The 110,289-nt window shown below is 36.0% G+C and overlaps 10 protein-coding genes, 1 long non-coding RNA gene and 1 other non-coding gene across 13 annotated transcripts; 10 read left to right on the forward strand and 2 right to left on the reverse strand.

Moving 5' to 3' along the window:
• Positions 1-10,213: 10,213 nt before the first annotated feature.
• LOC116111798 (non-functional pseudokinase ZED1-like) lies at positions 10,214-27,679 on the forward strand. 2 transcript variants are annotated; one of them, XM_031397948.1, is made up of 3 exons: positions 10,214-10,451; positions 26,432-27,240; positions 27,313-27,679. In XM_031397948.1, the coding sequence occupies exons 2-3, from the start codon at positions 26,437-26,439 to the stop codon at positions 27,610-27,612; spliced, it is 1,104 nt and encodes a 367-aa protein (XP_031253808.1). In that variant the 5' UTR covers positions 10,214-10,451; positions 26,432-26,436; the 3' UTR covers positions 27,613-27,679. The 2 variants fall into 2 exon arrangements, with proteins under 2 accessions (XP_031253808.1, XP_031253807.1); XM_031397947.1 differs by lacking the exon at positions 10,214-10,451 and adding an exon at positions 26,241-26,326.
• Positions 27,680-32,886: 5,207 nt separating this feature from the next.
• LOC116111821 (non-functional pseudokinase ZED1-like) lies at positions 32,887-33,615 on the forward strand. Its single transcript, XM_031397970.1, has one exon. The coding sequence runs from the start codon at positions 32,887-32,889 to the stop codon at positions 33,613-33,615; it is 729 nt and encodes a 242-aa protein (XP_031253830.1).
• A 1,809-nt stretch (positions 33,616-35,424) lies between these two features.
• On the forward strand, positions 35,425-36,394 carry LOC116111800. The gene is made up of 3 exons (XR_004125117.1): positions 35,425-35,659; positions 35,741-35,845; positions 36,341-36,394. It is a non-coding gene; the product is annotated as an uncharacterized LOC116111800 (long non-coding RNA).
• Positions 36,395-43,129: 6,735 nt separating this feature from the next.
• On the forward strand, positions 43,130-44,440 carry LOC116111822 (non-functional pseudokinase ZED1-like). The gene is made up of 2 exons (XM_031397971.1): positions 43,130-43,215; positions 43,320-44,440. Exon 2 carries the CDS (start codon positions 43,325-43,327, stop codon positions 44,369-44,371), a length of 1,047 nt encoding a protein of 348 aa, XP_031253831.1. The 5' UTR covers positions 43,130-43,215; positions 43,320-43,324; the 3' UTR covers positions 44,372-44,440.
• Positions 44,441-48,175: 3,735 nt separating this feature from the next.
• On the forward strand, positions 48,176-49,733 carry LOC116111799 (non-functional pseudokinase ZED1-like). Its single transcript, XM_031397949.1, has 2 exons — positions 48,176-48,315; positions 48,397-49,733. The coding sequence occupies exon 2, from the start codon at positions 48,402-48,404 to the stop codon at positions 49,431-49,433; it is 1,032 nt and encodes a 343-aa protein (XP_031253809.1). The 5' UTR covers positions 48,176-48,315; positions 48,397-48,401; the 3' UTR covers positions 49,434-49,733.
• Positions 49,734-53,195: 3,462 nt separating this feature from the next.
• Positions 53,196-61,865, forward strand: LOC116111823 (non-functional pseudokinase ZED1-like). The gene is made up of 7 exons (XM_031397972.1): positions 53,196-53,335; positions 55,113-55,366; positions 55,466-55,742; positions 56,691-56,836; positions 61,219-61,539; positions 61,588-61,676; positions 61,725-61,865. Exons 2-7 carry the CDS (start codon positions 55,336-55,338, stop codon positions 61,863-61,865), a joined length of 1,005 nt encoding a protein of 334 aa, XP_031253832.1. The 5' UTR covers positions 53,196-53,335; positions 55,113-55,335.
• Positions 57,700-57,770, reverse strand: TRNAG-CCC. Its single transcript has one exon. It is a non-coding gene; the product is annotated as a tRNA-Gly (tRNA).
• A 2,922-nt stretch (positions 61,866-64,787) lies between the features above and the next one.
• LOC116111797 (non-functional pseudokinase ZED1-like) lies at positions 64,788-66,295 on the forward strand. The gene is made up of 2 exons (XM_031397946.1): positions 64,788-64,978; positions 65,083-66,295. The coding sequence occupies exon 2, from the start codon at positions 65,088-65,090 to the stop codon at positions 66,225-66,227; it is 1,140 nt and encodes a 379-aa protein (XP_031253806.1). The 5' UTR covers positions 64,788-64,978; positions 65,083-65,087; the 3' UTR covers positions 66,228-66,295.
• A 5,354-nt stretch (positions 66,296-71,649) lies between these two features.
• LOC116111824 (non-functional pseudokinase ZED1-like) lies at positions 71,650-72,237 on the forward strand. Its single transcript, XM_031397974.1, has one exon. It carries the CDS (start codon positions 71,650-71,652, stop codon positions 72,235-72,237), a length of 588 nt encoding a protein of 195 aa, XP_031253834.1.
• Positions 72,238-87,683: 15,446 nt separating this feature from the next.
• Positions 87,684-88,157, reverse strand: LOC116111825. Its single transcript, XM_031397975.1, has one exon. The coding sequence runs from the start codon at positions 88,155-88,157 to the stop codon at positions 87,684-87,686; it is 474 nt and encodes a 157-aa protein (XP_031253835.1).
• Positions 88,158-95,970: 7,813 nt separating this feature from the next.
• LOC116111851 (non-functional pseudokinase ZED1-like) lies at positions 95,971-97,529 on the forward strand. The gene is made up of 2 exons (XM_031398015.1): positions 95,971-96,178; positions 96,283-97,529. The coding sequence occupies exon 2, from the start codon at positions 96,288-96,290 to the stop codon at positions 97,332-97,334; it is 1,047 nt and encodes a 348-aa protein (XP_031253875.1). The 5' UTR covers positions 95,971-96,178; positions 96,283-96,287; the 3' UTR covers positions 97,335-97,529.
• Positions 97,530-107,585: 10,056 nt separating this feature from the next.
• On the forward strand, positions 107,586-109,317 carry LOC116111856 (methanol O-anthraniloyltransferase-like). Its single transcript, XM_031398021.1, has 2 exons — positions 107,586-108,114; positions 108,191-109,317. The coding sequence occupies exons 1-2, from the start codon at positions 107,662-107,664 to the stop codon at positions 109,127-109,129; spliced, it is 1,392 nt and encodes a 463-aa protein (XP_031253881.1). The 5' UTR covers positions 107,586-107,661; the 3' UTR covers positions 109,130-109,317.
• The last annotated feature ends 972 nt before the right edge of the window (positions 109,318-110,289 follow it).

Here is a 110,289-nt window from a genome sequence, read left to right on the forward strand (position 1 = left end):
GGATACTTGAACATTTCATCAATCAAGCAGACATAATATACCAGGTTTTCAATATTTTGTTTTTTTTTCTGTGTCTATCCGCTAATGGATTTAGTTTTCTAATTGTTATGATAATTTTAATTTATGCATTTTTAGGTTAGATGATGAGTTGGTTTTTGAAAGAAGCAAACAGCAAAGAGGAAAGATTTCTGTTGAATGGTAAAACTTTATTGAAAGAGTTGATTGCGTCTTAATGGTAAGTATAATCAATATCGTAGCTTCACTGATAAAGAGATCAAGATAGCAACAAACAACTATGATCAACAGAATATTATATTAACACAAGGTTGGTATTCATTGTATAGCGGTTTTCTACAAGATCGACTGGTTTCTGTTTTGAATTTTTCAGATGGTTACCGAAAATAGTATTAATAGCATCGTATTTGCATCGCAAATGAGACACAAATTTTTGTTGAAGTTGATTGGATGTTGTAGAGACTGAAGCTCCCATTCAGTTTTTGAACATGTGGAGAATGGGACTCTTGCTGATCGTATTTATCGTTCAAGGAACGCATTTCGGCCTTTGTTATTGACACATCGGTTAAAGATTGCTATGGAGATAGCTAATGCAATTGCGTATCTCCATCTTGGGTTCTCTCGACCCATTATTTTAGATCAATCAAGCCATACAATATTGGTTCACTGAACAATATGTTGCCAAATTGTTTGATTTTTCAAACTCCATCGCTATTCCAGAAGGTGAAACTCACGTAGAAGATAGTTCAATGGTAGGAACATATGGATTATGGCACCTGAGTACGCTATCACACGAAAATGCAATGAAAAGGTGGATGTCTATAGCTTTGGTAGAATTCTACTTGTGCTTTTGACTGGTTCAAATCACATCAGCCTTCCGTTGGCCTACTGAAATCATTTTGATGATTCTCCCAGTTCGCTTCTGAATCTCATTCTTATGATTCTCCCATCGGCCTACTGAAACTCATTTTGATGGGCCTTTGGAGCGTGATGATTCTCCCAGTTCGCCTGCTGAAACTCATTCTGATGGGCCTTGGAGCGTGATGATTCTCCCATTAGGCCTACTGAATATCATTGATGGGCCTTGGAGGTGTGTGAAAAAAACATTGAGCAAGAGAGGTTTACTGAGGTAGTTGATCCATAGTTGTTGGTTCTGGACTATCTCCCAAAAAAGAAGAGCAATTGCAAGCATTTGCAGAGCTTGCCTTTAAATGTCTCTCTCCTTCAGGCGAAGACAGGCCAACAATGATTGATGAGCAAAACAACTTAGGCACATTTATAAATCTACTTGTCAATTAATGTCTTAATTTGTGTACTCATTATTACAAAGATGTAAATTTTCATGCATTTATGAAGATGAGAATGCTCTTGTAATAGACCTTTCACATATTATGTTTTGATAATTATATTGTTTTCTATTTCTATAGAAGAAGTGTCAGCTTTCCAAAGAAGCTGAGCGTCTTTATAATTACAGAAGGACAAAATCATGATTTTTGACAAAACATAAGAGGCTTAACTTAACATTCCATCTGTTGTCAAGTATTGTGATTTTCTTTCACCCACTATTTGAGGTGAGTTCGAGTCGGCCCATTATTTGAGATAGGTAAGAGATAAATCTATATATCTTTATAGTGAGTTGGGATCTCTGTTTTAAAAATTAGATCGGACCGGCGGTTAGTTCGATCAGACCGGGACCTGACAACTTCTCGGTCTGGTTCAGGTCATAGGGGGGTTTTGTTAATTTCAAAATTATGAGGGTTAATTTGAATTTTATAGGGGTGTTTTGAAGATATGTCAAAAGTTTAGGGATTAATTAGTAATTTTTTGAGATATTTTTGAAATAAATAAAAATTTTAGGGGCTAATAACTTTTAGGGGAATTTTTGTAATATATAAAATTAAGGGATAATAATAATTTTAAAAATAAAATTATCGTTGACGTCAATGGTCCAATCGATTGACCCGTGACCCGTGCAGTAAAAGGGTTGTCGTCAGATCTGGGTTTTAAAACAATGGCCGGGATGTTTATACTTAAAGCCAGCTCATTGATCAAGCAGACTAACTTGTTTTCTAGATAATTATACTGTCAAATCTAGACCATCTATTCACCATTTTATAGTTAAGAAAGAATCCTACTTGCAAATTAATTATTATAGTTCTATTTTTAGATAATTATATAAATATCAAATCTAGACCATCTATTCACCACATGTGGGCGCAGAACTAATGCTTCACGTTGTAAGCTCCTGCCACAAAATAATTCCTTGATAAATGTTACAATCCAGTGGAAATAAATATTTTTTAATTTGTTTATTATTTTTGTTGTCGCTTCTTGTTAGCAGAATCTTCTTTCTCCGTATAAGTTGCTCCCTTATTTGACTTCTTACTTGTTAATTATGTCTTAATATATGACCATAGTTACATTAAAGTTACGAATTTTAATGTTATGCAAATGAAGGGTGTGGCAATGCCATTGTAATTGACCTTTCCTTCATATAATTTGTTTTGGTATTCATATTGCTTGAAGGCAACACATCTGCCTTAATTATTGTATTAGACATAATATGATTAGACATATTTTAACTCTGTTTCTAGATAATTATTTTATCATACTACATCATCATTTACCATGTTATACTTTGATCTTGAGGGTAAAGGTCTTTATGTCCCCTAAATGATTGTTCTTTATATATATAGTTTGAGCTAGTTTTGGGTTTGAACTTTACCTAATCCGACGTTAATATGAGTTAGCTTTTGGGTTTGAATTCTATCAAACCCCATGTTATATGGGCTTGAGTTCTACAAGCTTCTACCAAGCCCGTTATATATGACGGATTCCACATGCTTGGAATTTATAGAAATGTTCTTTTGTTGATGAGATTCATATCAAAATTTTGTTTAATCAAGAAAAAAAGAATTCTTGATTTATATCTATATACTTTATGTTATATGTGAGCTACAACAACATCGTTAGGTGAATCACTTACTTTCTATGATTCGCATGTTACGATGTTACTAGAAGAACCAAATTTTTCCATCATTTACATTATTTTTTGTTGCTCATTTTTGGCGATTTGGGCCATTTGAACACGAAAATAAGTAGTTTCAATAAATCACAAACTCGTAAAGAGAGATGAGATGAAGAGAAAAACTTTATTGTATTACTCTAACTTGAATACAATGTTTGATGAACTAAACCTAATACTAGCTAGCTTATATAAAATTTTACAAGTAGATATTATTAAGTATACAAGCAATGGATTGGAATATGGTGTAATAAGACTAGATCCGTACATATCTATTGAGATGAATGATTAGGATTAAGTGCACAAGCAATAAAATTCTAAACCTATTCGGTTAATATGTAGAAAGCTTCTACATATATTCTCTAACATATTCTTTTGATACTTGTAGGTCAAGTTTGGCTCAGGTCTTTGACTTGTATATTAGACCTCACATGAACTTGGGCATGAGTCTGCCGTGACACTACGTTGGTAGTGTGGCCTTTGATCGGTCTTGATGCTATTATTTATCACAGTATTACATTAAGTCAGGGGCAACTTTCCATTCCTTATAATTTGTTTCTTTTGATGAAGCTTAGGGGACATATATAAACTATTCTGTATTTTCTTAATTCATGGAAAGCATGAGCCTCCAAATTTGACTTCGCATTTGACAATTATCAGAGCAAAGGAAGCTTCCTGATCTTGATGATGGAAATTTCAGATTCTATGGGTCAACTTTTCTATAATAAGTGAACTGATGAGTCTAAATCAAATAGTGAGGAAGAAGAATCAGAAAAGACTCTCTCAAACTCAAGCCTTGAGGGCGTTGTTCTTTATCTTGCATGATACTTGAATATTTCATCAATCACGTAGGTACATTACATATCCAGCTTTTAAATTATTTTTTTCTGTGTCCATCTGCAAATGTTTTAGTTTTCTTAATTGTTAATGATAATTATGCATTTTTAGGTTAGATGATGTGTTTGTTTTTTAAATGAAAGCAAAAGGCAGAAACAGGAAACATTTCTGTTGAATGGTAAAATTTTATTGATTTAGAATGCTCCATTTCTATTCTAGAAGGTGAAACTGACATAACAGATGACGTGAGAGGAAGATACGGATTTGTTGCACCTGAGTATGTTATGACAAGTATATTCAATGACAAGTTGGATGCTTATAGTTTTGGTACTTGAGCTTTTAACTGGACAGAAATTAATTGATCGATCATTTTCGTGAAGAAATACGTTGAGCAGGATAACTTTACTGAGTAAATCCCATAATTGTTGGTACCGAATTGTCTCTAGGAAAGGAACAGCAATTGCAAGCTCTTACAGAACTTGCCTTAAAATGTCTCTCTAAATTTGCTCAAGAAAGGCCGACAATGATTGATGTAGCAAAACAACTCAGGAAAATGTAAATGAAGGGTGTGGCAATGCCTTTGTAATAGAATAGAGCTTTCCTTCATATAATTTGTTCTGGTATTCATATTGCTTGAAGGCCACCCCATCTGGCTTAGTTATTGATTAAACATATATACTAACTCTGTTTCTAGATAATTATATCTCCCTTGTTGGCTTGACTTGCTCATGATGTTTATATAATTCTACAGCATATATATCTCCTTTGACAGATTCCCACATGCTTGGAATTTATAGAAAATGTTGGTGAGATTTGTATTGAAATTTTGTTTATTCTAGATTTATATCTATATATTTTTATGTTATTATATGTGAGCTACAGTAAGATCATTAGGTGGATCATTTACATTTGTCTTTTGTTGCTGATTTTTGGCCATATTACTGTTCCTGCATATACAAAGTTGCCTCCTTTCTTGACTTCTTGCATATTAGGTGGATCAATTTCCTCTTATTATTTTCTTTTTCGTGAGGTCGCTTAGCATTTAACTCATTTATTTCTTAGAAATTATTTAAAAAAACCCTATAAATATTAAACCCCATTAAAAACATCAAACATCCTTTACAAAATCATATCATTTGAGATAAGTTTATAATATTGAATAAAATGAAACAGTAAAAGTGAATTCTATTATTGAATTACTTGAAAGATGATAAGTTTGATCTTCTCTCCCCTTGGTACATCAAAATTAATAGCTTCTACTTCTAGGGTGTTCTTAAATGCATTAAATTTCTGTCGTCTTTTAAATTGACCGGGGTTGTGGCGCGCATAGTGGGTCATTCTCCTCAAAAGGATATAAAAGAAGCTCATTAAAGAATATGATTTACCATAAATCTAACAATTAAAAAAAAGAAAAAAAGGGTTTCTCCGAATTTTTTTTTTTTTTTTTGTCATTTTCTCAAACAGATAAATTATATCCTCAATAAGTAATAACGTATATTGTGCAAACTGATGAGAATGCCTTTGAGTTAAAACTTAAAACAATTCGAATTTAACTATGGACGGAAAATGTTTTTTCCAAGTTTACGGGTTGGAAATGTTTTCACCAAACTGTGGGTGGGAAAAGTCATTCTGTCGTCCTAGGTGGGTGGTGCGGCCTTGATGGGTAACGTGTCATCGTCTTAATGCCTTGGAGTGTTAAATCAAAAGTTGACAGCACATTAAAGTCGGGAAACTTTCCATTTCTTATAATTTGTTACTTTCGATGAAGCTTAGGGGACATTAATAAACTATTTTGTATTTTGTTATTCATGGAAAGCATGAGCCCCCAAATTTGACTTCTCATTTGACAATTATCAAAGCGGAGCTTCCTGATCTTGGTGATGAAAATTTCAGATTCCTAGTGGGTCAACTTTTGTCTGGAGTAATAAGTAACTGATGAGTCTAATCAATATTGATCAATAGTTGAGAAGAAGATCAGAAGACTCTCTCAAACTCAAGCCTTGCAGGCGTTTTGTTTTGTTGGATGATACTGAACATTCATCAATCAAGCAGGTACATTAAATATCAGGTTTCAATATTTTGTTTTTTTTTTCGTGTCTATCCGCTAAGGATTTAGTTTTTTATTGTTAATGATAATTTTAATTTATGCTTTTTAGGTTAGATGATGAGTGGTTTTTGAAAGAAAGCAAACAGCAAAAGAGGAAAGATTTCTGTTGAATGGTAAAACTTTATTGAAAGAGTTGATTGCGTCTTCTAATGGTAAGATAATCAATATCGTAGCTTCACGATAAAGAGATCAAGATAGCAACAAACAACTATGATCAACAGAATATTATATTAACCAAGGTTGGTATTCATTGTATAGCGGTTTTCTACAAGATCGAGGTTTTGTTTTGAATTTTCAGATGAGTATACCGAAAATAGTATTAATGATCGTATTTGCATCGCATGAGACACAAATTTTTGTTGAAGTTGATTGGATGTTGTTTAGAGACTGAAGCTCCCATTCTAGTTTTTGAACATGTGGAGAATGGGACCTCTGCTGATCGTATTTATGTTCAAGTGAACCGCATTTCGAGCCTTTGTTATTGACACATCGGTTAAAGATTGCTATGGAGATAGCTATAGCAATTGCGTATCATCTTGGGTTCTCTCGACCCATTATTTTAGATCAATCAAGCCATACAATATTGTGTTCACTGAACAATATGTTGCAAATTGTTTGATTTTTCAAATCCATCGCTATTCCAGAAGGTGAAACTCACTAGAAGATAGTTCAATGGTAGGAACATGATGGATTTAGGCACACGACATCACAGCAAATGCAATGAAGGTGGATGTATAGCTTTGGTAGAATTCTACTTGTGCTTTTGATGGTCTCAAATCACATCAGCCTTCCAGTTGGCCTACTGAAATCATTTTGATGATTCTCAGTTCGCCTTCTGAATCATTCTTATGATTCTCCCATTCGGCCTACGAAACTCATTTTGATGGGCCTTTGGAGCGTGATGATTTCCCAGTTCGCCTGCTGAACTCATTCTGATGGGCCTTTGGAGCGTGATGATTCTCATTAGGCTACTGAATATCATTTTGATGGGCCTTTGGAGCGTGTTGTGAAAAAATACATGAGCAAGAGAGGTTTCTGAGGTAGTTGATCCCATAGTTGTTGGTTCTGGACTATCTCCCAAAAAAGAACAATTGCAAGCATTTGCAGAGCTTGCCTTTAAATGTCTCTCTCCTTCAGGCGAAGACAGGCAACAATGATTGATGTAGAAAACAATTAGGCACATTTATAAACTACTTGTAATTAATGTCTTAATTTGTGTACTCATATTACAAGATGTAAATTTTCATGCATTTATGAAGATTGAGAATGCTCTTGTATAGAACCTTTCACATATATTTGTTATTGATAATATATTGTTTCTATTTCTATAGAAGAAGTGTCAGCTTTCCAAAGAAAGCTGAGGTCTTTATAATTACAGAAGGACAAAATCATGATTTTTGACAAAACATAAGAGGCTTAACTTAACATTCAATCTGTTGTCAAGATATGTGATTTTTCTCACACACTATTTGAGGTGAGTTCGAGTCGGCCCATTATTTGAGTAGGTAAGAGATAAATCTATAATATCTTTATAGTGAGTTGGGATCTCTGTTTTAAAAATTAGATCGGACCGGCCGGTTAGTTCGATCAGACGGGACCTGACAACTTCTCCGTCTGGTTCAGGTCATAGGGGGGTTTTGTTATATTTAAAATTATGAGGGTTAATTTGTAATTTTATAGGGGTGTTTTGAAGATATGTCAAAAGTTTAGGGATTAATTAGTAATTTTTTGGATATTTTTGAAATAAATAAAAATTTTAGGGGCTAATAACTTTTAGGGGAATTTGTAATATATTAAAATTAAGGGATTAATAATAATTTTTTAAAAATAAAATTAGTTGACGTCAATGGTCCAATCGATTGACCCGTGACCCGTGCAGTAAAGGGTTGTCGTCAGATCTGGGTTTTAAAACAATGGCCGGGATGTTATATACTAAAATGCCAGCTCATTGATCAAGCAGACTTAACTTTGTTTTCTAGATAATTATACTGTCAAATCTAGACCATCTATCCATTTTATAGTTAAGAAAGAATCCTACTTGCAAATTAATTATATATGTTCTATTTTTAGTAATATATATATCAAATCTAGACCATCTATTCACCACATGTGGGCGCAGAACTAATGCTTCATCGTTGTAAGCTCCTGCCACAAATAATTCCTTGATAAATGTTTACATCCAGTGGAAATAAATATTTTTTAATTTGTTTTTATTATTTTTGTTGTCGCTTCTTGTTAGCCAGAATTCTTTCTCCGTATAAGTTGCCCCTTATTTGACTTCTTACTTGTATTATGTCTTAATATATGACCATAGTTACATATAAAGTTACGAATTTAATGTTATGCAAATGAAGGTGTGGCAATGCCATGTTAATTGACCTTTCCTTCATATAATTTGTTTTGGTATTCATATTGCTTGAAGGCAACCACATCTGCCTTAATTATTGATTAGACATAATTATTGATTAGACATTATAACTCTGTTTCTAGATAATTTATTATATATCTACATCATCTATTTACCATGTTATACTTTGATCTTGAGGGTAAAGGTCTTTATGTCCCCTAAATGATTGTTCTATATATATAGTTTGAGCTAGTTTTGGGTTTGAACTTTACCTAATCCGACGTTATATATGAGTTAGCTTTTGGGTTTGAATTCTATCAAACCCCATGTTATATGGGCTTGAGTTCTACCAAGCTTCTACAAGCCCAAGTTATATATGACGGATTCCCACATGCTTGGAATTTATAGAAAATGTTCTTTTGTTGATGAGATTCATATCAAAATTTTGTTTAACAAAGAAAAAAAAGAATTCTTGATTTATATCTATATACTTTATGTTATATGTGAGCTACAACAACATCGTGGTGAATCACTTACTTTCTATGATTCGCATGTTACGATGTTACTAGAAGAACCAAATTTTTCCATCATTTACATTATTTTTGTTGCTCATTTTTGGCGATTGGGCATTTGAACACGAAATATAAGTAGTTTCAATAAATCCACAAACTCGTAAAGAGAGAGATGAAGAGAAAAACTTATTGTATTACTCTAACTGAATACAATGTTTGGAATGAACTAAACCTAATACTAGCTAGCTTATATAAAATTTTACAAGTAGATATTATTAAGTATACAAGCAATGGATTGGATATGGTGTAATAAGACTAGATCCGTACATATCTATTGAGAGAATGATTAGGATTAAGTGCACAAGCATAAAATCTCAAACCTATTCGGTTAATATGTAGAAAGCTTCTACATATATTCTCTAACATATTCTTTTGATACTTGTAGGTCAAGTTTGGCTCAGGTCTTTTGACTTGTATATTAGACCTCACATGAACTGGGCATGAGTCTGCCGTGACACTACGTTGGTAGTGTGGCCTTTGATCGGTCTTGATGCTATTATTTATCACAGTATTACATTAAAGTCAGGGGCAACTTTCCATTCCTTATAATTTGTTTCTTTTGATGAAGCTTAGTGGGAATTAATAAACTATTCTGTATTTTCTTAATTCATGGAAAGCATGAGCCTCCAAATTTGACTTCGCATTTGACAATATCAGAGCAAAGGAAGCTTCCTGATCTTGATGATGGAAATTTCAGATTTTAGTGGGTCAACTTTCTAGTCAATAAGTGAACTGATGAGTCAAATCAAATAGTTGAGGAAGAAGATCAGAAGACTCTCTCAGTCTCAAATGAGTCACAAAGTTATTTTGAAGTTGATTGGATGCTGTTTAGAAACTTATTTTCTTGTTCTAGTATTTGAATGTGTGGAGTATATGCTAATCAAATATTTATGGTTCACGCCAACCACATTTCTAGCCTTTCTTATTGACATATAGGTTAAAGATTGCAATGGAGATAGCTAAGGCAATTGCATATCTCCATCTCGGGTTCACCCGACCCATGTTTGATTTTGAACTCTCCATGTCTATCCCAGAAGGTAAAACTATCTAATATCGTATTCCATGAACAATATGCTACCAAATTGTTTGATTTTGAACTCTCCATGACTATCCCAGAAGGTAAAACTTACATACCTGATGAAGTGACAGGAACATACAGATTTGTTACACCTGAGTATGTTATGACAAGTAAATTCAATGGAAAGTTGGATGGTTATCCACAGTTGCCTCGTTTATTTGTCAATTCCTAGGTTGGTAGTGTGGCCTTAGTGGGTAATGTGTCACCGTCTTGATGTATTAAATTGCAGTATATTCCTTCGAGTGTTAAATCAAACGTTGACAACACTTTTTTTTTTTTTTTTAATGAACTATTTTGTACTTTGTATTAGTGGGTCAACTTTTCTCGTCAATAAATGAACTGATGAATCTGAATAGACAGATTGATCAAATAGCTGGGGAAGAAGATCAGAAGATCCTCTCTCAAACTCAAGCCTTGCAGGCGTTGTTCTTTATCTTGCATGACACTTGAATATTTCATCAATCACGCAGGTACATATCCAGCTTTGAAATTTTTTTCTCTCTCTTCCGCAAATGGATTTACATTTCATTTATGCATTTTTAGGTTAGATGATGAGTTCGTTTTTGAAAGGAAGCAAACGGCAGAAACAGGAAAGATTTCTGTTGAATGGTAAAATTTTATTGAAAGAGTTGATTGCGTCTTCTAATGATAAATATAATGCAATTCGTAGCTTCACTGATAAAGAGGTCAAGATAGCACAAACAACTATAATCAACAGAATATTATAAGAAAGGAGGTCCCATATTCATTATACAAAGTTTTTCTACAAGATCGATTGGTTTCTGTTATGAAGTATTCAACTAATTTCTATGATGAAGCCACATGTGGTGTTAATAGCATTGTATTTGGATCGCAAATGAGTCACAAAAATTCTGAGTTTGCCGTTTGTTTTATCATCTCAATTATTGACTCCAATTCTAGATGTTAGAGCCCAACATCGACTAAACACACTCAAGCCTACTAGTTTATAAGAGGGAATAATCATTTTATTCAACAAGACCTTATTAGGTTATGAGTCAGACACATCTCAGATTCTATCATGGTATCAGAACTAGGCTTAGTTGAGCTGAGGATTTAACCAGTGGGTGAGAATGTAGAGCCCGCAATTACCTTCATCAACAAGCATGACCCAATATATGGGTTTGGCCATGAGGTGGAGTTGGAGTCCCACACTGACTAGGCACACTTAAACCTACTGATTTATAAGAGAGGGTAATCCTCTCATTCAACAAGGCCTTATTGGGTAAGGAGTTAGACCTATCTCAAATTTTTTCATGATATCAGAGCTAGACCCAGTTGAGTTGAGTGTTTTGTCAAATCTAGACCATCTATTCACCATTTTTATAAGAGTAAACAACATATTACCACTTGAGGTTTAGCAGAATCCTATGTTGATACCTTTGATTGCATTTATTATAGATTCCCACCTTTAAACAAAGCATAGGTAGGCAAACAAAAGAACTAAATAATACAACTAAAATTGAAAACGAAAGTTGTTTTTAGATCTGGACATTTGGGACTGGTCCCAAAAAAAGGGTCCTAGGAGGTCTGGTCCCAAACCCGGACCAAACCCATGGAGAAGGGACCGATCCCTAGATAGGGCTAAACCCCTTTGCATTTTTTCAAAAAAGTTTCCTAAAAAGTATCCAAAAACACCTTGTAAATTTGAAATTGACACCTATTGAGGGTTAAATTCAAATTTTTACAAAATAACCTTTCTAGGCCCTTAAAAATTTCATGAACCCCTCAACATAATTTTTTTACCCCTTAAATATAAAAAAAAGGTAGAGGGCAAAATTTTTTTTTCAAGCCCTGAAATTTCTCATGGGCTTGGGACCGGTGCTAGGCCCATGAGTGATTGGTCCTAATCGAGCCTAGGCCCGGATCTGGTTGGGACCAATCCCTGCCTCAGTCTAGTTGGTTTCAAGGAAGAGAGAATAGTTTATTTTATTTTATTTTTTTAAAATTATAAGAGAAGAGAATGTGAGAATGAAACCTTCTAGATTTTAAACTTGAAGAAAAAAAAAACCTTAAAACTTTTATTTGTAAGAGACGAGAAACTATTTTTATTTTTTATTTGTAATATTTTTTTATTACCACTTGCCGTTAATGTTACGTGTCCTTTTTTGACTCCTCTAGTGCCACAATATCTTGAGCCCACCAAAATGAGTGGTTCTTTGTTTTGTATGGTGTGATTTGTCATTTTCTCAAACAGATAAATTTATATCCCTAATAAGTAATAACGTATATTGTGCAAACTGATGAGAATGCCTTTTGCAGTTAAAACTTAAAACTAATGTCTGAATTTTAACTATGGGACGGAAAATGTTTTTTCCAAAGTTTACGGGTTGGAAATGTTTTCACCAAACTGTGGGTGGGAAAAGTCATTCTGTCGTCCTAGGTGGGTGGTGCGGCCTTGATGGGTAACGTGTCATCGTCTTAATGCCTTGGAGTGTTAAATCAAAAGTTGACAGCACATTAAAAGTCGGGGACAACTTTCCATTTCTTATAATTTGTTACTTTCGATGAAGTTAGTGGGACATTAATAAACTATTTTGTATTTTGTTAATTCATGGAAAGCATGAGCCCCCAAATTGACTTCTATTGACAATATCAAAGCAAAGGAAGCTTCTGATCTTGGTGATGAAAATTTCAGATTCCTATGTGGTCAACTTCTGGGTAATAAGTGAAACGATGAGTCTAATCAAATTAATTGATCAAATAGTTGAGGAAGAAGATCAGAAGACTCTCTCAAACTCAAGCCTTGCAGGCGGTTGTCTTTGTCTGGATGATACTTGAACATTCATCAATCAAGCAGGTACATTAAATATCCAGGTTTTCAATATTTTGTTTTTTTTCTGTGTCTATCCGCTATGGATTTAGTTCTTAATTGTTAATGATAATTTTAATTATGCATTTTTGGTTAGATGATGAGTTGGTTTTGAAAGAAAGCAACAGCAAAAAAGGAAAGATTTTGTGAATGGTAAAATATTGAAAGAGTTGATTGCGTCTTCTAATGGTAGTATAATAATATCGTAGCTTCACTGATAAAGAGATCAAGATAGCAACAAACAACTATGATCAACAGAATATATATAACACAAGGTTGGTATTCATTGTATAGCGGTTTTTACAAGATCGACTGGTTTCTGTTTTGAATTTTTCAGTGAGTATACCGAAAATAGTATTAATAGCATCGTATTTGCATCGCAAAGAGACAAAAATTTTGTTGAAGTGATGGATGTTGTTTAGAGACTGAAGCTCCCATTCTAGTTTTGAACATGTGGAGAATGGGATCTTGCTGATCGTATTTATCGTTCAAGTGAACCGCATTTCGGCCTTTGTATTGACACATCGGTTAAAGATTGCTAGGAGATAGCTAATGCAATTGCGTATCTCCATCTTGGGTTCTCTCGACCCATTATTTTTAGATCAATCAAGCCTACAATATTGTGTTCACTGAACAATATGTTGCCAAATTGTTTGATTTTTCAAACTCATCGCTATTCCAGAAGGTGAAACTCACGTAGAAGATAGTTCAATGGTAGGAACATATGGATTTATGGCACCTGAGTACGCTATCACACGAAAATGCAATGAAAAGGTGGATGTCATAGCTTTGGTAGAATTCTACTTGTGCTTTTGACTGGTCTCAAATCACATCAGCCTTCCAGTTGGCCTACTGAAATTCTTGATGATTCTCCCAGTTCGCTTCTGAATCTCATTCTTATGATTCTCCCATTCGCCTACTGAAACTCATTTTGATGGGCCTTTGGAGCGTGATGATTCTCCCAGTTCGCCTGCTGAAACTCATTCTGATGGGCCTTTGGGCGTGATGATTCTCCCATTAGGCCTACTGAATATCATTTTGATGGGCCTTTGGAGCGTGTTGTGAAAAAAACATTGAGCAAGAGAGGTTTCTAGGTAGTTGATCCCATAGTTGTTGGTTTGGACTATCTCCCAAAAAGAAGAGCAATTGCAAGCATTTGCAGAGCTTGCCTTTAAATGTCTCTCTCCTTCAGGCGAAGACAGGCCACAATGATTGATGTAGCAAAACAACTTAGGCACATTATAAATCTACTTGTCAATTAATGTCTTAATTTGTGTACTCATTATTACAAAGATGTAAATTTCATGCATTTATGAAGATTGAGAATGCTCTTGTAATAGACCTTTCACATATATATTGTTATTGATATTATATTGTTTCTATTTCTATAGAAGAAGTGTCAGCTTTCCAAAGAAAGCGAGCGTCTTTATATTAACAGAAGGACAAAATCATGATTTTTGACAAAACATAAGAGGCTTAACTTACATTCCAATCGTGTCAAGATATTGTGTTTTTCTTTCACCACTATTTGAGGTGAGTTCGAGTCGGCCCATTATTGAGATAGGTAAGAGATAAATCTAATATCTTTATAGTGAGTTGGGATCTCTGTTTAAAAATTAGATCGGCCGGCCGGTTAGTTCGATCAGACCGGGACCGACAACTTCTCCGGTCTGGTTCAGGTCATAGGGGGGTTTGTATATTTCAAAATATGAGGTTAATTGTAATTTTATAGGGGTGTTTTGAAGATATGTCAAAAGTTTAGGGATTAATAGTAATTTTTTGAGATATTTTTGAATAAATAAAAATTTTAGGGGCTAATAACTTTTTAGGGGAATTTTTGTAATATATTAAAATTAAGGGATTAATAATAATTTTTTAAAATAAAATTATCGTTGAGTCAATGGTCCAATCGATTGACCCGTGACCGTGCAGTAAATGGGTTGTCGTCAGATCTGGGTTTTAAAACAATGGCCGGGATGTTATATACTTAAAATGCCAGCTCATTGATCAGCAGACTTAACTTTGTTTTCTAGATAATTATACTGTCAAATCTAGACCATTATCTCACATTTATAGTTAAGAAAGAATCCTACTTGCAAATTAATTATATGTTCTATTTTTAGATAATTATATATAATATCAAATCTAGACCATCTATTCACCACATGTGGGCGCAGAACTAATGCTTCATCGTTGTAAGCTCCTGCCACAAATAATTCCTTGATAAATGTTTACATCCAGTGGAAATAAATATTTTTTAATTTGTTTTTATTATTTTGTTGTCGCTTTTGTTAGCCAGAATCTTCTTTCTCCGTATAAGTTGCCTCCTTATTTGACTTCTTACTTGTTAATTATGTCTTAATATATGACCATAGTTACATATAAAGTTACGAATTTTAATGTTATGCAAAGAAGGGTGTGGCAATGATTGTAATTGACCTTTCCTTCATATAATTTGTTTTGGTATTCAATTGCTTGAAGGCAACCACATCTGCCTAATTATTGATTAGACATAATATGATTAGACAATATAACTCTGTTTCTAGATATATTATATTACATATCTACTCATCTATTACCATGTTATACTTTGATCTTGAGGGTAAAGGTCTTTAGTCCCCTAAATGATTGTTCTTATATATATAGTTTGAGCTAGTTTTTGGGTTTGAACTTTACTAATCCGACGTTATATATGATTAGCTTTTGGGTTTGAATTCTATCAAACCCCATGTATATAGGGCTTGGTTCTACCAAGCTTCTACCAAGCCCAATGTTATATATGACGGATTCCCACATGCTTGGAATTTATAGAAAATGTCTTTTGTTGATGAGATTCATATCAAAATTTTGTTTAATCAAGAAAAAAAAGAATTCTTGATTTATATATATAACTTTATGTTATATGTGAGCTACAACAACATCGTTAGGTGAATCTTACTTTCTATGATTCGCATGTTACGATGTTACTAGAAGAACCAAATTTTTCCATCATTTACATTTATTTTTGTTGCTCATTTTTGGCGATTTGGGCCTTTGAACACGAAATATAGTAGTTTCAATAAATCACAAACTCGTAAAGAGAGATGAGATGAAGAGAAAACTTTATTGTATTACTCTAACTTGAATACAATGTTTGGATGAACTAAACCTATACTAGCTAGCTTTATATAAAATTTTACAAGTAGATATTATTAAGTATACAAGCAATGGATTGGAATATGGTGTAATAAGACTGATCCGTACATATCTATTGAGAGAATGATTAGTTAAGTGCACAAGCAATAAAATTCTAAACCTATTCGGTTAATATGTAGAAAGCTTCTACATATATTCTCTAACATATTCTTTTGATACTTGTAGGTCAAGTTTGGCTCAGGTCTTTTGACTTGTATATTAGAACCTACATGAACTTGGGCATGAGTCTGCCGTGACACTACGTTGGTAGTGTGGCCTTTGATCGGTCTTGATGCTATATTTATCACAGTATTACATTAAAGTCAGGGGCAACTTTCCATTCCTTAATTTGTTTCTTTGATGAAGCTTAGTGGGACATTAATAAACTATTCTGTATTTTCTTAATTCATGGAAAGCATGAGCCTCCAAATTTGACTTCGCATTTGACAATTATCAGAGCAAAGGAAGCTTCCTGATCTTGATGATGGAAATTTCAGATTCTAGGGGTCAACTTTTCTAGTCAATAAGTGAACTGATGAGTCTAAATCAAATAGTTGAGGAAGAAGATCAGAAGACTTCTCAAACTCAAGCCTTGAGGGCGTTGTTCTTTATCTTGCATGATACTTGAATATTTCATCAATCACGTAGGTTCATCACATATCCAGCTTTTAAATATTTTTTTTCTGTGTCCATCTGCAAATGTTTTAGTTTTCTTAATTGTTAATGATAATTTGCATTTTAGTTAGATGAGTGTTTGTATTTAAAGGAAAGCAAAAGGAGAAACAGGAACATTTCTGTTGAATGGTAAAATTTTATTGATTTTGAATGCTCCATGTCTATTCTAGAAGGTGAGACTGACATAAACGATGACGTGAGGAAGATACGGATTGTTTTGCACCTGAGTATGTTATGACAAGCATATTCAATGAAAAGTTGGATGTTTATAGTTTTGGTACTTGAGCTTTTAACTGGACGAAATAATTGATCGATCATTCTCGTGAAGAAATACATTGCAGGATAACTTTACTGAGTAATCCCATAATTGTTGGTACCGAATTGGTCTCTAGGAAAGAACAGCAATTGCAAGCTCTTACAGAACTTGCCTTAAAATGCCTCTCTAAATTTGCTCAAGAAAGGCCGAAAATGATTGATGTAGCAAAAAACTCAGGAAAATGTAAATGAAGGGTGTGGCAATGCCTTTGTAATAGAATAGAGCTTTCCTTCATATAATTTGTTCTGGTATTCATATGCTTGAAGGCCACCCCATCTGGCTTAGTATTGATTAAACATATATACTAACTCTGTTTCTAGATAATTATATCTCCCTTGTTGGCTTGACTTGCTCATGATGTTTATATAATTCTACAGCATATATATCCCTTTGACAGATTCCACATGCTTGGAATTTATAGAAAATGTTGGTGAGATTTGTATTGAAATTTTGTTTATTCTCGATTTATATCTATATATTTATGTTATTATATGTGAGCTACAGTAAGATCATTAGGTGGATCATTACATTTGTCTTTTGTTGCTGATTTTTGGCCATATTACTGTTCCTGCATATACAAAGTTGCCTCCTTTCTTGACTTCTTCATATTAGGTGGATCATTTCCTCTTATTTTTTCTTTTTCGTGAGGTCGCTTAGCATTTAACTCATTTATTTCTTAGAAATTATTTAAAAAAACCCTATAAATATTAAACCCCATTAAAAAAATCAAACATCCTTTACAAAATCATATCATTTGAGATAAGTTTATAATATTGAATAAATGAAACAGTAAAAGTGAATTCTATTATTGAATACTTGAAAGATGATAAGTTTGATCTTCTCTCCCCTTGGTACATCAAAATTAATAGCTTCTACTTCTAGGGTGTTCTTAAATGCATTAAATTTCTGTCGTTTTAAATTGACCGGGGTTGTGGCGCGCATAGTGGGTCATTCTCCTCAAAAGGATAGAAAAGAAGCTCATTAAAGAATATGATTTACCATAAATCTAACAATTAAAAAAAAAGAAAAAGGGTTTCTCCGAATTTTTTTTTTTTTTATTGTACTTACTCTACAACTGCCGGTGTGGCCTTAATCTTTTCTTTTAATTTGATAATTTGCGGCTGCAAGAGGCCAGATTTGGCGGTCAACATAAGTATATCTTTGGCCGTTGACTGTCAAATTAGCTTTTTACGGTCAAATCCAAATGGATCTGACTGAAAAGGGCTAGATCGATAATTACCAGCCATTTCGATCGTTATACACCATTATGATAGATTCCGACAACTATGGATAAATAGGGGTGTTTTTTATTAATTTTTAATTTTTTTTAAGGGGCGTTTAACTAAATTAATAAACTTAAGGAGTTTAAAAGTAATTAAAAAATAAATAGTATTCTTAAATAATAAAACAAACAGTATTTTGGGAATATGGATAGGAATAACAAAACAAACGGAGCCAATGCACATTACAGTTAGGGGCAAATTTTTATTTCTATAATTTTATTTATTTATTTTAATGAACGTTAGTGGGACATTAATAATCTATTTTGTATTTTGTTAATTCATGGAAAGCATAAGCCTCCAAATTTGCAATTATGAAAGCAAAGGAAGCTTCCTGATCTTGGCGATGGAAATTTCAGTTACTTTTCTCGTCAATAAGCAAAGGAAGCTTTCTGCAAATGGATTTAGTTTTCTTATTTGTTAATGATTATTTTAATTTATGCATTTTAGGTTAGATGATGTGGTCGTTTTTAAAGAAAGCAAAAGGCAGAAACAAAAAGAGGAAACATTTCTGTCGAATGGTAAAATTTTATTGAAAGAGTTGGTTGCATCTTCTCATGGTAAATATAATCTATTTCATAGCTTCACTGATAAAGAAATCAAGATTGCAACAAATAACTATGATCAACATAATATTATAATTTCAGGAGACTTTTATTCTTGTACAAAGGCTTTCTACAAGATCGATCAATTTCTGTTGTAAAGTTTAGATTTGATATCTTTCTTGTGCAAAATAGTATTATATCATTATATTTGCATCGCAAATGAGTCACAAAAATATTTGAAGTTGATTGGATGTTGTTTAGAGTCTCACTTCCCATTTTAGTTTTTGAACTTGTGGAGTGTGGGACTTTGCTGATTGTCTTATCGTCATGTGAACCACATTTTGAGCCTTCGTTATTGACACATCGGTTAAAGATTGCTATGGAGATAGCTCATGGATTGCATATCTCCATCTGGGTTCCGTCGACCCATTATTTTAGATCGATTGATCCCATCTATTGTATTCAGAACAATATGTTGCCAAATTGTTTGATTTTTCACACTCCATTGCTATTCCAGAAGGTAAAACTCACGTAAAAGATGAAGTGCTAGGAAGATTTGGTTTCTGGCACCTGAGTACCTTATGACAGAAAAATGCAATGAAAAGGTAGATGTCTATAGCTTTGGTATAATTACTTGTGCTTGTACTGGTTTCAGAGCAACTGAGTCTTCCAGTTGGATTACTGTAACTTGTCTTAATGCAATTTGGAGCATGTTGTGAAAATATACATTGAGCAAGACAAGTTTACTAAGATAGTTGATCCCAAGTTGTGGTTAGAGACTATCTCCGAAAAAGAAGAGCAATTGCAAGCTTTGCAGAGCTTGCCTTTAAATGTGTCTCTGATTCAGCCGAAGACATGCCAACAATGATGAGTAGCAACAACTTAGGCACTTTATAAATCAACTTGTCAATTAAGTCTAATTTATGTACTCATTATTATAAGATGTAAAACACCCCACCAACAGCCACTGTGGGCCGTCGACAACCACTGCGAACAGTTGCAACCCAAACAGCTCATGGAAGGTAGGAAATGGCCTCCGTGCGCCATATGACCATTTTCGGCCAGATCTTCGGCCAAAGATCTGGCTGAAATGACCAAATCTGGCCAAATCGATGGCCGTTAATAGACGTGGCTGTTAACGGCTGTCGATCTGTGAAAATGGCCATATCGGCATAAGATAGCCATTTTGAGCTTTTGTACGTCGTTTCAACGGTGGCAACGACAGGTGGGTGGGTGGGAGTGGTATCTTGGGTGAGTTGAATTTGTTTTAAATTCAAGAGTATTTTGTCTAAAAAGTTAATTAGTTTGGGTAAAATAGTAAAAATCATATTCATGTAAATAAATTAAAAAATAAGGGTATTTATTCTAAAATTTTTTAGTAAAGGATAAATTATAAAAAAAAATTATTTGATAATTTTAAAATATTAAAAAAAATAAAGGTAATCAACATATCTATTATTAATATTTAAAGATTATCAAAATTAAAGTCTCACTTTCCCTCGGCCAAACGCCCTTTTACAACATTATCCACGGAGGTGTAAATCAAACGTGGACGGCACATTAAAAGCCGGGCAAATTATTTTATATAATACTTTTTGGAATTCTCGCAGTAAGTTAATTAAAAATACTTACAACTTCGAACTTCAAGAAATTTCGATATCTTTATTATAGACATTGGGTCCCATTTACAGTAAGACATTACACATTCCGCGAGGCTAAATGGCAGGAACGTGATTACCCCACTAACACAAGGCTGCTCAAATAACAACCAGATAGCCTTATCAAAGCAAAGGAAGCTTCTGATCTTGGTGATGGAAATTTCAGATGGTGGGTCAACTTTTCTCGTAATAATGAACTGATGAATCTAAATAAACAAAGTGATCAAGATAGTGAGGAAGAAGATCAGATCGAAGACTATCTCAAACCCAGGCCTTGGGGCATTGTTCTTTATCTTGCAGATACTTGAATATTCATCAATCACGCAGGTACAAATCCAGCTTTTAAATTTTTCAAATGGATTTAGTTTTCTTAATTGTTAATGATAATTTTAATTTATGCATTTTTAGGTTAGGATGAGTTGGTTTTTGAAAGAAAGCAAACGGCAGAAAGAGGAAAAACGGCAGAGAGGGGAAAGATTTCTGTTGAATGGTAAAACATATTGAAAGAGTTGATTGCGTCTTCTAATGGTAAGTATAATCAATATCGTAGCTTCACTGATAAGAGATCAAGATAGCAACAAACAACTGATCAACAGAATCTATAAGAGATTGCTCGCGGTATTCATTGTACAGCAGTTTCTACCAAGATCGACCGGTTTCTGTTTTGAATTTTTCAGATAAGCGTACCAAATTTGTATTAATAGCATCGTATTTGCATCGCAAATGAGACACAAAATTTTTTTGAAGTTGATGGATGTGTTTAGAGACTGAAGCTCCCATTCTAGTTTTTGAACAGGTGGAGAATGGGACTCTGCTGATCGTATTTATCGTTCAAGTGAACCGCATTTCGAGCCTTGTTATTGACACATAGGTTAAAGATTGCTATGGAGATAGCTAATGCAATTGCATATCTCCACTTTGGGTTCTCTCGACCCATTATTTTTAGATTGATCCGCCAGAGACTATTGTATTCACTGAAAATATGTTGCCAAATTGTTTGATTTTTCATTGGCCATCGCTATTCCAGAAGGTGAAACTCAGTAGAAGTAGTGGCGGAACAGTTGGATTTTGGCACTGAGTACGTTTGGACACAAAAATGCAATGAAACGGTGGATGTCTATGGCTTGGGTGTAATTCTACTTGTGCTTTTGACTGGTCTCAAATACATCAGCCTTCCAGTTGGCACCTGAAATTCATTTTATGATCTCCCAGTTCGCTTGCTGAAACTCATTTTTATGATTCTCCCATTCGGCATACTGAAACTCATTTTGATGGGCCTTTGGAGCTTGATATTCTCCCATGAGCCTACTGAAACTCATTTGTGGGCCTTTGGAGCGTGATGATTCGCCCATTAGGCCTACTGAAACTCATTGATGGGCCTTTGGAGCGTGGTGATCTCCCATTCGGCCTACTGAAAACTCATTTTGATGGGCCTTTGGAGCGTGATGATTCTCCCATTAGCCCTACTGAAAATCATTTTTATTATTGTCCCAGTTCGCCTGTTGAAACTCATTGTGATGATTCTCGCTTTCGGCCTAGTGAATGTCATTTTGGTGGGCCTTTGGCGCGTGCTGTGAAAAAATACATTGAGCAAGAGAGGTTTACTGAGATGGTTGATCCCATAGTTGTGGTTCTGGACTATCTCCTGAAAAAGAAGAGCAATTGCAAGCATTTGCAGAGCTTGCCTTTAAATGTCTATCTCCAGCCGTCGGACAGGCCAACAATGATTGATGTAGCAAAACAACTTAGGCACATTTATAAATCTACTTGTCAATTAATGTCTTAATTTATGTACTCATTATTACAAAGATGTAAATTTTAATGCATTTATGAAGATTGAGAATGCTCTTGTAATAGACCTTTCATATATATATATATTGTTATTGATAATTATATTGTTTCTATTTCTATAGAAGAAGTGTCAGCTTTCCAAAGAAAGCTAAGCGTCTTTATAATTACAGAAGGACAAAATCATGATTTTTGACAAAACATAAGAGGCTTAACTTAACATTCCAATCTGTTGTCAAGATATTGTGATTTTTCTTTCGCCCACTATTTGAGGTGAGTTTGAATTGAAAGGGATGCATTCTGAGACGCATTATTTGAGATGGATAAGAGATAAATCTACAATATCTTTATAGTGTACTGGGATGTTATATACTTAAAAGGCCACCATATTTAACTTTGTGATTAAGAAGACTTAACTCTGTTTCTAGATATTATACTGTCAAATCTAGATCATCTATTCACCATTTTATAGTTAAGAAAGAATCATACTTGCAAATTAGTTATATATGTTGTCTAATGTAGACCATCTATTCACCACATGTGGCATAAAGTCTAGAGACCAAAATTCGGCAGAACTAATGCTTCATCGTTGTAAGCTTCTGCCACAAAATCATTCCCCGATAAACGTTTACATCCAGTGGAAATAAATATTATCATCATTTATATTTTTAATTTGTTTTTATTATTTTTGTTGTTGCTTCTTGTTAGCCAGAATCTTCTTCCTTCGTATAAGTTGCCTCCTTATTTGACTTCTTACTGGTTAGTTATGTCTTAATATATGATCATAGTTACATATAAAGTTACGAATTTTAATGTTATGTAAATGAAGGGTGTGGCAATGCCCTGTTTCTAGATAATTATATTATCATATCTAGATCATCTATTCACCATGTTATACTTTGATCTTGACAGTAAAGGTCTTTATGTCCCCTAAATGATTGGTCTTTATATATATATATATGGTTGTGTTCTCTCTCTCTCTCTCTTTGGGCTAGTTTTTGGGTGAATTCTACCTAGTCCGATGTTATAGATGAGCTAACTTTTGGGTTTGAGTTATATCAAACCCCATGTTATATATGGGCTTATATTCTACCAAGCTTCTACCAAGCCCAATGTTATATAATTATCGGGAAACAAAGTTAAGTAGATCCCATAATTGTTGGTACCGAATTGTCGTTAGAAATAGAACAGCAATTGCAAGCTCTTACAAACCTTGCCTAAAAAATGTTTCTCCAAATTCGCTCAAGAAAGGCCGAAATGATTGATGTAGCATAAAACAACTTAGGAAAATGTATAAATCTACTTGTTAATTATTTCTTAATTTATGATCGTAATTACTTTTAATGTTATGTATATGAAGGATCAAGGGTGTGGCAATGCCCTGTAATAGAGCTTTCCTTCATATAATTTGTTCTGGTATTCATATTGCCTGAAGGCCACCACAACTGCCTTAATTATTGATTAGACATGTACTTGGCTCTGTTTACAGGTAATTATATCTCCCCTGTTGGCTTGACTTGCTCTGAAATCCCCCTGAGACAGAATGTTTATATAATGATACAGCATATATAGCTCCTTTGACAGATTCCCACATGCTTGGAATTTATAGAAAATGCTCTTTTGTTGATGAGAGTCGTATTGAAATTTTGTTTAATCAAAGAAAAACGATTCTTGAGTTATATGTGAGCTTTCTGTGACTGGCATGTAACTAGAAGAACCAAATTTTTTCATCATTTACATTTATTTTTGTTGTTGATTTATGGCCATATTACTGTTTTTGTATACACACATATGCCTCCCGTTCTTCTTGCATTTGGACCATTTGATAATTCCTATGTAGGTAGTGTGGCCTTGATGGCAGTGTGTCATTGTCTTGATGTTATATATATTAGAGTATATTTGGTTCAAGGAATGTTAGATTACTGGTAATATTAAATTATTGGAAAGTTAGATTATCTAGAAGATTACTAGGAATCTTTAGGAAAATGTGTTTGATTAACTGACGGATACTTTATATTAATATGTTTAGTTGGATGAATAAATTAGTGGGTATGTTATTTAAATTACTAAATTGCCTCTAATTAAATATTATTATTATATTATTTTTTAATATTGATTATTATTTGGATTGTTATAACCCCTACATTTAAAAATTTAGCAACAATAACCCCATAATAAAAGTTTAGAAAATTAACAAAACACCCCCACCAACCAAGCCACTGTCAGCATTCGACAACCACCGTCGGCAGTTGGCAACCTAACGGTGCATGGAAGGGCCTCCCTGCATCTTATGACCATTTCCAGCCAGAGATCTGGCTGTCAATGGCCAGATCGATGACGAATTTGGTTGGAAATGGTCATATCGAAGCACGACAGCTATTTTCGGCTTTCCATGAGGCGTTCCTATCGTAGCAGTTGCCGATGACAGACGGTGGCAAGTGGGTGGGGGTGGTGGCTTGGGTGAGCTGTAATTTATTTTGAATTCAAGGATAATTTTGTCCAAAAAATTAATTAGTTGGGGTGAAATCATAAAAGTCATATTTATGTAAATATATTTAAAAATAAGGGTATTATTATCCTAAAATTTTATTAATAAAAGATAAAATTGTAATAAAAAAATATTATCCTGATAATCTTAGTATATCTAAAAAAATAGAGATAATTAGATTATCTTTATTATTATCAATAGTAATTATTATTAATATTTAAAAATTATCAAAATTTTATATTATTTGACAATTTTACATGATAATCAAATAATATACGATAAGATAGCCTAATAATTTATCATTATCGTCAACTAAATGGTCCTTTATAATATCAGTAATGCTAAATTTATCGACCCAATTATCGATTTGATATACTGACTCATGTGAATTGAGTCAAATTTTGAGATTTAGATTGTTGGGTAATTGGATCGATATGTCTGATAAGTGTAGTATTACTGTTATAATAGTATCTACGGAGGGTTAAATCAAACGTGGCCGGCACATTAAAAGCATGATTTTTATAATACTTTATGGGAATTCTAACAGTAAGTTAATTAAAAGTACTTACAACTTCGAACTTCAAGAAATTTTGACATCTTTGTTGATGGACATCACATAGGGTCCCATTTACAGTAAGACATTACACATTCGGCGAAGCTAAATGGTAGGACACGTTATGTTGACACCTAGACCCCACTAACACAAGGCTGTTCAAATAACAACCAGATAAACCTTGTCAAAGCAAAGGAGGGAGAACGGTTTACACATACTTAAAAGATTTGTTGTAACGATAAAATGATACCTAAAAAATTTTAAAATAATTTTTATTTGATAATCATGAAAAGACTAAAATAACTTTAAAAGATTGATATTTTAGAATTTTATAAAATTAAAAATTTTTAAAAAACCCCCTAAATTTGTTAATTTAATTAAACAGCTCAATATATAAAAATTTTGTAATATAACAAAAACACCCCATCACCAGCAGTGCTAGATTTTGGTCACCATCATCGAAATCTGGCCAGCAAATTGCATTATGACACAGATCCGTAAGATCTATGTAACACGTCGATCTAGCCTTTTCCAGCCAGATCCGGTGGTGATGGCAGGAATCTGGCATTAATGGCGGTGAGGGTGTTTTTGTTATTTTATAAAAATTTTATACATTGGGGTGTTTAGTTTAATTAGCAAACCTAAGAGGTTTTTAGAAATTTTTAAATTTATAAAAAACTAAAATATCAAACTTTCAAGGATATTATAGTCTTTTCACTATTATCAAACAGAAATCATTAACGGCATATGACAGAAAGTACCTATTTGTCGTTTTAAAATTTGGTGGGTATCACTTTTTCGTTAAGAGAAACCATGGGTCGTTCGGGCAAGCAAAGGAAGCTTCCTTATCTTGGTTACGGAAATTTCAGATTACTAGTGGGTCAACTTTTCTCGTCAATCAATGAACTGATAAATCTAAAAAAACAAATTGATCAAATAGTTGTGAAAGAAGATCAGAAGCCTCTCTCAAACTCACGCCTTGCGGGCGTTGTTCTTTATCTTGCCTGATGCTTGAATATTATTTCATCAATCACGCAGGTAAATTACACATCCAGCTTTTCATTTTTTTTTTTTCTGTGTCTATCCGCTAATGGATTTAGTTTTCTTAATTGTTAATGATAATTTTAATTTATGCATTTTTAGGTTAGATGATGAGTTGGTTTTTGAAAGAAAGCAAACGGCAGAAAGAGGAAAAACGGCAGAGAGGGGAAAGATTTCTGTTGAATGGTAAAACATTATTGAAAGAGTTGATTGCGTCTTCTAATGGTAAGTATAATCAATATCGTAGCTTCACTGATAAAGAGATCAAGATAGCAACAAACAACTATGATCAACAGAATATTATATTAACACAAGGTTGGTATTCATTGTATAGCGGTTTTCTACAAGATCGACTGGTTTCTGTTTTGAATTTTTCAGATAAGTGTACCAAATATAGTATTAATAGCATCGTATTTGCATCGCAAATGAGACACAAATTTTTTTTGAAGTTGATTGGATGTTGTTTAGAGACTGAAGCTCCCATTCTAGTTTTTGAACATGTGGAGTATGGAACTCTTGCTGATCGTATTTATCGTTCAAGTGAACAGCATTTCGAGCCTTTGTTATTGACACATAGGTTAAAGATTGCTATGGAGATAGCTAATGCAATTGCGTATCTCCATTTTGGGTTCTCTCGACCCATTATTTTTAGATCAATCAAGCCAAACAATATTGTGTTCACTGAACAATATGTTGCCAAATTGTTTGATTTTTCAAACTCCATCGCTATTCCAGAAGGTGAAACTCACCTAGAAGATAGTTCAATGGTAGGAACATATGGATTTATGGCACCTGAGTACGCTATCACACGAAAATGCAATGAAAAGGTGGATGTCTATAGCTTTGGTAGAATTCTACTTGTGCTTTTGACTGGTCTCAAATCACATCAGCCTTCCAGTTGGCCTACTGAAATTCATTTTGATGATTCTCCCAGTTCGCCTTCTGAATCTCATTCTTATGATTCTCCCATTTGGCATACTGAAACTCATTTTGATGGGCCTTTGGAGCGTGATGATTCTCCCATTAGGCCTACTGAATATCATTTTGATGGGCCTTTGGAGCGTGTTGTGAAAAAATACATTGAGCAAGAGAGGTTTACTGAGTTAGTTGATCCCATAGTTGTTGGTTCTGGACTATCTCTCGAAAAAGAAGAGCAATTGCAAGCATTTGCAGAGCTTGCCTTTAAATGTCTCTCTCATTCAGCCGTAGACAGGCCAACAATGATTGATGTAGCAAAACAACTTAGGCACATTTATAAATCTACTTGTCAATTAATGTCTTAATTTATGTACTCATTATTACAAAGACGTAAATTTTAATGCATTTATGAAGATAGAGAATGCCCTTGTAATAGACCTTTCATATATATATTGTTATTGATAATTATATTGTTTCTATTTCTATAGAAGTGGTGTCAGCTTTCCAAAGAAAGCTAAGCGTCTTTATAAGTACAGAAGGACAAATCATGATTTTTGACAAAACATGAGAGGCTTAACTTAACATTCCAATCTGTTGTCAAGATATCGTGATTTTTCTTTCGCCCACTATTTGAGGTGAGTTCGAGTCGGCCCATTATTTAAGGAATAATACTTTGGGTATTAACGGATGGGTACTAATCTGTGTACTAACTAAAGTATAGTACGTGTACTATACGTATAGTATGGGTACTATGCTTTAGTTAGTACACAGATTAGTACCCATCCGTTAGTACCCATAACATCACTCTTATTTAAGATAGGCAAGAGATAAATCTATAATATCATTATAGTGCATCGGAATCTTTGTTTTAAAAATTAGATCAGACCGGCTGGTTAGTCCGGTCAGACCGGGACCCGACAGCTTCTCCAGTCCGGTTCAGGTCATAGGGGGGTTTTGTAATATTTCAAAATTATGAGGGTTAATTATAATTTTATAGGGGTGTTTTGAAGATATGTCAAAAGTTTAGGGATTAAGTAGTAATTTTTTGGGGTATTTTTAAAATAAATAAAAATTTTAGAGACTAATTTAAACTTTGTAGGGGAATTTTTGTAATATATTAAAATTAAGGGATTCATATGTAATTTTTTAAAAATAAAATTATCGCTGATATCAATGGTCCAACCGATTGACCCGTGACCCGTACAGTAAAATGGGTTGTCCTCCGATTTGGGTTTTAAAACAATGGCCGGGATGTTATATACTTAAAAGGCCAGCTTATTGATCAAGCAGACTTAACTTTGTTTTCTAGATAATTATACTGTCAAATCTAGACCATCTATTCACCATTTTATAGTGAAGAAAGAATCCTACTTGCAAATTAATTATATATGTTGTCAAATCTAGACCATCTATTTTTAGATAATTATATATAATATCAAATCTAGACCATCTATTCACCACATGTGGCATAAAGTCTAGGTACCAAAATTGCGCAGAACTAATACTTCATCGTTGTAATCTCCTGCCACAAAATAATTCCCTGATAAATGTCTACATCCAGTGGAAATAAATATTTTTTAATTTATTTTTATTATTTTTGTTGTCGCTTCTTGTTAGCCAGAATCTTCTTCCTCTGTATAAGTTGCCTCCTTATTTAACTTCTTACTTGTTAATTATGTCTTAATATATGATCATAATTACATATAAAGTTACGAATTTTAATGTTATGCAAATGAAGGGTGTGGCAATGCCATTGTAATAGACCTTTCCTTCATATAATTTGTTTTGGTATTCATATTGCTTGAAGGCAACCACATCTGCCTTAATTATTGATAAGACATACTTAACTCTGTTTCTAGATAATTATATTATCATATCTAGATCATCTATTCACCATGTTATACTTTGATCTTGAGGGTAAAGGTCTTTATGTCCCCTAAATGATTGTTCTTTATATATATAGTTGTGTTCTCTCTCTCTCTCTCTTTTTCTTTGAGCTAGTTTTTGGGTTTGAATTCTACCTAGTCTGATGTTATATATCAGCTAGCTTTTGGGTTTAAATTCTATCAAACCCCATGTTATATATGAGCTTGAGTTCTACCAAGCTTCTACCAAGCCCAATGTTATATATGACAGATTCTCACATGCTTGGAATTTATAAAAAATATTCTTTTGTTGATGAGATTCATATCAAAATTTTGTTTAATCAAAGAAAAAAAAGAATTCTTGATTTATATCTATATACTTTTATGTTATATGTGAGCTACAACAACATCGTTAGGTGAATCACTTACTTTCTATGATTCGCATGTTACGATGTTACTAGAAGAACCAAATTTTTCCATCATTTACATTTATTTTTTGTTGCTCATTTTTGGCGATTTGGGCCATTTGAACACGAAATATAAGTAGTTTCAATAAATCCACAAACTCGTAAAGAGAGATGAGATGAAGAGAAAAACTTTATTGTATTACTTTAACTTGAATACAATGTTTGGAATGAACTAAACCTAATACTAGCTAGCTTTATATAAAATTTTACAAGTAGATATTATAAAGTATACAAGCAATGGATTGGAATATGGTGTAATAAGACTAGATCCGTACATATCTATTGAGATGAATGATTAGGATTAAGTGCACAAGCAATAAAATTCTAAACCTATTCGGTTAATATGTAGAAAGCTTCTACATATATTCTCTAACATATTCTTTTGATACTTGTAGGTCAAGTTTGGCTCAGGTCTTTTGAATTGTATATTAGACCTCACATGAACTTGGGCATGAGTCTGCCGTGACACTACGTTGGTAGTGTGGCCTTTGATCGGTCTTGACGCTATTATTTATCACAGTATTACATTAAAGTCAGGGGCAACTTTCCATTCCTTATAATTTGTTTCTTTTGATGAAGCTTAGTGGGACATTAATAAACTATTCTGTATTTTCTTAATTCATGGAAAGCATGAGCCTCCAAATTTGACTTCGCATTTGACAATTATCAGAGCAAAGGAAGCTTCCTGATCTTGATGATGGAAATTTCAGATTCTAGTGGGTCAACTTTTCTAGTCAATAAGTGAACTGATGAGTCTAAATCAAATAGTTGAGGAAGAAGATCAGAAGACTCTCTCAAACTCAAGCCTTGAGGGCGTTGTTCTTTATCTTGCATGATACTTGAATATTTCATCAATCACGTAGGTTCATCACATATCCAGCTTTTAAATTATTTTTTTCTGTGTCCATCTGCAAATGTTTTAGTTTTCTTAATTGTTAATGATAATTATGCATTTTTAGGTTAGATGATGTGTTTGTATTTAAAGGAAAGCAAAAGGCAGAAACAGGAAACATTTCTGTTGAATGGTAAAATTTTATTGATTTTGAATGCTCCATGTCTATTCTAGAAGGTGAGACTGACATAACAGATGACGTGAGAGGAAGATACGGATTTGTTGCACCTGAGTATGTTATGACAAGCATATTCAATGAAAAGTTGGATGTTTATAGTTTTGGTACTTGAGCTTTTAACTGGACAGAAATTAATTGATCGATCATTCTCGTGAAGAAATACATTGAGCAGGATAACTTTACTGAGTAAATCCCATAATTGTTGGTACCGAATTGGTCTCTAGGAAAGGAACAGCAATTGCAAGCTCTTACAGAACTTGCCTTAAAATGCCTCTCTAAATTTGCTCAAGAAAGGCCGAAAATGATTGATGTAGCAAAACAACTCAGGAAAATGTAAATGAAGGGTGTGGCAATGCCTTTGTAATAGAATAGAGCTTTCCTTCATATAATTTGTTCTGGTATTCATATTGCTTGAAGGCCACCCCATCTGGCTTAGTTATTGATTAAACATATATACTAACTCTGTTTCTAGATAATTATATCTCCCTTGTTGGCTTGACTTGCTCATGATGTTTATATAATTCTACAGCATATATATCTCCTTTGACAGATTCCCACATGCTTGGAATTTATAGAAAATGTTGGTGAGATTTGTATTGAAATTTTGTTTATTCTTGATTTATATCTATATATTTTTATGTTATTATATGTGAGCTACAGTAAGATCATTAGGTGGATCATTTACATTTGTCTTTTGTTGCTGATTTTTGGCCATATTACTGTTCCTGCATATACAAAGTTGCCTCCTTTCTTGACTTCTTGCATATTAGGTGGATCAATTTCCTCTTATTTTTTTCTTTTTCGTGAGGTCGCTTAGCATTTAACTCATTTATTTCTTAGAAATTATTTAAAAAAACCCTATAAATATTAAACCCCATTAAAAACATCAAACATCCTTTACAAAATCATATCATTTGAGATAAGTTTATAATATTGAATAAAATGAAACAGTAAAAGTGAATTCTATTATTGAATTACTTGAAAGATGATAAGTTTGATCTTCTCTCCCCTTGGTACATCAAAATTAATAGCTTCTACTTCTAGGGTGTTCTTAAATGCATTAAATTTCTGTCGTCTTTTAAATTGACCGGGGTTGTGGCGCGCATAGTGGGTCATTCTCCTCAAAAGGATATAAAAGAAGCTCATTAAAGAATATGATTTACCATAAATCTAACAATTAAAAAAAAGAAAAAAAGGGTTTCTCCGAATTTTTTTTTTTTTTTTATTGTAACTTATCTCTACAACTGCCGGTGTGGCCTTTAATCTTTTCTTTTAATTTGATAATTTGGCGGCTGCAAGAGGCCAGATTTGGCGGTCAACATGATAAGTATATCTTTGGCCATCGTTGACTGTCAAATTTAGCTTTTTACGGTCAAATCCAATATGGATCTGACTGAAAAGGGCTAGATCGATAAATTACCAGCCATTCTCGATCGTTTATACACCATTATGATAGATTCCGACAACTATGGATAAATAGGGGTGTTTTTATTAATTTTTAAATTTTTTTTAAGGGGCGTTTAACTAAATTAATAAACTTAAGGAGTTTAAAAGTAATTAAAAAATAAATAGTATTTCTTAAATAATAAAACAAACAAGTATTTTGGGAATATGGATAGGAATAACAAAACAAACGGAGCCAATGCACATTACAGTTAGGGGCAAATTTTTATTTCTTATAATTTTATTTATTTATTTTTAATGAACGTTAGTGGGACATTAATAATCTATTTTGTATTTTGTTAATTCATGGAAAGCATAAGCCTCCAAATTTGACAATTATGAAAGCAAAGGAAGCTTCCTGATCTTGGCGATGGAAATTTCAGTTACTTTTCTCGTCAATAAGCAAAGGAAGCTTTCTGCAAATGGATTTAGTTTTCTTATTTGTTAATGATTATTTTAATTTATGCATTTTAGGTTAGATGATGTGGTCGTTTTTTAAAGAAAGCAAAAGGCAGAAACAAAAAGAGGAAACATTTCTGTCGAATGGTAAAATTTTATTGAAAGAGTTGGTTGCATCTTCTCATGGTAAATATAATCTATTTCATAGCTTCACTGATAAAGAAATCAAGATTGCAACAAATAACTATGATCAACATAATATTATAATTTCAGGAGACTTTTATCTCTTGTACAAAGGCTTTCTACAAGATCGATCAATTTCTGTTGTAAAGTTTAGATTTGATATCTTTCTTGGTGCCATAAATAGTATTAATATCATTATATTTGCATCGCAAATGAGTCACAAAAATATTTTGAAGTTGATTGGATGTTGTTTAGAATCTCAACTTCCCATTTTAGTTTTTGAACTTGTGGAGTGTGGGACTCTTGCTGATTGTCTTTATCGGTCATGTGAACCACATTTTGAGCCTTCGTTATTGACACATCGGTTAAAGATTGCTATGGAGATAGCTCATGCGATTGCATATCTCCATTCTGGGTTCCGTCGACCCATTATTTTTAGATCGATTGATCCACATACTATTGTATTCAATGAACAATATGTTGTCAAATTGTTTGATTTTTCACACTCCATTGCTATTCCAGAAGGTAAAACTCACGTAAAAGATGAAGTGCTAGGAAGATTTGGATTTCTGGCACCTGAGTACCTTATGACAGAAAAATGCAATGAAAAGGTAGATGTCTATAGCTTTGGTATAATTCTACTTGTGCTTTTGACTGGTTTCAGAGCAACTGAGTCTTCCAGTTGGATTACTGTAACTTGTCTTAATTGCAATTTGGAGCATGTTGTGAAAATATACATTGAGCAAGACAAGTTTACTAAGATAGTTGATCCCATAGTTGTTGGTATGAGACTATCTCCCGAAAAAGAAGAGCAATTGCAAGCATTTGCAGAGCTTGCCTTTAAATGTGTCTCTGATTCAGCCGAAGACATGCCAACAATGATTGATGTAGCAAAACAACTTAGGCACATTTATAAATCAACTTGTCAATTAATGTCTTAATTTATGTACTCATTATTATAAAGATGTAAAACACCCCACCAACCTAGCCACTGTGGGCCGTCGACAACCACTGCGAACAGTTGGCAACCAAACAGCTCATGGAAGGTAGGAAATGGCCTCCGTGCGCCATATGACCATTTTCGGCCAGATCTTCGGCCAAAGATCTGGCTGAAAATGACCAAATCTGGCCAAATCGATGGCCGTTAATAGACGTGGCTGTTAACGGCTGTCGATCTGGCTGAAAATGGCCATATCGACACACGATAGCCATTTTGAGCTTTTGTACGTCGTTTTAACGGTGGCAACGACAGGTGGGTGGGTGGGAGTGGTATCTTGGGTGAGTTGTAATTTGTTTTAAATTCAAGAGTAATTTTGTCTAAAAAGTTAATTAGTTTGGGTAAAATAGTAAAAATCATATTCATGTAAATAAATTTAAAAATAAGGGTATTATTATTCTAAAATTTTATTAATAAGGGATATAATTATAATAAAAAAATTATTTTTATAATTTTAGAATATTTAAAAAAATAAAGGTAATCAACAATATCTATTATTAATATTTAAAGATTATCAAAATTAAAGTCTCACTTTCCCTCGGCCAAACGCCAATGTTCTGAAACCCGGATCGGACTGGGCGGTCTAACCGGTCCGACTGGGTTTCGCTGAGATTTCTGGTTTAAAAAATGTAAAAACCCGGATTTTTAAATTAGATCGTTTTAAACCGTGGTTGGACCGTTTTACTGTAGCAAACCGACGGTCCAACCGGTTTAAGAAACAAATCCGGTCCACTAAGTAAAATTAAAAAATGTGAAAAAAATTTAAAAAGTTAAAGTCAAACGGTCAAATCCACATTTTTTTAATCCATTTTCTATTTCTTTTGCAGATTAGCTGTCTGCCACTTTACTAAATTGAAATTTGCGTTTGCTTTTTCAGTTTTCTTTTTGGTTTGCCTTTGCCATTCGTGATCTCTACTCTCCAGTCCCCTCCTCCTCCTCCATTCACGATCTCGGATCTCCTTCAAGCTTCAGCTTCAGCCTTCAAGTCTTCACTCTTCAAGTCTTCAACCTCTTCAATCATCGCGATCTCCTCCTCTTCAATAACCTCTTCAGGCTCCAGTCCAGTCCTCCTCCATTCGCAATCTCATTCAATTTTCAGCTTCAGCCTTCAAGTCTTCAACCTCTTCAATCATCGCTCGTCTGCTACTCTGCTTCTTCCTTGCCGTGGCTGGTCTACTACATTACAGTCGTGATATTATTTTGTAATGCCTTTGATGATGTTTGAAACTTTAGACTTTGAGGATTGAATTTGTAAACATTAAGTCATTAACTATCAAATTTGGATGGTTTTATTATTATTATCGTAGAGTTGGTTGGACGGGTTATAGATTTTCGTTACATAAAAATCTGGATTTTTAAATTTTTTTACTTTTAATCGTGTTTTGCTGATGTCAGCGGTCCGATCGATCGGTCGGACCGATCCAACCGTGAAAACCAGAAACCGAGCCTCTGGCCGAGTCAACTGCCGATCCGGTTTTCAGAACATTACCAAACGCCCTTTTACAACATTATCCACGGAGTGTTAAATCAAACGTGGACGGCACATTAAAAGCCGGGCAAATTTATATTTTTATAATACTTTTTGGGAATTCTCGCAGTAAGTTAATTAAAAATTACTTACAACTTCGAACTTTAAGAAATTTCGATATCTTTATGGATAGACATTGGGTCCCATTTACAGTAAGACATTACACATTCCGCGAGGCTAAATGGCAGGACACGTTATTACCCCACTAACACAAGGCTGTTCAAATAACAACCAGATAGACCTTATCAAAGCAAAGGAAGCTTCCTGATCTTGGTGATGGAAATTTCAGATTATGAGTGGGTCAACTTTTCTCGTCAATAAATGAACTGATGAATCTAAAATAAACAAAGTGATCAAGATAGCTGAGGAAGAAGATCAGATCGAAGACTATCTCAAACTCAGGCCTTGGGGCATTGTTCTTTATCTTGCATGATACTTGAATATTTCATCAATCACGCAGGTACAAATCCAGCTTTTAAATTTTTCAAATGGATTTAGTTTTCTTAATTGTTAATGATAATTTTAATTTATGCATTTTTAGGTTAGATGATGAGTTGGTTTTTGAAAGAAAGCAAACGGCAGAAAGAGGAAAGATTTCTGTTGAATGGTAAAACTTTATTGAAAGAGTTGATTGCGTCTTCTAATGGTAGTATAATCAATATCGTAGCTTCACTGACAAAGAGATCAAGATAGCACAACAAACAACTATGATCAACAGAATCTTATACAATTGCTCGCGGTATTCATTGTACCGGTTTTCTACAAGATCGACCGGTTTCTGTTTTGATTTTTTCAGATAAGTGTACCAAATATAGTATTAATAGCATCGTATTTGCATCGCAAATGAAACACAAATTTTTTTTGAATTGATTGGATTTTGTTTAGAGACTGAAGCTCCCATTCTAGTTTTTGAACACGTGGAAATGGGACTCTTGCTGATCGTATTATCGTTCAAGTGAACCGCATTTCGAGCCTTTGTTATTGACACATAGGTTAAGATTGCTATGGAGATAGCTAATGATGCATATCTCCACTTGGGTTTCTCTCGACCCATTATTTTTAGATCGATCGACTCGGACTATTGTTTCCCTGAACATATGTTGCCAAATTGTTTGTTTTTCTTTGGCCATCGCTATTCCAGAAGGTGAAACTCACGTAGAAGATGAAATGGCAGGAACATATGGATTTCTGGCACCTGAGTGCATTATCAACAAAACTCATGAAAGGTGGATGTCTATGGCTTGTGGTGTAATTCTACTGAGCTTTTGACTGGTCTCAATCAGTTCAGCGTCCCAGTTCGCCTACTGAAACTCATTCTTATATTCTCCCAGTTCGCCTGCTGAAACTCATTCTTATGTTCTCCCATTCGGTCTACTGAAACTCTTTTGATGGGCCTTTGGAGCGTGATGATTCTCCAGTTCGCCTGCTGAAACTCATTCTGATGATTTCCCATGAGCCTACTGAAACTCATTTTGATGGCCTTTGGAGCGTGATGATTCTCCCATTCGGCCTACTGAACTCTTTTTATGGGCCTTTGGACGTGATGATTCTCCCATTAGCTACTGAACTCATTTTGATGGCCTTTGGAGCGTGATGATTCTCCCATAGCCCTACTGAAACTCATTTTGATGGGCCTTGGACGTGATGATTCGAGCTATATTGATTCTTTCATTCGGCGTATCGAAATTCATTTTGATGGCCTGGCGCGTGTTGTGAAAAAATACATTGACAAGATAGGTTTACTGAGATAGTTGATCCCATAGTTGTTGGTTCTGGACTATCTCCTGAAAAAGAAGAGCAATGGCAAGCATTTGCAGAGCTTGCCTTTAAATGTATATCTTCACCCTAGACAGGCCAACAATGATGATGTACAAAACAACTTAGGCACTTTATAATCTACTTGTCAATTAATGTCTTAATTTATGTACTCATATTACAAAGATGTAAATTTCATGCATTTAGAAGAGGAGAATGCTTTTGTAATAGACCTTTCATATATATATATTTGTTATTGATATATATTGTTTCTATTCTATAGAAGAAGTGTCGCTTTCCAAATAAAGCCAAGCGTCCTAAAGTAGAGAGACAAAAATTGATTTTGACAAAAACTAAAGAGCTTAACTTAACATTCCAATCGTTATCAGATATTGTGATTTTTCTTTTACCTATATTTGAGGTGAGTTCGAATTGAAAGGATGCGTTATAAGATGCACTATTTGAGATGGATAAGGATAAATCTACAGTATCTTTATTGTGCACTGGGATGTTTATTACTTAAAGGTCACCACATTTAACTTATTAATCAAGCAGACTTAACTCTTTTTCTAGATAATATATTGTCAAATCTTACCATCTATTCACCATTTTATAGTTAAGAAAGCTCCTTGCAAATTGTTTATATATGTTGTCTAATGTAGACCATCTATTCACCACATGTGGCATAAGTCTAGAGACCAAAATTCGGTAGAACTAATGCTTCATTGTTGTAAGCTCCTGCCACAAATCATTCCCTGATAAATGTTTACATCCAGTGGAAATAAATATTATCATCATTTACATTTTTAATTTGTTTTTATTATTTTTGTTGTCGCTTCTTGTTACCAAATCTTCTTCCTCCATAATTTGCCTCCTTGTTTGATTCTTACTTATTATTATGTCTTAATATATGATCATAGTTACATATAAAGTTACGAATTTTAATGTTATTAAATGAGGGTGTGGCAATGCCCTGTTTCATACTATTAATTATCATATCTAAGATCATCTATTCAATGTTATACTTTGACTTGACAGTAAAGGTCTTTTATGTCCCCTAAATGATTGGTCTTTATATATATATTGTGTTTCTCTCTCTCTCTCTCTCTCCCTCTCTTTGTTAGTTTTTGGGTGAATTCTACCTAGTCGATGTTATAGATGAGCTAATATATGGCTATGTTCTACCAAGCTTCTACCAAGCCCAATGTTATATAATTATCTGGAAATAAAGTTAAGTGGATCCCACAATTTTTGGTACCGAATTGTCGCTAGAAATAGAATAGCAATTGCAAGCTCTTAACACCCTTCCTAAAAAATGTTTCTCCAAATTCGCTCAAGAAAGCCGAAAGATTGATGTAGCATAAAACAACTAGGAAAATGTACAAATCTACTTGTTAATTATTTCTTAATTTGATCGTAATTACTTTTAATGTTATGTATAGAAGGATCAAGGGTGTGCGATGCCCTGTAATAGAGCTTTCCTTTATATATTTGTTCTGGTATTCATATTGCTTGAAGGCCACCACAGTTGCCTTAATTATTGATTAGACTGTACTTGGCTCTGTTTACAGGTATTTATATCTCCCCTGTTGCTTGACTTGCTCTGAAATCCCCCAGACAGAATGTTTATATAATGAACAGCATATAGCTCCTTTGACAGATTCCCACATGCTTGAATTTATAAAAATGCTCTTTTGTTGTGAGAGTCGTATTGGAAATTTGTTTAATCGAAGAAAAACGATTCTTGAGTCATATGTGAGCTTTCCTGTGACTGGCATTGTACTAGAAGAACCAAATTTTTTCATCATTTACATTTATTTTTGTTGCTGATTATGGCATATCACTGTTCCTGCATATCACAGGTTGCCTCCGTTCTTCATGCATTTGGGCCATTTGACATCCTATGTAGGTAGTGTGGCCTTGATGGTAATGTGTCATCGTCTTGATGTTATATTATTCGGTGTGATTGGATCATGAAATATTAGATTACTGGAAAGTTAGATTACTTAAGGGGCGTTTGGTTCAGGAATGTTAGTTACTGGAATATTTGATTACTAGAAAGATAGATTACCTTGAAGATTACTGGGAATCTTAGAAACTTGTTTGGTTAGTTGGTGGGTATGTTATTTAATATTTTTGGTTATGGGAATAAATTGTGGGTATGCTTTTATTACTAAATTGTCCCCCTTTTAAATATTAATATAAAATTATTTTTATTATTATTTTTGAATAACTCTTTTACCCCCAATATTTCAGATTTAGCTAAAACACCCCCGCTTATATAAAACTTTAATTTATGACGAAAATCACCCCCACCACCGCGAACCACCGCAACCACCGCCGATGTGCCCGTGAGTACCACCGTGACCAGAGGCTCCGCTATAGCCGTTTTGGCCATATTGATGGCCAAAACGCCATATCGGGCCAGATCTGGCCGTTAACGCCAGATCTATTCTGGCCGCCGATAACGGCCACGTATCTGGCCGAAATGGCCAGAATAGACTGGCCATTTCCGGCCAGATCTGGCCCGATTTGGCCGTTTTCGCCACAATGGCCAAAAACGGCCATAGAGAAACCTCCCGGAGCCTCCACAGAATTTCCAGTTTTTACGACTCTGGTAATTTTCCGCGGTGTCCAGGTGGTTGACCGCTGTCGGCGATGGTGGTTGGTGGCTGTGGTGGTGGCTGCTGGATGGCAGTGGTGGTCTGTAAATATTTTAAATATAAGGGCAATTGTTCAAAATTTTAATTAAACAAGGGTAAAATTGAAATAGGATGTTAATGTAAATTTGTTTTAAAGTAGGGGTATTATTGTCCAAATTTTATTAATAAGGGATAAAATTGTAACAAAAAAAGATAACCCTGGTAACTCAGAAAACCTAAGAAATGAAGGTAATCAGATTACCTCTTTATTACCAATAGTAACCACTATTGGTATTGAAGATTACTGGTATCTTATTTACTTACAACCAACGTGGTAATCAAGTAATATAAGATGACATTACCCCTAATGTCATTTAACCCCGAACCCTACCCTAAAGATTATGAAAATCTTTAGAAAAATGTATTTGGTTAGTTGGTAGGTAGTTATATTAATATGTTTGATTATGATGAATAAATTGATGGGTATGTTATTAAATTACTAAAATTATCTTCTAATTAATATTATTATTATATTAATTTTTAACATTGATTATTATTTGGATTCTTATAACCCTCTGCATTTAAAACTTAGCAAAAACAACCCCATAATAAAAGTTTGGAAAATCAACAAAGCACCCCCATCAACCCAGTTATTGCCGGCCGCTGGCAACCACCACCAGCATGCATGGAAGGCAGAAAATGACTTCGTTCGCTGTATGACCATTTTCGGCTAGAGATCTGGCTTAACGGCTAGATCGATGACGGATCTGGTCGGAAATGACCATATCGGTGCACAACAACCACTTTACCTTCCTGCACCGTTTCGATGGCGACGGTTGCGGTGGTGACAGGTAGGTGGGGGTGATGGTGGCTTGGGGGCTGTAATTTTTGAATTCAAGGGTAATTTTGTCTAAAAAGTTAATTAGTTGTAGTAAAATAGTAAAAACTATATTCATGTAATAAATTTAAAAATAAGAATATCATTCCTGAATTTTATTAATTAGGGATAAAATTTAATAAAAAATTATTACTTTGAAAACCTTAAAATACTCTAAAAAAAATAGAAGCAATCATTTTATTAATTATTCTGTTATATATATATTTAAGGTGATTGATTAGTATTTGGATAGGATTTTAGGGATAGTATTGAGTTATTGGATATGGGAGTATTACGAGTAAATTTTAAATTTATAACCAAAGGAGGGGAAATAGAAAGAGGAGTGGATAAAAAGGGAAAGGAGAAACGGAGGAAAAGAGGAGAAGAGGGGAGGGGAGAGAGGAAGGAGGAAGAATGGATAAAAGAGCAGCGAATAAGATGAAAGGAAAAAAGAGGAGAGGAGTGGAAAAGGACGTATAGAAAGAGAAGGAAGGGAAGAAGAAAGGAAGCGAAGAAAGATCGGAAGGAGGGAAGAGGAAAAGAGGAAAAAGGAGGAAGCCGCTTAGGGTTTACTAATTTAACTAAAGACCCTAACATGTGGAAAAGGTGTGCGCAAAGAGCAGGGAAGCATGCTACAGAACATCGGCTCCACCCAACCACACCTTGCACGTCAGATTCCGGCCACCACCGCCGGAATCTGGCCGGAAAATTTTCGTTTAGGCACCAGGGGAACTTACGGATCTTTGCCGTAACACGTCGTTATGGCCCTTTTCCGGCTAGATCGGCATTGTTTGGGCTCTGTCCGTGGAAAGGCCAGATCTCCGGTTTTGTTATGGCCTGAGGGTCGACAGGCCAAAATGCAAACGACGGCCATCTTTGGCCGTCCACGACGGCCCAAGATGTGCCGTCGCTTTTCGTCACGACGTCCATTTCTTTGGCCGTCGCTGACGGCCAGATCTGGCCTTTTCCGGCCAGATCCGTGGTGGATCTGGCCGGAAAAGGTCACAGCGGTGAACTTCCGACCATTTCTGGTCGGAAGTTTGGCCGTTGTACAGATTCCGGCTATCACCGACGGTGGTTGCCGGAATCTGACAAGTTGGGTTGATGGGGTGTTTTTGTTAATTTTTAAACTTTTTTTTTAGGGGGTATTTAGTGAAATTAATAACCTTATGGGGTTAAAATGTAATTAAAAAAATAGGGTAATATTTTGAGAATATTGTACCAAACGCTATTTGAAAAATAGGATTAGAATAGGGATAAAAATATTAAACCAAACGCATACTAAAGATTTTCAAATCTTATCTTTTTGATAAACGTGATAATAAAGTAACGATATTCACAGACCTTCGATAATCTCACATTATCTTCGACCAAATGTCCCTTTACCATATTATCTAGGGAGCGTTAAATCAAATGTTGACGGCACATTAAAAGAATGGGCAAATTTATATTTCTATAATACTTATTGGGAATTCTCGCAGTAAGTTAATTCAAAAGTACTTTCAACTGCGAACTTCAAGAAATTTCGATATTTTTATGGCCAAACGACACACACCTACCCAAGGTTTGGAGAAACGACAGACTGGTACCCAAAAGGTTTCAAAAAGATAAATTGATACCTTTTTAATGATGAAAAGACTAAAATACCCTTAAAATTTGATATTTTAGTTTTGTAAATATTTAAAAAACCCCCTAGGTTTGATAATTTAACTAAATACCCCAATACATAAAAATTTTATAAAATAACAAAAACACCCCCACCACCGACAGTGCCAGATTCCGGTCACCACCACTAGAATCTGTCGGAAAATTGTGTTACACCACAGATTGGTCGGATCTGGTGGGTAAGGCGTTGATATGACCTTTTCCGGCCAGATCCACAGTGGATTTGGCCGGAAAAGGCCAGATCTGACGTGAAAAGGCCAGATCTGGCCAGATCTAGCCGGAAAGTGACGGCCAAAGAAATGACCATCTTTGTCTGTCAACGATGGCCAAGATTTTCTGTCGTTGACAGTCAACGACGGCCATTTCTTTGGCCGTCAATTTCCGGCCAGATCCACTGTGGATCTGGCCGGAAAAGGCTAGGGCGGTGAATTACCGGTCATTTACGGTGTGACATAGACCGTTGTGACAGATTCCGGCTACCACCGGCGGTGGCCGTTGGAATCTGGCAAGTATAGGTGGGTGGGGGTGTTTTTGTTAATTTTTAAACCTTTTCTAGGGGTATTTGTGAAATGAATAAACTTAAGGGGTTTAAAATAATTTAAAAAATAGACTAATATTTCTCAAAGGGTATTCTAGTCTTTTCATTAACAAAAGGTACCTATTTGTTATTTTGAAACCTTTTGTCTTTTGGGTACCAGTCTGTCGTTTCTCCAAACTTTGGGTAGGTGTAGGTCGTTTGGCCTATTTTTATTGATAGACATAGGGTCCCATTTACAGTAAGACAGTACACATTCCGCGAAGCTAAATGGTAGGACACGTTATTTTGACACCTAGACCCCACCAATACAAGGCTGTTCAAACAACAGCCACCTTATCAAAGCAAAGGAAGCTTCCTTATCTTGGTTAATGGTTATGGAATTTAACTTTTCTTGTCAATCAATGAACTGATGAATCTTAACAAATAAATTGATCAAATAGTTGAGGAAGAAGATCAGAAGACTCTCTCAAACAAACTCAAGCCTTGTGGGCGTTGTTCTTTATCTTGCCTGATACTTGAATATTTCATCAATCACGCAGGTAAATTACATATCCAGCTTTTCCATTTTTTTTTTCTGTGTCTATCCGCTAATGGATTTAGTTTTCTTAATTGTTAGTGATAATTTTAATTTATGCATTTTTAGGTTAGATGATGAGTTGGTTTTTGAAAGAAAGCAAACGGCAGAAAGAGAAAAGATTTCTGTTGAATGGTAAAACTTTATTGAAAGAGTTGATTGCGTCTTCTAATGGTAAGTATAATCCATATCGTAGCTTCACTGATAAAGAGATCAAGATAGCAACAAAAAACTATGATCAACAGAATATTATAACAAAGGAGGTCATATATTCATTGTACAAAGGTTTTCTACAAGATCGACCCGTTTCTGTTATGAAGTTTTCACCTGATTTCTATGATCAAGCCGCATTTGGTATTAATAGCATTGTATTTGCATCGCAAATGAGTCACAAAAATATTTTGAAGTTGATTGGATGTTGTTTAGAGTCTGAAGTTCACATTCTAGTTTTTGAATCTGTGGAGAATGGGACTCTTGCTGATCGTATTTTTCGTTCATATGAACCGCATTTCGAGCCTTTGTTATTGGCACATAGGTTAAAGATTGCTATGGAGTTAGCTAATGCAATTGCATATCTCCATTTCAAGTTCCCTCGACCCATTGTTTTTAGAATGGTCTGTCCATCTACCATTGTATTCAATGAAAAATATGTTGCCAAATTGTGTGATTTTTCAAACTCCATATCCATGCCAGAAGGTGAAACTCACATAGTGGAATCAAAAGATAGGATTATAGGAATAGGGGGATTTTTTGCACCTGAGCGTTTTACAACACCGAGATTTAATGAAAAGGTGGATGTCTATAGCTTTGGTGTATTGCTACTTGTGCTTTTGACTGGTCTCAAAACACATGAGCCTCCCAGTTGGATTACTGAAACTCGTCTTAATTGGAATTTGGAGCATGCTGTGAAAAAATGCATGGAGCAAGAGAGGTTTACTGAGATAGTTGATCCCATAGTTGTTGGTTCTGGACTATCTCCCGAAAAAGAAGAGCAATTGCAAGCATTTGCAGAGCTTGCCTTTAAATGTCTCTCTCATTCAGCCGTAGACAGGCCAACAATGATTGATGTAGCAAAACAACTTAGGCACATTTATAAATCTACTTGTCAATTAATGTCTTAATTTATGTACTTATTATTACAAAGATGTAAATTTTCATGCATTTATGAAGATTGAGAATGCCCTTGTAATAGACCTTTCATATATATATATTTTTGTTATGATAATTATATTGTCTCTATTTCTATAGAAGAAGTGTCAACTTTCCAAAGAAAGCCAAGCGTCTCTATAATTACAGAAGGACAAAATTATGATTTTTGACAAAACATAAGAGGCTTAACTTAGCATTCCAGTCTATTGTCAAGATACTGTGATTTTTCTTTTACCCACTATTTGAGGTGGGTTTGAATCGAAAGGACGCATTCTGAGATCCACTATTTGAGATGGGTAAGAGATAAATCTACAATATCTTTATAGTGCGTCGGGATGTTATATACTTAAAAGGCCGTCACATTTAGCTTATTGGTCAAGCAGACTTAACTCTGTATCTAGATAATTATACTGTCAAATCTAGATCAACTATTTGCCATTTTATAGTTAAGAAAGTATCCTACTTGCAAATTAATTATATGTTGTCAAATTTAGACCATCTATTTCTAGATAATTATATATAATGTCAAATCTAGACCATGTATTCACCACATGTGGCATAAAGTCTACAGACCAAAATTGGGCAGAATTAATGCTTCATTGTTGTAAGCTCCTGCCACAAAATCATTCACTGATAAATGTTTACATGCAGTGGAAATAAATACATTTTTAATTTGTTTTTATTATTTTTGTTGTCGCTTCTTATTAGCCAGAATCTTCTTATTCTTTTGACGGGACAGAGAGTAGGCTGTCATTCTGGTCCTGAAACTGAAGATGAAAATTTATCTTTTTTGGCTCTTGTGAAGAAATACTTTGGAAACAATAGGCTTGACGAGATAGTAGATCCCATAATTGTTGGAGATGGACTATGTCTTGAAGAAAAGCAAAAAATCCAAGCTTTTACAGAGCTTGCCCTCAAATGTGCCTCTGAATCCGCTGAAGATAGGCCAACAAGGATTGATGTGGCAAAACAACTCAGACAAATGTATCGCTCTGGCATGTAAATTTATTTATGAAGGGTTAATTGGATCTTCCATGTCTAAAAGAATTTCTGAACTTGGTGTAATTTTATTAAGAGCAGCAACCATCTTATTGTGTATGGATTTTCTGAACTTTATGTATCTTCATATATAATGCAGTTGATTTTATTAATGAACGAAATATTTGTACTTGCTTAAGAAATAAAATAAAGTAAAATACTTTCAAAATAAGGTTTACTTCACTGCAGAGCTATTGAGAACTGAGGATACTGTTTTTGTTTTCAGATTTTCATTCTTGATTAGGGTTTCAACACAAATGCAGTATATAATTTTTGGTGTTGTTCTTTCTGTTTTCATGAGTATTAGTGAATCTTAGCCTTTACATATATTGTTTCTTTTATCTGTTTTTGATTTCGTTTTTGTGGCTTGGATGCATATACTAGGATTTGATGATTGAATTTTAGCTATCTTCATGTTTTTCTGCTTCAAAAATGATCTTTGATTAGGTTGAAACTCTGAGAAGAAGAAGAGAAAAAAGCAGCATCTAGCAAAAAGAGAAGCAAAGATGGGGAGATCGTGCTTTCCAAAATGTAGATTGGGAAGAATAATGGGTTGGCTTCAGATTGTGCTTGGAGGTCTTGTTATAATTGTAAGCCTATCGAGTTTCTTCAAGTTCTACTTAGCTGGATTTTTCATGCACAATGAAGATATATGCTGCCATTTTTATGGTACCAGAGAGGTATATGATGTGTTTGATATTGGGGCACTGAATGATAAGAGTTGGGGAAGTACTAAATCGGATGGAAAGCCTGCAAGAAAAGCTTGAGAAAACTGTGCAACAATGGAGAAGGAGAAAGTGATTAGGCCTCTTTATGCTGATCATATTTCTCTTAGACAGATTTGGCTACCTAAAGATAGAGACGCCGGTAGGCCGTGCCGTGCTTAAAAATTTAAGGCCTGTCATGCCGTGCCAAGGCCCACAAAAATTCGTGTCTTGTCGTACCGTGTTGGTCTACCAAATCTGGAGGCCCATGGCATGGCCTGCTATATATCGTGTCGTGCCATGGGTTGGCCTGCGTGCTTTGTAAATTTTTTTAATAATCTATAAATTATGATAATTTTGATTTATTATATATAATTATTATAAAAATATTTTATATGTTATATTTAGTGACATTTTGTATTTGTATTAATTAAAAAAACATACAATTATTATGAAATATAATAAAATAATGAGACATTGAAATATTAATTGAATTTCAACACTTTTTACTATTTTATAAATTACAAATACAAACTTAGAAATTAAAATTAAAAATTATCATACATCTTCATTTTCATTAATTTAAAAAATATAATGATTTTTATTTTTTATTTTTTTATTTTTTTTCGTGCCATGTCGTGCCGGCTCATGTGCCTTTTTTAAGGTCCATGGCACAGCCTGCATGATTATGGGTCGTGCCGTGCCATGATTTTTTTGTATCGTGCCTTGTGTCATTGGCTGACACGGCCCACCGCCGGCTCTAGCTAAGGCTGAAGGGAAAATAAGATTAAAAAACAAAAATATTTTTTAAGATCACCAAAACTAAAACTTAAAAAAAAAAAAAAAAAAAGTCATCAAAATGTAATAGGATTACAGTAATAGGAGGAACAAGGGGCCTGTAAGCTGACACACACAACTGTAAAATAAATACTATCATTAACTAAGGATTTTGTACATCTTTTTTTTATAATTATAATTAAAAATACTTTGAAGATTTATCTTAAATTTTGTATTTCAAATTTCATATCTAATTAGAGATGTAATCAAAAATTTAATAAACGATAAAATTATGATTGTTTTTTTAGAGAGAATGAAAATTCCCACCTAGGTTTAGTGTAATTACGTTTCCCACTCAAAAACTTTGAAAAAATAATTTCTCACTCATCGTTAAGATCCGTTTATTAGCTTTAACTGAACAAGAACAAAATGGTAAATTCCAAAAAAATTCAATGATTTAAAAATTTATCTCTCGTCCTCATCTTCAATATCCCAACTCAAAGTCTTCCTCTTCCTAATATGGAGGTAAAAAGGAGCATAATGCAATCAATTAATCAATTCTAAGAATTTGGGAACTTTAAGATTTAAATGGCTCGTCCTCATCGTCAATATCCCAATTCAAGTCTTTCTCTTCTTCAACAACACTCAGCCGCTTCCACAAGTCAGCCTTATTTGGGCTCCCAACATGAGTCACTTTCTTCTCATCAATGTTGCTAAGATCCTCAATCTCATCCCAACCGAGCACCACCATTTTGTTCAAACAAGCTCTCAATTTTATCAGTAGACATGAATCGGTCACCAACAGCAACAAGATTCTCTTTCTTGTTGAAGGAGATATTATATTTCCTAACTAATACAAGGGTTCTCTGGACCCATTGTTTTCAGATGGCTCGGACTATCTAATATTTGTATCTCATGAACAGTATGTTGTCAAATTGATTTTGAAGTCTCCATGTCTACTCCAGAAGGTGAAACTGACATAACAGATGAAGTGAGAGGAACATACGGATTTGTTGCATCTACAGTATGTTATGACAAGTAAATTCAATGAAAAGTTGGATGTTTATCCACATTGCCTCCTTTCTTGACTTCTTGCATTTTTGCCGTCTGGCAATTCCTAGGTCGGTAGTGTGGCCTTGGTGGGTAATGTGGATTATCCTTGGAGTGTTAAATCAAACGTTGACAGCGGATTTTTTATTGAGACATTAATAAACTATTTTGTATTTTGTATTGTTGGGTCAACTTTTCTCGTCAATAAATGAACTGATGAATCTAAATTAAACAAATTGATCAGGATATAGTTGAGGAAGAAGATCAGAAGACTCTCTCAAACTCAAGCCTTGCGGGCGTTGTTCTTTATCTTGCCTGATACTTTGAATATTTCATCGATCACGCAGGTACAAATCCAGCTTTTAAATTTTTCAAATGGATTTACTTTTCTTTATTGTTAATGATAATTTTAATTTATGCATTTTTAGGTTAGATGATGAGTTCGTTTTTGAAAGGAAGCAAAAGGCAGCAACAGGAAAGATTTCTCTTGAATGGTAAGATTTTATTAAAAGAGTTGATTGCGTCTTCTAATGGTAAATATAATCCAATTCATAGCTTCACTGATAAAGAGATCAAGATAGCAACAAACAACTATGATCAACAGAATATTATAACAAAGGAGGTCATATATTCATTGTACAAAGGTTTTCTACAAGATCGACCCGTTTCTGTTATGAAGTTTTCAGCTGATTTCTATGATCAAGCCGCATTTGGTATTAATAGCATTGTATTTGCATCGCAAATGGGTCACAAAAATATTTTGAAGTTGATTGGATGTTGTTTAGAGTCTGAAGTTCACATTCTAGTTTTTGAATCTGTGGAGTATGGGACTCTTGCTAATCATATTTATCGCTCATGTGAACCATACTTTGAGCCTTTGTTATTGACACATAGGTTAAAGATTGCTATGGAGTTAGCTAATGCAATTGCATATCTCCATTTCAAGTTCCCTCGACCCATTGTTTTTAGAATGGTCTCTCCAGCTACTATTGTATTCAATGAAAAATATGTTGCCAAATTGTGTGATTTTTCAAACTCCATATCCATGCCAGAAGGTGAAACTCACATAGAGGAATCAAAAGATAGGATTATAGGAATAGGGGGATTTTTTGCACCTGAGCGTTTTACAACAGCGAGATTTAATGAAAAGGTGGATGTCTATAGCTTTGGTGTATTGCTACTTATTCTTTTGACAGGACAGAGAGTAGACTGTCATTCTGGTCCTGAAACTGAAGACGAAGATTTATCTTTCCTGGATCTTGTGAAGAAATACTTTGGAAACAATAGGCTTGATGAGATAGTAGATCCCATAATTGTTGGAGATGGACAATGTCTTGAAGAAAAAGAAAAACTCCAAGCTTTTACAGAGCTTGCCCTCAAATGTGTCTCTGAATCCGCTGAAGATAGGCCAACAATGATTGATGTGGCAAAACAACTCAGACAAATGTATCGCTCTGGCACGTAAATTTATTTATGAAGGGTTAACTGCACCTTCTATGGCTAAAACCATTTCTGGCACGTAAATATATTTATTGTTTATGGATTATCTGTAGTGCAATGTGTTGCTGCAATTTTTGAACTGTATGATGCATTTAATTTTACAATTAAAAACTGGAATATTTGTACTGTTTCAAGAAATAAAATAAAGTAAAATACTTTCAAAATAAGGTTTGCTTCACTGTAGAGCTATTGAGAATAGAGGACACTGTTTTTGTTTTCAGATTTTCATTCTTGATTAGGGTTTCAACACAAATGCAATGTATAATTTTTGGTGTTGTTCTTTCTTTTTTCATGAATATTAGTGAATCTTAGCCTTTACATATATTGTTTCTTTTATCTGTTTTTGTTTTCATTTTTTGTGGTTTAGATGCATACTCGGGTGTGTTTGTTTCAATATTTCTACCCATATTCCAATCATATTCCCCGATATTGTTTGGCACATTATTTGAGAAATATATATATTTTTTAATTATTTTTAGGCCCCTTAAGTTGATTAATTTCATTAAATACCCCCAAAAGTTTAAAAATTAGCAAAAAAACTCCCATCCACCCATACTTGCCAGATTCTGACAACCACGGTGGTAGCCAGAATTGTCACACGCTTACACCACACGGAACTGGCCGGTAATTCACCAATTTGGCCGTCACGATGACTATATCTTTGGTCATCGCTTACGGCCAAAGATGGACTTTTGCAGCCGTCGACGACCACATTTGGCCGTCAACGACCACATGTGGCTGTAATTTGGCCTTTTCTGGCCAGATCCACCAAGCTGTAGATCTGCCAGAAAAGGCTAGATCTACGGCTAGTGGCTGGAAAAGGCCATATCGACACGTTACGACACAAATTCGATCGGTCTATGTCGTAACGTAATTATTCAGCAGATTTCAGCGATGGTGGCGGAATCTGGCATTGCTGGTGTGGGGGTGTTTTTTTCATTACAAACTTTTATTATTGGGGTGTTTAATTAAATTAGCAAACCTAGGGGTTTTTTTTTGAAATTTTGAAATTTTACCTCGTAATCTCCCCTATTTAACTACCCAATATTATTTCCAAATCCTATCAAATAATAAACCAAACGCCCCCTACTATCTTCGTGTTTTTATGCTTCAAAATTGATCTTTGATTAGGTTGAAACTCTGAGAGAGGAAGAGAAAAAAGCACATCTAGCAAATAGAGAAGCAAAGATGGGGAGATTGTGCTTTCCAAAATGTAGATTGGGAAGAATAATGGGTTGCTTCAGATTGTGCTTGGAGGTCTTGTTATAATTGTAAGCCTATCAAGTAGGAGTGGGATAATCCGTTAACCGAAAACCGAACTGTTTATTCAGTTTTGGCAAAAATTTAAACCGAAACCAGACCGTTTTTATGGTATAAATCGAATTCAAACCAAACTGAATATTCGGTTCAGTTATCCGGTTAACCGGTTTTCAAACCGATTTCTATTTCAACCCTAAATTCTACTTTTTTTTACATTTTAGTCATCAAATTAGACATTATTACATACTAGAAACAAAGCTTCTCAAGATCTAAAAAATGATTTTGAAGGCCAAAGTGCAATGCAAATTCAGTAAAACCAACTTTTAAATCAACTTAGAGCAAACAGAAACCAATGAGAGATAAATACATGACCAACTATAGCAATCATCACTGAACTTTACTAAAGCCAACTACATACATGAACCCACTCCAGTTTCAATTTGAAGAAAACGAAGACAGATGTTTGATAAGTGACTTTTATCCACAGATTGGCACAACCATAATGACTATTTGTATAAAAATGAAAAGGAAGAATTGAAGAACTAAGCGCATTTTCAGCTGCAAACCTTGAGAACCAACCACTAGGACCACATTTTCAACTTACCTTGTTCAATCGGTAGTGGATTACTAGATGTTCGTAGAGTGGAGCTGGTCTTGTTGGTCGTGGTGGTCACTAGGTTCTGTCAACGGGTTCATTGATGGGTTGGGTGAATGGGTGTGGGTGGCGTTGCCATGGAGACTCTAGATCTGGAGTTATTATTACTATTTTTTTTTTTTTTCTAAACTCCTTTTCATTACATACCAGGGTTTTCCAACTTAAAACGGTTTTAAAACGATTTTCGGTTAACCAATTTGGGAAACCCTTAAACGAAAACCAAACCGGTTTTCGTTTTCCAATTTTCACAAACCAAACGAACAGTTTGCAAAAAAAAAAAAAAAAAAAAAAGGATTTTCGGTCCAGTTTCAATTCGATTTTCGGATAATTTCTCCCATCCTCCACTACCGAGTCTCTTCAAGTTTTTTTTTTCTTTCTGGTAACTGAGGTATCCAGCCAATTTGCGCACACATCTTTTTTATAGTTATATTAAAAATGTTATGAAAATTTATCTTAAATTATGTATTTGAAATTTCCAATGACAATTCTCACCCAAGTTTGGTGTACTTAGTTTTCCACTCCAAAAAACTTTGAAAAAATAATTTTTACCCATCGTTAAGATCTGTTGTTAACTTTATGAACAAGACAAGGTGAAAAATTCACTAGAAAACAAAAAATCAATTATTTAAAAATTTATCTCTCGTCCTCATCTTCAATATCCCAACTCAAGTCTTCCTCTTCTTAATAGGAGGTAAAAGGAGCAAGTGCAATCAATTAATCAATTCTAAGAATTTATGAACTTAAGATTCAAGGTGTATCAAGCTTTAAATGCTCTCCTCTCTTCAATATCCCAATTCAAGTCTTCCTTTTCTCCTACAACACTCGCCACTTCCACAAGTGATCGGCCTTATTTGGCTCCTAATATAGTCACTTCTTCTCTCAATGTTGCTAAGATCCTCAATCTCATCCCAACCGAGCACCACCATTTTGTTCAAACAAGCTCTCAATTTCCTCATTCATCGTATCCAAACAAACCTAGATTTCCACTTATTATAATCATCTAAATCATCAACTTCCTCATAATACGTTTTTATATCTCTTCGAATCGCACGAACCTGACATCAAAACAACTATAGGTTTGCGTTGCTCACTATTATTATTTTGATTAGTATTATTATCAGATGAATCGGATTCGTGATCAACCACTAGTAATAACATCGTTCCGTGAGAGATGAATATGACCTTCCCTTTCAAACCGTGTTTCCAAACTCATCAATGACGGTACCGCCTGTCCAAATGGATCCTTGGGCCACCTCAGGTTCCTTTCTTAGACTTGTCCAAACTCCTGCAAATCGTGACGGTAGGTTTCAATGATCGATTCCGATTTAACGGTTATGGTTTTGATTAAACCACCAAAACTCCAGCCATTACTAGGTTAGGGTTGTGGAGGAATGTTAGATTTGGGTTTTGTTCATCTGGTAGTAATTTGTTGTTGAAGGATTTGAAGTCGGGTATTGGTTAGGATCGGTATCATCAAACAATGGATTTGAAGAATTCATGATGGAGTAAGGTTTAGGTATGGATTTGGATATGGAGAAGCAAAAAGAATTTTATCCTTGGGAAGCTCACTACACGGATCTAGAGAGAATTCTATTGTTGATTTTTCAGCTTCCATTAATTTACCATCTTGCCCTTCTTCAGTGAAATTAACAGACAATCTTAACATCTTAACAATGGCCGAGAAATTGTTTTTCTCAAAGTTTTTGGTGGGAAAACGATAGAATGCCAAACCTTGGGTGGGAAATTGTTATTCTCTCTAATTAAATGGCCACATAAGACAATGCTATGCCTCCATATATACGGTGCGTTTTGGTCTCATGATGGAGATCAATAACGCAAGATGAGAATTTGAAAGTGAAAACCCTAAAAGCGTTGATCAAATGTGAGTTGCAATTCTACGAGGGCATTTGATAAAGATTCGCAATCAAATACTCAGTTCAAGCTGAATATTCGTGAGTACTTTCTTGCCTTCTTCTTTTTCTTTTCTTTTTTTTCATTTGTATTTGATTTGGCCATGTTTCGTTGTGGCTGCAAAAGACTGCAATTTCAACTAGTCCCAAATTGGAGAAATGCGTCAACCCGTCGACCCATTTGAGTTTCTTTTGCAGATACATCCCTTTTTTCTAAATCTTTCTCATCGGTTAAGTTGTGGCACTTGATAGAGAAAAACAACCAAAACACATTCATTCACAGTGTCTTATTTCATAAACTCATGTGGATTGTCCCCAGAAATTGCTGCTTCTTATCAAAGAAAGTAGCTTTTGAAACCCCAGAAAAGCCAGATTCTGTACTTGGCCTTCTCAGAAAATGGGTTTACCGATGCCCACATATCAAACTAGTTAAAAAAAACCAAATTGCTTGTAGCAGGTTGAGGAAACTCTTTTACCAAGCTTGAGTTTTTCCATTCTGTGGGGATTTCTGTACTGACCTTGCGAATGTACTGTCTCAAACCCTTATTTTTTGGAAGCTTAGAGAAACAAATATCCTAACTAAAATTTCCTCAAGAGTTTGTTTCCAACAATGAAAAAATTGTTAATGTTTGGGGAGATTATTTGCATGATTGCAAAAGAAGTTGTTCCCAATATCTCTGCCTGAAAGGAATTGAGTGCACAATCAGTATTTCAACTTTGGCGACTCAAATCTTTGTGTATTGTGTAGAAGTTCTGAGAAGTTAAGAAGGTGTCAAGAAGGTTATTGACAGGGATTCACTCCTTCAACCAGTGCATTTATCCAGGCACTCACAGTATAGGCCATGACGACAATTCCTGGGAACAAAATGAGGGTTTATAGAGTTGGGTTGTCTGAAAATGAGTTCTGGTTAGCTTTTAGAAGCTGTCCCAGATGTATGATCTGTCTGTGGAGAATATAAATACCAAAATGGACTTTTATGTAAACAAGATGGGTTGGCAACCTTCGGCGGTTGCTAGAACACCTCGGGCTTTAGGTTTTAGTTTGAGAAGAGAATCATCCCAAGATGCAGAGTTTTAAGGTTTTTGTGTTGACGGCCTGTTATGAAAAATTTCAGTGTGTCTTATGTGGATCTGTCTGAAAAGCGCTTCACGAACAATTTTTTGTCCAAGTATCAGGAACAGGTTCCACAACTATTTGATATATAGAGGGAAAATTGATCTTTCAGAACTAGGCATTGGATTTGAGCAAAAAACCTGAGGCAAACCAACTGTAGCTTGTTATTTGTTGATTTTTTTATACATGTGTTTTTTCTTTTTATTGTTGCTTGTTAATGTGAGTGCCTTTGGCCCCGAACTTATTCAGTTCTGAATACTGCTTGGAGCTTCTTGTATCAGTTCTCATTGTTTAATTGGACAAACTGTGAACACACAAGAGGAAGTAATGATTAAATCATGTTATACAAATCTCTAATTGTTGTTTGTCCATGTCAATTCGAAAATAAACATTCCCCTTTTTTGTTTCTCTTGATGGATGTTGCTGTAAGCATTGAAATGACGTATGATCTTGTTTCTTAACCTTTTTAGTTTGTTTTTCAACAGAGTATAATGGAGTAGTACATTTTCTTGAAGTTATAAATTTGACTTTCATGGATTAAAGCCTTAGGTCTTGTTTTTTTCTTAATTTTAGATTAAACCAAAAAATTGTATGTTGAGTTGTTTGGTAGTATGACAGGATTCTGGGATTGGTGGGTTGAATAACCAAAGCCAAATGAATCTTAGTGGGACATTAATAAACTATTTTGTATTTTGTTAATTCAAGGAAAAGCATGAGCCTCCAAATTAGACTTCTCATTTGACAATTATCAAAGCAAAGGAAGCTTCCTGATCTTGGTGATGGAAATTTCAGATTCCTAGTGGGTCAACTTTTCTCGTCAACACATGAACTGATGAATCTAAATTAAATAAATTGATCAAATAGTTGAGGAAGAAGATCAGAAGACTCTCTCAAACTCAAGCCTTGCGGGCGTTGTTCTTTATTTTGCATGATACTTGAATATTTCATCAATCACACAAGTACATATCCAGCTTTTTAATTTTTTTTTTTTTCTGTCTATCCGCAAATGGATTTACTTTTCTTAATGGTTAATGATAATTTAATTTATGCATTTTTAGGGATGAGTTCATATTTGAAAGAAAGCAAAAGGCAGAAAAAGAAAACATTTCTGAGGAATGGAAAAATTTTACTGGAAAAGTTGATTGCGTCTTGTAATGGTAAATATAATCCAATTCTTAGCTTCACTGATAAAAAGATCAAGATGGCAACAAACAATTATGATCAACAGAATAATATAATATTAACCCTTGACTTTTCATTGTATAAAGGTTTTCTACAAGATCGCCTGGTTTCTGTTGCGAAGTTTTCACCTAATGTTCATATAACTAATGAAGGGTAAAATTCTGATTCCTTGCTATCACTACCAAATTTGAACAAAGCAGAAGAAACTTGAAGGCCACCACATTTGGCTTATTTATTAGCCTTGCTTAACTCCGTTGCTAGATAATTACATTGACATATCTAGATCATCTATTCATTCACCATGTTATGCTTAACTCTGTTTCTGCAAAGTACTTTTGCTGTACACACATCCTTGACAAGGCAACATGGTAGCTGACTTCTTAGCAAATTTGGGCTTGAATAGCAATTACTTTATATGGTGGGACTCTCCACTCAAAGGCATCCAAACCCTTTTGCATCAAGATAAATGATACATCCTCAGATGTCATTTACTAAACTAATTTTTCTGTTTCTATTAAATTATGTTTTTAGTGGTTTGCATCCCTTTATTTTTGTCAAATAATTCTTCTATGTTAATCTCGAGGGTAGAGCTCATTCCGGCCCTGTAAACTGTTGTTCTCTTTCTCTTTCTTTTTATAGATTTCCTGTTCCTTTCTTTTCTGTTGCTGCTTTGTAGCCACAATCTTGTTTCCACATGTACAGTTGCCTCCTTATTTGACTTGCATTTGTGCCACTTTAACCATTATTAAAGCAATAAAAACTTCATGCTCTAGATTATGGAAATTTCAATTCTCCAGTGGATCGACTTTTCTTGAGTCAATGAATCAAATTTTGATAATTCATTTAGTAGACAAAAGAATATCTGAAGATTCTGATACTTGAAATAAACATATAAAGAAGTTCTGGTTTTCTTCATTCTGCTTCAGGCCAACATTGCAGGGCTCTCTTTCTGAAGGTTATTGCTTCCCATCTTTTCATATATTTTAGAATAATGAGTTCATATTTGAGAAAAATCAAGTGCCAAGAAAAGACACATACAGAAACATGTTTTTCTAATGAATGGAAAGAATTACTGGAAAACTTTGTTACTCCGATTTGCAGCTTTTCTGCCGAACAACTCAAGAGAGCAACAAACAACTACAACAAAGAGAAAGTTATAGAATTTGATTCATTCAAGATATTGTACAAAGGATTTTTGAGGAACCGCCCAGTTTTTGTTATGCAGTTTTTAACACTTTTGATACAGGGTATGCATACCAATCTTCTCTTAACAATATTGTGTTTGCATCACAAATTAGTTCTCACAAAAAATGTTTTGAAGTTGATTGGATGTTGCTTAGGGACAAGAATTCCCATTCTAGTTTTTAAATATGTTGAGTATGGGAATCTTGAGCAGGTCAAGGCTTTACTATCGATGCAAAGGTTAAAGATTGCTATGAAGATAGCTAATTCAATTGCATGTCTCCATGTTGGACCTTCGATGTCAAAAAAAAATTCCGAACTTGGTCTAATTTTATTAGGAGCAGCAACCATCTTATTGTTTGTGGATTTTCTCTAGTGCATTGTGTTGGTGTAATTTCTGAAGCGTNTGAGAATAATCCGACATGGAAGCATCAGTTTCACTTGATAAAGAGTCCAAGATCTTCATTTGCATATTTCTGAGAGAAACAGCAAAAGCTAAAGCACCATCCATGGCATCTCGAGCACCCGCCAAGGCCTTCAAGAGCTCTTCATTCACCATATAATAAGAGCATATTTGATTAAGAATGCGATCGTGTCTTTCTTGAAACTTCACCATCATTTCTTCGGCTTGGTCCAATGCCTCAGTTACGAGCCTCAAATTCTCCTGGGAAATCTGGTGGCGGTGCCATCTCTTCAAGGATGGCAAACAAAGAAAGAAGGATGAAGAGAAGCCGATTATGGCGAAAATCAAGCGACCATAATCCATGTAGCTTGTGTTGATTGAAGAATGAAGAGCGTAAAAAGAAAGAATGACGTGAATATGGAGAGTTCAGAGATTCTTTGCTTCCATAAAGGGAAAGTTTTAGTCATAGAAAAATTACAACGAAATTGTCATTGGAACAAAAAGAATAAAATAAATAACAAAAGATGCGCATCCGGGGAATCGAACCCCGGTCAGTACCGTGGGAGGGTACTATGATACCACTACACCAGATGCGCATTTGTTTGCCTTTTGGAAAAGCTTCTTATAGTAAATTTTAAATTACATTATAATTTATTGCTCCCATTCAACAAAAATGTTTCTCTATATATATGTTCATCAATTTTGCTTGATCATATTTTGAAAATTCCTGAGCTCTTTCAAACTCAGGTCTTTCTTTTGCTTAAAAATTTAATTTCCACCGTCAGGATAGGCCTTCCACACGGGTACATCTTCACATTAGACAATGATCTTAGTTGACAACATTCGTCTTTCTATATAAAACATATAGAACATTCATTTGTATAAATTATTGTACTATAATTATGATTGTTGCTCCTCTCAACCAGAAAATAGGCCAAGTATGATGGATATGGCAAAGCAACTAAGATAAATGTACAAGTCTAGCTAGCAATCGTTCATGAATCTATACCTTTTATTATGTACCTTGCCTGTTAGCATTTCATGTCTTCATTGCCATGGCAGTAGTTGAAAAACCTTCGAATAAACAAATTGATATATTTTTGGGGCTAGTAGATTTTGTCTGTCCATGCCTTTGTAGAAGCATACTATTCTGTTGGCACTTGAAAGATCAACGGATGGTTGCTTTGTTGATTGGTAAGTACTTGAAATTGTTTAAACAAAAGAAAATTCCTAGTCTTGGTGATTGATTAAAATTTCCCAGTGGGCCAACTATTTTTATGACTTTGAATGCTTTGTGGATTATATAATAATATTACATAGAAAGACTTCCATTAATTCAAGAAGAGACAATAGAGTTTTTAGTTTTGTCGTTTCGGTTTAAGGAGGCAATTGTAAAGAATCCATCTGTAGATAACTTAGATGGTTAAGGTGAATTGGAAATAATGTAGATAAGAACACGGTCTTAGGTTCGATTCTCTATCTGAGTATCTACGATTTAAGTGAGGGTTTTGGTAGTGGGTTACTATGCTGGTCTCTATCGAAGATTAATCGAGGTATATGTAAGCTGATTCGAGCACCTTGGTTAAAAAAAAAAAAAAAAAATGAAAAGGTACTATATTAAAAAAGAAATTGAACATAAAGACAAAATTTAGTTTAATATACAGTGGATAAGCTCCATAATCTAAACATTAGCTGATCCTATACATTGAAAAATGTAATTCATCTGTGGTATTCTGGCAATAAATTCCTATACAATCTCAACATTCCCTTTTAAACAAAGAAAAATTGCCTCGTCTTACATGATAGAAATTTCCCAGTACTATATCAACTTGTTTCATTTGAATAATCAATTCATTCAAGAAACAAGCTTCTGGTTGGTAGAGAGTCCCTTTCGAGGCTTCTTCTTGCTTGTTCTCAGAAAGTTGTGTTCATTTCTTTTATCAGTAGACATGAATCGGTCACCAACCGCAACAAGATTCTCTTTCTTGGTGAAGAAGATATTACATTTCCTAACTAATATAATGCTCCAATGGCCAACTATACGAATGCAAAAAATCGTTTCCGAGTTTTCCTACTTGTGTATATATTGTCACTTTCTCACAGACACTGTACTTTGGTTAAGAACAGGATTTGTCTTTCAGGTCCTGCCTCTGAGGGATTTCATGATCAAGTCAAGGAACCTGGGGGCTGGGAAAAGAGATTTGAGATGATTAATTTGTTGTCTTGGTTCGAGATATGAAAATGGAAAGATGTTAAGCTATAAAAGAACGACCTACTGATGCACAGGAGCTAGGCTCGAAAGTTGGAGGGCTTCTTGTGTGATCATATCTCTAACCAATTCAACCAAGTAAAAATTATCTGAAATCTCTTGAACCCTCTCTCTTACTTGACTTGCTCATGAAATCCCTCTGAGACGAATATATATTTATATACTGTGACATATATCCACATGCTTGGTATTTGTAGAGAATGTTCTTGGTTGATGAGATTTGTATCTAAACTATAATTTACTCAAAAGAAAAGGAGTTCTTGTTTTATTTTTTTATGTTATACATGAGCTATAACAAGATCAGTAGGCGGATCACTTACTTTCTGTGACTGACTTGTTTCAAGTGAAATTCAATTTTGTCCCCATTTACATTTTTTTTTTTTGCTTCACTGCTAAAGAGATCGAGATGACAACAAACAACTATGATCAACAGAAAATTATAGTAGAAGAATCTGGCTATTCATTGTATAAATATTTTTTGCAGGATTGACCATTTTCTGTTTTGAAGTTTCGGTCTAGTTCCTTTTATCCACACCAATGTGGTTTTAGTAGCATTGTATTTGCATCTCAAATGAGTCACAAAGTTATTTTGAAGTTGATTGGATGCTGTTTAGAAACTTATTTTCTTGTTCTAGTATTTGAATGTGTGGAGTATATGCTAATCAAATATTTATGGTTCACGCCAACCACATTTCTAGCCTTTCTTATTGACATATAGGTTAAAGATTGCAATGGAGATAGCTAAGGCAATTGCATATCTCCATCTCGGGTTCACCCGACCCATGTTTGATTTTGAACTCTCCATGTCTATCCCAGAAGGTAAAACTATCTAATATCGTATTCCATGAACAATATGCTACCAAATTGTTTGATTTTGAACTCTCCATGACTATCCCAGAAGGTAAAACTTACATACCTGATGAAGTGACAGGAACATACAGATTTGTTACACCTGAGTATGTTATGACAAGTAAATTCAATGGAAAGTTGGATGGTTATCCACAGTTGCCTCGTTTATTTGTCAATTCCTAGGTTGGTAGTGTGGCCTTAGTGGGTAATGTGTCACCGTCTTGATGTATTAAATTGCAGTATATTCCTTCGAGTGTTAAATCAAACGTTGACAACACTTTTTTTTTTTTTTTAATGAACTATTTTGTACTTTGTATTAGTGGGTCAACTTTTCTCGTCAATAAATGAACTGATGAATCTGAATAGACAGATTGATCAAATAGCTGGGGAAGAAGATCAGAAGATCCTCTCTCAAACTCAAGCCTTGCAGGCGTTGTTCTTTATCTTGCATGACACTTGCATATTTCACCAACCACGCAGGTACATATCCAGCTTTGAAATTTTTCTCTTTCTCTTCCGCAAATGGATTTACATTTCATTTATGCATTTTTAGGTTAGATGATGAGTTCGTTTTTGAAAGGAAGCAAACGGCAGAAACAGGAAAGATTTCTGTTGAATGGTAAAATTTTATTGAAAGAGTTGATTGCGTCTTCTAATGATAAATATAATGCAATTCGCAGCTTCATAGATAAAGAGGTCAAGATAGCACAAACAACTATGATCAACAGAATATTATAAGAAGGGAGGTCCCATATTCATTGTACAAAGTTTTTCTACAAGATCGACTGGTTTCTGTTTTGAAGTTTTCAACTAATTTCTATGATGAAGCCACATGTGGTGTTAATAGCACAAAAATATTTTGAAGTTGATTGGATGTTGTTTATAGTCTCAACTTCCCATTCTAGTTTTTGAATATGTAGAGTAAGAGACTTTTGCTGATCGTATTTATCGTTCATGTGAACCACATTTCAAGCCTTTGTTATTGACACATAGGTTAAAGATTGCTATGAAGATAGCTAATGCTATTGCATATCTCTATTCCGGGTTCCCTCAACCCATTATTTTTAGATCAATCAATCCATTGACTATTGTGTTCACTGAACAATATGTTGCCAAATTGTTTGATTTTTCATACTCCATGTCCATCCCAGAAGGTGAAACTCACGTAGAGGAAATGACAACTTATATTATAGGACCATCGGGATCTTTTGTACGGACTATTTTAGTTCACCGAGATTCAATGAAAAGCTAGACGTGTATAGCTTTTGGTGCATTGCTACTTGAGCTTTTGACAGGACGTAGAATGATTGATACTTTGGAAGTTGAATCTTCTTTGGAGGATCATGTGAAGAATTGCATTGAGCAGAGCAGGTTTACTGAGATGGTGCATCCCATAATTGTCGGTACCGAACTATCTCCAGAAAAAGAATAGCTATTGCTTGCTTTTACAGAGCTTGCCTTAAGTTGTCTTTCTCTTTCGGAAGAAGATAGGCCAACAATGATTGATGTTGCAAAACAACTCAGGCAAATGTACATATTTGCTTGTCAATTAATGCCTAAATTATGCTCGTAATTACAAAATTGTAAATTTTCATGTATTTATGAAGGGTGGAATGCCATTGTCATCGACCTTAACTTTCTTCATAAATTTTGTTCTGGTAATCATCTATTGTCTCTATTTCTATAGTAGTAGTTGCAGCTTTTTAATGAATAACAACTGGTTGTTTGTATAATTAGAGAATGACAAAATTCTGAGTCTCCCGTTTGTTTTATCATCCCAACACTGATTAGACACATTTAAGCCTACTGGTTTATAAGATAGGGTAATCATCTCATTCAACAAGACCTTATTGGGTGAGCAGTCAGACCCACCTCAAATTCTATCATCGTATCAGAGTTAGACCTAGTTGAACTGAGTGTTTGACCAGTGAGTAAGGAGTTAGAGCCAACAATTACCTCTATGAATAGGCATGACCCAACATATGGGCTTGACCGTGAGGGGGAGTTAGAATCCCACATCGACTAAGTACGCTCAAGCCTATTAGTTTATAAGAGAGGGTAATTCTCTCATTCAATAAGGCCTTATTTCGTGAGGAGTCAGGCGTACCTCAAATTTTGTAATGATATCAGAACTAGGCCCAGTTGAGCTGAGTGTTTGATCAACGGGTGAGAAGTTAGAGCTAGCAACTACCTCCATCAACAAGCATAACCCAACATATGGGCTTGATCGTGAGGGAGAGTGTTAGAGTCCCACACTGACTAGGCACGCTCAAGCCTACTGGTTATAAAAAAGGGGTAATCCTCCCATTCAATAAGACCTTATTAGGTGAGGACTCAGACCCACCTCAAACTACTTCAAACTCTATCATGATATTAGAGCTAGGTCTAGTTAAGCTGAGTGTTTTGTCAAATCTAGACCATCTATTCACCATTTTCGTAAGAGTAAACAACATATTACCGCCCGAGGTTTAGCGGAATCCTATGTTGATACCTTTGGTTGCAAACAAAAGAACTTAATAATACAACTAAAACTGAAAATGAAAGGTGGTTTTAGACTTGGGCATTTGGGACCGGTCTCAAAAAATTGGTCCAAATCATCAGTCCTAGGAGGCCTCGTCCCAAACCCAGACTAGGCCCATAGAGGAGGGACCAGTCCCTAGATTGGGCTCTCCTCTTGGGCCCAGGCCCAAACCCCTTTGCATTTTTTCAAAAAAAAGTCCCTTGAAAAATTTTCAAAAACCCCTTGTAAATTTAAATTGACAAAATATTGAAGGTTAAATTGATATTTACAAAATTTACTAATCTCCTGGGGGTGGAAAAAACTTTCCAGGCCCCTAAATATTACATGAACCCCCTACATAATTTTGTTTGGCCTTTTAAATATAGAAAAAGTTAAGGGGTGAAAAATGTTTTCCAAGCCCATAGGACCGGTCCTATGGGCTCAAGACTAGTCCGAGTCTTGAACTTTCTTATGGGCCTAGGACCGGTCGTAGGCCCATGAGTGACTAGTCTCAATCGGACCCAAACTCAGACTCAGACTCGGTTGGGCTGGATTTTAAACTTAAACTTGAAGAAAAGGAAACCTTAGGCTCTGTTTGGTTTATTATTCTGATAGTTTTTAGAATAATCTTTTGAAAAAAGTTAAATTGGACGGGTATTACGATGTAGGATTTGAAAATTAACAAAAATATCCCTTATGTTTGTTTATTTACTAAACACCCCTATAATAAAATATTAAAAGTTAACAAAAACACCACAACCCACCCATTAAATACGGACAGCCAGCCACCACCACCGAAGGGTGGCCGGATTATTTTTACAATTTCTAAAAAAAATATTTGGGAGTGTTTAGTTAAATTAACAAATATAGGAAGTTTAAAAGAAATTGAAAAATATAAAATAATATTTTAAGAATAATGACATTTTACTGTTTAACTTTTTTGAGAATACTAATAATAGTGGCTCCGTTTGGTTAAAGTTTGGGAATACTACTTTTTGTATTCCCAATAAAGTTAAACAGTAAAATTGCAAAAACTCACAATATCATTCAACTTTTTTAAACCCCTTAAATTTGTTAATTTAATTAAATACCTCTAAATATTTTTTTTTAAATTGCAAAAACACCCCAGCAATCCACATTTACTAGATTCCGACCACCACTGCCGAAAGATGGCCGGAATCTGATAGGATGACACACTACCGGCTGAATCTGGCCAGTAGTGGACCGATCCATAGATCTAGCTGGAAAAGGTCAAATCTAAGGCTAAAGATCTGGCCGTTAACCAGTCGGTAACAACGACCAACAAACGGTCGTCGTTGACCATCAATGACGACCGTTTGTTGGCCGTCGTTGACAAGTAAATACGGCCAGATCTGGCTGTCAATGGCCAGATCTAGCCGTAGATCTGGCCGAAAAAGGTTATATCGGCACACGACTGGCAAGATCCAGCCGATCATGAGCCGATATGGCGACTCCGGCCACCCTCCGGTAGTGGTGGCCAGCTGTCCATATTTGAGGGTGGGTTAAAGGTGTTTTTATTAACTTTTAATGTTTTATTATAAGGGTGTTTTGTAAATAAACAAACATAAGAGGTATTTTATTAATTTGAAAATCCTACATCCACTTAATTCAACTTTTTTTTAACTTTTTAACTTGCCGTTAATGTTACGTGTCCTTTTTTGACTCCTCTCGTGCTACAATATCTTGAGCCCACCAAAATGAGTGGTTCTTTTTTTTTTATGGTGTGTTTTGTCATTTTTTCAAACAGATAAATTTTGTATCCCCAGTTATCATATATACCCGAGCTCCTTGAGGCTCGTGAGTTTGGCGAGCTGAGTATGAAGGAGCTCGAACTCGACTCGCCAACTAAGTCAAGCCGAGTCTTTCCGGAGCCGAGCCTTAGTTGCTCACGTTATTTTGACAGCTAGACCCCACTAACACAAGGCTGTTCAAATAAGAACCAGATGAATCTGGTCAAAGCAAAGGAAGCTTCCTGATCTTGGTTGTGGAAATTTCAGATTCCTAGTGGGTCAACTTTTCTCGTCAGTAAATGAACTGATGCATCTAAATTAAACGAATTGATCAAGATAGTTGAGGAAGAAGATCAGAAGACTCTCTCAAACTCAAGCCTTGCGGGCGTTGTTCTTTATCTTGCCTGATACATGAATATTTCATCAATCACGCAGGTAAATTACATATCCAGCTTTTCATTTTTTGTTTTCTGTGTCCATCCGCTAATGGATTTAGTTTTCTTAATTGTTAATGATAATTTTAATTTATGCATTTTTAGGTTAGATGATGAGTTGGTTTTTGAAAGAAAGCAAACAGCAGAAAGAGGAAAGATTTCTGTTGAATGGTAAAACTTTATTGAAAGAGTTGATTGCGTCTTCTAATGGTAAGTATAATCAATATCGTAGCTTCACTGATAAAGAGATCAAGATAGCAACAAACAACTATGATCAACAGAATATTATATTAACACAAGGTTGGTATTCATTGTATAGCGGTTTTCTACAAGATCGACTGGTTTCTGTTTTGAATTTTTCAGATGAGTATACCGAAAATAGTATTAATAGCATCGTATTTGCATCGCAAATGAGACACAAATTTTTTTTGAAGTTGATTGGATGTTGTTTAGAGACTGAAGCTCCCATTCTAGTTTTTGAACATGTGGAGAATGGGACTCTTGCTGATCGTATTTATCGTTCAAGTGAACCGCATTTCGAGCCTTTGTTATTGACACATAGGTTAAAGATTGCTATGGAGATAGCTAATGCAATTGCGTATCTCCATTTTGGGTTCTCTCGACCCATTATTTTTAGATCAATCAAGCCAAACAATATTGTGTTCACTGAACAATATGTTGCCAAATTGTTTGATTTTTCAAACTCCATCGCTATTCCAGAAGGTGAAACTCACGTAGAAGATAGTTCAATGGTAGGAACATATGGATTTATGGCACCTGAGTACGCTATCACACGAAAATGCAATGAAAAGGTGGATGTCTATAGCTTTGGTAGAATTCTACTCGTGGTTTTGACTGGTCTCAAATCACATCAGCTTTCCAGTTGGCCTGCAGAAATTCATTTTGATGGGCCTTTGGAGCGTGATGATTCTCCCAGTTCGACTGCTGAAACTCATTCTGATGGGCCTTTGGAGGGTGATGATTCTCCCATTAGGCCCACTGAATATTGTTTTGATGGGCCTTTGGAGCGTGTTGTGAAAAAATACATTGAGCAAGAGAGTTTTACTGAGGTAGTTGATCCCATAGTTGTTGGTTCTGGACTATCTCCCAAAAAAGAAGAGCAATTGCAAGCATTTGCAGAGCTTGCCTTTAAATGTCTCTCTCCTTCAGGCGAAGACAGGCCAACAATGATTGATGTAGCAAAACAACTTAGGCACATTTATAAATCTACTTGTCAATTAATGTCTTAATTTATGTACTCATTATTACAAATATGTAAATTTTCATGCATTTATGAAGATTGAGAATGCTCTTGCAATAGACCTTTCACATATATATTGTTATTGATAATTATATTGTCTCTATTTCTATACAAGAAGTGTAAACTTTCCAAAGAAAGCTAAGCGTCTTTATAATTACAGAAGGACAAAATCATGATTTTTGACAAAACATAAGAGGCTTAACTTAACATTCCAATCTGTTGTCAAGATATTGTGATTTTTCTTTCGCCCACTATTTGAGGTGAGTTCGAGTCGGCCTATTATTTGAGATAGGCAAGAGATAAATCTATAATATTATTATAGCGTGCCGAGATCTCTGTTTTAAAAATTAGATCGGATCGACCGATTAGTCCGGTCAGACCGGGACCCGACAGCTTCTCCAGTCCGGTTCAGGTCATAGGGGGGTTTTGTAATATTTCAAAATTATGAGGGTTAATTGTAATTTTATAGGGGTGTTTTGAAGATATGTCAAAAGTTTCGGGATAATTAGTAATTTTTTGGGGTATTTTTGAAATAAATAAAAATTTTAAGGACTAATTAACTTTTTAGGGGAATTTTTGTAATATATTAAAATTAAGGGATTAATATATAATTTTTTAAAAATAAAATTGTCGCTGACGTCAATGGTCCAACCGATTGACCCGTGACTCGTGCAGTAAAATGGGTTGTCCTCCGATCTGGGTTTTAAAACAATGGCCGGGATGTTATATACTTAAAAGGCCAGCTTATTGATCAAGCAGACTTAACTTTGTTTTCTAGATAATTATACTGTCAAATCTAGACCATCTATTCACCATTTTATAGTTAAGAAAGAATCCTACTTGCAAATAAAATATAAAAAATCTATTTTTAGATAATTATATATAATATCAAATCTAGACCATCTATTCACCACATGTGGGCCGAACGACTTGTGCATACCCAAGGTTTGTCATAACAACAAGTTGATACCCAAAAGGTTTTGAAACAACAAATAGGTACCTTCCGTCATGTTCGGTTAATGATTTCTGTTTATTAATAGTAAAAAGACTAAAATGCCCCTGGGAGGTTGAATTTTAGTTTTTTATAAATTTAAAAATTTCTAAAAAACCCCCTAGGTTTACAAATTTAACTAAATACCCCAATATATAAAATTTTTATAAAATAACAAAAACACCCCCGCCACCTGCAGTGCCAGATTCCGGCCACCACCGCCGGAATCTGCCGGAAAGTTGCGTTACGACACAGACCTGTCGGATCTGTGTCGTAACGTGCCGATATTTTCTTTTCCCGCCAGATCTGGCCGGAAAAAGCCAGATCTGGCCGTCGAAGCAGCAACTAGATCTGGCCTTTTTCGGCCAGATCCGTGGCTGATCTGGCTTGAAAAGGCCATATCTACGGCCAGATCTAGCCGTCGACGCCGCAGATGGAGTTTTGCGGCGTCGACAGCCAGATCTAGCCGTAGATCTGGCCTTTTTCGGCCAGATTAGCCACGGATCTGGCCGGAAAAAGCCAGATCGCCGCGTTACGACACAGATCCGACGGGTCTGTGTCGTAATGCAGCTTTCCGGCCAGATTCCGGCGGTGGTGGCCGGAATCTGGCACTGCAGGTGGCGGGGGTGTTTTTGTTATTTTATAAAAATTTTATATATTGGGTTATTTAGTTAAATTTGTAAACCTAGGGGGTTTTTTAGAAATTTTTAAATTTATAAAAAACTAAAATTCAAACTTTTAAGGGTATTTTAGTCTTTTCACTATTAATAAACAGAAATCATTAACAGAACAGGATGGAAGGTATCTATTTATCGTTTTAAAACCTTTTAGGTACCAATTTATCGTTACGATAAACCTTGCGTATGTGTAAGCCGTTCTCCCCCACATGTGGCATAAAGTCTAGAGACCGAAATTGCGCAGAACTAATGCTTCATCATTGTAAGCTCCTGCCACAAAATAATTCCCTGATAAATGTTTACATCCAGTGGAAATAAATATTTTTTAATTTGTTTTTATTATTTTTGTTGTCGCTTCTTGTTAGCTAGAATCTTCTTCCTCCGCATAAGTCGCCTCCTTATTTGACTTCTTACTTGTTAGTTATGTCTTTAATATATGATCATAGTTACATATAAAGTTACGAATTTTAATGTTATGCAAATGAAGGGTGTGGCAATGCCATTGTAATAGACCTTTCCTTCATATAATTTGTTTTGGTATTCATATTGCTTGAAGGCAACCACATCTGCCTTAATTATTGATTAGACATATACTTAACTCTGTTGCTAGATAATTATATTATCATATCTAGATCATCTATTCACCATGTTATACTTTGATCTTGAGGGTAAAGGTGTTTATGTCCCCTAAATGATTGTTCTTTATATATATAGTTGTGTTCTCTCTCTCTCTCTCTCTCTCTCTCTTTCTTTGAGCTAGTTTTTGGGTTTGAATTCTACCTACTCTGATGTTATATATGAGCTAGCTTTTGGGTTTGAATTCTATCAAACCCCATGTTATATATGAGCTTGAGTTCTACCAAGCTTCTACCAAGCCCAATGTTATATATGACAGATTCCCACATGCTTGGAGTTTATAGAAAATATTCTTTTGTTGATGAGATTTATATATAAATTTTGTTTAATCAAAGAAAAAGAATTCTTGATTTATACTATATACTTTTGTTAGGGCCAAAAATCGTCTTGGGCTTGACGAGGCCCAATAACGAAATAAACATGTCACGACCCCAAGCCTCAACCCAATCTCGATTGGGCCTACGCTTAAAATCAGCTTCCGACTTACCCACTCTATGAGTTGGGCTATCCTATAAGTTAAACTAAACTGGGTTTCAGCCCATTAGCCTGCAACAGTCTATAAATAGGAAATCAGAATCCAATTCTATTTCCTCTTCTACTAAGATTTCAAATCTTACTCAAATTATTAAACTTGATCTAATAAGGTCAAGAAATTATATCTCTTTCATGATAGGGATTATCTCCCAAAATAGGACTTAGTGTCCTACTAAGATTCCAACTCTTATTTAAACTATTAAACTTAATCTGATAAGGCTAAGAAATCATATCTCTTTCATGATAGGGATTATCTCCCAAAATAGGACTTAGTGTCCTACTAAGATTCCAACTCTTATTTAAACTATTAAACTTAATCTGATAAGGTTAAGAAATCATATCTCTTTCATGATAGAGATTATCTCCCAAAATAAGACTTAGTGTCCTACTAAGATTCCAACTCTTATTTAAACTATTAAACTTAATCTGATAAGGTTAAGGAATCATATCTCTTTTATGATAGGGATTATCTCCCAAAAGAGGACTCAATGTCCTACTAGGATTCCAACCCCTTGGGTTCATTATAAAAACAGAGGCTCGCCCTCTCATTAAGGGAGCTCCCACAGTCAATCTACACTACTCAAAACCATCTATTTGCTCCTAAGTTCTTGCTCCCAAGAATCCGACGCCTCCGCCGTAGTCCTAGCCTCAGACAAGACTCCTGGTAATTCTTCTTCTCCTTAATTCTTATTAAATCTCTTTCAGCTTTGCTGACTTGAGCGTCGGAGTGCCTACGGCAAACACCACCTCGGTGTTTTCCGGAAGCTTCACGCTTGCCCTTTCATGTGTGCAGGTCTAATGGATTGTCAGTGACCTCAACCTCACGGGATCACACCCTATTTTCATGACGGTAGATTTTTTGCATCTACAACTTTTATGTTATATGTGAGCTACAGCAAGATCGTTAGGTGGATCACTTACTTTTTATGACTGGCATGTTACGATGTTACTAGAAGAATCAAAATTTTCTATCATTTACATTAATTTTTTGTTGCAGATTTTTGGCGATTTGGGCCTTTGAAACAGGAAATATAAGTAATTTGAATAAATCCACAAACTCTTAAAGAGAGATGAGATGAAGAGAAAAACTATATTATATTGCTTTAACTTGAATACAATGCTTGGAATCAATTAAACCTAATACTAGCTAGCTTTATATAAAATTTTACAAGTAGATATTATTAAGGAATATGGTGTAATAAGACTAGATCCGTACATATCTATTGAGATGAATGATTAGGATTAAGTGTACAAGCAATAAAACTCTAAACCTATTCGGTTAATACTTAGAAAGCTTCTACATATTCTTTTGATACTTGTAGAGTTGTAGGTCAAGTTTGGCTAAGGTCTTTTGAGATGTATATTAGAACTCACGTGGACTTGGGCATGAGTCTGCCGTGACACTAGGTAGGTATTGTGGCCTCTGATGGGTTTTGAATTTTGATGCTATTTATTAGGGGTGTTCAGTTCTAGGTATCCTGCACTTTTGAAAGAACCGAAACTGACGGTTCCTTGAAATTTGGAACCAGAACTGGAACCGACGGTTTCGGTTCCTAGATACCCAGAACCAGAACCTATAGCAATGGTTTCGGTTCCGGTTCCGGTTTCGGTTCTGTGTACCTTGTAAACTTAATATCACCCCCCAAAAGTTTTTAAAATGGTAAAAAAACTCTTAAAAACTTACAAATACCCTCCCACCTTACACTTGTTCACAAAAATAAAATTACAAATTATAAATTCAAAATTACAAACTTTATTACTTTGTACAGGTAGATTCTCAAAAGTCAAACCAACTTACTTTAAATGTTATGAAATATAAATATAAATGTATTCACATTACTTTTTTTACAAAAGTTTTTACTAACCCCCCTAATCTTTAATTTTATTTTATATTAGTCTCGATTCCTGGTTCTTGGTTCTGGTTCCGGTTCGTAATTATAAGAATCGGAATTAGAACTGCACAGTAACGGTTCCAAAAATTTGGAACCGGAACCTACCTATTGACGATTGGTTCGGGGTAGGAACCGAAACCAAACCGAGGGTACCTACCGGTTTCGGTTCCAACCGGTTCTTTTGAACACCCCTACTATTTATATCACTCTATTACAGTATTATCCTTGGAGTGTTAAATCAAAAGTTGACAGCACATTAAAGTCACGGACAACTTTCCATTTCTTATAATTTGTTTCTTTCGATGAAGCTTAGTGGGACATTAACAAACTTTTCATTCCTTATAATTTGTTAATTGTTAATGATAATTTTAATTTATGCATTTTTACGTTAGATGATGTGTTCGTTTTTTAAAGGAAGCAAAAGGCAAAAACAGGAAACATTTCTGCTGAATGGTAAAATTTTATTGAAAGAGTTAATTGCGTCTTCTAAAAAATAAATGTAATCCAATTCGCAGCTTCACTGATAAAGAGATCAAGATAGCAACAAACAATTATGATCAACAGAATATTAAATATATAAAGGTTTTCTATAAGATCAACCAGTTTCTGTTATGAAAATTTTACCTAATTCTCATTTCCTAACTGAATATAGTATTAAATGTCGTTGTATTTGCATTGCAAATGAGTCACAAAAATATTTTGAAGTTGATTGGATGTTGTTTAGAGACTCAAGCTCCCATTATACCTTTTGAACATGTGGAGTACGAGACTCTAGCTGATCGTATTTATCGCTCATGTGAACCACATTTTGAGCCTTTGTTATTGACATATAGGTTAAAGATTGCTATAGAGATAGCTAATGCAATTGCATATCTCCATTCTGGGTTCCCTCGACCCATTGTTTTTAAACTGATCAATCAATCGACTATTGTATTCAATGAACAATATGTTGCCAAATTGTTTGATTTTTCAGTCTCCATGTCCATTCCAGAAGGTGAAACTCACGTAAAATATAAAGCCTCACGTAAGTTTGAATTTGTTGCACCTGAGTGTGGTTGGACAGGTAAATTCAATGAAAAGTTGGATGTCTATAGGTTTGGCACATTGCTGCTTGTGCTTTTGACTGGACGTAAAATGATTAATACTTTTGAAGATGAATACTATTTGGAGGGTCATGTGAAGAAATGCATCGAGCAGAACATACATCCCATAATTGTTGGTATTGAACTGTCTCCAGAAAAAGAACAGCTATTGCTTGCTTTTACTTAGCTTGCCTTAAATTGTCGCTCTGTTTCGGAAGAAGATAGGCCAACAATGATTGGTGTTGCAAAACAACTTAGGCAAATGTATAAATCTATTTGTTAATTACAAAATTGTGAATTTTCATGTATTTATGAAGGGTGGAATACCCTTGTAATCGATCTTCACTTTCTTCATAAATTTTGTTCTGATATTCATATATTGTTTTTATTTCTATAGAAGTACTTAACTCTATTGCTAGATAATTACATATACTGTCAAATCTATAGACCATCTATTCACCATTTTTATAATTAAGAAACAATACTGCTACCATGTATTTATCACATGTGGCTTAAAGTATAGAGACCCAAATTGTGTAGAACTAATGCTTCATCGTTGTAAGCTTCTACCACAAATTTTGTTTTTATTATTATTATTTTTTTTTAATTTTTTTTTTTTTTTTGGTGATCGGAGTGAATGAGTCATCTTGCACATATCTCGATTAATCCTCAAGGTCCATTGAATACCCTACAAGTTCAAATTCTTCTTCTTGCTTGTTCTCAGAAAGTTGTGTTCATTTCTTTTATCAATAGACATGAATCAGTCACCAACCACAACAAGATTCTCTTTCTTGGTGAAGAAGATGTTACATTTCCTAACTAATATAATGCTCCAATGGTCAACTACTCAACTATACGAATAAAAAAAAATTGTTCCCGAATTTCCTTAATTCTGTATATATTGTCACTTTCTCACATACACTATACTTTGGTTAAGAACAAGATTTGTCTTTCAGGTCCTGCCTCTGAGAGATTTCATGATCAAGTCAAGGAACCTGGGGGCTGGGAAAATAGATTTGAGATGATTAATTTGTTGTCTTGTTTCGAGATAGGAAAATGGAAAGATGTTAAGCTATGAGAGGACGGCCTACTGATGAACATAAGAGCTAGGCTCGAAAGTTGGAGGGCTTCTTGTATGATCATATCTCTAACCAATTCAACCAAGTAAAAATTATCTGAAATCACTTGAACCCTCTCTCTTACTTGACTTGCTCATGAAATCCCTCTGAGACAAGAATATATACTTATATAGCACAGATGCTGTGACATATATCCACATGCTTGGTATTTGTAGAGAATGTTCTTGGTTGATGAGATTTGTATTTAAACCATAATCTACTCAAAACAAAAGGAGTTATTGTCTTATTTTATTATGTTATACATGAGCTATAACAAGATCAGTAGGTGGATCACTTACTTTCTTGGCTGACTTGTTTCAAGTGAAATTCAATTTTGTCCCCATTTATAGTTTTTTTTTTTTTTTTGTTGCTTCACTGCTAAAGAGATCGAGATGGCAACAAACAACTATGATAAACAGAAAATTATAGTAGAAGAATCTGGCTATTCATTGTATAAAGGTTTTCTACAGGATCGACCATTTTCTATTTTGAAGTTTCAGCCTAGTTCCTTTTATCCCCACCAATGTGGTTTTAGTAGCACTGTATTTGCATCTCAAATGAGTCACAAAGTTATTTTGAAGTTGATTGGATGCTGTTTAGAAACTCAATTTCTGGTTCTAGTATTTGAATGTGTGAAGTATTTGACTCTTGTTAACTGAGTTTATGGTTCATGCCAAACCACAGTTCGAGCCTTTGTTATTGACAGATAGGTTAAAGATTACAATGGAGATAGCTAAGGCAATTGCATATCTCCATTGCTGGTTCCCTTGACCCATTGTTTTTAGATTGATCAAGCTATCTAATAATGTATTCCATGGACAATATGTTGCAAAATTGTTTGATTTTGAACGCTCCATGTCTATTCTAGAAGGTGAAACTGACATAACATATGAAGTGAGAGGAACATACGGATTTGTTGCACCTGAGTATGTTATGAAAAGTATATTCAATGAAAAGTTGGATGTTTATAGTTTTGGAACTTGAGCTTTTAATTGGACAAAAATTAATTGATCGATCATTCTCGTGAAGAAATACATTGAGCAGCTAGGATAGCGTTACTGAGTAAATCCCATAATTGTTGGTACCGAATTGTCTCTAGGAAAGGAACAACAATTGCAAGCTCTTATAGAACTTGCCTTAAAATGTCTCTCTAAATTTGCTCAAGAAAGGCCGACAATGATTGATGTAGCAAAACAACTCAGGAAAATGTAAATGAAGGGTGTGGCAATGCCTTTGTAATAGAATAGAGCTTTCCTTCATATAATTTGTTCTAGTGTTCATATTGCTTGAAGGCCACCCCATTTGGCTTAGTTATTGATTAAACATATATACTTAACTCTGTTTCTAGATAATTATATCTCCCTTGTTGGCTTGACTTGCTCATGAAATCCCCCAGAGGTAGAATGTTTATATAATTCTACAGCATATATATCTCCTTTGACAGATTCTCACATGCTTGGAATTTATAGAAAATGTTCTTTTGTTGGTGAGATTCGTATTGAAATTTTGTTTATTCTTGATTTGTATCTATATATTTTTATGTTATTATATGTGACCAACAGTAAGATCATTAGGTGGATCATTTACATTTGTCTTTTGTTGCTGATTTTTGGCCATATTACTGTTCCTGCATATACATAGTTGCCTCCTTTCTCGATTTCTTGCATATTAGGTGGATCAATTTCCTCTTATTTTTTTCTTCTTCGTAAGGTCGCTTAGCATTTAACTCTGTTAAGATTAGTTATATAAATGTAATTCTGCAGTAGAGTAATTCTACAGTAGATAGTAGAGTAATTCTGTAGTCCTATAGTAGAGTTAGTTGGAAGTCAGTTTACTGTTAAGATAAACTTTGGTTAGATGTTAACTAGAGTTAATTATGTTGAGTTACTATGTAAGTATAAAACACTGTACAACTCCAGAATTGATAAGTAATATACATGAAGATACATTCTCTTCAAAACACCTCTCTTGCAATTGTATTTTACTCTTCAACATGGTATCAGAGCAAGAATTTTTTTCTGCAAATTGATCAAAATTAGATCAATCAAACTCCTAATCTTCTTCTAATCTAGCTCGAAGGAGATCAGATTTTAGTGATTTCTTCAATTTCAACTCAAATCTTAGCAAGTTCCAGTTTACTCAATGATGGCAGAGGAATCAGTTGTGCCTACGGTAGACTCGAATTCGCCTCTCTATGTTCACCCCTCAGATACGCCTGGATCAGTTCTTGTATCTGAACAACTCATTGGAATGACAACTACGGTATCTGGAGTAGAGCGATGATCGTTTCCTTATGTGCCAAGAACAAGCTAGGGTTTGTTAATGGAGTTTGTACGAAGTCATCTGTGCATCTTAATTTGGTTCCACAGTGGGAAAGGTGCAACTCTCTAGTTCTAGCTTTGGATTTTTAATTCAGTTTCTAAGGAGATCTTTAACGGGATTATATATTCATCCAATGCCTCTCAAGTTTGGCAAGACTTGAAAGAGCAGTATCACAAAGTCAATGGGACTAGAGTTTATGGAATTCACAGAGAAATTATGAATCTTACGCAAGGAACTAACTCTGTCACAATCTATTTCAACAAACTCAAGTCATTGTGGGATGAGTTGAATTCTTTCATTAGTCTACCCACTCCAGATAGCACTTCAGCTAAGGCATATCTTGAGCATCTCAACCAACAGAAATTGTTACAATTCCTAATGGGTTTGAATGATTCATACTATATGGTTAGGAGTCAGATTTTATTGATGAACCCTTTGCCAAGTGTTAAGCAAGCTTATTTTGTAGTTAACCAAGATGAAAGTCAAAGGGCTTTAGCTGGATTGAACACTAATTTGGAGGTTACTACAACACTTTATGCTCAAAATAATAGGAAGAACCAGAATAAAAGGCAGAAATATAAAGGAAAGAAACCCTATATTGAGTGCGAGTTGTTAGTGTATATTAGTGTATGCCCTAGAAACCATTCGTGTTGTCGGTTTCAGAGCATTTTGTCTTGTATCTATATATATCATAAATAATAGAAGAAACAGTTCTTCAATTCATATATGTAAATTGCTTCCTTTATTCAGTCATGCATTTAAAATAAAGTATGTATGTGAATTGTCCAGATGATTCATTTAATAGGTAAATGAATTATCGAAAAGGGTTCCCTACGGAAGCAATATAAATTTGGGCAACTATATTGCACAGTAGGCATACCGGATGCTTCCGAAAGATATCATGAGTTGATATAAGTACGGATGACGATGATAGTCATGTCACTAGGGCATTGGTATGGATTAACGGTTGGTGAACTGTTTTTCGAACGTGACCGAATAACGACAAATCACTTGGAAAAGCATGTAGTCAATGATTTATCGTTTGGTTATATCAGTGCACGATGTAGTCCTTTGACCTGAGACATTGTAGTCGGATCCGATATGGATGCGTATGGTTCATACGGTGTATAAGTACGAGACTAATCATGTTTCGTACAATAAAGCCTATTTGGTCATGCGTTGTTCATATGCGGAAACGAACGATGGTCAAGAGGGGATCCATTGACTCGGAAATATAGGATCGGGAGTACCGCTGACTCCATCCGGATTCGAGTTCCTAGACGAACATCGATAAATGTCAGAAAACTGAATCTCTGGCCAGAGTCTATTATTAGTCATACAAAAGTAAGTTTGTGATGACAAGTTCCGGACATATTGATCGACAATTCGGTAGAAGATCGAGTTTAGGATTTTGACGTTCCATGAATCCATACTCGATTAGGATATCTCAATGGAGGGACTTTACCTGCATGGTACGTATGATCTGAAATGGGTTCGATGAAGTATTTCTTCATCGTGGTTTAGGGACTATGGCACATTGCTAGATGTTTACCATAGTCGTTGGGCCTCCGGACAGGTTTCCGGATTCATCCAGAACCGGCTCACGGCTAATCCACGGTGGACCTACATGGTCACACCAATAGCCTTGGGAAGTTAGAGAATGATGAGAGAGAGAAATGATTATCCGAAGAGGGCTAGCACCTTCCGAGGGTAATAACGGGATTTCTATAGTAATAGTTACATAGAAAACAATTTGTGACATTTTAAGGGTTAAAATGGTCAAGCAATAATTAATTATATTTAATTATTATATCTTAAAGTGTTAAGATTAATGAGATGAACAAAAATAACCTTTTAATAGTTAAAGGGTAAAAAGGGTAAATTTTTGGGTTGTTAATGTAAACTAGTTTAGTTTACATGGGCCCTTGAATAATATTGATTATTCAAAGGGTAGCATATTAAATTCGTGGGGTCCCTTTATAAAATAAGATTTTATTGGGCTTGGAAGTGAAAAATAAATAATTGCAAAATTGCCCAAGTATATATAAATGCAAAAGGTTGCATTTTTGTTCATAACACACATTGTTCACTCAAAGCAAAACCAAAACTCTCTCTAAAAGCCACGACCACTCTCTAAACCTCTCAAGGTGGTGTTAAAGTGTGGAGGTCTCATTACTTTGAGGCTGATCTTCATCAATCCAAAGCAAAGGAGTAGGTATAATCTCTTTTCTAAGCTTTGTTTGAAAACCGGTTTTTAGAATCCATGCTTTCATGCTTTCATTCTCCATCTCCACCACTCTTCATGCATGCTGAATCTTTCACGAGTACTGTCACTTGGGTGGACATAAGCGTGATAATTGTTACAAATTGAATGGCTATCCAACCGACTATCAATTTACAAAGGGAAAAAAATGGTTCAAAAGCTAAATTTTCTGCTAATCAGGTGTGTAGACGTAAAAATCTATCTGTACGAAAGGGGGGTCTGATCTCGTGAGGTTGAGGCCACTAGCGATCCACTGCACCTGCACACGTAGAGAAACAAACGTTTGAAGTGAACGGGAAACATCGGGGTGGTGTTTGCTGTAGACACTCCAATGTTCAAGTCAGCAAGGCTGAAAGAGGCTAGTATAGTGAGGGCTAAGGAGTAGAGAGGTTACCAGAAGTCTAGTTGGGGACTGTGATTATGGCAGTGATGTGAAGCTCTCAAGTCAGAGCTTCAGGTGTGAAGGTGTAATGTAATGTGTCTTCTGAGAGGGCTGACCTTTGCTTATATAGTGACTGTCTGGTCTCCCAACCCTGGTAGGAGTAGGAGTCCTAGTGTGACTCTGATACGGACCCTCGAGGAGTTAAGGTCGTGGTGAGCTGTCTTACCAGTGTTCGAATAGAAAGGTGATCCCGAACAGGAAAGTGACCTCGAATAGGAGATTGATTAGAAATAGGAAAGTGATATGTGGGGGCCGTGGGCTTTAAACTCGCTCATAGGTCCAGGAAATGAGCTGGGATTGGGAGGCTTGTGCCCAGATAGTTTGGGCCGGCTGTATCTCGAATCAAATAGGCCCAATCCGGATTGAATCGCACCAGGATTGGGCCTGGTTTCTTGTATACTATCAGGCCCGTTTTCCTATTTAGACCAAGGATGTTTTTTGGCCCTAACAGTTTGCCCCCCACTCTTTGAGTTAAGAATTTCTTAAGTCAGAGAGTAGAAAGCGATTGAAACGTGCTCGGTCTCCCTTTCTGGATGACCGATCGTTGGTGTAGCTGAACGGTTTGATAGAGGTGATTCGCAATCAAGGGTTGCTCGATGCGAAGGGTCGAAAGGACTGAGATGAGAAGACTTTTGAGGATTACGTGCCTGCTTACTGTGTCCTGCTGACTGGAGAGGTGAAGTAGCATTCTATGGCCGGGGTGTTCGCTTGGCATGTCGGGTCGAATGAGTTAGGGATCAAACTAAACTGAATGTTCGCTTAGTCAGGGTGTTCGGGCGATCGAGTGGAAGAAATATCCGAACTTCGACCATTGGTTGCCCATTCGTCCGCTATGGAAGGATGAATGGGTGAGGCCTCCTGCCTTGTTATCTGGAGAGTTCGAGCCGGGCTGTTCCAGGTTGGTTGACCAGTCGGGAGGATTTCTTGGGCTTGTCAATCGTGGGAGCATGTTGGGTCCAATCTGGTAGTAGTGTGTTGGCTCAGTCGGGAAGGCAGGGCAATAGAACGTGGCTTCTGTGCAACGCTGCAGTTTCCTAGGTTGCTTGGATCTCTGCCACGGGTACGGTGTTGATCAATCTTCGTTTTGGAGGCAGGAAAACGAACAGTCCTTCTGATCCTTAGCCACTCGTGGGCCGCCACATGTCGGCCTATCTCCCTTATAAAAACGAGATTGCAGACTCTTCGTCTTCCATTTCCTGTTTTCCCTTTATCTGCACTTTCAAAATTTTCTTTTCTTCCTTTCTTCTTTTTGTTTCGGTTTCTTTGAGCAGCGGCAGCTTTCTCACTGCAGTCTATCTTTTACGGTAAATACTCATTTCTTTGGACTGATTTTTGGTTTGTTTTTGTTGTTTGCTAGGTTTTTGGAAGATAGGGTGAAGTTTTTTAATTTTTGAGTAGTTTGGACCGGTTTTGAGGAGTTTAGAATACAGGCTTTTAGAATAGTCATGAATTTTGGTATTTCTGGTCAGTTTCCGGCAAATTGGCTGGTTTTTTGATGTTTTTCCGAGCATTTTGGACAGAACCGAGAAGACAAAAAATGATTTTAGCACTGTCTTGATTCGAGTCGGTCGGTCTGTCGGACCGAATCAAGTGATAGGTTGGATTCTAGTTTAACTGTGTAGGTAAGACGTCCGGTGGTAAGGGGAGCGTGTGGACTGGATTGAATAGGTGATCGGTCATCTAGACCAAGTGGGTGATTCGGCAGTGCAGTTGTTTGGTGTTTGAGTTGGTGAGTCAGTAACCAAGGGCGAGTAGACTCATAGGGTTGAGCCTGAAGGCAAGTTGGTCGACTGGGGCGAACGAGGGGAGATAGTTGGATCTGGGATTAGTTTAGTCGGTAGTGGGGGTGGACCCGAGCTTGGGCTTGTAAGAGTTGACATGTAGTTGACTGTGATAGTCGGTGCTGAGGGGCGAGTGATAGCTGGCGGTTGTATCCTTATTCGGTCGGTAGTTCAGGGCGAGTGGTCACTTGCCACTTAGGTTTTCGGGTGTTTGGAATCAGTCTGTCGGTTAGGTTGGGCGAACAGGTCGGCATGTTGAATTCGGAGTCAGCTATCTCGAGCGGAATTGTGGCTGATACAGGGAATGAGTATAAGCGTGCCCCTACCATAGTGATAATGCTCAAGAGGGGCGTACCGATGGGTGTATCGACCGGAGTTAGTGTAGCTGCCCTAAGGACGAGTGCGGTTGGCTTGAGTGGTTCGGGGAAGCATGGGAGAAGTAGGGAAGACTCCAAAGGGGTCGGTAGTCCATCGTCGTCCAGTAGTAGCTCTGAGGAAGAACTGAGCCAACAGGGCAGTGAGATTTTGACCAGGGACTATCCACCCGTGCTGAAAGACAATGATGTGTGGCGCATCCGGACGTTGTATCATGTTCCAAATTCGGTTGATATCAGGGCACCGTGGTAATACAAGCGGGTCGACTAGGAGGCACATGGCTGTGTTAGTGTTTACGAAAAATGGTTTCATGATGGATTGAGGCTACCTGTTCCTCGCCTCGTCTGGGAGGTGTTGAACCACTTCATGATTGCCTTGTCTCAACTCATGCCGAATGGTTGGAGATTGCTGATGGCTTTGGAGGACCTTTGTGTTCGGAACCAGTTGAGATTCGGGCTACACGAGATGTTGTACTCGTACTTCCTAAAGGAGAATGGCAAGGAGAAGGGTCGGTATCTGATGAACTTGAGGCATGATCGGTCTCACCTGGTAACCGACCTACAGTCCAACAACAAAAATTGGAAGGACCGATACTTCTTCATTAGGGGTCAGACTATCTTTGGAGAGAGGGGACATGGCGAGATCCCGAGCAGCTGGCGAGCTACCGGTGAGAACTTTGTTGTTTTTTTTTTCTACTTTGATTACTAAATCTTGATTGTGTTTTTTCTTTACAGAGCTTGAGTACAATCAGGCTGGATAGAGCGGAGACGACTTGGACGTTGCGACCCAGAAGGTGTTAGCCATCCCGTCGGAGCAGAGGGATTGGGGAGTAGTGCTAGCAGAGTCTAACCTAAGGACCAGCATTCTCTGGGCCGGAGTAGAGACGGTTCAACGAGGTATTCCCTTCCCCTCGCTGAAGCAGACTTAGGATATTCTTCTGAGTCGATACTGCAATCATATCATTTTTGGTGAGTTCAGGCTGAACCCACTAACCATTGGAGAGTTTGTGCTTGCAGAGACACTAATGAAGAAATTGACCGTCTCGAGTGCGAGCGAGTCTATCGCCTGGTGTTGGGAGAAGAGTAGGAGGGAATCCTTAGCCAGGGAGGATAGGAGAGTAAAAGACGTGTTAGCGACACCGCCGAGTCAACAACCTGCGGCAGGAGCTGGGTCATTCCAGACCGCAGTCATGGATGAGGAGGTCGGGACGATTACATTCAAGATTCTGACTACCATGTCGACCTACTCTAACAATACTTCTATGAGCAAGCTGGCCGACTCATTCCTATTCCCAACAGACAAGGCGCGTCTGAACCAGATGGGTGCAGTTGCTACTGTTGACTAGAGAGTATCCCGTGCTTTACAGGTTTGGCAGGAATTTTGTTTTATTTAGCTCATTGCTTTCGTATTGATGACAATACTTTGTTGTGCAGGCATTCACGAGCAGTCTTCACTTGAGGAAATCTGTGGTAGCGCAGGAGAAGAGGATACAAGATGTGTCCAAGGCAAACACTAGCCTGCTCCAGAGGGAGATAGCAGCCCGGAAGGCCGAGCAAGTGGGTCAGCAGTGTCTGAGGGATAGCGAGCGTGAGTTGGAGAGATTGAGTCGTGAGTTGGCCGAGAAGAACGCAAGGATCGAGTCTCTCAGGGAGTAGTGTATTTCCATTACTGATGACGCCATCATCAAGGCCCGGGGCAAACTCATGCTTGAGTTCAAGGAAGGGAGGACCTCTCACTGGGATCCAGATGAAGACATTCAGCTCATGCGAGAGTTGCTGGAAGAGGGAGACGGTCATCCGAAGGGGCAAGACAAGGAGCAGGGACAAGGAGCAGATGTCTGACCTTGCTAGTCAGCCGGGGCCGTCGAGTGCTGGGGATGTGAGCGACTATGTTGCTGGGCCAGGTGCTGGTGGTGCAGACATGATGACCGAGTCAGAGATGGAGGAGGCGACTTGTACTGAGGATACTTAGCTTAGTTTTTCCTTTGTTTATGTATTTTGGGGCCTGTGATGCCCTTTTCCTTGGCGTGTGTGCCTTTTTGTACTCTGAACTGAGCCGTTTGAGGCCGTGTGTATTATACTTGGTTGTTTTCACTTTTGATGCTTTCTTCATGGATGAGTGAGCTGTTCATTCCTTCTTTACTTGTAGATGCATTATGTTGTGTTCGTGACTTTAGGGCGGCCTAGTGGCTAAGGCATGTAGGCCTTGTGTTGAGCTAGGTTGGTGATTTGCTGATTGAAAGTGTAAGAACCATTCATTCAATCTGGCCGACTGAGTATGTAGTCCTGGATTGAATGAAGTCAATCCGAAGGTATGAATTCTTGGGTCGAACAGGGCCGACTCGAAGGTGTGAGTCATAGATCGGGCTGAGCCGATTTGATGGTGTAAATTCATGGATCGGGCTAAGCCGATCGAAGGTGATTTCATGAACCGAGCAGGGTCGATTCGAAGGTTTTTTCGTGAATCGAGCGGGGTCAATTCGAAGGTGTTATTGGTGGATCAGGTAGGGCTGATCTGAAGGTTTTATTGTGAATCGAGCAGGGTCGATTCGAAGGTGCGATTTCGTAGATCGGGCAGGGCCGATCAGAAGGTGTTATCGTGAATCGAGCAGAGTCGATTCAAAGATGAGATTTCGTGGATCGGGCAGGGCCGATCTGAAGGTGTTACAAACAATTGATCGACTGGAGTTGATTTGAAGACGAAAAATTTCTGAATAATACTTCTTTAATATTTGGCCATGAGGCCGACTGTCTAAGAAGAGGTGGATAGACCCACTCATCCTTTTTTTTTTTTTTAAAGGAAAATAGAAAAAAGATAAGTTCGCCTAGAAGTAGTAGCATTTGAGGTGAATGACATTCCAACTGTTACTGATATCTTTTGGTGTCTGGAGTTTGTAAGCGCCCTTCCTTGCTTCTTTGGTTATCTTGTAGGGGCCTTCCCAGGGAGGGCCGAGTTTGCCAGAGTTGATTTCCTTGGTGTTTTGGAAGACCCTGTGAAGGACCTAATCGCCTACTCTGAAAGGGAAGGCCGAGTTTGCCAGAGTTGATTTCCTTGGTGTTTTGGAAGACCCTGTGAAGGACCTAATCGCCTACTCTGAAAGTCCGGATCCTCAAGTTGTGGTTATAGTGTCGGGCGGCCTATTGCTGATAGATTGCATTGCGGATGCTCGCCCGTTCGCGTAACTTGTCGATGGTGTCCAAGTTTTGGCAAAGGTTCTGGTTGTTCGATTCCTCATCTGCCCATTGGAGCCTGGTGGACAGGACTGATACTTTGACTGGGATGACTGCTTTAGAATCGTATGTGAGGGAGAAGCAGGTCTCGCCCATTGACAAGCGAGCCGTGGTTCAGTATGACCAAAGGTTTTCTGGTAGCTCATCTGCCCATGCATCCTTAGCTTACTGTAACCGCTTCTTTAGTGTCTGAATGATGGTCTTGTTTGACGACTCGGCCTAGCCGTTAGACTGGGGGTTGCGGGGGGTTGCGGGGGGTTGAGAAGCTTAGTTTTATTCCTCACATATCACAGAAATCCCTAAAGCCTGAGCTGATGAATTGGGATCCATTGTCGATGACGATCTCCTTCGGTATTCCAAACCTGCAGATGACATTCTTCCAGATGAAAGCTTTAACCTCTCGGTCTCTGACTTGTGCGAAGGCTTCGGCTTTGATCCACTTGGTAAAGTAGTCGGTCACTGCTAACATGAAGACTCATTGCCCGGGTGCAGTCAGTAGTTTTCCCACTATGTCCATTCCCCACTTCATAAATGGCCAGGGTGTGAGGATTGAGTGGAGTCGCTCTGGTGGGAGGTGTGAGACATGAGCAAACATTTGACAGTTGTCACACTTCTTCACATAAATGGCCGAGTCGATGCGTATGGTTGGCCAATAATATCCAGTAGTGATCACCCGGTGTGTAAGGCTGCGTCCCTTAGCATGGTTTCCACATTCGCCTTCATGGAGTTTGGCGAGAACGCTTTGGGTCTCCTCTGGGCTTGTGCACTTGAGATAAGGGCCCGAGAATGACTTTCTAAGGAGTTGGCCCTCATGTATGGTGAATCTGGCTGCTCTTGCTTTTAGTCGGCGTGCTTCGTTCTTATCAGCTGAGAGTTCATCGTGTTCTAAGTATCTTACTATCGAGGTCATCCAGCAGTCGGTTAGTTCAACACCCATGGCTTCCTCGGGTAGCTTGTTTAGTGGTTGCTCCTTCTAGTTGGCTAGCCACTGCATGAATAAGAGAGGGATGGATGACTGGGAAGAACATTTGAGTCCTGAGCCAAGGTTGGCAAAGGCATCAGCATGAGAGTTCTCTGCTCTGGGGACTTGGACGATAGAGAACTCCTCGAATTGGGCCTACAGCGCTTTGACCATGCTCAAGAAGGATGTAATCTTCGAGTCGCGTGCTTGATATGTGCCTTGTAGTTGATTGACCACGAGTTGGGAATCAGACTTCACCTCTAGTCTCTTCGCTTCAATTTCTTTGACTAAGGAAAGTCCAGCGATGAGAGCCTCATATTCGACCTCGTTGTTCGTGCACTTGAACCCACACCAGATTGCTCGCTGGATAATGTCTCCCTCTGGTGCAATCAGTACTGTTCTGAGTTCGCTTCCATTCACATTACTCGAGCCATCCACTAGGAGAGTCCACTTGGAGGGTGGCCCATCATTCATGCATAACAATTCCCTTTCTGCTTAGGTGGTGGTGCTCGGTGTGAAGTCAACGATGAAGTCTGCTAGCGCCTGGGACTTGACGGCGGTGTGAGGCTGGTAGGATATGTCGAACTCACTGAGCTCTACTATCCATTGCATGAGTCAGCCTGATAGCTCTGGTTTGTGCAGTATCTTCTTGAGTGGGAAGGAGGTGATTACAACTATGGAGTGGCATTAAAAGTATGGTCTAAGCTTCCTGGATGCATGGATGAGGGCAAGGGCCAGTTTCTCCAACTGACTGTACCGAGTTTGTGCTTCAAGGAGTGACTTGCTTACATAGTAGACCGGTAACTGCTTCGTTTCTTCTTCCCGAATTAGTACTGCTGAGATAGCTGTCTTTGAGACCGCCAGGTAAGAGTAGAGTTTCTCCCTATCCACAGGTTTGGAAAGAAGTGGAGGGGAGGTCAGATACCTTTTCAGCTGTTACAGGGTTTCTTCGTAGGAGGTGGTCCACTTGAACTTCTTGGACTTCTTGAGAGCATGGAAGAAGAGATGACACTTGTCGGTGGATCTAGAGATGAAGTGGCTCAAGGCGGCCACTCATCCTGCCAGGCACTGGATGTTTTCGATGCAAGTCAGAGATGGTATGCTAAGGATCGCTCTGATCTGGTTGGGGTTGGCTTCTATCTCTCGCTGTGTAACCATATAGCCCAAGAATTTACTTGATGAGACGCCGAATGAGCACTTAGTCGGATTTAGCTTCATGTTGTATTTCCAGAGGACGGCGAATGCTTGGCTAAGGTGGTTGAGGTGTTGTTCTACAATCAGGGACTTAATGAGTATGTTGTCGATGTAAACCTGTATAGTGTCTCCGAAGTACTTGGAGAACATCTTGTTAACTAGCCACTGGTAGGTGGCCCCGGCGTTCTTGAGACTGAACGGCAATACCTTGTAGCAGTAGATTCCCTTCTCTGTGATGAAGGCTGTCTTCTTTTAGTCGTCCGGGTGCATCAAGATCTAGTTGTACCCTGAGAAGGCGTCCATGAAACTAAGGAGCTCGTGGCCTGTGGTTGCATCTACCATCATGTCGATACGTGGGAGCGGGAAAGAATCCTTGGGGCAGGCTTTGTTCAAGTCAGTGAAGTCGATGCAGACTCTCCATTTCCCCTTTTTTTTCTTTATGACCATGACGTTTGCCAGCCATTCGGGGTAGTGGACCTCTCTGATCATGCCATTGCTCAGGAGTTTTTTCAATTTCTTTATTGACGATTCGGTTCTGCTCAGGTGCGAATTTCCTCCTCCTCTGCTTCACTGGTGGGTGATTCGGATCTACCTTGAGCTGGTGGACCATTGCGTCTGGACTAATTCTGGTCATATTGGCGTGGGACTAGGTGAAACAGTCCTAGTTCTGTTTGAGGAATTCTATCAGCTTCTCTCTTGTCTCAGGCTTGAGGCGGGACCCTATGTGTGTCTTTCTTTCAAGGTTGTCCGAGTGTATCTGTACTTCATCCAACTCTTCCATGAATGGTTGATCCAGCTCGGTTGGAGGGGTTGGATGAGACTGTAATTGCTATGAAGAATTGCCCTTGCCCTTGCCCTTGAAGGTGTTCTTGTAGCAATCTCTGGAAGCTTTGGGGTCACCCTTGAGCTCTCGTACCCCCCACTTGGTTAGAAACCTGATCGTCTGGTGGAAGGTAGACGGGATTGCCCATATGTTGTAGATCTAAGGTCGGCCCAAGATGACATTTTAGGGAGAGGGGCAATCAATCACCAGAAAGATGGTCTGTTTGTTTACTTCGTCGGCGTAGATAGGAAGGATGATCTCCCCAATGGTGTACTTCTGCTCAGAGCTGAACCCAACCAGCAGTGTCAGCCGCCTGTTGATGTTTGCTTCTTCCAGTCCCATAACCTTCACTGCTTCAAGGAATAGGATGTTTGCTGAAGAGCCTCCATCTACGAATACTCTCTTCACTAGGATGTTGGCAATCTGCAGGGAAACAACTAGAGCATCGTGATGAGGAGTGGCCAAGGTGACCGACTCGTCATCTTCAAATTGGATCACCTGATGAGCATGTGACCGTGAGACCGGATGGATGGACTGGACTTCACGGTGGTGGTTAGCTCTGGCATACCGCTTGGCTGATGAATAGCTTACCCCACTGATCTCTGATCCTCTGGAGATGAGCGAACAGAACCCCTTCGATTTGGGTTCCCGCAGGGGTGGTGATGGTTCTTTTGATTTTTCTGGCTAATGGTATTTTTCCCTTTATCTGTTAACAGATCTCGGAGATGTCCCCTCTTCAGAAGTGCACCGACCTCTAGCCGCAAGGCAATGCAGTCTGTGGTGTTATGCCTATAGTCGCCGTATAACTTGCACCACTTGGTCGTATCCCTCCTTGCCTCGGGATTGAGCTTGCCTGGCCACTTAACGGTGGGTCCCATTCCTTTCATAATTACGATGATCTAGGTTTGTTCGACGTTGAGGTTGTACTCCGGTATTTTGTATCGGTTCGATCCGAACTGTCTGTTATCGATTCTCGTTGGCTGGCGATCATACAGTTTTTTGACTCTACCCGTATTACGTGCTAGGGATTGGTAGCGGTGTTCCACTAGTCTGTGCTCTGGCTTCCTATCATTCCGCTTTGGGTCATACCTGGTGTGAGTTGCTCGGTTTATATCATCTTCCTCCTATCTCATTTGGATCACTGCTCGAGCCAGAGCATCTTCCATTGTTGTGCAACCTAGCTTCGTAAGTTCTTTGTATAGTTCTCCGTCTGGGAGGAGTCTTTTCCTGAAGGCATCCACAGTTGTCTCGGGGTTACATGATGCGATGAAGATCTTCTTTTTGTTGAACCCACTGACATACTCTCTCAATGGCTCTCCCCTTTTCTGGTATATTCTATATAGGTTAGCCAACAGTTTCTCTAGTTTCTTGCTGCTGGCAAACTGTTCCACAAAGGTGTCGGTGAGCTGAGCGAATGAGTCGAAGGATCTGTTCGGGAGATTCGTGTACCATTGGAGTGCTAGGCCGGATAAGCTTAAGCTGAAACTTTTGCACATGCAAGCTTCTCTCAACAGTTGGGGTATTGAGACAGTGAACATCCGCTGCTTGTACGAGACTATATGATCATCCGTGTTGGTTGTGCCATCGTAGAGCTTCATTTTGGGGATGGTAAACTTCTAGGGCATGTCGGCCAGGGCGATCTCATCCATAAAGGGTGAATCTGTGTAGCAGTGAGGCCTGCTCTTCTTGGTTGGGACCAACATTCTCGGGATGCGCCTCATCACTGCCTCTACATCAGCCAGCCTCTCGGCCAGTACCTATTTCGTAGGAGAAGGGGATACCACTAGGTCATCCCGTTTGACTGGGTCTGCCATTATATTCGTCCTCAGCACATTCCGTTGGGTCACCCCTCTCGGTGTAGTCTAATGGGTCATTCCTTCGTGCACTCCCTGGTAGCCTGGATCTGCGTTCATTCCCTCCAGTTGGATGACTCCCATGGTAACGGTTCTGGTGTTTAGCCCTACATGAATGGTTAGGAGAGTCGTCTGATAGTCACTAGGCCTGTCAGGATGGAAGGGTTCGAGTGTTGTAGTTTGTTTGGTTTAGCCGTTCAACCCGTGAGGGTGAGTCGAGCCGAACAGGGTTTGTGTTGGGGTGGTTAACTGGAGGTGAGGTGGGACGATAAAGATGGGTTGGTCTTGCGGATGCGGGCTTTTTGTCACTAGATCGTCTTGATCTCAAGGCTGGGATAGATCGGCTGAATTGTGTTTTGTTGGCATATCTTTGTCTTCATTAGTCAAGACAGAATCGTCGACCGCTGATGAGCTTAATGGATTCGACCTTTTATTAGAGACCGAGGGCCGATGCTCTAGTGTGGAGAGAGGTTGCATGGGTGGAACAGGGGCATGGAACCGATTGGGAGGTACCTGTCCAAACAGAAACTCTAGATCATAGAATTGACTCACTTTCTCTTTGAGAGACTGGTTCTCTGCCCTGATGGATGAGTTTTCGGTCCATATTGCATTGTTCTCGGCTTCTAGTGCGGCCACCTTATCTAAAATTTGTTGCATAAGAGCAGTCAGAGCCTACAGTCTAGCCTCGAGGCTAGGATTAGCGTTGACCGAATTGTCAGCCATGGAATGTTCCTCTACGTAGCAAGATTCGTTGAGCTGAATGATTGCTAGAGGCCCCATGATAAGCGATAAATTGTAGACGTAAAAATCTACCTGTACGAAAGGGGGGTCTGATCCCGTGAGATTGAGGCCACTAGCGATCCGCTGCACTTGCACACGTAGAGAAACAAACACGTGAAGCGAACGAGAAACATCAGGGCGGTGTTTGTCGTAGGCACTCCGACGCTCAAGTCAACAAGGCTGAAAATGGCTAGTATAGTGAGGGCTAGGGAGTAAAGAGGTTACCGGAAGTCTAGTTGAGGACTGTGACTACGATGGTGACTTGACGCTCTCAAGTCAGAGCTTCAGGTGTGAAGGTGTAATGTAATGTGTCTTCTGAGAGGGCTGACCTCTGCTTATATAGTGACTATCTGATCTCCTAACCTTGGTGGGAGTAGGAGTCCTAGTGTGACTTTGATACGAACCCTCGAGGAGTTATGGCGATGGTGAGCTGTCTTACCAGTGTTCGAATAGGAAGGTGATCCCGAACAGGAAAGTGACCTCGAATAGGAGATTGATCAGGAATAGGAAAGTGATCTGTAGGGGCCATGGGCTCTGAACTCACTTATAGGTCCAGGAAGTGAGCTGCGAGTGGGAGGCTTGTGCCCAGATGGTTTGGGTCGACTGTATCTCAAATCAAATGGGCCCAATCTGGATTGAATCGCATTGGGATTGGGCTTGGTTTCTTGTACACTGTCAGGCCCATTTTCCTATTTGGACCAAGGACGATTTTTGGCCCTAACAAGGTGCAAGCGCAGAATTTAGCTGTGGAAGATGCAGATGCAAAACCTATCAATACATCAGTTGGTCCTGTTTTGACATTGGAGCAGTATAACCACATTTTGTAGTTGTTGGGAAAGGAGAATGTTAATCCTTCGGATTCTTCAGTTGCAAATCTGGCAGGTACTTTCAATATTACTCATAATGCTCTATTTTCCTATTTAAATAGTAATGCTTGGATTATAGATACAGGGGCTACTGATCATATGACATGTAATTACTCCATGATACAATCCCCTATTACCATAAAGCCTTCCACAAAATCACTTGTAGGATTACCCGATGGAACTAAAACTCACATTGCACATATAGGTTCTGTTATTTTGGACAATGGTATGCACCTTTCAAAAGTCTTACATATACCAGCCTTTAAACACAACCTACTTTCAGTCTCAAAATTTACAGTCTCTAATAATTGTGCTATCAATTTTTACCCTGATTTCTGTCTAATTTAGGATCTTTACAATGGCAAATTAAAGGGGATTGGTAAGCATAATCAAGGCTTGTACTTTCTTGATCCAATGTCACAAAACTCTATATTGTCAAACTTAGATGTATCAAATAAGGTTGTTTGCAGTGTTTCAAATCAATTTTTAGCAGTGTCTTGTTCAAACAATAATGTACCCTTCAATTTACAGTTGAATAAAAGTGTTGATTCACCTGGTTCTTTTATGGTTACCAATTATTCTACTACTATTGAATTGCGGCACCAAAGGTTAGGGCATGCTCCTTATACAATTTTGCATCATATGAATGGACAACTACATGTGTCTAACCCTCCTCACTGCCATGTTTGCCCATTAGCCAAACATACCAGGGTTCATTTTCCTCACAGTCACTCAAATTCTAGCCGCATATTTGACCTATTACATGTCGATGTTTAAGGTCCATATAGGATACCAACACAAGGAAATGCTAGGTATTTTCTTACCCTAGTGGATGACTATTCTAGAGTAACCTGGTTATTTTTAATGCAGTATAAATCTGATGTGTTTACTACCATCAAACATTTTCTTCAAATGGTACATACCCAATATCATTTTACTCCCAAATGTATTAGGAGTGATAATGGTCTTGAATTCTTTAATAAAGCTTGTCATGATCTATTTACTAGCACAGGAATTATACACCAGAGTTCATGTGCCTATTCTCCTCAACAAAATGGGATTGTTGAGAGGAAACATAGACATATTCTTGAAGTAGCTAGAGCTTTAAAGTTTCAATCTAACATGCCAAGTCATTTTTGGGGATATTGTGTGCAAACAGCGGTGTATCTTATTAATAGGTTTTCTTCTTCCATTTTAAAAGGGTTATCTCCTTTTGAGAAATTTTTTGGTAAACCTCCTTCATTGGATCACCTAAAAGTATTTGGTTGTTTTGTTTATGCTACCATCCTCACCTCTAAAGACAAGTTATCACCTAGATCTAATCCTTGTGTGTTTTTGGGTTATTCCTTGACTCAAAAAGGATACTTGCTCTATAACCTTTCATCTCATAGTGTCATAGTTACAAGAGATGTTATTTTTCATGAAACAATATTTCCTTTCACTTGGTCCAAATCTACACAAAAACCTTTTCCCATTGATACAGATTTCCTTGATATTGAGTCCACCTCTTCTGTTATACCTGTCCAGAATTCAGAACCTATAGACCATATTAATTCCCGTACTCATCACCAAACTTTAGACCTTACAGCACCTCATACTGCCTCTTTAAATGGCAAACATCATTCCCTCGTTTCTCACCCAAATTCAGACCCTACAGTACCTCATACTGCCTTTTTAAATGACCAGCATCATTCCCCTATTTCTCACCAGCATTTACCACCCATCAGAAAATCCAATAGACCTACAAGACCTCCCATTTGGACCACAGATTTCATGTGTCCCTCTATCAAACCTTCCCCTACAACCAATTTTACATCATATCCTATTTCCAATTATGTGTTATATGATCATATTTCCTCTGCTTACAAAGCTTACTTCACAACTAAACATTTAGTAGAACCTTCATCCTTTTCTTTAGCATCTCAAGATCCTAATTGAGTGGTTGCAATGCAAAAAGAAACACAGGCTTTAGAGCTAAATAAAACCTGGTCTCTAGTACCTTTACCCCTTGGTAAGACTCCAATTGGTTGTAAATGGGTTTATAAGCTCAAGTATAGAGCTGATGGTTCTTTCGAAAGATATAAGGCTCGGCTTGTCGCTAAGGGATACACTCAAAAAGCTGGCATTGATTATGCAGAAACTTTTTCTCTTGTGGTCAAAATGGTCACCATTCGAACCATTTTATCCCTAGCTTCTATGTATAATTGGCCTTTATACCAAATGGATGTTGACAATGCATTTCTACAAGGTGATTTACAAGAGGAAATCTATATGAATCTACCTCAAGGTTTTGCAAAGCAGAGAAGGGAGGGGAGGGGGGGGGGGGGGGGCAGCAAAAAGATGGTGCAAAATATTGTTTGTAAGTTGCACAAGTCACTTTATGGTTTAAAACAAGCTTCTAAAGCTTGGAATTATAAGCTTACACAAGCTTTAATTGTTGGAGGTTTCACTCAATCTAAGGCTGATTATTCTTTGTTCATTAAAAGAATTGATTCTCACATTGTGTTAGTGTTAGTATATGTGGATGACATTGTCATCACAGGGGACAACATTGATATGATCCATCATACCAAGAAGCCTCTACAGTCTAATTTTAAGCTGAAGAATTTAGGGATGCTGAATATTTTTGGGGTTTTGAGGTGGCTAGATCGTGTAAAGTGATCAATTTGTGTCAAATATGCTCTTGAGCTCATATCTGAATCTGGGTTATCTAACTCTAAACCTTCTGTAGTTCCAATGGAGTCCACTTTGAAGTTAACATCTACTGCTTATGATGAATGTTTTCCTTTTGGCAATGATCCACTACTTGCTGATCATAGCATCTATCAACGGTTAGTGGGTAAGCTGTTATACTTATGCATGACAAGACCAAATTTGAGTTTTTCTGTCAATCTATTAAGTTAGTTCATGCATAATCCCAAGCAATCACATATGAATGCAGCCCTTAAGGTAGTTAAATACATCAAGACAGCTCTAGGTTTGGGTTTATTTTTCCCAACTAAGAATCATATGGATTTATCAGCCTTTTGTGACTCGGATTGGGCATCTTGCCTCATGACAAGGAAATCAGTTACGGATTATTGCATTTTCCTTGGCAAATCCTTAATTTCGTGGAAGTCTAAAAGGCAGGCCACTGTTTTCAAGTCCTCTTCCGAAGCTGAGTACAGGGCCATGGCCTCTACTGTGTGTGAAATTCTTTGGCTCATACAACTTTTTACTGAACTTGGATTCACTAGTCTACTTCCTGTTCCCCTTTACTGTGATAATCAAGCTGCCAACCACATTGCATCAATCCCATCATTCATGAAAGGACCAAACACATTGACATTGATTGCCACATTGTGAGGGAACAACTCAAGATAGGTATGATCAAAACTGCTTATGTTCCATCCTCAGAACAGCCTGCTGATCTTCTAACAGTAGAGTAATTCTGCAGTAGAGTTAGTTGGAAGTCAGTTTACTGTTAAGATAAACTTTGGTTAGATGTTAACTATAGTTAATTATGTTGAGTTACTGTGTAAGTATAAAACATTGTAGAACTCCAGAATTGATAAGTAATATACACGAAGATACATTCTCTTCAAAACACCTCTTTTGCAACTGTATTTTACTCTTCAACAAATCATTTATTTCTTAGAAATGATTTAAAACAACCCTATAAATATTAAACCCCATTAAAAATATCAAACACCTTTACAAAATCATATCATTTGAGATAAGTTTATAATATTGAATAAAATGAAACAGTAAAAGTGAATTCTATTATTGAATGACTTGAAAGATGATAAGTTTGATCTTCTCTCCCCTTGGTACATCAAAATTAATAGCTTCTACTTCTAGGGTGTTCTTAAATGCATTAAATTTCTGTCGTCTTTTAAATTAAACAAGGTTGTGGCGAGCATGGTGGGTAATTCTCCTCAAAAGGATAGAAAAGAAGCTGATTAAAGAATATGATTTACCATAAATCTAACAATTAAAACAAGAAAAAAGGGTTTCTCCGATCTTTTTTCTTTATTGTAAATTATCTCTACAACTGCCGGTGTGGCCTTTAATCTTTTCTTTTAATTTGATAAGTCGATTCTTTACAGACACATTGGTGGGTCATTAATTCCACTTACAAAAGCATAGCAAACGTGCTTGAGAGGAATTGGGAAATAATGCTTTCTGGGTGAATTAATGACATGTTGCCACCCAAAGTTTACCTTAATTAATTTTCTCACTCATAAACTTTAAAATTGTTAAATTCAGACGTTAGTTTTAACAATAAAAAGAGATTTTTGTCAATTCGCATAATATATATTGTTGATACATGATTTTGATACCAACTAAACGCATGTATAAAATATTGAGTTGACCTAGAAGACACACGTGAATGAGAGTATTGAACTGAGTAAAAGATGAAGAACGGTATTTAATGTGGTTCGGATGCTTAAACAAGTGAATCCTATGTCTACTGGAATTGTATTGATATATTAGAGATCAGGTCGCGTCCCGCGAGCTGACTTACAAGAGGTTACAAGAGAGAGAGAATATATATATATATATTCCAGAGAGAAATTAGTTAATCCCTCAGACGGGAGAGGAACCCTCTATTTATAGTTGGATGAATTGAGATAATGATTACTAAATCAGGGAGTAGGTCAGATTGCTGCGCAAATTTTTCCTTGCGTCCCATTATTCACGTACTCGAGTGATTTACTTGAATCTTGTAGGGATTGGACACGTGGATCGCCCCCAGCCTTTCATCAACCTGGCGCACATCTACTGCATTGGTAGGAACATGCCGCTTGTGTCAGCGTGTGATGCGGCTTCGTCTAAATGGCTGCTATATTTACCTAAGTTGTGGCCACTTATGCTGACAGGGCTCTACATCAGCCCTATTTTTCCAAGCATTACATATATTAATAAATGTATTTGTTTTCACTACTTTCCACTTATGTCTAAACAATTTCAGGTGTTTAGATTATTTGTTTTTTCTGCATTAAAAAAGTTAACAATTGTTACTTAAATTTGAATATGAAAATAATGATAATAAAGATCCAATTAAATTACTAATTCATCCTTATATTACTATTAAATACGCATAGCTTTTACACTATATTCTGAAATATATTACCTCCATTAATAATTAAATTAAAAAAATTCATAATTGGTGAATATTTAAATTGACAATTGGTTGCCGATGACCCGTTGCCGATAACCGGCTTCCATCGTTGGAGAGAATCCAACAACAAAATTGATACCAAAAGATGCTCTGGAGCTAATCTACACATCCAAGTAATTTTCCGCCATTTTTGGCCTTTTGTGCGCCGTTTCGATGGCTGCAAGTGGGTGGGTGGGGGTGATAGCTTGGGTGAGTTGCAATTTGTGTTGAATTCAAAGATAATTTTGTCTAAAAAATTAATAAGTTGGGGTAAAATAGTAAAAACTATATTTATGTAAATAAATTTAAAAATAAAGGTATTATTGTCATAAAATTTTATTAATAAGGAATAGAATTGTAATAAAAAAAGATTACTCAAAAGTAATCAGATTACTTCCAATATTACTAACAATAACGACAATTAATATTTAAAGATTATCAAAATCTTATGTTATTTGTTAACCAAATATGATAATCTCATAATTCCAATAATCTCAGCCAAACACCCTTTTACAATATTATCTATGGAGTGTTAAATCAAACGTTATATTTTTATAATACTTTTTGGGAATTCTCGCAGTAAGTTAATTCAAAGGTACTCACAACTTCGAACTTGAGGAAATTTTGATATCTTTATTGATAGACATAGGGTCCCATTTACGTAAGACATTGCACATTCCGCTAAGCTAAATGGTAGGACGCGTTATTTTGACACCTAGACCCCACTAACACTAGGCTGTTCAAATAACAACCAGATGAATCTGGTCAAAGCAAAGGAAGCTTCCTTATCTTGGTTGTGGAAATTTCAGATTCCTAGTGGGTCAACTTTTCTCGTCAATAAATGAACTGATGAATGTAAATTAAACAAATTGATCAAGATAGTTGAGGAAGAAGATCAGAAGACTCTCTCAAACTCAAGCCTCGCGGGCGTTGTTCTTTATCTTGCCTGATACTTGAATATTTCATCAATCACACTGGTAAATTACATATCCAGCTTTTCAATTTTTTTTTTCTGTGTCTATCCGCTAATGGATTTAGTTTTCTTAATTGTTAATGACAAGTTTAATTTATGCATTTTTAGGTTAGATGATGAGCTCATTCTTGAAAGGAAGCAAAAGGCAGAAACAGGAAAGATTTCTGTTGAATGGTAAGATTTTATTGAAAGAGTTAATTGCGTCTTCTAATGGTAAATATAATCCAATCCGTAGCTTCACTGATAAAGAGATCAAGATAGCAACAAACAATTATGATCAACAGAAAATTATAACAAAGGAGGTCATATATTCATTATACAAAGGTTTTCTACAAGATCGACCCGTTTCTGTTATGAAGTTTTCACCTGATTTCTATGATCAAGCCGCATTTGGTATTAATAGCATTGTATTTGCATCGCAAATGAGTCACAAAAATATTTTGAAGTTGATTGGATGTTGTTTAGAGTCTGAAGTTCACATTCTAGTTTTTGAATCTGTGGAGTATGGGACTCTTGCTAATCATATTTATCGTTCACGTGAACCGTACTTTGAGCCTTTGTTATTGACACATAGGTTAAAGATTGCTATGGAGTTAGCTAATGCAATTGCATATCTCCATTTCAAGTTCCCTCGACCCATTGTTTTTAGAATGATCAGTCCATTTACTATTGTATTCAATGAAAAATATGTTGCCAAATTGTGTGATTTTTCAAACTCCATATCCATGCCAGAAGGTGAAACTCACATAGAGGAATCAAAGGATAGGATTATAGGAATAGGGGGATTTTTTGCACCCGAGCGTTTTACAACACCGAGATTTAATGAAAAGGTGGATGTCTATAGCTTTGGTGTTTTGCTACTTGTGCTTTTGACAGGTCTCAAAACACATGAGCCTCCCAGTTGGATTACTGAAACTCGTCTTGATTGGAATTTGGAGCATGCTGTGAAAAAATACATTGATCAAGAGAGGTTTACTGAGATAGTTGATCCCATAGTTGTTGGTTCTGGACTATCTCCCGAAAAAGAAGAGCAATTGCAAGCATTTGCAGAGCTTGCCTTTAAATGTCTCTCTGATTCAGCCGTAGACAGGCCAACAATGATTGATGTAGCAAAACAACTTAGGCACATTTATAATTCTACTTGTCAATTAATGTCTTAATTTATGTACTCATTATTACAAAGATGTAAATTTTCATGCATTTATGAAGATTGAGGATGCCCTTGTAATATATATATATTGTCTCTATTTCTATAGAAGAAATGTCAGCTTTCCAAAGAAAGCCAAGCGTCTCTATAACTACAGAAGGACAAAATTATGATTTTTGACAAAACATAAGAGGCTTAACTTAGCATTCCAGTTTATTGTCAAGATACTGTAATTTTTCTTTTACCCACTATTTGAGGTGGGTTCGCATCGAAGGGGACGCGTTCTGAGACCCACTATTTGAGATGGGTAAGAGATAAATCTACAATATATTTATAGTACGCCGGGATGTTATATACTTAAAAGGCCACCACATTTGGCTTATTGATCAAGCAGACTTAACTCTGTTTTTAGATAATTATATTGTCAAATCTAGACCATCTATTCACCATTTTATAGTTAAGAAAGAATCCTACTTGCAAATTAATTATATATGTTGTCAAATCTAGACCATCTATTTCTGGATAATTATATACAATGTCAAATCTAGACCATCTATTCACCAGATGTGGCATAAAGTCTAGAGACCAAAATTGGGCAGAACTAATGCTTCATCGTTGTAAGCTCCTGCCACAAAATCATTCCATGATAAATGTTTACATCCAGTGGAAATAAATACATTTTTAATTTGTTTTTATTATTTTTGTTGTCGCTTCTTGTTAGCCAGAATCTTCTTATTCTTTTGACAGGACAGAGAGTAGGTTGTCATTCTGGTCCTGAAACTGAAGATGAAAATTTATCTTTTTTGGCTCTTGTGAAGAAATACTTTGGAAAGAATAGGCTTGAGGAGATAGTAGATCCCATAATTGTTGGAGAATAGTACATGGATCCTATATAAATTGCCTAAGGATAGAAAGGTAATTGGTTGCAAGTGGGTGTTCAAAAGAAAGTTGCAGGCAGATGAGACAATTGCAAAGTATAAGGCGAGACTCGTTGCAAAGGGATTCTCGCAGATTGAGGGTGTTGATTATAGTGAGATTTTCTCTCTTGTGGCCAAGTTAACATTAATCAGGTATGTTCTATCTATTGTTGCTACATTTGATCTTGAAATTGAGCAACTTGATGTAAAGACGGCATTCTTACATGGAGATTTAGAGGAGGAAATTTACATGAGGCAACCTGAGGGGTTTGTATGTAAAGGGAAGGAGGACTTGGTGTGTAGGTTGAGGAAGTCTCTGTATGGGCTCAAACAATTGAAAGAATTAGCATGCATGAAGAGTGGTGGAGATGGAGAATGAAAGCATGAAAGCATGGATTCTAAAAACCGGTTTTCAAACAAAGCTTGGAAAAGAGATTATACCTACTCCTTTGCTTTGGATTGATGAAGATCAACCTCAAAGTAATGAGACCTCCACACTTTAACACCACCTTGAGAGGTTTAGAGAGTGGTCGTGGCTTTTAGAGAGAGTTTTGGTTTTGCTTTGAGTGAACAATGTGTGTTATGAACAAAAATGCAACCTTTTGCATTTATATATACTTGGGCAATTTTGCAATTATTTATTTTTCACTTCCAAGCCCAATAAAATCTTATTTTATAAAGGGACCCCACAATTTATATGCTACCCTTTGAATAATCAATATATTCAAGGACCCATGTAAACTAACTAGTTTACATTCAACCCAAAATTTACCCCTTTTTACCCTTTAACTATTAAAAGGTTATTTTTGTTCATCTCATTAATCTTAACACTTTAAGATATAATAATTAAAAATTATTATTGCTTGACCATTTTAACCCTTAAAATGTCACAAATGATTTCTATGTAACTATTACTATAGAAATCCCGTTATTACCCTCGGAAGGTGCTAGCCCTCTTCGGATATCATTTCTCTCTCTTATCCTTCTCTAACTTCCAAGGCTATTGGTGTGACCATGTGTGCCACCATGGATTAGCCGTGAACCGGTTCTGGATGAATCCGAAAACCTGTCCGAGGCCCAACGACTACGGTAAACCACTAGCAATGTGCCATAGTCCCAAACCACTGAAAAATACTTCATCAAACCATTCAGATCATACGTACCATACAGGTAAAGTCCCTCCATGAGATATCCTATCGAGTATGGATTCATGGAACGTTAAAATCCAAACTCGATCTTCTACCGATTGTCGTCATATGTCCGGAACTTGTCATCACAAACTTACTTTTGTATGACAATAATAGACTCTGGCCAGAGATTCAGTTTTTCGACATTATCGTGTTCGTCTAGGAACTCGATCCGGATGAGTCAGCGGTACTCTCCGATCCTATATTTCCGAGTCAATGGATCCCCTATTGACTATCGTTCGTTTTCGCATATGAACAACGCATGACCAATAGGCTTTATGTACGAAACACGATTAGTCTCGTACTTTACACCGTATACCATACGCATCCATATCAGATCCGACTACAATGTCTCAGGTCAAAGGACTACATCGTGCACTGATATAACCAAACGATAAATCATTGACTACATGCTTTTTCCAAGTGATTTGTCGTTATTCGTCACGTTCGAAAAACAGTTCACCAACCGTTAATCCATACCAATGCCCCAGTGACATGACTATCATCGTCATCCGTTCTTATATCACTCATGATATCTTTCGGAAGCATCCAGTATGCCTACTGTACAATATAGTTGCCCAATTTATATTGCTTCTGTAGGGAACCCTTTTCGATAATTCATTTACCTATAAATGAATCATCTGGACATTCATATACATACTTTATTTTAAATGCATGACGGAATAAAGGAAGCATTTACATATATGAATTGAGAACTCTTTCTCTATTTTTTTATATATATATGATACAAGACAAAATGCTCGAAACCGACAACACGAATGGTTTCTAGGGCATACACTATATACACTAACAACAATCACCAAGGATGTGGTACCAAAAGTCAACTCCTATGTTCTTCAACATGGTTTTAGCCGCAGCAACGTGGATCACTGTGTGTACATAAAAAGGTTAGAAAATGTCTTTGTTATTTTAACCTTATATGTAGATGATATGTTGTTGATGGGAATAGCAAGGAGTTGATAAATTCTGTGAAGGGTTTGTTGCTACACAATTTGACATGAAGAATCTTGGGGCTACAATTTATTTTGGGTATGCAATTACTAGAGATCGTTAGAGTTGTAATTGTGGTTAGGGTAGAGGAAGTACATCGAAGAGGTGTTAGAATTTAACATGGTAGACTGCAAACCTGTGAAGACTCCTATGACTTTGGGAGTGAAACTGTCTACTATCAGTGCCCTAAGTCTGAGGAAGATGCTGAAGAAATGACCATGTGTCGTATGCAAAGTGCTGTAGGTAGTTTGATGTATCCATGGTGTGCACACGACCCGATATTGCACAAGCAGTGGGAGTTTTGAGTCGTTTTATGTCAAATCCTGGTAAGGAGCATTGGAGTGCTGTAAGAGGGTTCTTAGATATCTTCGTGGGACCTCGGATTTATCATTATGTTATGGAGGCTGGCGACTGGGGATGAGCTAGATGTGATAGGTTTTGTGGATGCTAATTGGGAGGTGATCTCGATAGTAGGCGTTCCATAAGTGGGTATGTATTCTCTTATTTGGTGTGGCTGTTTGTTGTGAGTAAAAGGCAAAGTACTGTACTTTGTCATCGACTGAGGCAGAATACATGGCATTGACACATGTGGCAAGAAGCTATTGGCTTCGAAGATTGATTTTTAGAGCTTGGTTTCAAGCTTGATGCTGTGAAGATTGGATGTGACAATCAAGGGGCTATTTACTTAGCCAAGAATCCTGCCTTTCATTCGCGATCAAAACACATTGACATACAATACCATTTCATCAGGCAAAAGATAGAGGAAAAATTGGTGTTGTTAGAGAAGGTTGATACACTTGTTAATGATGCAGATTTTCTTACCGAGGCTGTGAGCTTAGCAAAGTTTACATGGTGTGTTGATGAGGTAGGCCTTCATTGTGTGAAGTATTCGCCAAGTGGGAGAATGTTGGAGTTGTCGACTACTTCAGTATTAATGGGTAACGGAGACGCACTCGGGGGTCCCGTAGGCGGTTTTGGGCTTTTCCATGTATAACCGATGTAGGATTTCTTTTAAGTTACTAATTCCTTTTTGGGTAGGGCTTAGGAATAGGAATCCTTGTAAAACTAGGTTTAATCTCTTAAACCTAGTATATAATCATACTTTTCTCTTGTTATGTGTGTGAGAGCAATTCATCTATTGTAAACGAGAGAGGTGAGGCATATTGCAATAATATTGACTCAGCTGGACGTAGCCCACATTGGGTGAATCAGGGTAAATCGCGCATATTATTTTCTTTGTTTACTGTTTGATTTGTTTTACTATTATATTTTGTTCCTGTTGTTGTCTCTATTTCGTTCACTGCAGAGCTATTAAGAATAGAGGATACTGTTTTTGTTTTCAGATTTTCATTCTTGATTAGGGTTTCAACACAAATGCAGTATATAATTTTTGGTGTTGTTCTTTCTGTTTTCATGAGTATTAGTGAATCTTAGCCTTTACATACATTGTTTCTTTTATCTGTTTTTGTTTTCATTTTTGTGGCTTGGATGCATGTACTCGGATTTGATGATAGAGTTTTAGATATCTTTGTGTTTTTATGCTTCAAAAATGATCTTTGATTAGGTTGAAACTCTGAGAAGAAGAAGAGAAAAAAGCAACATCTAGCAAAAAGAGAAGCAAAGATGGGGAGATCGTGCTTTCCAAAATGTAGATTGGGAAGAATAATGGGTTGGCTTCAGATTGTGCTTGGAGGTCTTGTTATAATTGTAAGCCTATCGAGTTTCTTCAAGTTCTACTCAGCTGGATTTTTCATTCACAATGAAGATATATGCTGCCATAGAGGTATATGATGTGTTTGATATTGGGGCATTGAATGATAAGAGTTGGGGGAGTACTACATCGGATGGAAAGCCTGCAAGAAAAGCTTGAGAATAATGGAGAAGGAGAAAGCGATTAGGCCTCTTTATGCTGCTCATATTTCTCTTAGACAGATTTGGTTACCTAAAGCTATAGCCGGCGGTGGACCGTGCCGTGCCTAAAAATATAAGGCCTATTATGCCATGGGTCATGCCAAGGCCCACAAAAATTCGTGTCTTGTCGTACCGTGTTGGCCCACCAAATCTAAAGGCCTATGGCATGACCTGCTATATATCGTGTGGCGCCGTGGGCCGGCCTGCATGCTTTGTAAATTTTTTTAATAATTTATAAATTATGGTAATTTTGATTTATTATATATAGTTATTATAAAAATATTTTATATGTTATATTTAGTGACATTTTGTATTTGTATTAATTAAAAAAACATACAATCATTATGAAATATAATAAAATAATTAGACATTGAAATATTAATTGAATTTCAACACTTTTTATTACTTATAAATTACATATACAAACTTAGAAATTAGAATTAAAAATTATCATACATCTTCATTTTCATTAATTTAAAAAATATTGATTTTTATTTTTTTTCGTGCCATGCCGTGCCGGCCCACGTGCATTTTTTAAGGTCCATGGCACGGCCCACATGATTATGGGTCATGTCGTGCGATGCTTTTTTTGTATCGTGCCTTTTGCCATCGGTCGACATGGCCCACAGCCAACTAGGGGTGCATTTTTCGGGGGAACCAGAACTGGAACCACACAGTGTATGTTCCCAAAAAATGGAACCGGAACCAGAACAGCACAGTACAGGTTCTTAAATTCAAGGAACTGGAACCTAAAATACAAGTTTCGGTTCCTTTCCCGGGTACCCTGTAAAAAATCAATTACCCCCTATTAGTTTAAAAAATGACAAAAATACCTTAAAAGTTTACAAATACACCCCTAACAAATTTTGATTACTCATTCATTTGTGTCTAGTGTAACTCATAAATCCTGTAATCTCTAGGCAATACTTGAATTCAATCAATTCATCAAAATTCACATAAAATTTCTCAATCAAAACCAAGACACAAATAATTTTTCATCTGTAAATTGTTAATTTAATGTTATAAATTGTTAATGTTTAAAATGTAATATAATAATATTGTAATTAATTAAGTAATTATTTAATTATAATGTAATGTTATAATTAATTAAGTAATCATGTTATACATGTATAATTAATTAAATTTCTAATTATTTAATTAAATATTGTACTAATGTTTGTAATGTAATGTTATAATTAATTAAGTAATCATACTATAAATTTATAATGTAATGTTACAATTAAATGGATTTTTTAAACATTTAATTAAGTAATATACTAATGACTAATGTAGTAAATTAATAATGTTTATAATGTAATGTTATAAATTTATAACTAATTAACTAATCATTTAACTGTGTAATGCTATAATTAATTAAGTGATCATAATATAATAAAATGTAATGTAGTAATGTTATAATTAATTATGTAATAATTTAATTAAGTAATCATTTGTTTATAATATAATGTTACAATTAATTAAGTAATCGTACTATAAATTTATAATGTAATATTAATATGTTATAATTAATTAAATTTTTAATCATTTAATTAAGTATTGTGCTAATGTTTATATAGTAAATTACTAATGTTTATAATATAATGTCATAATTAATTAAATAATCATTTAATTATATAATGTCATAATTAATTATGTGATCATATTATAATGTAATGTTATAATGAATTAAGTAATCATACTATAAATTTATAATTTAATATTGTAATTAATTAAATTTCTAATCATTTAATTAATATACTAATGTTTATAATGGAATGTTATAATTGATTAAGTTTATAATTGATTAAGTAATCATATTATAACTCTATAATGTAATGTTATAATTAATTAAAATTTTAATTATTTAATTAAATAATGTAATAATGTAGTAAATTACTAATATTTATAACGTAATATTATAAATTTATAACTAATTAAGTAATCATTTTACTAAGTAATACTATAATTAATTAAGTGATCATAATATAATGTAATGTAATAATGTTATAATTTAATTAATAATTATTTAACTATAATATAATGTTTAATTAATTAAATTTCTAATTATTTAATTAAGTAATCATTTGTTTATAACGTAATGTTATAACAAATGTTTATAATATAATATCAGAATCAATTAAATAATCATTTAATTATGTAATGTTATAATTAATTATATAATCATACTATAATGAATTAAGTAATGATACTGTGAATCGTTAATATAATATTATAATTAATTTGTTTATAATAGAATGTTATAGTTAATTAAGTAATCATTTAATTATAATGTAATATTATAATTAATTAAGTAATCGTACTATAAATTTATAATATAATGTTATAATTAATTAAATTTCTAATTATTTAATTAAGTATTGTGCTAATGTTTATATAGCTAATTACTAATGTTTATAATATAATGTCATAATCAATTAAGCAATTATTTAATTATGTAATGTTATAATTAATTATGTGATCATACTATAATATAATGTTATAGTGAATTAAATAATCGTACTATAAATCTTTAATGTAATATTATAATTAATTGAATTTTTAATAATTTAATTAAGTAATGTAATAATGTAGTAAATTACTAATGTTTATAATGTAATGTTATAAATTTATAACCAATTAAGTAATCATTTAACTATGTAATGCTATAATTAATTAAGTAATCATAATATAATGTAATATAATAATGTTATAATTTAATCAAGCAATTATTTAACTATAATATAATGCTTAATTAATTAAATTTCTAATCATTTAATTAAGTAATCATTTGTTTATAATGTAATATTATAATTAATGTTTATAATATAATATCATAATTAATTAAATAATCATCTAATTATGTATTGTTATAATTAATTATGTAATCATACTATATAATCAAATGTTACAATGAATTAAGTAATCATACAATAAATCTTTAATATAATATTATAATTAATTTGTTTACAATAGAATGTTATAATTAATTAAGTAATTATTTAATTAATATTACAATTAATTAAGTAATCGTATTGTAAATTTATATGTAATATTATAATTAATTAAATATCTAATCATTTAATTAAGTATTGTGCTAATGTTTATGTAGTAAATTACTAATTACTAATGTTTATAATATAATGTTATAATCAATTAAGTAATCATTTAATTATGTAATGTTATAATTAATTATGTGTTTATACTATAATGTAATATTACAATGAATTAAATAATCATATTATAAATATTTAATATAATATTATAATTAGTTAAATTTTTAATATTGTATTAATATTTGGAATAAAATGTTATACTCCCTCCGTTTCTCTTTAAAAGTCGTTTTAACCTTATAATTTTTTTTCCAAAATAAATGTCATTTGGCCAAATGCATCCCTCTCTCTCTTTCTCGAAGTATGCCCCTATCTCCTTTCTCTCTTTCCCTCACCCCTCATCTCCTCTCTCTCTCTTTCTCTTTCTCTTTAAAAGCCATTTATTTTCCATCAATCATCATTGACATTTCCAGGAAAGAGCAAAGAGAAAATTTTTTTACATTNAAAAAAAAAAAAAAAATTAATTAAATTCTTTTTTTTCACTTTCATATTCATCTTCTTCTTCCCTGTCTCTCCAATTCTTCTTGTCTTTTTCTCCCTTCCCATTGTATATTTTTTCTTCAGTTCGTCTTCTTCTTCTCCCTCTCTCCAATTCTTCTTCGTCTTTTTCTCCCTCTCCACTTGTTCATATTTCTTCTTCTTCTCTCTCTCCAATTCTTCTTCGTCTTTTTCTCCCTCTCCCCTTTTCATATTTCTTCTTCTCCCTCTCTCCAATTCTTCTTAGTCTTTTTCTCCCTCTCCCTTTTTCATATTTCTCATTCTTCTTCTGTTCGTCTTCTTCTTCTCCCTCTCTCCAATTCTTCTTCGTCTTTTTCTCCCTCTCCATTTTTTCATATTTCTTCTTCTTCTTCGGTCTTCACCCTTCCAATTCTTCTTTGTTTGATTGAGAGAAGAGACTGGGAGAAACGTGGCATCGGTCTTTGTGTGAGAGAGATTGGAAAAATGATTTTAGAGTTTTAATTTTTTAATGATTTTTTAAATAAATTGTGGGTGCCCGTAGGCATTATCCGGTCCACCAACATTTTTCACGGGCGGGCCGAGTACAAGTAAATTTTAGGGATACCCATACCTGCCTGTTTGATAAGGGTACCCATTGACCCACGAGTACAGATACCTCTTTGCCAGTCTAATCAAAAGATTGTTATAAGACTCTTAATTATACAAACAATTTCAAAGAATTCGACAAAATGTAGTGAAATGCTACATCAAAGAGGACATCAACTGTGAAGGCAAGGCAATTTCATTATCTACTCTTGTGTCTTGTCATATTGTTTGATGCCAACCAATATTAATTGTCATCCACAATTTTATTTCTCACTTCCCTACACCTTTAATATTGAGTTTTCTTTTTGGGAGATTGATTGAAAAAAAAAAAAAAAAATTAATGCTAGGAAATAAATATTAGGACCCTTCACTCAATTATTTCAAAAGAAAAAAATATCTTCGACAAATTGAACAAAATGTTCATGTAAAGTTACCTCAAGAGCTAGCATATTGAAGACAAGTCAAATTACGTAGTCTATGCCACATATTTATTACCATTTTTAAGAAATGCCTACAGATAATTGCCGTCCACAATTTTCATTTCTCACAATGTAAATAAAAAAAAATATGTATATATAAGAATTAATTATCTAAACCCAAGGAGTTGGCTCAGTGATCAAGGAAGTTTACTCCTTCCTTTGAATTCTTAGATTCAAACCTTGAACTCACCTATCACGATAATATTGTAGTTTATCTATTTCTTTGATCTTGTTAGCTAACGCAACAACCCACTGTCATGGGATAATTTATGCACAACTCGACAAATCCCCGTTGGTATGGTGCCTACTTAAATCGAGGATGTTCCAATAGAAAATTGAACCTAACATCATGCGCATATCTATACTGTTCATAATTAGCCCTAACCATTTAGACAGCACACGGATGGATTTACTACAGTAAAGTTAAGTTAATAAAACACGTTGTTAAGACATTTCTGATGTATTTTTCAATTTGCCTTATTCATTCTCAACCATAGAGAAAGAAGTCTCGGTCAAGATTCATCTGAAACACATTTTTCACATGTAATTAGTGAACAAGGTGTACACTGACAGTCGCTAGCACCACTCTATTAACTATAAATACCTAAGCAAAGAAACCCCTCGTATACAAAGTCCTTGAACACTCAACCTTACTCAAGCTATCAATTAATCAACTCAACAATGGCATCAAAATTTTCCCAATCTTTCAAAGTAACCCGGCAGGCCCCGGAACTGATCGCTCCCGCAGAGCTGACGCCAAAAGAAGTGAAGAAACTTTCAGATATAGATGATCAAGAAGGGTTCAGGTTTCAGGTTCCGGTGATATTCTTGTACAGGAATAATCATCCTTCGCCTGCAATGGAAGGGCGAGATCCAGTGAAGGTTATCAGAGAAGCACTGAGTAAAGCGCTTGTGTTTTATTACCCTTTGGCTGGAAGGCTGAGGGAAGGGGAAAATCGGAAGCTGCTGGTGGATTGCAATGGCGAAGGGGTTTTGTTCATTGAGGCTGATGCGAATTTCTCACTTGATGAACTTGGTGACGAAATTCATCCGCCATTTCCATGTTTGGATGAGCTTCTGTATAATGTTCCGGGCTCTGACGGCATCCTTGGATGTCCACTGTTGCTTATCCAAGTGAGTTTACAAAGACTTCAAGTCGACTTTTCTCTTCATTTTTTCATATTAAATACCAACATCCTTAATTTTACAGGTGACTCGTTTGCTATGTGGAGGATTCATCCTTGCTCTACGTTTAAACCACACCATGTGCGATGGATACGGCTTAGTCCTATTCCTAAACGCCATGGAAGAAATGGCACAAGGAAAACCAACACCATCTGTAACCCCAGTATGGCAGCGACACCTCTTGAATGCAAGAAACCCACCACGCATAACACACATCCACCACGAATACGAACAGCTCGACGATTCCAACGACACTCTCCACACTACCAACCCCAACGACCTCGACCACAAATCCTTCTTCTTCGGCCCTGAAGAGATCTCCTCCCTCCGCAACCACCTTCCTCCCCGCCTCAAAAAAAGTTCCACATTCGAAATAACAGTAGCTTGCTTATGGATATGTCGAACGGCTGCTCTTCAACTCGACCATAACCAGACCGTTCGGTTTTCTTGCGTAACGAGCGTCCGAAACAAGGGAAGTGGAATTCCTCTTCCTCAGGGCTATTACGGGAATGCGTTTGGATACCCCGCCGCGTGTGCGAAGGCGGGGAGTTTGTGTGGCAGTGGACTGGTGTATGCAATGGAGTTGGTGAAGAGGGCGAAGGCGCAGATGAGCGGAGAGTATTTGAGGTCGGTGGCGGATTTGATGGTGATGAAGGGGCGGCCCCGGTACACAAATGTGGAGAACTTCATCGTTTCGAATCTGGCGAATTCGGGGCTTGCAGAGGTTGACTTTGGATGGGGGAAGCCGGTGTATGGTGGGACGGCGGGAGCTATGTCGTTGATTAGTTTTTGCATGAAGTTTCAAAGAATGGATGGGAAGAATGGGATTCTGATTCCGATAAGCTTGCCGAAATCAAGTATGGTGAGGTTTCAAAAAGAGGTGAAGAAGATGATCGCTCAAGGAGCATCAATGGAGGATTTGTCTGAAATGAAACAGAGTGAGAAGTTATTATGCAAGCTTTAATTAAGTTTGATTTAGTTAGTTCCAATATGTTTGAATATTATAAATTATTGTGTGGAAAATCAAAACTTTCTTTGTTGTGTGGTAAGGATTTAGAATGTCATGTAGATTGGATTTTCCAATAGAATAAGAACAACCATGAAGTCCGGTATGCGTGTCAGATATATATACAAATTCAGCATATAATTTTATATCTACAGTTTATTTTAATTTGTTCTATTTATCTTTAATTTTGTTATAAGTTGTATTTGTGGTGGTTTGTCATATATAAACAACATGAACTTCACATGTGAACCACTCCATTAGTTGTCGGAAAAGATAATGCGGTCTCACACCAATAATTCTTCAGTAGGATGGGATATCATCATAAACTAAAATGAAAAGGATGTATCATGTGAGGAATAACTTTACCATTTTTTATCAAAGATATGTCTTATAGTTTTAAAAGCTTACACTGACACCCCTTTGACTTTAATCCGTCAAATTGACAATAAAGTTAAATGGGTAAAGTATCATATGTTGTTCAATCTTTTAAAATGACAAAAGAGAAATAAAAATTAAACTAAAAAATAAAATAATGGAGTTAGGGCAAAGTTATATCAATGATATGGTTTTAAACAAAAATAAAATTGCGAGGGCGTAAGGATGATAAAAACTTGACAAAGTTACCATTCAAATTATATGTTTTCAAAATTGTAACTTGTACGGGATATCTTTGATAAAAATTACTAAAATTATTCTCCACATGATATAAACATAAACCTTAGGAATAGTTTATAATAATATCCCGAGTATGAATTAACTTATTTCATCTCCTAAATTTTTAGGGTTATTTATTATTATATAAGAATTCTTAGGTACAAATTGCAGCATCGAATGCCATTAACAAATACAAATGAAAATAAATCTTACAACTTTTGAGTTTTGATACGAAAATAATTAAATAAGTTTATGTATTTTAACAATTATCAATGCTAATAAAGCGTAATATTCTAATTTCCGATTGTTAAATCTCAAACGACCCAACGATTTTCGTAAAACAATCAAATGGGTATGCATTTCCCTATTAATATACAATGGCAGATGCTTTCACAAGCTTCAACTCATGTGATTTACCAGGTAAAAGAAGAACTCAGCATATGCATTTTTTGCTTTATGAATTT

Source organism: Pistacia vera, unplaced genomic scaffold (genome assembly GCF_008641045.1).
Source record: "Pistacia vera cultivar Batoury unplaced genomic scaffold, PisVer_v2 Contig650, whole genome shotgun sequence".
Lineage (NCBI taxonomy): Eukaryota > Viridiplantae > Streptophyta > Magnoliopsida > Sapindales > Anacardiaceae > Pistacia > Pistacia vera.

What these genes read in the sequence shown, in the direction of transcription:
- LOC116111798 (XM_031397948.1), top strand. Translation starts at nt 26,437, where the DNA reads ATGATGAGTTGGTTTTTGAAAGAAAGCAAACGGCAGAAAGAGGAAAAA. An exon ending in CTTCCAGTTGGCCTACTGAA is followed by an intron (nt 27,241 to 27,312) that starts ATTCATTTTGAT and finishes TGGCATACTGAA; the next exon opens with ACTCATTTTGATGGGCCTTT.
- LOC116111821 (XM_031397970.1), top strand. Translation starts at nt 32,887, where the DNA reads ATGAGTCACAAAAATATTTTGAAGTTGATTGGATGTTGTTTAGAATCT.
- LOC116111822 (XM_031397971.1), top strand. Translation starts at nt 43,325, where the DNA reads ATGATGAGTTGGTTTTTGAAAGAAAGCAAACGGCAGAAAGAGAAAAGA.
- LOC116111799 (XM_031397949.1), top strand. Translation starts at nt 48,402, where the DNA reads ATGATGAGTTCGTTTTTGAAAGGAAGCAAAAGGCAGCAACAGGAAAGA.
- LOC116111823 (XM_031397972.1), top strand. Translation starts at nt 55,336, where the DNA reads ATGATACTTGAATATTTCATCAATCACACAA. An exon ending in GTTCATATAACTAATGAAGG is followed by an intron (nt 55,743 to 56,690) that starts GTAAAATTCTGA and finishes TCCGATTTGCAG; the next exon opens with CTTTTCTGCCGAACAACTCA. An exon ending in TCACCGAGATTCAATGAAAA is followed by an intron (nt 61,540 to 61,587) that starts GCTAGACGTGTA and finishes AGCTTTTGACAG; the next exon opens with GACGTAGAATGATTGATACT.
- LOC116111797 (XM_031397946.1), top strand. Translation starts at nt 65,088, where the DNA reads ATGATGAGTTGGTTTTTGAAAGAAAGCAAACAGCAGAAAGAGGAAAGA.
- LOC116111824 (XM_031397974.1), top strand. Translation starts at nt 71,650, where the DNA reads ATGAGTCACAAAAATATTTTGAAGTTGATTGGATGTTGTTTAGAGACT.
- LOC116111825 (XM_031397975.1), bottom strand. Translation starts at nt 88,157, where the DNA reads ATGAAGCTCTACGATGGCACAACCAACACGGATGATCATATAGTCTCG.
- LOC116111851 (XM_031398015.1), top strand. Translation starts at nt 96,288, where the DNA reads ATGATGAGCTCATTCTTGAAAGGAAGCAAAAGGCAGAAACAGGAAAGA.
- LOC116111856 (XM_031398021.1), top strand. Translation starts at nt 107,662, where the DNA reads ATGGCATCAAAATTTTCCCAATCTTTCAAAGTAACCCGGCAGGCCCCG. An exon ending in GTCCACTGTTGCTTATCCAA is followed by an intron (nt 108,115 to 108,190) that starts GTGAGTTTACAA and finishes TTAATTTTACAG; the next exon opens with GTGACTCGTTTGCTATGTGG.